General features: G+C 40.4%; 3 protein-coding genes across 5 annotated transcripts; all 3 read right to left on the bottom strand.

Annotated features, from left to right (window-relative positions):
- Window positions 1–10,446: 10,446 nt before the first annotated feature.
- On the bottom strand, window positions 10,447–51,098 carry MAPK1 (mitogen-activated protein kinase 1). Its single transcript, XM_068412214.1, has 9 exons — window positions 50,754–51,098; window positions 33,467–33,649; window positions 32,337–32,526; window positions 26,783–26,899; window positions 24,867–24,981; window positions 24,148–24,279; window positions 21,874–21,983; window positions 21,041–21,168; window positions 10,447–18,757 (listed from the first exon to the last, which is right to left on the bottom strand). Exons 1-8 carry the CDS (start codon window positions 50,894–50,896, stop codon window positions 21,052–21,054), a joined length of 1,107 nt encoding a protein of 368 aa, XP_068268315.1. The 5' UTR covers window positions 50,897–51,098; the 3' UTR covers window positions 10,447–18,757; window positions 21,041–21,051.
- A 20,024-nt stretch (window positions 51,099–71,122) lies between these two features.
- Window positions 71,123–99,261, bottom strand: PPM1F (protein phosphatase, Mg2+/Mn2+ dependent 1F). 2 transcript variants are annotated; one of them, XM_068412569.1, is made up of 7 exons: window positions 99,057–99,261; window positions 88,241–88,371; window positions 84,087–84,286; window positions 83,284–83,472; window positions 81,969–82,112; window positions 80,887–80,980; window positions 71,123–79,740 (listed from the first exon to the last, which is right to left on the bottom strand). In XM_068412569.1, the coding sequence occupies exons 1-7, from the start codon at window positions 99,230–99,232 to the stop codon at window positions 79,367–79,369; spliced, it is 1,308 nt and encodes a 435-aa protein (XP_068268670.1). In that variant the 5' UTR covers window positions 99,233–99,261; the 3' UTR covers window positions 71,123–79,366. The 2 variants fall into 2 exon arrangements, with proteins under 2 accessions (XP_068268670.1, XP_068268671.1); XM_068412570.1 differs by lacking the exon at window positions 88,241–88,371 and having other exon boundaries at window positions 99,057–99,110.
- A 3,186-nt stretch (window positions 99,262–102,447) lies between these two features.
- Window positions 102,448–117,234, bottom strand: TOP3B (DNA topoisomerase III beta). 2 transcript variants are annotated; one of them, XM_068412595.1, is made up of 18 exons: window positions 117,183–117,234; window positions 116,642–116,812; window positions 115,755–115,886; window positions 114,609–114,715; window positions 113,118–113,192; window positions 112,001–112,197; window positions 111,401–111,557; window positions 110,207–110,320; window positions 109,218–109,308; window positions 108,746–108,900; window positions 108,402–108,507; window positions 107,030–107,176; window positions 106,136–106,309; window positions 105,187–105,315; window positions 104,790–104,939; window positions 104,262–104,362; window positions 103,819–104,020; window positions 102,448–102,934 (listed from the first exon to the last, which is right to left on the bottom strand). In XM_068412595.1, exons 2-18 carry the CDS (start codon window positions 116,709–116,711, stop codon window positions 102,453–102,455), a joined length of 2,589 nt encoding a protein of 862 aa, XP_068268696.1. In that variant the 5' UTR covers window positions 116,712–116,812; window positions 117,183–117,234; the 3' UTR covers window positions 102,448–102,452. The 2 variants fall into 2 exon arrangements, with proteins under 2 accessions (XP_068268696.1, XP_068268699.1); XM_068412598.1 differs by lacking the exons at window positions 116,642–116,812; window positions 117,183–117,234 and adding an exon at window positions 116,491–116,571.
- Between the last annotated feature and the right edge of the window lie 4,662 nt (window positions 117,235–121,896).

The following is a 121,896-nucleotide window of genomic DNA, read 5'->3' as shown; positions in this document are numbered from 1 at the left end:
TCCTTGTTCCAGGCATTAATTACTCTCATTGACAAATATATACATCTTATTTCTCCCTTGAATGTATTTAGTTTTATCTTTCAGCTGTTTTTTCCTTCATCTGTAAGACTGAGGAGACAACAGGACTCACCATAGATATAAGAGCAAGTCATCCTTTTGAGTAATAGCATTTATAAAGCACATTTTTCAATCTCTATGTTGTTTCCATATCACTTCTCAGAGCCTTCTCCAAGTTATCAAATGATTTCCTGAACTGTGGATTCCAGCAGCGACTTTTGTCCTTGTCAAGCACAGGACTGTTCTTTTCCTATTTACACAGTGTGATGATCCTACCTATCTGTTTTGTTAATTGCCAGGTGTTCAACTGAGTCTTCATTAGGATCCTCAAAGGCATTTCAGAATTGCTGTTCCCACTTCAAGAACATGAATACCTGCCTATTCCTACCTTTCTTTCTAAGCAAGGAGATTTGCAAAGTTTAAAGCCCAGAGAAGCCTTATAGAGAGGGAAGCAAAATCTTGATGAGTCTATTACCTTCCCTGAATTACAAATAGCATTTCTGATACATCAGAGACACTTGAGTTCAATTTTTTTTTTTTAAGTTGTAATACCACTTTCAGTAACTTACTAGGAACATATAGTAAAGTTTCTCTAACAGCTTAAATGCAAATTAGATTTGAAAATCACTGACGTTTAAGAGAATATAAGTAAAATGGACTTCCGGGAAGAGATAACATGGTAATTAGTCTAATAAAAATGTTAGGCCACCCCACAGACCCCATCTTATAGATGTTTTTAGACAACAATAGCTTATACAGTGCTAAGAAAATACATTTCTGTTACTATTAATCCATTATTAATCTGTCAGCTTCACAGCATCTGTTTTAATATAGTTAGCTGTTTGAATAAACAGTATATGAAAGATGAAATGAGTGCTACAGGTGTTGAGCTTCTGTCTTTTCTACAAGCAGTACCGTTGTGCAGATCATATGTTATACAAACATATCCATTCTTAAGTTGAACACAGGCTTGTACGCTATAACTTGACACTGCAGGCAGGCCTGATTAGTTCCTTGTTAATAAATTATGTAAAAAGTGTGTAAAAAGATTGCTGGAAGGAGAACGTACAGAGCAACCCTTGTCTTCCTGTCCTGCTCACTGGGATTTTTAATTCACTGGGATTATTAAATTCACTGTGGTAGCTGCTAGAGCTGCCTCTGCTGTTTTATAACTTATATTGATACACCTGATTCTGTAAGATTAACCCAAGGGCCTTATTTGCCACCCTTTAATTTTTCCCTCCTCTTAATCTTTCCTGCTTTCTTTCCCTCAAGTCACTTAATTCCATAAACCCCCGGAGAGTGCAACTGAGTCTAAAGACTAGTTTTATTTAGAGTCAAGAAAGAAGCATCACTGATTTTTATTTTTCTTGATCAGATCAGCTGTAAGAGTTTAATTTGTGGGTTGGAATGATTTATGTATGAATTCTGTACCCTAACTACTAGATATTTCTGGGTTTTGTTTTCTCCAATGCTATCTCAGTAAGTAAGTGAGAAGCAATCAATCCTCTTAAAGCTGCTGAAGGATTTAGAGGCAAACCAGCATATAACATTTTCTTCAACTGGGAAGATGTGCCTGGTACTCTACTGGCTCCATCTTGTGGCTGCAACTGTACTGATATTTTTATAACAGGTTGAATCTTACTATCGTCCTTATATAAATATTGATAAATAAATGTGTGAACTTCCTTTATAACTTTTAGAACAAAGGGGTCGAATGTTTCTGGTAACAGAGAAATAGGGAGACTGGTTAAAGATAAGATTAGCTCAAGCCAGCATTGCCTGTTTCCCTGTGTAACACTGTCAGCCATAGTATTTGATTACATCCTCCTCGTTGCTGCTAGAGAAGCCTCAGCCAGGCATAGTGAGAACAAGCATCTGTCAGCACTTTTTAACTCCAACCTGCAGTAATGTTGCTGTTCGCTATTACCTTGGTGTGGCCACTGAAGTAACTTGCCTCTTACCTTCAAGAATTGCCTAGAGTTTCTACCAAAATATAAGCATAGATCATGTTGTTTATTTTGGCAGCTTTTTTTTTCTTCTCTAAAACAAATATTTCTCAGGCGGTTGTCATTAAATAAAATGCTAGCATTTAAATGGGAGGGAAAAGCAGATACCTTTCAATTAACCTCTTCCTGCCATCCCTGAACTAGAAGAAGTGTATTCAGTAACAACTGCCCCGGTTTGACTTCTTGACCACCCAGACCATGAACTCAGCATAGGAAAGGACAAAACACACAGCAGAAATTACAGAAGGCCACCAACACCTGGACTCACTGGCCACATAGCTCAGCAAGTCCATATCCCAGTTATGTAAGTTCATATTTTGGTGTATAGCACAACTATATATTTTCATCAGACTGCAAAAAAAGTAAGTAGTTCACTCTTAGCACCTTCAGTGTTGGCAGCAGGAAGGCAGTGAGCTGACAGGGTGTGCTGGATTTTCTGTTCTGTTGTGTATCAGCTTGTATATTACTGGATAGAGCTTCTAACACATTAGAAAGTGCCTTCATCTCTCTAAAAATAGTCAGAGATGCGAGATTGCAGAGATCAAGAGAATACAAATTATGTTTCCAGAAACTGGTACAGAGTTGGTTACTGGGTACGTGGCAGGATGAGGCTAGCTGCATACCTATTTTGGCAGTCTTACTATGAAAGACATATCCCCTGATCCATATGATGTGGAAACAAAGAAGGTGCCTCTTTCCAAGGCCCCAGCAAAATATGCCTGGCAAGAACAGTCTCTCTTGCTATGTCGTATAGAGCATCCATGATATCCAAAGGCGAGTGACAACGCAGCCTTCCCTTGTAATGTAAGTGCCAAGCTGGAGCACGTTCTATATCTAGAATTCCATTTTATAGTCCTTGCAGACGTGCTCAGAAATCTGAAAATTAGTGCAGCTTTGCAAGACTGACACATAGTGAGTTGATGTATCAAAGTCTCGTTCTTTCTGCTGTACATCATATGCATTTCATAAATCAAATTTGCTCCACAGTTTTGTATGAAGAATTCCTTGCTACATTTTGTACGAAGAAAAAATATTTGCATTAAATAAGTGTGTTGCTTAGTCACAGTACTTGCACACTGTGCTATGTACTGTGCCGTGCAGCTACTGAATATTTACTCTGTTCTGCTCTGGTACTTAAATGTTTGTCAACACTGTTTCTGAGCCTGGCATAGTCACCAGTGTAGCTTGTAGCCCAGTGAGGCAGCACAGGGAAGAGGACAGGAGAGGAAAGGGGTGGCCGGGCTGTTGCAAAGGGGACTTGGACCTTCTTTTCAATCACAGCATTGATAACCAAGGTTATCATTTTAAATGACTGGAACAAGGCAGGGAAGAAGCTATAAAAGGCTATCTTACATATGCTCAAGACAGCAGCATCCAGCACTACGCATAAAAGTTACCATGCGCATGCCTCAGTGTGCAATAACAATTACTTAAAATAAAGACAGAGGTAATGCTGCTGCTTCACATTCTGCAGTGCGCCAGGATAGAAGGTTGACTGGTAATACAGGGATGAAATGCAAATATTGCAATGCCATCTCAATCGGTATCTAAGTTTCGGAGAAGTTGTCACTCAGGTGTATCTTACCCACACTGCCCACGGGTCACAGTCTTCCTCATCTTTTTCTGCAACGGTGTATTCAAAAAAAGTTGCATCAATGCTGGCATATCATGCCAAACAACTGTCAAAGGTGCACTTGCCCTTTGCTTTTCTGAAACCCATTTTGCATCCTGGGTTTTGCTTTTGTACTCCCTGGCATCCTTGTCAGGACCCTGTTCAGCCATCCTTTTTTGCAAGAGCTTCAAAAATATCCACATTCCACCACCTCATTTCTGGGGTCTCTCAAACCTTTTGGCTCTAAAAAAAAGTCACCCAAGACATCTGCATGGCTCAGTGAGGCACAGGACAGGACCAAACCAGCTGCTCTGGCTGGAGCACGCAAGCACAAGTCAATGTAACTCACATTTAATCAGAAAAGTGATACCTGCTCTTTTGTCAGCTCAAAGAATTACAGACCTGTCTGAGGAGGGTGCAAAGCAGTGCATGGAAACCATTGCAAAGCCTTCAGCATAACTATTGGAACTAGCAAGATCCCCTGAGCATTAGTATCCAGAAACTTCCTGCAAGACACTGTGCTGCTGCTACAAACAAGATTTTTCAATCCCTACAAGGGAGAAATCGAGTCACGTATAAGCAGGGGTTTTAAAACACAGCAATAGTTTAGTAAAGTTATTTTTTTGTGTTACCAAGCTACAATACTGTTTTCTCTCAGTCCTTTATCTTGAATTGCTCTTTTGATACTTACGTCAGTATGCCTGAAGAGGGGTGGACGGGTACGGAGACGTGAAGAACAGATTGTACAAAGCTTGACAATCATAACTAGCGTAATAATCATCATTAATATTTATATTAAGAAAGTACCCGATGCTTCACCTTGCTTCTGTGCTTCATTCCCTAACACAGTGGTGTGCTTTATTCGTAGGTGGTTGGAATTGCTTGGACCCACACCAGAAACTGGGGAAAAAAGGGAAGAATGATCAAATCAGTCCCCACGCAACAAAATTTTCTTTAATCCTCATTTCTACTGCCTTGACCAGTCACACTGCACACCCACTGTGAGACTTAGCCTGCTTTAAAAATAAAAACAAACCACACAAACCCAAAAAAAACCCCAAACCCAAACCAAAAGTACCCCAAAACCTACCATGTAAAACCAGAAATCATTCACTAAGGGTTTCAGAGGTATGTTTCTGCTCTAAACTGTTGCTAGGTTAGGCTTTGATAAATATTGGAGCTATAATTCTAGAGGATTTATACGGTATTTTTCAGAACACTCTGGGTATTATTATTATTATAAATTTTGCTCGTTAATGATCATGATTAACTGTCATTCAGCAAGGTTTTTATTTATATAAACGATACTCATGGCAACTTCCCCCCAGCAGATGGCACGACTACAGACCATCATCCCAACAGTTCTGCAGTTACTGGAATGGGCAGGGTTTGCAGCACATAGATCTAAGCTACAGGTATGCTTTTAATTTCACAGCTTTTATTTGGATTTTCATGGAGGCGAGGTTTCTAGTGGGAGGCTGAATAAAAAGTATTATTACATCTTTTCTCAGGCCAATTTTATCTCTGTTCTTTTTCCTCTCTGGAGACTATATAGCCCTGCTGCTGAAAAATTTGGCCTGTGGACAAAATAGCGAATGTTACATAAAATGGCTTTTGATTTCTAAAATAGTCTGTACGTGTAAAATCCAGTGCTTGAAACATGCAAATGGGTAGCACAAGAAGAACGAACGCTTAGCTGGAGAGCAGGAACAGCACAAACTGCGGTGGTGGCAGGAAGGGCAGCCTGAAGAGCGAGGAGGGGTTCATTGTTTGCATCTCTGTGGTAGCTAAAGGCTCTGTACAAACGTGAACTACATTCGTTGCTTCCAATATCCTCCAGTCAAAACAGACAAAAAGGACGTTGTGAGGGGTAGCACCCTGTATCTCCTACAGGCAACGTGACTGAAGTACGGGTGAAAACGAAAGTGAAAGCATGTATTCCGTGTCTAAATCTCTGTATTTCTTAAGACCTGAAAAAATTAGCAGTGTAAGATATAAGCAAGTAAGAACTAAAGATCTCCATTCTCCTCCTTTTCCTTGAGTAGATCATCTTCAGTCCTGTGGAGTCCAGAAGTAGTGCAGGTCACCTTCGCTGCTGTCAGCAGGGGTTGGACCAGGTGCCCTTCAGAGGTTCCTTCCAACCTGGATTTTTCTGTGGTTACCTTCATTAGCTGGGTGTATGTTTGACAAAAGCAAGCATAGAATTGCAAACAATTACAGAAAGTTCTCATGATGGACTGCCTGTTCTCCAGCTAAGGCCGGGCATTAATCTGACCCTAGGACAAACTTTAAGTCTGAAAGGACTAAAAAAAAATAAAACAACAAGAAAATAACTGATTACAGGAGACAACAAATAGAAAAAGGGAAAATCACTGCCAGTACTTACCAGGTAGAGCATCTGACTGCGCCCATTACTTTCTGAAGGAGACAGGCCACTGGGTTAATCCAGCTTTTGGGCTGGTGTAATAAAACCAGCATGGCATTCGAAAAAACACCCAGTAGCATTGCAACTTCTGCTAACTACCAAGCCTGGGAAGGTGACAGCCCATGGTTTGGTCACCAGCAGGATATAGGAAGTGCGTTTATAGGCACGTGAGCTACGTTTACATTACCTATTTTCCTCAAGCTTTTTAGATATTAGCTAGCTCTTCACTGCCTGAGTAGGTGCAAAGGGCATACAGATGTAGTTATTATCCCTGAACAGGCCATACAGAGAGTTTGTAATTTTTACTAGTTTACCTGAAGATTATTTTATTCTAAAGACGTTCCAGGCATGGAAGGGTGCACTCCAAAAGGAAAGCAAATGTTTCCCCCTCCTCCAAATTCAAGTACAGTTAGCAGGCAATAGCAAGGCAGGATCCCTGAAATGCAGTCACACTTCTTTTCACAGGGAAAATTACTAGGTGCTCAAGTGATTCATACATTCAAGTAAAACCAAAATACACACATGCCAAATTTCAATAATTCAACACAAAAATGTCATCACGAATCCATTCTCAGTGCAAGTGAATGCCAAGGCAATACTTGAATATCCTGAATAAGCACGTTAAGAGCTGAAATGGACTCTCCTGGTTAATTAATTGCTATCTTTGTTTGAGGAGGTGTGTGGCAATTTGTGGATAGAGATGTTTATACAAGAAATGCCACAGGCTTCATTGTTGCTGCCCACCTCTCTACCCACAAAAAACGCCTGGGTTATAATCACCACCTTCAGACAATCTCTGTTGCACACACGAATTTCATTCATTCAAGAGCATTGCTTCTGAGACAGTTTTGTTTTCTAGTACCTGTTTGTTTGGGGGTTTTTTGTCAGTAGCTATCATGGACATGACACTTTATTCTGAAAAGGGTTGTATTTGTTTTGAGTATGTTTATTCTTCAAACTGTTTAGTTTAATATGCTTGCTGTAAATAAACTCAATTACCTCTTACGGTAAAAGGCCACAAGCTGCTGTGTCACAGCTCCTGCTTTGAGAAACAGCTTGATCCGTGTTCAGTGGAACTGTTTCCAGATAAATGTTTCCATGTGGTATTTGCCTCTTAATTCACTTCAATACCTTGAAAAGAATCAGGCTCCCAAAGACTGTATGTAACAGTTGCAGGGAAGGGGATTTAAAGGGAAGAATAAGGTGAAGAATTACAGGAGCAATTGAAAGCTGAGAAGCAGAAATATTATCATATTCAGTCGTTGAAAGTCATGGGCAACACTGAAAGGTCATTTCTTTCTCCCCCGACTTTAAAGGATTGATTTGAATGGAAAGTAATTTTCTTAATTACTTAACAAGAGTACGAAGGGAAGTTGTAGTCAAAAATACATGTGTTAATACTTTCCACAGACTGACTATGACTGGCAGTATCTGAAGTGGAGTGATGAAGGAGTCTGGCCCAACTGTTGGTTGTCCGCATCTTGAAAGCAGAGGGCAAATTATTTGTTCTTTGCTCATTTATGTGGCACTGTTTACACTCTGAACATAGCTAACATTATTAGACAGCACACGTAGCATTTTTTGGCTCACCAGTTGCTTTCGAGAGAACTACGACTCTTCTTATTTGCTTTTCCCCTCCTGGGCAGTTTCAGGAGAACTCCAAATGAGATGTTGTGCAAGTGCTGCATGCCTGTCACTGAACCTCTGTAGCCCATCCCTTCAAATAACTGTACTTGCGCTGCAGATCATTAGGATAATTATTTTTAAAAATGAATGCACAACATGTTTGCTAAACCTGAGCAGTTTTCTAAAAAGTTTCTTCCAAATTAGTGTGCTCTTGATGACTGTCACCACAATACACAAGGAAAGCAAAAAATCTGTTCTGATTTATCTGTCAACTCCATTGTACAAAACAAAGCTAGCATAGGCAAAGGTGCTTGCCAAGGTTTTTACTACTGTCTCACAAGGAAGTGTCATTTGCCTAGCAAAACACCCAACTCTGTAATAACTAGCAACAGTTCTCACAAGAAAAAACAAGGAAAATAACCAATCTCAGAATTAAAGTTGGAGTGCGCTCTTCTTCCAGATGAACTTAAAGAGTGGAAAAGGGAGAAAAATCTAATCAGTCACAAGCAACATCATTTAGTCTGCACTGACAGGAAAAACCATGGGATGAAGCCAGAGGGACAGAGAAGAGAGAACCGCAGAGGATGATTCCACAGAGGTACCCAACAGGAGGAGCAACAGCCTATCCTGCTGCTTCCCCATCCCACCCGCCCTGGTTCAGACATGCTTTCCAAAAAGAGCCCGTTGCCATGGTATGGAGTAGAAGGTGGTTTTCACTTGCATACACAAAAGACAGCTGACTGGAGCCTCAGGTAGTTGGGAATGACAAGTTGCTGATCTCTCCAGCACTGCAGAAAATTCACCCATTTAACATTTTCTTAAATTATTCCATAGGACTGACTAAAACATTCATCCCCCAAAGGAAAGGCATGAAAACCCTTAAACATTAAATTTTATCTACTGCTACACTGACCAATGACAGGCCCTCCACAACACATGCATACACAAAGGCAAATTGTTCTGAAGAGCTTAACATCTGACTGCTAATTAGATCTCCTCAGGAGTGTTTTCTAGAAGAGAAAGGGAGGATTGTTCACAAGCACATCCCCAGCAGCTCCTGGCAGTGCCTGCCATACCTTTTCTCCTGCCTGCACACCCCTGGAGCCAGCCACACAGTGTTTGTTGCTCCCTTTCTGACAGCATGCCAACCATGAAGGGAACGCAGCAGAGCAGCGTCTCTGTTTTTTTAACTAAAACATAGCACTTTGTGTTCTATACACAGGTCAGACCTCTCCACTTTTTTCCACCACCCTCTCAATTGGATAGGAAACAGACAGTCCTTTGCTAGAGCTGATAGGCTCCAAGGACAAAATGCTACCACAGCAACAGTTTCCTAATCAGCTTCCAACCATAAATAATCTTGCATTCTCTACTTGCCATACCAATTGTGAGAGATATTTACATTAAAAAGTATTATTGCTCCACTGACAATCAGTTTGATGTAAGTATTGATTTGCTGTCATCTAGCAAATCATGTTGCCTAGAAATAATTGCTGTCAATGCTATAGTTGCCTGGAACTTGTTACTAGGACCAGATTGCTGTGGAGGCCAGTCACCGAAAGGCTGCTTGTAAAAGGCACAGACACTAGCTCTATAATCACTCAGTGTGAAGTACAGGTCCTTCAGGAAAGCGCCGTTAAGATTTACAGCTAAAGTAATATCACACATTTACAGAGCAGCACCACAAATAACTTGACCATGTGTTTACAGTAATTTTATTTACAAGTTACCGCATGACACCTGTAGTACTACAGTTTTTATAACACCATTAGCAGTAAAATAAGTCACAGCTAAGAAGAGTAGGAGGCAGCAGAGAAAAGTGTGCACAGAAAATGCAGAAAAGCTATTCAGTTATAACTGAGAGCAGGTATTTTTCTACAGACTTGGAAAGCAAGGAGGATTATACACGTTGAGAACAGCAAGTTCTTCAGCCCTGTTATTTCTACAGCATTAAAACTTTTGTACAGTGACACTTCAGTATGCCGAATACTACATGCTAGCAGTCAAATGCAAGTGGTGGGGAGATAACTGTCATGGTATCTTGCCCTTTTGAGCACCCAGAAAGGAAAAACAAAGCTTCCCTCTTTTAAGGGAGTTATCCAAGGCTGGTTTACTTGCAGAGCCAGTAGCGCAGAATTGCTACTGGGGGGCAGGAGGGACAGAACTCAAGACTAGAGAGTTCCCATGCATTGCATATTGCCTGTGCGGCCTTATCTGGTCTCGAGTTAAGCAGTTGGTGAGCAAAACCAGTTGCAGCATTCCACAAGTCTTTTTACAGTGCCGTGATCTAATAAGGCTGAGCATAGCTTAGCAGAATCCCAAAATCAAGCAGAGTAAAAACGCCCTTCCGCTCTCTTATAATCCTTGGCTCTAACGTTGCTGGTGTTGAGCCTGGGCCTTTCTCAAGAGGAAAAATGTGGAGGAGCAATTCCGGAGAAACACTCTAGATCTAGATGTGTTCTGGTGATAAGACTCAGAAGAAAATAAGCTTAATGCAGTATCAGATGCAACCCTTTTCTGCTTCAAAGCACAGCAGCAGCTTCCAGAAAGCACACAAGCATTATTCAGGACCTTCCTACCCCCTCAAGACGTCTTTAATAAGCCTGGAGCAACTGTCAATGCACACGATACATGCTAGTGGCAAGCCCTGGAAAGACAATGAAAATAAAAGCTGCACAGTAATAATTATTTCCACTACTAACTACACACAGGATATATTGCTTTTGGTACAACGCCATTTATTGTCACAAGCAGAAAACCAGTGATTAAGTTGAGCACACATGAATTATGCAGGTTTTTGCCATGCTGGAACAACAGCATATTATACTTAGAGAAATGTCACCAAGTCAGCTGTAAAAACAGCTTAATACAGTTCTCCCAAAAAACCAAACATACCCTCAAAAACAAGTTTACATATTAAGTTTAGCTACAAAAGAATGCTTAAGAAATGACCAGAGTTTTTTTTTCCCTTAATCCCCACACTTTTGTCTGGAGTGCTGGGCTCATGCTGCATGTGAGAGCAAACACAGAATTAGAACAGCAGCTCTAGAGACAACAAATTCATGTAAATATTTTTGAGTGTGTAAGCTGGCCTGCAAAAGTTTGTGTTCCCTCCACACCTGTGGCATACCTATTCAAAAAGCCTGCAAAAGTATATACATGTACAAAAACTAACAAAAAGCTTTTTAAAAACACAGAATGCATTAAAAAGTCTAAAGTTTGTACTCTTGAGTCTATGATGTCTCACCTACAGGTTGGAATATTTGTGAGTTTTAACACTTCCAGGAATATAGAAAGTTTTTTTAGTCAAAATTCCCTCTTAAGTATTAGCTATTGAAATCAAAGGCAGACTAGGAGAAAGGCTTGACTAAAAAACCTTCCCCTGAATTGTTCAGCTCACTTATGATATAATCAGTTCAGTGAGTCTCAAGCCAAAATTCTGAATATTCTACATTTTTGCATTTGCAGTTTTAAGGCAGAAAAACATCTTCAGAACAAGCCATTTAGTCTTGGATCAAAGAACAACAACAACAAATCAGAAGTTGCATCTCAAGTCTTCTAATAATAGCAAATTTAAACAATTTCTATGGCATGCCCTTACAGCTTTGGGTTTTATTATTTTTTTTGCTAGAAAAGCCTGAATTTTGAAATAGTTTTCAGACCTGCTGAAGTGTGCTTCATGGCTAGTGAGACTGAAATTTTCCATTGTTATTTCTGGGATGTGTATTCAAGGTCAGCAGTAAAATCGTTACATGGAATGACCAGATCTTACACCTTAGTCGGTGCCACCCTGGGCACTGCAAGGGCTGACTGCAGGAGAGGAGCTGCTCTGCGCTATCCAAGGTTTCTCCCCAAAGGCAGTGGCTGCAACCAGCTGCCCAGGAATCAGCTGCCTGTAACCAGGGCCCAGCTCTGTGAAGCACAGCTGCGTCCTTGGCTGAAGGACAGAAGGAAAAAATAAAAAAGCAAACAAAAGCGGAGCTCTGAGACTGTAGGTAATCTACATCCACGCAAGATAAAGAAAAGCAATGAAGAAGTGATCGAGTCAGTCATAGTAGACAAAGGACTTCGGAGAAAAATATCAACGTGGAAAGTGTAAAACCCTGAGGAAGAGAAGCATCACTGGAAGACAGTAACTCAGCAAGATCAAAGGTCAGCCCAGTTCAAGCAGAAATGGAAGGAGACATGGAGAAGCAGTATTTCAGTTGACAGCTAATACAGTTGAGTGTTGCACAAACTCACGGAAAGACTCATAAGATAAAGGAAAGTATTAACTTTCTATTTTTAGATGAGAAAATGCTGCAAACTCAACATGCTGTCAAGGTATTTCTTGCTCTTTTCTAGGAAATCAGAAATAGAATACTTGAAGACTCCTTTTTCTAGCCTCCATGTACAACCATAAGCTACCTCTGCACCAAGTAAAATGAAAAGCTAGAAGGATCACACATTCCTCTGCCACAATAATTAATTAGATGGAAAGGGAAGGAACTTAAAAGAAAATGGGCTCTGTGTGTGTTGAGAGGAAGATGAGAGGCAATTTCAGGGAAGTAGCAGGAAGCTTTCACTATTCACAAGATATTTAGAGTCAAAAAGAGAAAAGTTTGAACCAGGGATTGTTGGACTTCAGGCAGAAGTTCCCAACAGCAACAAACAAACCCAGTGGAGCAGGATTTCAGGCCACATCTTAGGCAAATGCATTGTTCCTTTCCGTTCCTTACATCTATTTTTATATTGCCTTCCCAGAAACCCCAGACAGTTACCAGATCACATGCTGTGCTTCCAACAGGAAGAGTCTCAGGAGACCTTCCAGCTTTCGTGCTTACCTCTTCACTGGATTTACATCAGTTTAACTAATGGAATCAATAATCTGTTGTTTATCATCAGAAAGCTCACAAATCCTGTAGAAGAAAGGTTTTTGGAACAACTGGGACTTGTTTAGACTCAGTTTGAATAGGAAGACAAAGAGGAAACTATATTGTCAATAGCAAGATATACTGAAAAAACAGGCAGAGTTCTGGAAAACATCCCAAGGAAAGTCATCAGTGTGAGTAATTTATAAAGGGGAAAGACAGAGGGGTTAGAGAACAATTCTCATATCTGACTTCCAAGATTAGCCTCATGTGAACACCGCATGAGTGTTCACCACAGTTCTGATGGGGGATGTGAACGCTGGCCCTCTCTAGCACCTGGCAGAGCACCAGGACGTTGTTTTGCAGACTCACTAAAGCCGCCTTCAGAACCGGAGTTCAAGCTCTAGAACGCCTCTGAAGTTAGCTGCAGAGTTTCATGTGTGGTGAAGAGATACCCATCAAGAGACGTGGCATGTATTGATGGGATGAAGCTTCTAAGTCTTCTCCATGCCTCAAATATTTCTCTTATTTTTTTTTTAAGCTTGTCAATGTTACGTATATGCAATTTAGTAGAAAGAATAACTGAAAATGAAATGTGCGCAACACAGGAACTGGCACCTTTAGTCTGCGGAGCAAGTCCTGGGGCCAGAGCTCTACAAAGCTTAATGCCATCAAACCTACACTAGTATCTCTTCCAACAAACAAGGCTTGTACTCAAAAGTAGCTCCTCACAAGCCTTCGCTAGTATTTGAGTGCACCAGTTCCCCCAGCGCAGGCAGCTCAGCTTCCCAGGCACCCAGGGGGCTCTCACTGGAACAGGCCAGCCCACACAAACCACAAGCCCACAGCCAGACCCAAGCGCCCATCTCTAGTGTCTTTGACTCCAACAGTTTAAGATTGCCCATTATACCTGAAGCTTACAGATAGAGAGGATCAGTGTCCAGTTCTGGTGAAATACAGGAAATAATGCAGACAGTTCAAACTAAGCCTACTTAAACAAGGATTACAAGAGTGTTAAATCAATCAGTAGCTTGTCAAAACCTCTACTGAGACAAGCTGCAGTATAGTCATACCTTGAAGTAATGCACTGAAGTACACGCTACTGTGAATACGGTGTTCTGCTAGAGGGAACAACGACAACGAGAGGCACTCAACGAAAAAGTAAGAACATGCATAAACCTACCTATGGCAAACATGAAATTCCGTAATATTCTGGGGGAAAAATTACACACTCTGCTGTGAAAGCCAAAGAGGGGACAGAGAGATGAGTTTTGACAAGCCAGTTCTCAGAGCTGTTACAGACCTGTCAGTTACAGCTAAGCTCCCTTTGATTTCAGGTCACATTTTCTGTGTTTTCCTATTAATTAGAGAAGTTTCTAGCAACCATTATCCAACTACACCTTTTAAGAGTTCAGTTCTTTGGCACTGTCTGATTTCAGGCAAAAAAACAACCCAAAACATTCAAAGCCCATTACAGCAATGTAAGCTTACTTGCATTGCTCCCAGAAATCACACATTTCAAACCCTTGGCCTGAGAAGAACCTTTTTGTAGTAAAATGAAAACATTTGGTCTCTAAGGATTGCTCAAGTAATTATTTTCAAGATTTCATGGGAACAGGGCAATAGCTATACGAATATCAATATAAAGAGTGTCAAAAAAGCCTGTGAATCATCAGATACACTGGAACCTATTTGCATTACTCAGTATTTTGAAGTGTTGAGCACAGATGATTTCATAACTTTCTTGCACCAAATAGAAAACATTTCTGCCAGTCTCTAAAGAAACGTCACCTGTGGTTTTGGATGGCTTCCCTAATTTAATTTCAAGCTGGTACAGTCATACAGTGGAACAAGCACGCTTGAGTATTTACAAATATTAAATGCAGGCTACTCACTACTGCAGTGTTCAAGTGACAGTCACTGGTAGATAAGCTCCTGTAACACAGAGCCGTGTATTAATGGTTTATAAAACAGCAGTTCATTTTAAAGCAAAATTCCAGTCATTCTATATATGCACAGTACTATGCTGTTTTGGTAATACAGGGACACAATTTAATGATTTTCTTTGCATTTGTTTTTACAAGATTCAGATGCCAAAAACAAAACAGAACATTAAGTTACCTGATTTAAAAAAGAAAATCACATACGTTTACAACATCAAAAGAATAAGACGAAATATAAACCTTTGCTACTTACAATTGATCTATACAGATTAACCAAATCACAAATCTGTCACAATATAAACGTTTAATTGTTACAATGAATAAGAACATACAGAAAATGATTTTTTTTTTTTTTATAAAATCTTCCTTTGCTTTTTTATTTTAAACTTATCATTAACTAAATTAGCTATGCAGGACTTGTGGGGTACATGACTAAGAAGGCACCAACAGTACAAAGCAAAGACAAAGCAGTTTGAGTATTTTAAGAGTGCTCTACACTGATACAACACAAGAAAAGGCAACAATAGTAAGTAAACCAGCTGCAACCTTTAGAATTTGTTCTAGATTTACAACTTAGTCCAACTGTTACATTTCCTCCAATGTTTCACTTAGTTTGATCACAGCACATGCTACAAAAACCATTGTAAGCTTCACTTTACTAATGTGCACTTTTCACTAATTTAGTGTCTTGATTTCAATTAACTAAACCATTTTGAACCACAAATGTATTTAAAACTTAGTAAAAGGATTGTTTGGACTTTTTTGTTTAAACCACTGCATTTACAAAAATATTTCCCCTAAAATCTGGGATTGCTTGAAGACATTGCTGTACAAATATAAAAGTACTATGCAAGGGACCAAATGCATGAGTATATGGTGTGTATGTATAGACCTATATTTATACCATATCACTGTGCTGTAACAACACAATAAATTTCTCAATAACCAAGGACTATATAAACTACACTAACATAAGCAAATATATATTAATAAAGTTTAAATCTATAGTACAGTTGCTCAGCAAACAACTTCGACATGGTATAAATATATCGTAGCATATTACAGTGGGCAGCAACAACAGGTTTTTCTTTTTCTTGTTCTGTGAGGAAAACCATGCTCAACTCCTCGGGCTTCCTTTGGCCACTGCCGAGTTACGTCACCACTGCTACTCCCGAGCGCTCCTCGTGCACCACACCGCTCAGCCCGTGTAGTGTGTTGTACACTTCAGATTTGATATAACGTGTGGTGTTGATGAGGAAGAGTCTGGCGACAGTCAGGACAGCAGAGTAAGATGCTTGTTTGCCAAAGCATCCATGAGAATTTTATGTTTGCATATTTTTCTTCAGCTGTAAGGTTGGAATGTTTTTGACAGTGAACTGTTTACATTCCTTATTCCCAAAAGGTCTTTACCATTAAATCTGCATGTTACTTTGATTAAGAGTTGCTGTTCTCTGCTCTAAAATATAAGAACTACATTAAGAAAAAAAAAAAAATCAATGCAAAGTGATGAAATAACCGACCTACCACAGTGTTGTTATAGGCACCTTCTTTTAAACTGTTTTCAAAACCTGACACAAAAAAAATCATGCCTCTGCATTTGACGCATCAACAAACTCAACCCAATGATATTCGCTGAATCCACTAAAAGACTGATGAATGTGGTTACTGATACTGAGGGATGCCAGCTGCATTCAGCAAGAATAGCTAAGGAAGAAAGCCCGACAGCACCAGATGTTAGGTAAAGCAAACCCTTGGCTTCTCACCCGGAGAGACAGAACGCAAGGGTGAGCCTACACCTCCCCAAAAATCCAAAATTAAAGAAAGTATTAAAAAAAAGAATTGGGAAAGAGAATGATGAAGCAAGCCGCCAAAGTTCTTCCTTAATAAACTAAAACTGAGGTGTTACAAACTAATTTCAGTAACAGTCATCTTTCCAACCACACCAAAAGTGATTCCTGTAGTGATGTTGATCATACAAGTAGCAGAGATTCTAGAAATATTTCAACTTTTCAAAACTGAGTGAGAAAAGCATTTTGGTAAAGATGTGTAGAAATGTCAAGAGAAATTTCTACACTAGTATCAACAGTCAAGTGCATATTTCTATAGAAATGTTGTTAGCATAGGTTCCATACCACAACTCACTGATCACTGGTGCAGTGTCCTGACAATGCTCCTAATATGTTCCCCGCAACAGAGATTTACGTACCACAGGAACTTCCTAACAGAAAATGCCCTTTAATGATGAACCCTTGCTTATTAAAAATTAGTTTTGGCGGACTAACACTTAAACTATAGGACAAAGGAATTTTGAAATGGAATCTTGTAAGCACCCTTTATCTATTGAAGTCTAAGTTAATGGCTTTCTAGATTTCTTTGAAGAGCAGACTAAATGGTATGAGGAAGCCTGGAGTTATTAACCAGCAAGCATCCTTATGTACTACAGTAGCAATTGAACCTGATTTCCATTCAGACACATTACCCAAGAGGAAACCAAAAACTAATTCTTAATGTTAATGTGAAGATATAAGATTTAAATTTATTTCCAGGAATTACAAGTGCATTTTGTTCATATTAGCAAGCAGTCTTTATACAATCCATTCTTCACTGCTGCCAAAATAAAACGAGAAAAAGACAGCAGAGATATGAAAAGCTAAAAATAGAACTATTTTTCCTAAGTTATTTGTTGAATAGCATTTCAGTTGAACACAACTCAGAGGTAACAATAGATTATTTTTTTTTCTCAATCATAGGCATGTGGCACTTAGACAATCATCTTTGCACAGAAAGCTTTAACAGTCATGCGAGGGCACAGTAATTATTTTAAACAAGGCAAATTTCTCACCACAGAGAGCAGTGGGGAAAGAAAAGGAGGCACTGCACTGGAACATAACACCTAGTAAACTCCACGTTATACAATTTCAGTAACAAATACTTGAAAAGATCATTAAAAGGTATACAATTTTAAACATTATTTAGTGCTAGCTTTGTTTGGTTGTCCTAACTCAGCATTATCAGAAAAGTTTGATAGTACTTGACAACAGAACAGTACTTCATGTCACGAGCTCATGGAGGCTTGATTACAAATCACCATAGTGTAGGTTGCAAGAAATGAACTTGAGATGCTGACATGCTGTAGGAGCAAAAGTAAAATCAAACTTTCTCATTTAAAGATGCAGTGTTCCTCTCTGCAAGAATTCTGAATGTCAGTGATTGGATTCAAATGTAAAAACTATCAATCCTCATTTGAAGCGTTTCATTGGTATGCAGTATGTAGACTGTTTGTTAACATCATATTTTGGTTTCTCGCTTGCCACCACATATGGATGCCTTCCACAGAGAAAAGCATTCACCATTAGGTCATCATGCCATTATGTTCTTTGTTAATCTTCCACCACACGGTCAGTAAATAGAAGCTGGCGAGCTGCCACTCATTCTCTTTGCACAAGTCTCATAAACACTACTACATGGTATGAACTTTGGAAGTACTACACCTCCAATATGGTTAAACTTTACATGATCTCTTTTAGAAAAGGCAGGGAGAAAAAGGTACAAATTTTGTCAATACATGGAAAAAATGTTTCTTAGATTAATTCAATTAAGTTGGGTTCCTATGTGGCTCTTACGCTGTATAGAATACCTGTATGTACAGCACAGGACACCCAAACAAGTGCATAAGCAAGATTAACATGAACGCGACTTATGCTGCAATCCATAGCATAATGGTGTGAACTCTGTTGGATGCTAACCATTTCTATTTAAAAAGGAAGTGCAAAACAAATCTGGGATGTCACTGACTTAAAGTGCCCTGAATAGTAGCTTTTCTAAAAAAAATGCCAGCGACTTCAGTAAAGTCAGAAAAACATAGTTCATGGCGTAAACGTCTTACAGGTTAATGAAATATCTTCTTGGATATTGATCCAGGAGTGAAAGGAACCACTGCATCTTTCAAACCAGAAAGCAAGCAGTTAAAATACGGCCAGCAGTAGGTGCACTTACAGTACAGTACTGCGACAGGTCAACAATGGGCATTACGCATAGGAGTGTCAATTACAATTCTTCAGGCTTAAAAGATTCATTGAAAGCATGAAAAGCCAAAACTACCAGGAACTGCCCTCCTGAATGGCTCAAAGGAGTTAGTGGATAAGCTGAGAGAGGCCACAAGACATGACCAACAATAAAGAACTGGGAAGAGGAACAGCAACGTTTGAGCATGCCCAGTCCTTTAAGTCCTTGTCCTACAAAAAAGAGCAGAGACATATTTCAGTGAAGAAAGTTTTAACATCGCCTTTTAAAACAAGCATACTTTCCTATTTCTGTGCTTTATGTACACTATGTCTACCATGAGTCAGAGACACCAGTACCAATCTATGTTAAAAAAAAGAGTCAGAGACAGTGAATATCAGTACATTTTAAATTCAAATTTTAAATCTTCAGAATATTAGGAAGATTAATCATAACTAATGAATGAAGTACATTATTTGGTTATCTGAAGAATCTGTTATTTTCACATTGCTTCTCAATTCCAAAAACTACAGTCAAGGGGGAAATTTTTAATCTCAAGAAATAAACACACTGAGAAGATAAAGTACAGGGGGGGTAGAAATGCACAGGAAGAGACCGTTACTGTCCATTTTAAGCCAACTCCTGGGGACTGGCCTTCACTAGGATGCTGACTGCTTATGTTTCAGCTGTTGTGATGTGGAATAGCTAACAGTTCTAACCACAAATGACTAGGACAAATTACCAGCATATCATTGTCAAACTGAGTATAATATTTACATTTCAGTATCACGTTAGCCAAATCAACTCTTCATAGTAGCATTTAAAGGTAACATTTTTAGCAAACCAGAAATTTCCGTTAGCACCGGATCACTGATATCTTTATCCCCAATCCCTTTATCCTTAATACAACCTAGGTAAGTATGGTCTGGGCAAAGAGGCAAGCAGGAGAGATCATAAACTACGATTTACCACAGTGTTAGCTATTTGCTCTCCCCTCCTTCATACCACAGCCTATCAGTAACAGGTTTCATCTTACTCCTAAAAATTTAGGTCATTTTCTTCCAGAACGTGTATGTGTACTGCTAGTGCCTCTTGTACAGAATTAGCTTTAGAAAACACAGGCAGGAAATAAGCACCAGGCACATTACTCCGTCCCAGGTCTAATTCTATTGGCAATGCCCAGCTAGTAAGAGCCATATGTGTGAACCTCAGATTTACCTAACTTTTAATTAGGCTAGTAAGCCTAAATAAACAAAATACAGTATTTCTAAAGATCGAAATTACTTCGTTTGTGAGCATCTATACTTTTGAATATTCAAGACAGTGGCAACAGAAGTTACCCTATTTAAGTAAAACTCTATTTTCAAAAGTTTCCTCCACTTTTTTTTTTTTCTTTCTTTCCTATGAATTCATCGTTAAATAAAAAACTGGGGGTATATGCAATGCAGAAATTGAAATTCTATTTATAGTGCAGAAGAATTAATGCTTATAGCAAAGCAACAAAGCTTCTACACACTGCTATCGAGCCAAGGATTTCTTGCAGTGAGGAAGTTCCCTGGCTCAAAACTTAACCTTTCTGCTGGGACTGCCAACAAAAACCAGTGATTGCAGAATGCTGCTGTGATGGAGAATAGCACAGAAATTACTTTTAAGACCATAAACCAGGCAATCTAGATTAGGCTGCCTTCTTTGGTTTGTTATGCTTCAACAGTCACAAATCTTTGACACTTTAAAAACTATTAGTATCACAGAAGTTTCACAAGCATTACAAAAAGTATTCAAGTCAATATTTGACCAATTTTGTATAAAACTAGAGATGTGCAAGCCTCATGGTATATGTAAACCAGTTAAGTTAATTGATTTTAAAAAAAAAAGTCAGAGACAGCAAATATCAGTACATTATATTTTACATTAAAATTTTAAATCTTCAAAAGATTAGGAAGATTAATCGTAACTAATTTATTAATATTTAGATACCTATTCTTATTTACACACACTATTTCAGAGGTACTTAAAACTGAAGTTAAATCGTACTAAAGCTTCAGGTTTTTTTTCCCTTTAAAATAATGTAAGAGATTTCTCCTCTGTACATTACATTTAAGGAAGAATTTTTTTAAAAAGCATTTGAAGCCATACAACAAAATAGTCTGTAATATATGAAGAACATTGCCCCCTTAATATGTTTTTTGAATGAAATTTTCATTTCAGAGTGTTACCTTAGCTTTTATTCTGAGAAGCGCTATTTAAATGTAATTCTTATTCCTTAAGAGTAACCTAAAAACTAGGTAAGCAGCTCAGACAATTCCCTGGATTCCCTGTAGACACTTCAGCATTGTAGGCAAAACTAAAGTTTCTTCAAGAGAACAGGACCGAGGTCAAATGAATAAGCATAGAGCTATCCTTTAACAGCTAGTTATCGCATCAATAGGAAAGGTAAGTTCTACATTTCACTAGTGGTAACAAAGTTCCAAAATTCTTCCCCCGGCCCAAGTGGTTTCGTACTGCTGTGACTTTACCTATGCACAATTTAAGATCGATATCCTGGCTGGAATCTAGCAGTTTCCTCAAAAATCAGTTCTTTCAGCTTTTCCTTCGGCAAGTCATCCAGCTCCATGTCAAACTTGAAGGGTGCTTCAGCTACAGGCTTAATAATATAAAGAAACATTATTACTTTTTTAAAATATTACTGTTCTGTTGAAGTTCATGTAGTCCTTGTATGGGAAAACAGAACTATCTAATACTGTGCAGTCTCCAAGGAAGAACTCATTCTGTAAGTCCTTCGTGTGTTTTGTATTTTAGTTTACCAAATTTTAAATCAAACCATAGTAAGTAGCTACTCAAATCTAAAGCACGAGTTAAAATATTTGTTAAAGGCTCATAATTTTTCTTCAGGTAGATACTAAGTTATCTGAAACATCTGTATTTCTCTGAATAAACATATCTGTCCCTTAAGGAAAACTAGCTTATTTCCTCCTCCCCTACTTCACCAAAAGTAACCTGAAATCTCATCAGAACTGTATACTACACTACCACGAGTTCAGGTTCGGTGGGTTTTAAATGCGTAACCTGATGGCAAACTCAGTTAATTCTCCTCCTTTATCTCAGACATTATGAAAGAAAACCATAGCAAGCTGGGAAGTTCCATTTTCAGGAGAGTGCACCTTAGCATCTATTTATTGTGTTGTGCCTCCAAAATGTGGTACTAGAACAAGAAATACAAAATTTTGGTAAATTGATACAATTCATTCTTCAACTCCATTAGAGCAGTAGAAATACCGTCCTTAAACTAATAAAGAAAATAACCTGTTGCATCATTTAATCAACATTTACATTTTAACAATGTCTTTACCTCATCACTTGGATCATAATACTGCTCCAGATACGGATGGGCTAAAGCTTGTTCCACTTCAATCCGCTTATGAGGATTAAAGGTCAACATTTTATCCAACAAATCAAGTGCTAAGAGGGAAAAAAAGTGAGCAAGAGTTTAATACACACTCCAAAATACAGAAGTGTTATAAACACAGATATTGCACAGACAGTGCATGCTACCCTAAATTTTGCGCTAATTTCAATCTAATCTACAGCTGGAACTCCCCAGCTGCAGCAGCAGTAACAGCAGCAGCAGATTGCTTCCTGTGGCTCGGGCAGAGCATCTCTGCCTGCCCATCCTATCAGCATTCCCTTGTTTCGCTTGCCTTTGGCACGATCTGCTCTAATACCCTTCCAAAGGCTCCTCAGCGTCAGAATGAATGTTGAGGGAAGAAATGTGTAGAAGCTGGTGGTACAATCTGTTTCTAACTACAGCAGAAATTGAATAGATCAGGCTTTTTCTTCACTGAAATAGATGCTTCGGATTTTTGTGCCAAAAATCCAAACCAAGAGAGCGCTTTTCTAAAACGAATAAATAATCAAGAATATGTTCTTATTATGAACAGGAAACTTGGCTGTTTACTGACGAAAATGTCATCCAGAAGTCATTAGGAGTTCTAGATCATCACAGTGACCTATTCTAGCATAACTAGCAGCCCAAAAGATACTCTCCAGCTAAGATGCAAGTACATTCATATTCATGAGATTCAGGCAAAATCTGTTGAAGACAACTCATAAAGAATCCATAGGGAACTTGAAGATCCAGTAAGACAAAGTGAGGTCTGAGGAAATTCTGGACAAATGTTACAAGTCAGAGTTACTGCGATTGATCAGCTACTTTGGTTGTAACACATTTTCCTTTTCCAAAAAAAGAAAATAGAATGATTAGAGTAGCAAGAAGCCCAAAGGTATCTGCAGTATCCTAAATTCCACTCCATTTCTTCTCCTCACCACATCATTTCTGACACAGAACTTAATAGAGGCTTCTTATTGCAGCGAAGTAGGTGCAGCTTTGCATCAGGACGAGATGCGTACCAAGCACTGCAGAAGACACAGAACTTTACCACTGCATCCAACGGCAGCTTGAAAAAGCTGCAAACTTGCACAGCAATTAACATGAAATATTTTGATGCGGTTTTCTCAACACTGGAAACTCCCATGCTCACTCCACGCTAAAACATCTTGTGCGCAATGCTTTCGACTGAAATGACTGACAAACAGCTTTCTGAAATACTGCCCTGTCAAAGCTGCTCTGAAGATGCAGATGAAAAGGTGTTGCCGAAGTCACGCAACCGGCACGTTCCCCTAGCAGCTGAGCTTATCAGCATTGCTACAATTGGAGCTGTCAGAAGCCCATGTTAAAAATTCTCACGTTGATGAGCACTGTTATAAAAGCAGAATAAATCACTGCTGTTCCTCTCAATGATGAGGCTAATCAGCTCTACACAGTTCCATCTGCAGAAATCTGCTTTTACATGGTAGTTCAGTACCTGATCATATTTGCTAAGAGTAAATTATCACATCAGTTTAAAAAAAAAGTGACTTATGAATTGTGTCAGAGCAGGTAAGAGCACTGCACTGTGAATACAACCACCCTTAAACTGTATGAAGTAGAATTTAAATGGCAAGTTAATAGCTATCTAGCAAAACAAAATCATATTTACCCTTTACTAAAGCCTTGCTAAGAAAGGCAACAATTACATTCCTTGCTCTACTTATAACTGAATTTTTTATCCCATTAAATTTTAACCTTTCACACTGCGGAAGGACCCATACTTTGACTGACGTTATCCTGTTTGAAACTGACGTGCCATCTGCACAAACTATACCGAGTTCAGCAATAAGCAGCTATCTCATATCTTCTTTTTAGAAACAAAGTTCAAGATTTGTTTGATGCCTATGTCAAAATCCAGCGCCTATGTTCCCTACTGGAGTCATGCATCACGCTTTCAAAGACAGTAACAAGACAGGATTTATGTTTTACATGTACGTTAAAGATCAAACGCTACAACATGTAATCTTAAGAGTTACTAAAAATTGCTTTAAAAAGATAAGCTACTATGAGGGTTTCATTCTGGTTTGTGATTTTATATTAGATTTATACTGCCATTTTAAGGGACCTGCATGTTCTATTTCCGATATAGATAAAGATAAATTCTTAGGGTGGTTTTAACAATCCCATCCTGCCATTACTTTTGGTGCTTATTTCTATTTCTGAAGATCTGATACAATGTAATAGAGCATAAAATACCTTTGGGGTCAGCATTTGGAAACAGCCTGTTCCATGGTACCTTATTTTTGTGTGGTAGGGAAAGCAAGTAGTTTCTGGCCTTTAAATTTATTATACAATTCAAATCTTCTTGGGAAGGGGATCCAAGTATACCTGAAAAAAAAAAATACACACAATACTGCATTCTGTGAAAAGCACATTAAAACAGTTATATCACATTTGCTGAAACTCAATATTAAAACTGCTGGGAAGAAGATTTCAGACTAAATGTTTTAAGAGTACAGAATACATTAGAATTTTTTTAAAAACCTTTACTAAAAAGGTTTAAGTTATTTTTTCTTGTAAATAAACAAATGCATTTGAGTTTTGTAATGATCGGTAATCTGTTTAAAAGATCCAAGTAACTGGCATATCTATAGAAATAAAAAAAAAATTACCTGGACTTAATAGCATATTTGAGCTTTTTACTTTTTTTTTTTTTTTTTTTTTTAAAAGAAACACCTCTGATGATGTAGTAAATAAATTGGTAAGTATCCTCTAGTTGCCCCCCAAATCACTGATTTGTTGTAGAAATCACTGCAGAAGTAACTACAGGGAACAGATGATACACCTACAGATCCATATGTTATTATACACTGACCAACAAGAGAAAGAAATGAGTGACCAAGACCAGTTTAGTTGGCCGATAAGATGGAGAGAGACAGACGGATATGGAAATGCTACTTTTGTATAAAGCTTACCAAGGATATGGTTAAGTTGGTCAAGGTAGTGTTTTCCTGGAAAGATAGGTCTGTTGGAGAGCATCTCTGCCAGAATGCAGCCTACTGACCAGATGTCAATAGACTTGGTGTAACCCTGCAAGTAAAGGGAAAACACATTTTTGTCAAGGAAATGTTTGCATAATCGCAGCAACATGTTACTTCAGTAAATTGTGAAAGCGCACGCAAAGAAATCTTTTTCTTTTAGATGAGTCATGCTTGTTCATGCTGTTTGATTTTTCTGTACAGAATGAAATAATTAAGAATTGTGTATCAAAACACTACTTCGAAGGGGCAGCAAGAACTGAAGTATGCAAGATATGCTTTACCCAAAGGATTCTCTAAGTTTAGCTAAACATATTACCAACTGCATGTTTTTGAGACTCCCTAATTTTGTAGGAAATTAAACTAACAAATTTTAGAAACAAGCTATTCTTAGATATTCTCCTAACAGTATGCTAAACCCATGTGAAAAAAAAGCCATCCTTCTTCCTAATAGGATCTAAATACCACACAAGTAAGAAGCCTTCAGCATCGAAGGGGTGAAAGGGCAAAACAGATTGTTGGTTAGCTGATTTGTAAAACACAACAGGTAAGTAAGTAGTAAATATGATGTGAGAAGGCCAACGACAGTAAATGGGACATAAGCAGAATGGAAGAAATGCCCACATTTCACGTGTACGGATAACCTGTGTTATCCGTAAGAGAAGGCTTTTATTCCAAAGCACACTAGTTACTCTAGTGCCTGGGTAACACAAGGGCAAGTTCACCTCCAGAACCCCTGGCCCCATAAGCTCCCTTGCCTTATCCTCCCACAGCCTGCTGCCCACCACTCCCCCTTCATCAGCTGGGAGCTTCCAACAGAAGCGAATAACTGCTGAATCCACAGCCATCCCTGCACCCACTTCTCAGGACGTGATCACTTGAGCATTTGTTTTCAAGGCTCTGTAGTTCTAAAAGGAATCAGGGTATAGGCCAGGAAAACTGTAAGTTGACCACCTCTTAAGAAACACACAAAATATTTTCTTGTAAAAGCTGCTAATAGATGTGTGTGGATATCCAGAAATAAGGTAAAGCTGCCCTAGGTTTATGGCCTCAGCGTGAGTTTAAAACACGAGAAGCCGGAAAAAAACCTCGATTGGTCAGATGACTATTTTGTAGAAGCACATTAGACACACTATTGCCACAACAAATCAAACCCAACAACCAATGAAGCAATAATCCTACAGAAACAACAAAGTCTTTGAGGAATATAAAATACAGACACAGATGTCACGTAGGTATTTTGCTAACAAGCATACGGCTGTAGAAACTAATGCAAAGGTTATGATGGATACCCATTACTCACACCATACAGGGACTGGATACACCTTAAAACAGCCACAGAAGAACATAAGAATAATTCCAAGTATAAAAAAAACAAAGGGATGATTTAATTAAGACTATGGGAATGCAATTAAGATTGACACAAAACAAAGATCACATGCCTTCAGAATCAGATTCACCCTCATTATAGATTCTAAACCTAAATCAAGATGACAAGATAATATTAAGGCAACATTTGCAAGCCTTGATGAAGACAGTATGCTCTCATTGCTAGTACTTCTGTCCTGCTCTGTGGAAGAGCATTTGATGGAAAGAAGTCTCATGATTGGCAAGGACCTGGACACATCGGAGCTCATGCACATGCTTACTCAGTTGTAGTATCCAGTAATTGTATCTGGAATCAGAAATTTATTGCAAGCTAGTAGCTATACTGCAAATCTAGTACCACATTTCCTCAAGATTATGCATGCGTTCTGATCCTAAAAACACAGAAGGGGAGGGAAAGCAACCCTGGTACTCACAAGAGAATAACCAGCAACAGAAGCACCACAGCAGCGAACTGTGGTTCTTACCTTAGAATTCAGCATGATTTCAGGAGCCCTGTACCAACGTGTGGCCACGTATTCTGTCAAGAATCCTGTGTGATCATGATCTGGATCTGCAACACGAGCCAGTCCAAAGTCACAAATCTGGTTTTAAAGAAAATAGGAAAAAAAAAAAGCAGCACATTAGACATATAGCTTCCAATACTACAACATTACTAATTCACCGTTCCCCAACCCATGATGTAACACTACAAATACCAGGATGCTAACCTGTATTTTTAGAAACAAACTATTGCATAAAGGTTAAGAAAAATGTTTTGGATGTAAGTACAAAGAGTATCCGATCAGGCCACGCAGGGGCCAGGAAGAATAAAGAGTTTGGGGAAAAAAAGATCTTCCCAGTGCACGATTTTTGTTCCACTTATTTAACACCTTCTCTGCCAGAGAGGTGACAAGATATACTGCTCCAACCTGTTATCAGAAATTTACCAGAAAATGAAAAGATAAAATATTAAGATTTCCAGAAAATGAAACGACCGACCAACACATTCGTAGCAAAGTTCAGTACTCCTTTTTACAAAAGCTACCATCGTAACTGTATCTTTGCATGAGAAACACCCTATCCAATCATGCGATAATGGTAGGCTGAAGAGATTATAGGTTGCTGAAGGAAGTATGAGCTTAAAAAAAAACACACAAGAAAATATTTCTCAACCCTGTATCAGAAAAATAGTTTTATTTAACCATGAAAAGAAAAATAAACTCTGATCTAGACTAATGAGTTCAGCAAAAAGGAAAAAGTGGTTTTACCTATACTCTGGTGAGGAGGCTCCACAGCTTTCAGAGCTATTTAGTGTCCTCTCTCCAGAGAGGAATTAAGAAAACTGAAAACATGAAGAAAGCCAGTGTCCTAGAGTACAGCAGCTGTTCCTTTCCTACCTTCCAAAAGGTAAATGGCAAAGCTGTTGAGTGGCACATTAGACACATTCATATGCTTTTTCTGCCACCAAACAAATACCAGTTTATGATAATGATCAATTTCCACAGAAAATGTATTTGCATGAAAGAACATGTACTCTCAGAAAAACAAGGCATTGAATGTAGGAGTAGCAAACAGGAGGTTCCTCTGATGAATATGTTTTATAATAGTCTACTCTTTGATAGTTAATTGTGTACACTGACTGTATTAAAAACGTGAAGTAATAATATGTTGTAGTCAATAAGACTAATTGATAATCCTACCAAAACCACAGAAAGCTCATTGTACCCTGGCAACCTACTCCTTTATTTTCCTGGAGGGACAGCCTGTGAAACAATTGATAGATCAGTTAAGGAAGAAGTGATTCAGCCGACTAAAAGCTACATCTGAAAGACAAGATTCAGCAGCTGACTGTTAAACAGAGGGACTGATGAAAAGGGCAATGATGAAATTCATAAGCCAGGCTTCATGGGATGACTCCTCTGTCTTTAGCTACATATTAAAAAAAACAAACAAACAAACAAACCCAAAACTCTGAATCCTTAGAAAACAAAACCAAAAAGAACCCTTTTAAGCATGTCAAGGTTTTCCCAGGCTACGGAAACAGAGCAGCTGCCTTGTGTGCAATTAGCAGCTTCCACAAAGAGAATAGGTACAAATAATCAGAAGAGTCTCCTGTAAAGACAGAGGCAAAGAAACTGTAGAGGACAGCTTTATGGACTTCAGAAAATAATTAAGCAGGCAGACAAAACTGCTGCAACCTCTTCCTCCTAACCTCAGAAAAAAGCTAGATAAGCCTATAGGCAAGGAGACCTGTACAGTATTACACATAAGCAAAGTGCTACGATTTGTTACTATTAAGACAAAAGAAGAAAGACTCTCTCCGGTCCACAGTGAGGGGAAAGAACTGAATTAAAAGGAGGTGTCTGTGAATCTCTCAACTCAAGTCGAAAAACGCACATGGGATGGAAAGGAAGACTGATGACAAAGAGAGCTCATTAAAATGACAAAAAGCCCCTGCTGACTAGAGCAGAAACAGGTTAAGCAGAAAAGAAGGAACACCATTAGTGAGAAAGGCATCAAGGTTGAAGCTGCAAAGAAAGAGGCTTTTGGCTGTTAGCAGCGTTTTCACCAGCTGCAGAGCTGACCAGGAGCATTCGCAGGGCAGAATAAAAGAGAGGCTGGAGAGGCCAGCACTCTGCCTGGAGTCCCGGGTGCAAGGGACGAAGCACAGAGACTGACTGTACCCTGGCCGAGGGCAGACAGTTCTTGCCCTGTGACAACAGAACACATTTAACAAAACAGCTACCCTATTTAGGGAGGAAAAAAGAAATTCCGAGTCCACTACGCCTGTTCAAAAAATAATTGGTAACAGTCAAAGCCCCAGAAGAAGGTTGGCTTCTCAATCAGAACTAAAACAAAAGAAGAAAGAATCTGAGAGAGCAACATAAATACAGGCAAAATTTTCTTGGCATTTTGACTAAATCATAGCAGAGAATAAAAAACTGTATAATGAAAGAGCTCAAAAAAACCCTCTCTCATCACCTTCCTTTCAAGCCTATCCAAGTATCTAACAATTTTTGGTTGTTTAATACTTGGGAGCTTTCACTACCTAGATAGAAAAGTACAGCTTATAAATAATATTGATATAGTGTGTTAATGTTTTAACCAATACAAAGAAGTAGATTCTCAGCTAGACTAAACTGGTACACTGAAGACACTGCAGCATACTAGTTGAGAATCTGTTTAAAATAACTTTGACCTGATTTTATGAAATATTAATGCCACTGGCCTAGGAAAATTATATGGCCATGATAGTTTTTATGCAACTTATTTAATTTACAAAACTGCAAAATGGGTCAAACTGTTGGATGCAACCATAAAAGCATGTGAAAATATTTCTAAAAATGTTAGATGCTATTTCAGAGTATATTCCAGCCTGTAGCATGTCAGTATACATTAATCTCATTCATGTGAAAGATACCAGGCTGCAGATGAGCAGAGCAGTATCTTTAGTACCCAGGACTCTCACTGGAGAGAGATTCCAAGGTAGTAGTTTTCATGGACTCTCAAATCTAATCTTTCACTGAAAACACGTGACGAGAGACAGTAGTAAGTCAAATGATGTACTTTCACAAACTTTCATTCACTACGTGGTAAGTCATATTTACGGTCTCATTTAAGTCTTTAGCATAGCCTAGTAAACAAACAGCTTTAGGTTCTGCACTCCTGCGCTGAGCCTTTCAGCTGCTTAGGACAAGCTATAGGTTTCACAGACAAATTCTGTCAATAGAGACTCATATATTTCTTTCCTGGAAATGGAATCTATGACCCAGAAGTCAAGGTCGTGTTTAAGGAAGAAGAAAGAAGGAGCTCTTGCTACAACCTGTAGGACTCTGAGCTCCAGAAGAGATCAACAGCTCACTCTTATGACGTTAAAGAAAGAAGCTAACAGCATTACCACTGAAGATGAACAAACTTTCTTCCCAAAGTGTGATTTTAAATTGTTAATTTTCACAGTGTGCTGTGTTTTGAGTTTATGTACAATAATCAGCTTTGTAAGCATGCACATGTACATAGCTAACACACAGACCTGCAGAACGGCCCTAAAAGAAACAAGCTAGTACAAGTTCAGCATTCATCAGGCAAGGCCTAACATGTACTAGTTTTCCCTCCAACTCTGTTGTTTAAACTTTAGATGCAGTTTTAATACAACACCAGAGTTCCCTTTAGGTTATGAAAAAGCATATGCTCCGTCATACAGACTACCATATCCCGCACTAGGAAGCACACATTGCAGTGGCATGCTGTTTTTAAAATCTTATAAAGAAATAGGAACAGTACTCACTAAGGTCATATTGTATTATTTTGCCATACAGTAAGCGTACCTTCTTTTTCATGACCAGCTTACTACTGTTAAAACATTGCCTTTTATTATTTTATTGCCTCTAAGTGCACATAACAGAGCTACACTCAAACTGCTCTTTCCTGCTTCTTTTGCAGTCATCGTAGATTTTACTCGGTTTCTTTCATGAAGGAGTTAATTCCTTGAAGGGATCTGATGTAACAACAGCTGCCGAAATCCCATAGCAAGAGTCAGAGGTGACCAGTCCAGCAGTACCGTGCAGTAGGAAAAGCTGACAAGTAGCAGTGGGAATATAAAGCAAACTGATCGTGTAACCAGTATTTGGAATGGACCAGCATCTGAACAGCAAGGACTTTTCTTGGAGTTGTGACAAACTTGTACGGCCAGCAACTGGCTTACATTTTGAAGAGGGTATTTTTGTTTGTTTTTTTTTTAAAAACGAGAAATCTAGAGCTACTATAAAAACAAAGTGTAATTACATGCAACACAGTATGCAAACACAGTTGTACCACATCAGATCAAAGTAATGTAAGCTCCATAATCTCACTCCATCAGAGGCCAACAGCAAATACACAATGTAAAGAATAAAAGGGAACATACTCCAATGCTTTTCTACTAGTCCCTCTCGTCTTCCACGGATTTGCCACCATGGGACTCTAAACCAGAGGCAGCATTCAATAGCTTTTGCTTTTACTAACTTGCTTGGTGTTTTTTTAAGCCACATTACCTTTAATATCTATAGTGCTCTGTGGTACCATATTCCACAGCTTAACAATGCTGCAAGTTAACTGGTATGTCCTTTCACTCTGAGCATGCCACCTGCTCCTTTCATTTCCCCGCCCCACCGCCTTTTTAATAGGTAAAGTCAGTGAACAACTGTTCTCTATTCACCCTCCCAATGCCACTAACAATTCTATCAAATTCTATTGTATTCTTTCTTTTCCTCAAGCAGTACCTTCCAGCAGAGAAGACCCAAGCTAAATAGTTCTTCCCGATATGGAGAGAAGTACTTTGAAGTCCCGGTCTCCTCATTTTAAAAGGATATCATAGGGAGAAGTGTGATAACTATGATCACACAGAACTGCAGACTCAAAAACAACAGAAAGTTATAGAATGGCATGTTTTCTCTTTTATTCTCTATTTCTGTTCTAGTTCTTCACACTTGGTTTGCTTTACTGAATGCCTCTAAGCATTGAGCCGACATTTTCCAAGAATCATAACAGCTCTAAGATCATCCTTCTGTAGTATTAACTAGCACAGAGCCCATCACTGGAAATGTAAATTAGGAATGTTCTCCCTCCAAGTAATTGCTGTGCATTCAATCAGCACTGAATTTCACAGGCCATTTTAGTTGCCCACTAATATGAAGTCCTTTTCCAACAACGAACAATTAACAGTTTAAACAGAGAAACCAAGACTTGAAATATACACAGTTTTGAGTTTACTTTCTAAGTAAAACAATTTTGCTTCAGATAAGTACTTTCACCTGGCTTTCAAACAGGCTGTTTCAAAGCCAGCCTCCAGATGGAAACAGTGATGCACTCATTAAAATAGCATTAACAGGGAGTTCTTAGTCACTCAAATCTTAATAATTATTTTATCAAAACCAATAATGTTTTGGCAATCTTTCCAGGATATAAATCACATTAATCCCCAGTAACAAAACCACATTCATGGTTATAGCAGGCAGTTTATGAAGACCGTGGAAGCAAAATTTGTAAGAAATTTCAACCAACCTTGAGATCACAAGTGGTGTTCAGCAGCAAATTCGAAGGTTTGAGGTCACGATGAAGCACATTGGCTGAATGGATATATTTTAACCCTCTCAGAATCTGGTAAAGGAAATAACAAATGTGGTCGTTGCTGAGGTGTTGAGTCTTTAAGAGCTTGTAAAGGTCTGTCTCCATAAGATCTTGCACAATGTATCTGTAAGGCATCAGATGTAAGGCAGCAAACCAAACATGGTGTCATGTTAGATATCAACATACAGTGCCAGATGAAACTTCTGTAACAATTTTTCTTGTCTGTTTCACGACAATTATGAAACTATGTAGTTGCTTCTTGCTTTACAAGTTTTGAATGAAATCAATCCTGTCATATGATGCAGCCCTTTACAGGATTAAAAGGCAGCAGCATGTGGTCCTCAAATTAATCATCATAAATTAAGCTGGCTGACTCTAAACTAGGCCTTGTACCTCAGGCAGAGTCTTCCAGCTAAGGCTACTTCATACGTTAGATATCCACATGAAGTCATATCTACACAAAGCCAAGTTTCCCATGAAAGAACAAACAGTATAACAAAAAGACCAGATTTGCATATATTAACCAAGCATGTTTACCTGCCCATGTGCAGTTTGAGACTTTTACATATACAAGGAGCACTGCAAAACTGGGGGTTGTGTTTTGCTTTATTTTTACACCCACCCCCCCCCCCCAGATGTATCCATTCTATTCTTTAAGAAAATTTTAGACAATTATAGCAGAGTCTGGCCATTTTATTTTCTCCTCAAAGCAATCAGATAGTTCTAAAGACAGCTCTACTGAGAGCAAATATAGTTTTAGGATTAAGTGACTAAATTAAATAATCTCTGCAAAGTTGAGTTCTTTGCCTTGGAAGACAGAACTTAACATTTTTTTCTTTTCCTGAAAAAGAACAAATAAAACCAGTGTTCACCTACATATCTAATCTATCTACAGATCTATAAACCTATCAAACGCTATGAAATTTCCTTTCAATTTACATTAATAGAAGCCAACTTTTACTACATTTAGTAAGGAAGAGGATGAAAAGAGAGAAATAATCAAAACATAGAAGGCGGCAACCATCACTAGCTACGCAGAGGAACTTAAAACTTTGAAAGGATACACATCTTTCATTTGTTCAATAGTCGGAGCTCTGATAATGTCATTTATTCCAATAATATTCTCATGCCTGAAGCGCAGTAGGATCTTAATCTCTCTCAGAGTTCTCTGGCAGTACGTCTGATGCTCAAAAGGACTGATTTTCTTTATAGCAACTCGAACTTTGTTGACGTTATCATAGGCAGAACTAGAAGAGAATCAATAACATTAATTATAAGGACTATTAAATTCATTCAATTCAGAAAGCAAGAATGTGAATTCAATCGAATATAGGGGCGGTGCATTTGTTTTACATTTATTTTTGTCAAATGAATAGAGGTGACAGCAGCATGTATTTTTAGTTTGATGAACAGACAAAATACTGTTGTACTATCACCAGCCTATTTGGGTATCTGCAAGTCATTAGCTTTCCCAGCTGACAGAGAGTCTGCTGAATCTCAGGTACCTGAACAAAGAAAGAAGTATTGATCTCCTTTATCAGCCTGTGGAACAAGCAAGGTTGAGACTTTTTCTATATGCTGTAATCAAGAAGTTGTTTGAGAGAAAAAGTTCATCTTGAGTTAACCCATTCACTTTGGGGCACAGAAAAGCCTTCAGAAATCATCTGTCAAGCAGGAGAATTCCACATCCTATGTCTAACTCCTGCAAGGAATTCCAATTGCCACAACCTTTTATTCCTCCATGGAGTTACGCTGTGGGCACCTCCATGAAGAACAGACATAGAAGAACAAAAGGGATGGAGAATTTGTGAAAACAACCTTCCAAGTACAATTCCAACAATAACAGAGATTGAGAAGAGAAAGAATATATCAGACTACACCATGAAGCAAAAGCAAGCAGCAGTACAATGAGGTAACACAGTGTTTGTGACCCATCTTAATGAACAGACTGGTGGCTGCATCTACAGCACTATGATTTCAGCAGCTCAGAACAGCACTCCTAGCTATACCAATAAAGCAGTATTTCTGTTCAAAATGCCTACGCGTTTATGAAGAATATCACAGCCTGAGCCTAGTAAAAAGGCTTACTAAAACATACCTTTTTCTAAAATTTGGACTCAGGTTATTATTTAGTAAAAACATTACGAATCCTTACAAATTTTAGGTTGTTTTCTATGGTCTTGCTTATACGAATGACAAAGCACCTCATTCTAATAACTTCTCTTTGTATTAAAAGTATATGGTAATTGAATAAATTAGAATTTAAATGTGTGTATATGATTTTTGTTCCTTTCAAATTTCTTTTTGCTCACTACTGCATTGTTTGGAAATTAAAAAATAATCAAGCCTACATTTAAACATTTCTGTTGGTCTCAACTATTTCATATAAAAATATAAACATACTAGCCAAACAGGCTTTACATTCCACCAATTCTCTATAATCAAGTCCCAAAACATTCTTTGAAACCCTCTTAATTGGCCTTATTCTGCTGAGGTATCCAGGTAGTTGGTGATCAGGTAAAGCAGAATGAAATACAAAAATCCAATTAGAAAAGGAGACCTAAAAGGAATCCAAATGCCTGGCCACGTCAAGGTTCTTCTACCACTAAGCAGATTTACAGTGCAACAAGGTGTTTTTGAGACAGTACTGTTACCACTGTATGCAAAAAGTGTTTAACATTTCTCACTTTCATTATTAAAAATTACATAGAATTTGTGCCACCAGTAAGATCTTCATACAGCTCATGCATATGTAGTGACATCCTTTTTGCATGACTTTTCTGCAGAATCACTTTGACCTGTCTGCATGCGTAACTCCGGTCTATAACCACAGACAGACTGCACAATTTATTTGCCTCTAGAAACACTGAACTCAAACACTCCACAGGGTGCTTTGAAATTCCACATGCTAAGCAAGTATTCATTACAACTGTTGCTATTACATATGTATAGATAACATATTAACAGTTCATAAGTCCCAAAATAGATAATAACAAAGTGCCATAAGTGGAACTTGGCATAGACTTCAAGAGCACTTCATCTTCAGCAATTTTCTTAGTTAATCACCTGCAGTGTTTACAATATACCGGTAAGGTAAGTCACATGCAGAAAACAAAACTAGAAATAATTCTGAAGCACGAACAACCTGTATTTGGGAAAGAAATGAAATAATCCAATGGACCATTTTATAGTTATAAACGAACCTCTTACCTCCTTCTTTGTATTGACTTAAGCATATTTTTTTCTCCCACAAAGCAGAATCTTACTTCCTTTCAAAGTACTGGGCAGCAGCAGCTATGCAGAGCCGAAAAAGGCAAAATGCCAATATTTACCAATTGATGCTGCTTAAATAAAAGCTCCTTATCTCTTACAATATTTGATAAATCTCTAAGTTATTGCTTCTCAAGCAAAGGTTGGTTATTGATGAAAAATATGCATCTTTCCTTGTACAGATTCAATGAACTTCAAACCATCAATACAAACATACCAAGATTTCCTCTCTTGTAGCAGTTTCACTTATAGTTCTTGAAGCATTTTCTTAGCAAAAGGTTTATGCTGTTCTTTAAAGAAGGGTGGGCAATTTTTCTTTCAGATGGTTCAACTATAAAACACATGATTCAGTGTGGAAAAACAGCTATTTGCAGCAAAGATGCAATCAATTTCCTCTGCAGTGTACATTCTGCATACAGTCATTTTTCTGTTCATATCAGAAGATCTCACCACACTAATGTAGCTAAGCATGCATTGCTGTTACCACTGCAAAGCCTCAGCTAAGGAGAGCAAAACTGAAACACTACTTCGTTTAAACATTAAAAGGGACACTGGATTTATTTCTGTTGTCACACTTTCTGAAATATGAGCTTTTCTGTAACTTGATTAAACGTATGAAAGATTATCTCAATCCCTATGAGCAAGAAGCTAATCATACAAGTAGTTAGGTACACTTATGCTTATGCATAATATTTTAAATATCATGCATAACACAGGTACACAGAGAATCTGTATTATAAAGTTAACATCACGTCACATTCTCAGAGTCACAGCCCTCGAAGCAAATACAGCTTTGAGTAAACTCTGTGACCCTTTAAAAAAAAAAACCAGCACTTTTCCAATTCGACAGGTGCAACAGAAAACTGTAAAAGCTTCATATTAGACTGAACTTCAGCAGAACTGAAGAGTCACATTCACGCACATATGCTACAATCAGACACCTATCTGGCCTATGAAACCACACACCAATGTCTATTTACTACTTAGGAAACATAAACTAACAAAATTGGGTCCTTTATAGGTCAGACTGAACCATTTCCCAAAGCTTTCCCTGTTCCTCACAATCTCCATCCAACCGCCATCCACCATCAAAACCAGATTTACCCACTACTCTCCAGAACTCTCCTGAAGGAATATGCTGCTCACACACAGTGTCCATTTGTAGTGTTCGCAAATGAAACAACTATAAGAAGTGCAAATCCAAACCCTCGATGCATTAACTCACTGCAGTTAATGTAACAGCTTACTTACCACTTAATGCAGGATTCATCTTGCTTATTAGCCTTAGCCAGAATTAGAGATCTAATTTTACAACTAATAATCGCCTGTGCTCCCCCTACAGCCCAAAAAGGAACAGCTCCACATATACATCCCATCCACCACCCAGCACCTCCCAAATTCAGATTATTTGCATTCTGCAAGTGCAGTCCCAGTGTGCACAGTCTAACCTAGTTGTCCAGACTTTCAGCTTCTACTAAACCTCACAACTGTTTACATTTTCACTGAAGCAGTTAACTGGGGCTCCTTCTAAAGGCAAGGACCTTCCATTATCTAGACTTTTTTCCATAGAAGAAAAAAAACTGTAAAGGGGGAATAACAGTTCATGTCCTAAACAACTTTAGGAGTGCTAATTTATAGCTTTTAGTTTCCAGTCATTAACCACATGTACCAATCACTGCACATAGAACTTTCCCTTTAACAGCCTGTGTGTTATTCACATTATGATGAATCTAGTTACTGACACTAAATATTCAGAAAGAAGGATTTATTTCCACCCCAGTGATGTGCAGCTTCACATGCTGATGCAACCATTCAGCTGTGAGTGCTATTTATCTGTAATGTGATAAATTTAAGTCTAGATTTTGCAACTGCCCAACTCTAGGATACACAACGTTATTCCTATTTCAAGCTGTGGTTACTCTCCTGTGACAACCTGCAATAGCACCACTACTTAGATACTTCTAAGATGCCACATGAAAATCAATACAAGCCCTAGCAGTACAGTTTATCATTCCTAATATTAAGTATCTTGTAAATATAAAACGAAGTTTTGACTAAGTAAAACATCTTGCACAGCAGTACAAAATAAACAAATGAGCATTCATAACCCAAAAGTTGTGCCACACAACTTTTAAAGCCAGCGTTTATCCTTCTGCTGCTCCGGTACCAACTTCCTTTTTCAAAAGAAGTCCAGGGTGGGGCTGCTTCCAAACGCACTGACCAGAAAGTGCCCCGCAGTATCTGAGCAGCCTACAGAAACCAGCATACTAACTGCTAAGGTGAACCTCTGACATGGAGCCCCTCTCCCATTAAATCCTTCTCAAGGAAGGAAAGCTTTTCACCAGACAGATCAGGACAAGTGCCAAAGCTTAGCTCCTTCTACCCGCAATGGCTGCTGCACGTTCTTCCATCCATTTCTGTTCTTCACATGTTTCATTTCGGAGCAGAACTGGAACAAGTGAGAGCATGCTGCAGCTGCCGGGAGGAAAGGAGCCAGCTCCTGGCAATAGTCACATCCCACAGAGGGCTGTGCCTTCATATAACCACTGAAAAACAACTGCCTACTCTGTCGGCACCCCCAGCCTCAGTACGCTCCTCTGCCACGCTGCCTGAAGGCTTACCCCAGCACGGGATATTCTTCCAGCACTTCTAGGATTATTCACCTTATGGCTGTTTTACAGGCTGCTCTCAGCATATGCATATATACACATGAAAATACACAATGCTACCGGCAAACACCCTAATTACAGCTCTAAATAAAAGACTGATTTGAAGTTTAAAAGGGATGTTTTATCAGTAGCTTTGTGTTGCTGTGGAAACAAGATTCCAAGGGCATATCAAGGGATAAGAATCTTTCCAAAATATTGAATAATTCTGCTTGCAACCAGGAGAGGAAAGGCAAAAATAATTCCCAGCAAACAAGCTGATCTGTGAAGATCTTTAATCTTTTCCTTCAGTCTACATTTAGCTCAATCACAGACATTTCTACAACATGCTGACATTTATCAAGTTACAATGCAAATAGCTTAAACTTATTTTTAAGACTGCTGTAAGAAAAATAACGCAGTATTATGATATAGTAACAACCAGCAGTACCATAACAGACTGCTACAATTTTTGGGGGTGGGGGAAGGTGGTGTTATCCGTGCAGATTTGTGGAGGGGACTGTTTGGGCTTTTTGGGTTTGTTTTTGTTTGTTTGTTTGTTTTTTCATAATCAGATATTAACCCTTTCAGATTCTTCAGAATAATTAGTTTCTGATTCTAGATGATTAAAATGCCGAAGAGACTGGAAAAAGGATAAAAGTAGTCAGACAGTTTCAGATTTGAGGACATTCAGTAATGTGTCATTGTTATACCACTGAATATACTTTTTGTCCCCAACTGTAAACACCTACAATTACTATAAATATTTGTTACTTTGTTCCATTTATTCATTATATTTTTGAAGACAAGTGTTTTATTCATAAGACCTTTTTTATTAGCACTGACAGAATCAGCACCTGCTTTTAAAAGGAATATGTGCCTATTCATATTAAGATAATTTGCCTTGTTTTAACAGACCTCCGTTTATGAAAAAGACAACCCATGTCTCCCTCAGTTTTTGTTTTGATTTACTAGCTTTCTCTAGAAGAGGTTCTCAGTAACAGAACATCTCCCAGGCTTCTCAGCTGTGAATTCAGGAAATGAACTACAAAAACAAGGGCATCTTCATACGCTTCTACTTTTCTCCATTAAAGATTTAGTTTTACAGACTAATTCCTACCATGGAGCAAAGTCAGTAGGTCCATGAAAACGGAGGGCTACTTAAATATTAGGTTCTTAAAAAAAAAAACAAAAACAAAACAAAAAACTACTCAGCCTTGAGGCTCTAGTTGTTTTCCAAGCTATGAAAAGATTGTAATAACTTTAAGAACACAACCACCACGTACTTTTTCATCCTACTCTGAGTGACAAAAGTCAAGTCAGTTGTAATTCAGCACTCTTAATTATCTATCAGTATGCTACAGACACTCCCCACTGATTATTAAAAGACAGCTGTACATATTATCTTCTCAGTCTTTGGGAAACATGCATAAGCACTAATAGCTTGTAATTAAAGAAGAGACCAAAAAACTTGAATTCAAAATTGAGGTATTTCAGAGTAAGCTTAGATGCAAGAATTACATACTGAATCGCCAAAAGTTTGAGTGTTTAGAAACAGCCCTCTTCTCATCATGATCTGATTGCTGAATTCCCCACCATTTGTTGAGTGTGTCGGAAAACTACCTCAAGTTATAAACTACAGGATGACCTCAGATTTATCTTAAGTCTTGTTTTTGTCAAGGAAAAAGAATATGCACTGCTGTGACATACAGGAAAAAGAATATGCACTGCTGTGACATACGGCTGCCCGCAGACACTGACACTCACTGAGAATTCCTCCCCATTTTCTTGCATCTCATGCTACAAAAACAGCAGCAGACGAAGACTGAGCAACAAGAGAACATTAAAATAACTACACAGTAGATGTGATCCAATTTGCAGTAGTATTAATCTGGCCCTACCTGAAAATTCCTAATTACATGCTATTTGAAAAATCTTGGTGGTGTTTTTGCATTTTTATAGGTAGTTCTTCATTTGTCAAGATTCTAGTATCAGTGGGTAGACTATTGTTTTGGGGCTAAGAAAATATGAATTCCTGTTTCTAAACCTCTTATCATGACCGCTCTGCAAAGCAACTGGCATACTTTACAAACTCCTTATGAGTTTATCCATATTCCTAATCCCTTTTTGTCTGTTGCTCATCACCAAATGATCACTGCTATGGTTTTGTTTTGGTTTTGTTATAGAAGATACCTAAACAAACTATTTTTGTTTGTATTTCTTATAAAGTTGATTTTTTTTTCTTTTCCAACAAGGGGGAAAATAAATATAATTTCTAAGCCAGTGTCCTTTATTTTGTCACGAGTCCATAGCAAGATGCCCAAGTAATCACTGCAGAATATCATGCTTTGAGTTAACCTCTGAAGGTTACTGGGTCAAAACGTAACTGCATTACCTTCACCTTTACCACCTACTTTTTCAGTCATCTTTCTCATAACAGTCAAAATCAATCCTAATATTAAAGGTTTCTGGCACAATTATGCCAACTCTTTCCTCCCCTGTCAAGAACGAATAATTAATCATAAGTTCTTTTACTCTTTGGCAGTTTCTGATCTACTCCAGGTTACTGCCCTTCACGCCATAAATTCTTAAGGCACTTTTGTAACCTCCTATAGCAGATTTGTTTTCATCTATCTACTCAAATAATTCTGACAGGTTACAAAGGCACAATTTTATTTTTCAGAATTTGAAAAGTAAAATCTGATGGAACCTTCCAAAGCATTATAATTTTAAACTATTTACTATGCACATAATAATAATGATTTAATAGTTTAATTCCGTAGATCACTCCTAGTATTTTGAAAACAAATAGCTAGTCATGCAAAATGGAGCCTGTTAAATAAATTACTTTCGCCAGCTCAGTCAATTCATAATCCCGGGTGTGGCAGACCAGATGATTTGTGTTTTGTTAGCACCTACTAAGCAGAACTATGAAGAGCAGCAATTCTAGAACTACACCTTAACATTAGTATTAGAAAAATATTAGCTATTTCACCCCAGGTTCTGTATTGTTTGGCTAAAGATGTCATTTAACTTCATGGTGTTTTGATCAATCTTAGTTGTTCGAAAAAACTGATCACTTTCTCAATCTCTTATAATATGACTTTTTCTTTCTATACCTTTAGCTGTGAAGCACTGTGACTTCATCATATATGCCTATTCTACATTACGCCACTTCAGTTCAAGTTGGTCTTCAGAAAACAGACAACTCTACATCTTATTGTTTTGTCTGCTTCTTGCCTTTCCACTTATCCTCCCCATTTTAGAGGTTTACAGGTTCTCCACTGCCAATATTTCCCTTGATAGCATCTATGCCAAATTTAACATTTAAGCAAACTTCACTGTTACGTTTGAAGGCCCTTTGGCTATCTGCGAAACAAACCCCTCATTCCAAAAGCAACCATTGCTTTTGCTAAGATATTATATTGAATATCACTATCTTTCTTCTCTCTATATAAACTTAAAGACAATACCTGTGGGAATCAATTTCAGGGTAAAATTAAGAGCTTGACATCTGAGACAACCTAAGGACTCAGTGAATTAAAACGAGTGGTTGTGGTTCACTCTCCTTTTTGTGCCTGACAACCCTGCCCCTTTCTCACTTTTTTGGTTGGAGCAGTAGCTTTCTTTGTGACCGTGCAGAGAACTGAAGTAGCTCCAAGTCAAAGCAGCTTATGAACAGCAACAGTACAGAAGTCTTTACCTGTGTATTCCTATTCCCTTCCCATGTCAGCTCTGGCACTCACAGGGTTTTGCACTAGTCACATCAACTTACCACCTTTAAATTTTATTTTACTTTTTACGAAGTAACTTTTCAGCTAAATCAGTTTTCCAACACAGCTAACTCTACAGCTGTGTAAGCACCAGCACAAGAGCGGAGGCAGGAATGACATGACCCGAGGCACGGGAGGAAAGGCTGCCCCTTTAGAAGCAGCACAGCCCAGTATCAGCACAAGTCAGTCATGGAAACCACAGCTTAAGTGCCTAGGCCCGACTGTCATGAAAGCTAAACCTCCACACGTGAGCTGATGAAGCGCTGACTTCCTCCTCCCAGGCTTATGGCTTCCCAAGAGGCAACAAAAAGCCACCAAGACAGCGACAGCAGGTCAGTCACATAACCAGTGCTCCTCCAGAGCCTGGGAAACAACCACTGCCACCACCCTGACAGCAGAGCAGGCACCGTAACTGTGTGCAGGAGATATTTCCCCTTTCCTAGAGAGAAGGGAGAGCACTACCCGAGCGCTGAGAGTGGTAACGGCATTAACAAATCCCCCAATGTGGTTTACTCTTTTGTCTAATAAGGTTCTACTTTGACTTATATCCCAAATACTCCTCCTAAAATCAGCTTCAGAAAAAGGAAAAAACACAAGATCCAGACAATTACTATATTTTTCAGGAATTAGTTTATTTAATTGATTCTACACGACATAAATCTTCAGAAGAGATCGCTCACGGTATTTCACTCCAACAGAAAACAAAGAAAGAAATAAATCACTGAACAAAATCATTCAAGCATATTTAGAAGCAGAGGTTTTCCTAAACCTGTAGAAACATCAGTGCAAAGTGAAAACCATCACCAAACACTAGAGAATGCAAGCTCGTTGCTACTGTCCACTCTGCCATGGTTAGTTCAGTATTCTACTTGAAAAACAAAACAAAAAAAACAAACCACTAGCACCGAGTGTGCATCTCACCGCTATCAGAAGTTACTTCCCTTCAGGATCAGCTTACAAGGCATTTTTTGCATGTTTTTTTCCATCTCTTTAAAAAGACATGCCAACAGTAAACCCTAGCCCCTCAATATATTAACAGTTTTGTGTTTTCTTCAGACAGAGTATCAGCATTAAGACATGGTGGCTACTGTAACTAAAAGATATTTCACAATTATGAAACACTCAGAAAAAATCCAATATAAAAGTCAGCCTGAATGTCATTTGGGGTTCTCTGCACCATCCAAATCCCAATAAAACTGGGCAAATTCCAGACTGAAGCAGTTTGAGGAGTATTGATTTGCGGTGCTCAAATGACTTCAAGTTTTACTCAGGACACATCAGCAGTATTTCGTGGAGCAAACTGCCTTCCCTCCAAACAAGCGAGAAGGTACTGCAGTGACAGCTGCTAATTTTAAGGAAAACTGCAAAATGAAGTAATTGCATATTATAAACCGTAAGCCTAGTTGCAAGTTGCTGGTACTTAAAACATACCCACAACCCAGGCGAATTACTTTCTACGATGTAACAAAAACTCTCATTTGCATTCTAATCACCACAGAGTATTTCAGTATTTTATGAAAATTTTCTTAAAATACAAAAGAACTTCCAAGAGAAGAGATTTTCCCTCAGCTTCGGTTGTTGTGATTTTAGGTACTGCTAAACAAAACAGACAGTAAAAACACATGCACAGCTCCACTACAAACTGGACCATCATGGAAGACTCTGCCCAAATCCAATAGAAAAATATTTCTAGTCACCAGGAGGCTCCTGGGTGGAAGCCGGGGTGCAGTCCCTTCTGCAGGGGACACGAGGCTGCCCTGCGCCAGCTCTCGCCCAGCGGAAAGGGGTGGGGACAGGAATGCTCTCTGAAACAGAAACCAACCTACGGCACGCCGACAGAGTATGAGAAACCTCGTCTTGCCAAAGTATCTACCAAGATCTCATCAAATAACCCCATCTGAATTAATGACATTTATCACTACTTGGAACTTACTAATCGGCCTGGTCAAAGCTGATAATGAAGTAATGCATATCTGGCTTTTAACACACCTTGCAAAAAGATGAGTTTGAGAATAGCTTCTTTATATGCCCAAAAGTTGTAATAAAGCAAAGGAAAATAAGCTCCCTTCTGCTTGTGAATGACTCATTTTCAAACAACTCTCTTTAATAACTGACCTAACAATTAATACACAGATAAATCACCTGAAACAAACTACACATCGCTGCATTTCACATATACTATTAATTTAATCTACCTTACAACACAGTAAAAGAAAAGTTACACTCTAAAGTATGTTTATGGCTCCATATACTTCATTTGAGTGATTTGGAAATCAAAATCAAATACAATTGAAATCACTTAATAAAATGTTGTGGGGTTGGGGATTTTTTCCAGGCATTACTTGCCTCACTTTAAGTGCAAGTAAAAGTATTTTCTAGATTACCAGAACAACATCCAACTTCATCCTTCAGCAGCGCCTGCTCACAGAGATGAAGGCTAACCATGGACTGGGCTGCGTGATTAAGTGCGTAGCCAGCAGGTCAAGGAAAGGGATTACTGTTGCGAGGCCACATCTGGAATACTGCGTCCAGCTTTCCTCTCTCCCAGTACTGGAGCAAGTCCAGCAGAAAACCATTAGGGTGCACAGGGGGATGAAGGACATGACATACAAGAAAAAAATTGAGGGAACTGGGTTTGTATAGACTAGGAGTGGGGAAAAAAAGAGGGGGGGTGTGGAAAGCATCTAATTGCTGTTTTAAGTTACGTAAAGGGGGATTACAGATAAAACTGATCCAGACTGTTCTCAGAGGTAAGAGGTACAAAGGACAAGAGGCAGCGGTCGCAAATTGTGGCAAGGGAAACTCTCATGTTTTTAAAGGCAAAAGTTTCCCTAGGCAGTTGGTTAAACATTAGACCCAGAAGCTGCCCAGAGATGTTGTAGAATCTCCATCCCTGGAGATTTTGGAAATATTGAGTGGACAAGTTGAGCAACTTGATCTAATTTTGACATCAGCCCTGCTTTGAGTAGGAGGTTGGACTACATGACCTCAGGAAGTCTCTGTCAACCTACATGATTCTGTGAAACATTCCACAGCAAGACGTCATAAAATACTTTTATTAAATATCAAATTGATCAGTTAATTTCATTTCTAGATGACAGCTGAAAGCTATGACAAAGCATCAGCATAAAAAGCATTAAAAAAATTACTATGTTGGCGCAGTATTAGTTTTCAACTCAAGTTGAACCGTACACCTACTCAGTTGGTAAGTATTAACTCTTCTGGGGGCTGTAGATCCCCACTCCTAAACAAGGAGCTCACTGAACTAACAGAGCCTCGTGCCCTAGAAATACACATTTCTGGTCTCAAGGTACCGATAAATCCACCTGTGAAACTGGGGCATCTCTCATGTCTCTCTGGGGGAGTCTGACTTCTCGTATGTGACCTCCTGATAAAGTCTCCTCCTCAGTGGAGCAGCACATAGGATCTCTTCCCTCTAGCAAAATACCTATTTTTAAGAAACTTGCAGAAACTTTCCATCTTTAAGACTTCTACCATCCATCAGATGTGATGGAAGGCAGGCAACAGGTTCAAGAGCTGTATGTAAGGGTACAGGAGACAGACTGATGCAATGACACACAGGTACTGTGAACACAAAAGCCTTAATAAAGGATGCTTAATAAAAACCCCACAGGTTATCTCTATCTGTTTCTGTGGGCTGGACCACGCTATATTAAGAAAATGTGTATTTATTTACAAAATGCAAGTGTCCCTGAGGCACACTCGTAAGCTAGTATCCCATTACTTTGGGCAGACAGGAAAAGTTGCTACCTCTCATCTTCCACAAATCTTAAAGACAGCTCTGATGGGAACAGAGAGAGCGAGGAGCTGCTGTCCCATCCCCGATGCCTGCTGCACAGCTTGCCGACAACCTGTCGCATCACAGAGGAGAGCAGGAAAAGCAGCTCTAATTGCTCCTTGTGTTTCCACGTCAGGTTAAGCAAGTGCTAGTCAGGTTAAGCAAGTGCCAGAAGTCTGAGTGACTGAAGGGAAATGCTTACCTTGGCCTTCTCCCCAGAGGGAAGAAGCTGATAACTAGCCACCAATTACATTCCCTAATTCTCTACCCTGATCCTTGCACCAAGGAGGACCTATTAGGGTTGGCTAACTTGTATTAGCTCCCTGTTTTCCTTATTACACAGACCCCAACATGTCAATTACAAGGCACTGACACCCATACCCAGCCTGTGCTCCCTAAAAGCACATACAAGCAGAGCCATGAATCTCTATACTTGCCCTGTCATTACAGGGTACTTTCTCCAGGTCAATGCAATACTTAACAGAAAAAAAATTACAGGCTGTTTCTGATCTTTGCCACTAAGCAGTCCACCCCAGATCACCAATGTGACCCTCAGAGAGGGATGCAAACGCTACCTTTCCGTGTAATGTTGGACTGTCTCGAGAGAAAATGTTACACAACCATCAATCCCATCAAGTATTCTATTTTCATCTTTTAATATAAATACCTAAGCCTTGTAAATCATTCTATTCGTTATGTTTTTTTTCTGTTTCAATCCTCTTCATGCACATACTTCTCAGATTTCATTTTAAATGATCCATCTGCCAAAAGTAGGGGTCTTCCTTGAGACAGTGAAAAGCAGGAGAACTTTGAAAAAACTACTGCCAAATGTTTTAAATACTCTACTCAGTAGTACTTTAACGTTTATCTATTGACTACCTTAACTTCTAATATGACTCTTCTACAGCACATCAGTAACACAAAGACGTCTTTGTAACAACCCAGTCAAATTCAGGCCAAGAAATGCAAGATTTGAGCTTCAAGATTGTTTTCTTCTGACTGCATTCATGTTTATTATTTCTATGCAATTATTTGCAGCAGTGATAATACTTCACATTCACATAAGCCTGATGACAAAAAGGACTTCCAAAAAACAGAATATCCCTATCACATTCACGTTCACCATTTCTTTCCCGAAAGATGACTTGTTTTAAACTGTCAAGTGATCGTCCTTGCCAAATTACCACTGACATCTGGCTGAAGAACAATTCACACTGGAAATTTAAAGCTCAACACAATCACATTTTTATCGCTGTTTCAGTGTGTTTAAAGTATGGCCTGTTAACAGGTTGATTTTGGGTTTTTTGCAAAAAGAATAAAAAAAAAAAAACCCCACACACATTTGGGAAGGAGGAGACAATCTCAAAAACCTTTCACACTTCACTGTGTCTGAAAGGTAGTTCTGAAACTTCAGACTTGGTGTGAAAGTCAGTCCCAGCTGACTCTGAGGTTGATAATCCCCTGCACTGAAAGAAAGGGAAATCCACAAAAAGAATTTCCCACCAAAACCCCTCAAAAACTCTTCAGCAAAAGAGAAGTGGAAGAAAAAAAAATAAACACAACATTTCCATATATTTGGATAAATTAATTCAGAGTAACAAACATGACTGTATGACTAAATTGCTCAAAGAATGTCCTGCAGTCCTAGAAAGTGCTGAGGATTTTGGCTGAAACTTTGTTTGCACTGTGGTCATCCCTAGTTTCACATGCAGAAATACTGAAAACAAAAAAAAAAGGTTAGAAAGGGACACTGACATGGATATTCACTTATTAACCACTTCACCCCCAGCAACAAAATTTCTAAGATGGAAGCCTGTATCGAAGTATGACCGTTTTTGGTGGAGTTTAACTGGAGGACATTAAGATGGGGGTTTGCCTGGTAACATGCCTTTTCTGCTCACGAAGCTGAGAAAGTGCAACCACAACACAGCAGTAAATACACTGCTCTGATAAGTTCGTTTTTACTCAAAACCTGAATATGTTAAAAATGACTGCACTAGGGAAAAGAGTTAAATGCCTTTAAGGGTGCTCAAATCCAGATGAGAGAACATTCGCGTACAATCTATTCAGTCAACATCTTCCTCTGTTTCCTGTGCTGTTATTTTATGTTGTGATCAATATTTCTCAAACATTATTCTCTCTGCTGCAAAATCAAAATGGAAGACTGACGGTAACAGCACTATCCTGAGCATACTTCATTTGCCCTTTTATTCAGTAACATAATTAAAAGAATTTTATTGTTTTCAACTCCCTGATCCAGAAATATAAGAACTAGGAAAAACAAGGAAAAGAGTAAAGGATTTTAACAATTAAATCACTTGTTTTCCTTATAACAAGCCTTATGGCACAGTGCACTTGTAAATAACTAGCATCTCCCAGGTCGGACACGTTAGCTGTGAGTCTAAAACAAAACCATCAGCGGCTGCTCTGCTTTCCTTCATTAAAGTGTACAAATTTAAATGGATTTTGCAGTTGCGGGAAACATCTCCATCTGCACACTCATAGCTTGCCCTCTACCCCGCCCCCCAAGGGAGAAGCTTCTGCAGATCCTCGCCGCATTAGTAATCAAAGCAAGATAAGAAACACGTAGTATTAAACTGCATAACCTATACCTCCCTTGAGTGATAAGTAATCTTATTTAATCATAGTAGCTTGTATGTTAGGCACTACAATACGTTACAGTTGCTATGGCATTTAACAAGTGCATCCAACACTTTCCTTATCAAGTATACAATACAAACTGAGACTTTGCCCCCTGTCATTTCACACCCAAGGCAGAAGAGCAATAATTAAGAGCACAACATACCAAATTTAGTATCTCACATTAATAATTTCAGAGTAGAAAACACAGAAGCCAAGTGCATATTTCAACTGAACCAGAGATTTGGATTTTTTTGTTAGTAATTTTGTATAGCATTCATAGCAGACACAATGTATTAGAGTAAGTTTTAAAATAAAAGCTAACCTAAACAGTTTTGGAGAGGAAACAGTTTCAGTACAGAACTTAGTAACATACCATTTGGAGGGGCAGAAAGTGTCCCCGTTTCCCCTGTATCTGTTCACTAGCATAGCGATGCCAAAAAAGGGCATCAACTGCCATCGTACTGCTTCTTGTAATCTCTGATCTGTGGTGAAATATTTTAGCTTTAACACGTTCTCTGTTAAAACACACTTAACAGCCCATTGGCATGAACCGGACTACACACAGCATACATTTTGGAAGTACTATTCCCAACCACCTTCCTACATCAGACTGCAAATGTAAACCAGTGCAGTTAGTACCGAGATTATCTGCTCTGGTTTACTTGCCCTAGCTCAGATGATAAAGTACAGCATAATAAAATACAGCGTGTACCATAAGCTACATCAACAAGTTTTGGACTGGATATGTTGCTGTGATTTCTAACACTAAAACAATAACAAGGATATTTTTACACAGTAAACATGGTTTCTGATTAACATTTTGAAGGTTCTTCCCAACAGCAAAAACGTGAAGGCCACAACTCAAAACTTTGTAAGAGAGGCTCATCTCCCAGCTAAGTTCAGGCCTAGATGAAAGCTTTCACCCTGAAATACAGGATGACTTCATCTTAACAGGCCAGCAAAATTCAATGACTATATGCAAAACCCCATAGCTGTAAAAATCTGTAACATACAGCTGAAGGCTGTTAGGAGCCTTCACTGAGAAACGCACTAGTTTACAAAAGATTAAGCATCAGAGAGAGAAATTAATGCTGATAAAGCTTTCATGAAGTCAAAGCCTGTAAATCTCATTTAGTACCTCTGGTGAAAAAAAGATGCTGAAGAAACAGCAGCAGTGTTGGAAGAAAGTTGACAAAACGATAACAAAAAAAGTTTTTCATCTGTATCCCTTAAATTATTTCAGAAGGTTTTTTTTTTTTAACCTGTTTTACGAGTAGAAGATAGAATAAGAAATCCTAAGTAAGGTCACTGAGCATGTCAGATTTATAACCCAGTCACTAGATATACCATCACAGAGCATCATCCCAACTCATTTAAGATTGCTAAAAAAAACATCTCACACTCTCAGTCTGGTTAGCTTATATTTTCAGTATTTCATAGTATTTCATAGTTCACCTCGCTCTTTAAAACTGATATTAACCAAAGCAAATACACACGATCGCTTTTTAGTGAGACTTAGTATACATCTTCATTATACAAAATAACCAAGAGCTAGAAGGGCTGAGGAGAACTTTCGCCTGTATACATGTTAATTTAGGCACTAATCTGGCAGGCTACGCAGCACAGACAGCACGTCCTAAGAAGAGCCAGGTAGGGGCAGCAATTCGTACGCACAGATTCACTTTTTTTATCAACTGTGACCGCGGGGACACGCAACCAGGGGAGCGTTCGCAGGGGCACAAAGGGAATCCTGCCAGCAGGATTTTAGGACCTTTTCCCCTTTTTGAACGTCTGCAATCGCGCTACAGAGACGGAGAAATAAAGAGAGCAACTAACTCGAGAGGCAGGGACAAAAAATACTCAAGAAAATAAACGCACGACTGAAAGGAAACGAGACGTTCAGCTGCACCCATCGATGGAGGAATTTTGGGGCGGGGGGGGGGGGGGGAGCGGCAACAAGGGAGGGGAAGGGTGATGCCGGAGGGACAACCTCGGGAACACGAAGGGAAAAGCAGAGCTGAGGAGAGCGAGGCAGAGATGCTTGAGCCCCGGCTTCCCCTCCCCCGAGGGCAAGGCACGGGCCTCCCCCCCTGCAAGGGCGGGCCGGAGCCCGGGGCCGGGCCCCGGGGAGGCTGCGGCCGGGCAGGGCGGCGGGGAGGAAAGGAGGGAGTTGTTCAGGGCAAGGGCGCTGCCCCAGCCGGGCTCGGCAGCCGGCACTCACCACACCATGCCGTAGGCCCCCTCGCCGATGTAGGAGAGGTTGGTGTAGCGGGGCCCCACGTCGAACACTTGGCCCCGCACCATCTCCGGGCCCCCGGCGCTGGCAGAGCCGCCCGCAGCCCCGGCCCCCGACACCGCCGCCATGTTGTCCGTGCCGGGAACCGCGGTGACTGCGTGCGGGGGGGTGGAGGCGGGGGGAGGAGGAAGGAGGGGGGACGAGGAGAAGGATGCGGGAGGGAGGAAAAGAGGCGTCGCCCGCTCCGCCGCGCTCCGGAGCACCGGCCGCTGCCGCCGGCTCCCAGGCCCCGTCAGCGCCGACACCGCCGCGGCCGCTGTGAGGAGACGCCGCCGGCCGCGCGCGCGCGCATCGACCCGCGCCGGGGGGAGGGGAGGAGGGGTGGGGGCTCGCGCGGAGGGAGCGGCGGCGGCGAGGGGGCGGGGCCGGGCGGGGCGAGGGGGCGGGGTCGGGGGGGCGGGGCCGGGGACTGCGGTAACCGCAACCGCTGGGGAGGGGGCGCGCGGCGGGCGGGTCACGTGGTGGGCGCGCCGGCTCTGCGGGCGCGCGGCCGCCCGGCGCCATTAGAGGCGTCAGGTGACGGCGGGGCCCGGGCGGGAAATGGAGCCGGGCAGGGCCCGGGGTCGCGCCGCAGGACGGGCCCTGCCGGCAGCGGGCGGAGCGGGGCTGCCTGCGCGGCGCTGGGCCGGGCCCGAGGTTCTGGGGGAGCCCCGAGAGCAGGGCTGGCAGGCCCGGTGGCCTGCTGCAGGCCGCGCGTTGTGAGGGGCCGCGCTGGGCGCAGGGCGGGCGGCAGCGGGGCCGCTGCAGGCAGGGAAAGGGCTCTGCTTGTGTTTGAGGTGCTGGGCCGGGACCCGGGGGGGCTGTGCGCCGCCCTTGGCCGCGCTGCAGCCTTGTGCTGGCACAAAGCTGAATTACTGTGACAAGGGCGAGTTTATCTCTGACATTTCCTAACTTCGGGGCGTAGTTTTGCAACCTCTAGTTAGCATATTGTTTTTATATAGAATTACCTTTTCCTGTTAGTTGTTTCCCATATAAATGTCAATAAACTCAAGGCTTTGAACGGGAGGTGAAGATGTAGTTGATGGCTTGTTGATGGCTTGTATCACGCCACAGTCGCTCATTGCAACAGTGTCTGTTGTTTCTGTTTTCCTGCAAGGCTGAGTTTTCCTAAAACAGCTTTTGCTTGATCTGGAAGTTTGCAAAAGTTACGCGCAAGGATCTTAACATGGCTTCTGGCTTTTTTTTCCTGCAATTCTCTAATGATCTTCACCAAAAAGTATTTAACCCCTCATCTGAAATCCTATGGCTACTTGCTTTAACTACTTGTTGCCACAGCTGCTTGAGATGTGCTGTACCTTCTGTTCCTTTGAAGTGTTCAAATACACATCTTTCTACATCTTAGCCTGCCTGTGTCTCCACCTTTATACCCATCTCAGTCTGTCAGAAGAGCCTGGTGTGGCCCAATTACCCCTTGACTATCAAGCGTTTTTCTTACAAGCAGTTATTAATTTTGCATTCCTGTCTAACAGTGCTCAGCCAGAAGCTGTTACATGACAATTCAGTTGCTCTCAGGTTCTCACCAGTTGTACTTTGCCCTCTGCTTTCTTCCAACATTTCTCTCCCAGCTCTGCTCTCTCTTTCTGTTGACATCTCTGCTGACAATCCTGCTGCTTCATGTCTATCTTTGCCTTGAAGGCGTCCCTGCTGATGTACTCTGTCTTCCTTCTCGCACCTGCCAGAGGGTCATTTCTAGCATCCCACCTTCTGTCACTACTTGCTGCAAACCAGCTTCCTTTGCCATCGACTGAACAATTGCAGTTTTCTGTAGCTGCTTCCAAATGCTGTACAACCTCCTGATCACAACTTACTAACATCCCCCAAAGCATCGGGCTTGCTGTTTGACCAGAAGTCAAGAGGAAAGAGTTTCTGGTTTCATCTGCGCAGCCGGTTAGCCAAACTGCAGCCCAAGGACTCCCCTTTGACGCAGACCTACCCAGCAGAGCCTGGGCTTCAGATGCAGCCCCAGCCTAGTTTGATGGAGTGAAAGCTGTCGTGGATGACCGCCATAATCTAGTAAACTCCTCTCTGTGTTTAACAGACATTCAACTATACAGCTTGGTTTTCTATGTATTTGAGTGGGATAATGCTTCTGATGTATTTATTTTAACTTGTATATAATGTTTTCCTTTCCATGATGTGTTCTTCTGTGCTTTAGAAACACAGCATTATTTTTCTCAGAAATTTTAGACAGCAGTAAATGTGAATAAATGTTTAGATTTTCTGAAACCAAGTAAAATATTATTTAAAAGGTTCTCTTAACTCTAAAAATAAAATTATGCTTACAGTTCTGATTACATACATAAATAAATCTGTCATCAGCAAATGCAAAACAAATGATTATAGAGAATCTAGCTTAAACACAACCTGTCATAGCAAATTTAATTAAAAACTGGCGTGTATCTAGATTATTTTCTACCTTCACCAGGATGTGTCTGATCAAAAAGGAAACCAAGCAGGCAGACCAGGAAATTGTGAAAAGACTGTCACCTCCTTGGAGTGCTGTGTTCAAATATATGTCTAATCCAATTAAGCCCAAATCAGCGGTCAAAAGGCTATGGCATACTTTCCCAACAGTATCTCCCGTGACAGAACTTAGTGCATATATTTCAGTGAAGCGCTACAGTCACTGTGATAGGCAGACCAGACAGAAGCGTTGTCAATTGCTTTTCAGCCTATTTAAATACACTGCCATTACCTGCACTTAATGTTGGGTCTTTTACCTTAACAAGGTGACATTAAAGCCTCAATTCTGGAAAGAACATAAATGTGTTTTAAGAAAATTGTTAGTTCCTTGATCAAAATAAAGGGCTATGTTGTGGAGAATAGGTAATACTAGAAAATGATAGCAGATAATGAAAAGCAGGAGGTAAAAAAACCCTTTTATTTCAAAAAGAAATAAAATTGCTAAGAAGAGTTTGTCCAAACACAGATGCAGTAACTTCAGTTTGAAAGCTATGTTAGGAAACAGCTAAGCCATACAATCGGTCAGTTTAAATATGCCATGGTTTGGACTATCTCCATCTTCATATCAAGTTCGGGAGTCACATGGATGAGTTCATCCTACAATCAGGGTCTAGAAGTTCTCTGTACTGTTACACATATCTACTTGAACTGTTAACTTCGTGTTCTGTAAATAGGTCTCTTGAAAAGTAAATGTCATACTATGAAAGGCCCTACGAGTCCTGGAAACAGCATTATCAGGTTCAGGGAAAGGACAAACACTATGTTTTAGGGAAAGGACAAACACTATGTTGCTGCCCTACAGTGCCACTCTTTATTGGGGGTGGGAGGGGGTTCCATTTTTGTGCTAGTTTAAAACTGAAGCTACATCTCCCCAAATCATTATGTATTATTTGCGTGGGGACATTGGAGACATAGGTTTCTTGGTGGCTGCTGTAGGAGTATGGCATTTGCTTTCAGAGTACCGCAGCATGACCCTGAATCTCCCCGTTATCCCAACAAAATGCAGGCATTAAGTATATAAAACAATTTTCCAGCATTATTTAAAAAGACCTCAAGCCTCTGCGCGGGGGCAACGAGAGAGTGAAATAAGACATGTAAGATGTTTTATACAGATATATTTTAACTTCTAAGGCACTGGGGAACCATGGTGATGAATGTGACACAAACTTAAATTGCTTAGATATGAGCTCTGATCCACAGGGAACTATCCTAAGATTCATAAAGAGCATCGGATGCTGATAACTTCTAGTCAGTACCTACCTGGGCTTGATTTAACTGGTGACATACAGCTGAATCCCTTGAGACTGATTTTCATTTAAATGTCGGCCACTGCTTTGACAGCGTAAAGTGACCTCAATGAAAATGAAGATCTCCGTGTAATCTTATGCTGTTGGGAAGTAAAACCAGTCTCTTATCCAAATTGCCGGGCAACTGATGCCAAAACAAATTTAGTTTTCCCCCCCGCTATTTCCTTTTTTCCCCATTCAGCATTCTGACTGACTTTGCAGGAAGCTTATGGTGGCTTATCCACCATGGAGTTAAAGCTAGTAAACAGCTTGCCAAAGGCAGCACAAAAGATTATTTTTTAATTGCAGAACTATACTGTCAGAGACAACCTTGATCTTGCACTGGGAATCACTCTGTCACTGTCAGAATCTGTCACTGTTGTAGGAGATGTCTTGTGTTATCTGTCAGGCTCTTGTTAGATTTGCTGTTCACAAATACAATTTGAAAACACAGTTGCAATTTCAAGTCATTTTTATGCCCCTTAGTTTTGTACAACTAGTTTACAATTATACTCTAAATATTTTAAAAGGGATCCATTTCACAGCAACCTTAAAAGCTTGTTATATAATTCTAGCAATTTTAGTTAATATACTGACATTTTTGTTGCTGTCTATATAAAATTAAGTTGCTTTTATTTTTCAGCTGCAGGAGCAGCAGTATCCAGGCACTGTCCTGCACTTCAGTAATGGAAATTTCCCAGCCTCAAAGCACACTCTGTCTCAGTCAGCTACAATAAACCTCTGAGTGATTTCAATATTGTTGCATGCTTTACTTGTCCTCAGTTATCTGGAACTTGTATCTTTTGAAAACCAGCTTGCTTCATCTTGCCCAAGACTTAAAATTCAGTAAACAAGCTGTGGATGGTAAGGGAACGGAACCACCAGATAAAAAGTTATTTTACAGGACTGACAAAAAAACCCCATATGTGTAGTCAATATTTATACAGAATGTTACAGTGACTTGTGAGGATGCCACTGAAGTCCCAGTATATGACCATTGTTTTCTTGTCCCAAAGCTTTATGCACTGGAAGGCTATTAAGTTTTTACAAAAAGATTTAACTAGTGTATCATATCAGTCTCTTGATCACTGTATTTCTGATACCATTGATTGCTAGGAAAATACAAGAAAATACAAAAAAGGAGATAAGATTATTGCAAAACCTCACAAGTCTAATGATTACAAATACTAAGATATGCAGTCTGTTTCCCACACTTGTTCTCAGTTCAGCTGTAGACAGGACAAGTGATGCCTCCAACAGAGGCAGAAGTCAAAGAATGTAGAAACAGGATTATTAGGGGTTTGTGTTGTCCAGATATTGCAGTAACTCCATTTTTTAATACTTCTCATAGCTAAAAATACATAGAATCATAGAATTGTTTAGGTTGAAAAAGACCTTTAAGATCATCGAGTCCAACCGTTAACCTAACACTGCCAAGCCCACCAATAAACCATGTCCCTCAGCACCACATCTACTCGTCTTTTAAATCCCTCCAGGGATGGTGGCTCCACCACTTCCCTGGGCAGCCTGTTCCACTGCTTGATAACCCTTTCAGGGAAGAAATTTTTCCTGCTATCCAATCTAAACCTGCCCTGGCACAACTTGAGGCTGTTTCCTCTTGTCCTATCGCTTGTTATCTGGGAGAAGAGACCGATACCTCGCTACAGCCTCCTTTCAGGTAGTTGTAGACAGCGATAAGGTCTCCCCTGAGCCTCCTTTTCTCCAGACTAAACAACCTCAGTTCCCTCAGCCGCTCCCCACAAGACACACAAGTCCCTTCATGGGGAACCAGTTTGGGGAATGGTGCCAGACCTTATAAAAAGGGCTTACCAGGACTTGCTTTCACATGACATTGTTGTCAGCTGGGGTGATGTTCATCACAAATAAACACGTAGCTAATGATTTTGTGATGGCACAGGTATACTTCTTAGTTGTCTCCTGTTGTTATATTTAATCTAAATGATGGGCAGTGGCTGAACAGAAACAAATGATAGGGAACAGTAAACTAATGGAATTCTGAGATTTTCACGTAAAAGTCACCAGGGCTCAAAATTCAGCCAACATTGATACACCATCACAAGACAAGTGTGTGGAAGCCTTTATGAGCAAGTTGGAGGAAACAGCACAACTATTCTGGATATAAGGTTCCACATATGAACTGTCATACTTAGCTTTCCTGTTGCTAGTCTTGGCAGATAGCAAGACTTGACTGGAGGCAGGACTGCCTTTCTCCTTTGCTGCCCACATCCTGGCCTTGCTGACACTGAGCGACAGAACAAGCACCACCAGGTTCATGGCTGAGACACTTTAAGCACCTGCAGGGAAATGTGCATCTTTCCTCTCTAAGCTGCACCTGTGCTGTGGGAGGGAAGGAAGGTCATCAGTCTCTTTGCACATTGCTCAATCCACTGACCTGAAAGCCCAAGGAGTCTGTACTGCATTTTTTAATAGGTATTATATAAATTACATACATCTATTTCTACAGTCCAAAACTGATGAATCATCATTCATTTTTAAAACAACCATTTCTTTTGCAATTTTGCATATCTATAGTAGATAAGAGCTGTGCAGACGAGAGAGATTTCCTGAAGGAAGTGGTGTCACAGTATTTTGAAAAAAAGAGCTAAGCTGTTGGAATCTGTGTTGCATTACAGGGGTAATGCAATACCTCTGAGCGCTTCCTGTTTATCATGAGATACAGTTTTCACAACATCATAAAACTTTCAAGCATTTGTTAATAAACACTCCTAGAGAAAAAATAATATCCAAATATACAACCCCCTGTGGCATCTGTCATTATAAACAAAAGAAGGTTTTTATTATAGATATCAGGGGACTATTTGTGTGAGAGCAGCAGATTTTGGGGGCCTCATCCACCTCCTGCTGAAGTACATGTTGCATCTCTCATTAGGTCATTGGACCCCTGGCATATGATTTTTCTTATATGTAAATATCAAGATGTTTGAATGAGCAAATGTAATTTTTACTATCAGCATTTGTCATTTTTGTAAACAATGTGGGTATACAGAGAACAAACATCTGCAGAATTACAGCATGGAGCCTCATATGAAAATGGCAAAAGTAAGATTTGCTTCTAACAACAATAATCTGCAAGTGCTGAGGTACCTAATCAAATATACAAATTGTGCAGATGTTCAGAGCAGCGCTGTCTCACTGTGTGGCCTTTCTCACTTGACAGCTTTGTTGTCTCGATTAATGCTTCTGGATAAATTAACTTAGCCTGAAAACACAGGGCTGGGGAGCAGAAGGGTGCAGATTTTTCAACACCAGCAACCTTGATGGTGCAATTTGCACCCCAGCAGATAAGATCTTTGGCAAGGAAATGCAAATTATTGAGACTGATTCAGGATGTTCTTGTGATCATGGCTAGGACTTGGTCTGCAGCTGACAGGCACACAGAGGGGGGGTCGGGGAGGAAATTCAAGGTTTCTGTCAGTTTTATAGGGAATAACCCTGCTGCACGGAAATTCAAGATGGGTAGCGACTGCATACAATTCTTACTTCTTTAAATGGCTACATTTTAAACCCTGCCACACAGACTGTTATCAGTTAGACCAGGGGAAAGACTGAACTTCAGAAAGATGTTCCCTCTGCCGCCAGCACTAGATCTAGCTAAATTGAATTAATTATTAAGACATTTGTAGCTTTTTGGGTTTTGAAAGTTTTAACAAAGGGAAAATTACCTGGCTCACTTGTCTTTGTCTTACCTGACATATGGTGGTTATTAGTCCAGATATGCAGAGCCTAATGATAAGAGATGCCTTTTATAACTGCAATACATCCATTGTAATCAAGCACTACATTTATCTTACAGCATTACTGAGTCTCTGGGTTTTGTACAAGTGACACAAAATTGTTGTGAGGATCTGTCAGCGTCCTGCTTCTCAACTAACTGTTCAATATGATGTCTCATTTCCCACCAATATTAACAGAGCCAAACCGAATCTCTGGCCTGGAAATCCTGAGAGAAACACCAACGAAAAGTATTTTTGACTATCACAATAAAGGTTGCCTAAAAATAAAAAAAACAAGAGAGAGAACACCGCTATTTTTGAAGGATATGGCAAAATATCTGGATGATGATGCTCTGCATCCAGTTTTACAGGTGCCATTAATGGCAGTAGGGTGAGATTAAATGATTATGCTCTGCCAAACAGCAAGCGTGGGAGAGCAGACAGCAGATGCCCAGCCACTTAGGCCTATGCCTTGTGTACCAGACCATGGCATGGAAATGTGTGTGGATATTTAATTGTTATTCAACTACAAGCTGCCTGGATTTATGAGTCTGGGAAGTGCATATGCTGCAGTGAGAAATGAGTGTTTATTAGCACAGTAGCTGTGCTGGCCTTTCCCGCAGAGAGGCAAAGTACTCCCGTCTATAGAAAATGGATTAAAAGGGGACAGCGTACCACTCTCACGTCCCATTTACCTTTGTGAAGTGCAGCTGGATAAATGCCAATGTACGGATACATTTTCATCATGAACTCTGAACAGCTTTTACTGCTGCTTGTCACTGATAATAAAAATGCAGCAGCTGTCCTCTTATCAAATCCCAGTTTGGAGAAATGTGTACCTATATAAGGGACATAAACACGACTCCTCCTTCAGGGATAGCAACATGGATACACGAGAATAAACCCTTTAAGAGCTAGATTAGGAAGATGCGACCATTGCCCTGCATTCAAGCATTTTCCAGTGCTTGTTGCAGCAACCTTCTGTGGTCGCTCTGAACATGTCCTGTTTCCTCCTTGGTTCCTCTTCCACTACTCTTACTCATGACAACATCTTCCTGGGCTCCTGCAGTCCCGTTCATTCCCTTCTCTGCTGCGTGGATCGCCTCCCTTCACCCATCCAGTCAGCCTCCCTGATCAGGCTGTGTTCACCTCGTGTGCTTTTGAGGGAAGCATCACCTAGGAGGTGAAGTGGGAGGTCAGGCGTAGGATAGCAGCTAGGCATCCCCCAGCACACCCCAAATCTGCAGCAAAAGTCTGATGTCTGTACTTCTCCCACTCATTGCTGTTCCAGTCTTCATCCTCACACTGTCCAACTCTCCTCTTTCATGGGCTGGTATATTTTTTGCTGAATTCATTTTCTTACAGTTTATTGAGCTGCAGGAGCTTATCAAAGGGCCTGACAAGCACTGACCTGTACAAAGAAAGCAGCAGGGCTGGGAGCAGAAGTGTCCTTTTTGATACCAGCCATCCATTAGATTTGGCTCAGCTGCCATGTGATATCACTCCCTAAGTCTAGTTTCATCTGTGAAACAGGGAGATTTGACTACACAAGTGAGAAGCCTTCAGACACTTCTTTTGCCTTTGCCAACCTTTGCTGCACTTTTCTCTCTTCTGGAAAAATGCAGGAAAAAATAATCATGAGGGCAGTTTTATAGTGACTTCCTTACCACCTCCTTTCTGCTCATCCTCTTCCTCTCCTGTTTCTGCCATTTACCCCTCCCAAAATCTTTCTGCTGTAGTTCTCCATGCTCCTGGTGACCTTGTCCTACCATCTCACAAGCAGCTGTTGACCTCTAGCAACGCACTCCTGGTCCAGGATCTTTTTCCTTGCAAACACCCTGCCCAAGCAAGACAGACAAACACAGGCCTCCTTTCTCAGGACAAGCATTAAAAAAAAAAAAAGTATTACACAATCCACAAGACATGCGCATTACTCACCAAAACAACCATGGGTATCCTATTTCTGCAGCCCTGCCTCTCAGTCCTTGTTTCTTTCCAGTACCGTACCAACCTACTGAAGCCAGGACCCAATAACAACTGTGTACCTATAAATCTAAAGCCTTCAATGGAGGGGAATTTTTTGTGCAGCTGTAGTAATGCTCAGAGGCAGTCCTACTGTGAAGGACAGGAGTATCTTGCTGTGTTTGCTTTGTGCTGTGGTCTGATCATTTATACTGTTGAATTAATACAAATAACAAGATAGAAGCTTTCCAAATGGAATCCATTGCTGTCATTCATTGCTCTGTTCTTATTCCACATACATTAGGAAATGCGCATTATCTGATAAATCAAGATATCAGAAACAAATAAATGCTTTTATATTGTAAGGAAAAAAAAAAACCTTTCTAGAAATACTGTAGAAACATTCACATCCTCTATTTCTGCCTTTTATAAAAGGCAGGCTGTGTCTTATTATCATCAAGGAAAAAAGTAAACAAACGTAATTTAATCAGTTCTGTCTTTCGTTGATTTGCATCAGCAAGAATAAAAGACAAAGGCAGAACAGAAAACAGCAGCTTTGTGCTAAAAGTTTGAATGCACAAAATACTTCTTTCTCCAGCTGTCTAACATTAAAAAACGCTATGTATACCAGTAATAATAAAAGTGTCAAATGATTGACCACAATGGGCATCACAATGCTTCAGTAAAAGCTCTAAAGCAGAGCAGGAAAGCTTCCAGCCATTTGTTAAACAGAACTAAAAGCTCAAAAAGTGTCAGAAGATGCTTTCATCTAGTCTGGTCAGTCAGATAAATATCTCCTTGCTTATTTCAGCCCAGTCCTGGAGCGCCCACCAATTCAGCAGCAACAGCTGTATGTGCCATTTGCTTTCCTAAGATTGGGGCATCTCTCAGAGGAACAGAAAAGGTTCATGTCCTTTCCAGTGATCAGGCCTTCATTCCATGTGGTGCAGGGATATAATCAGTGATTTTGTATTTACATACGTAATTATGTATTATTTGGAGAACCTAACCTATTTGTTCAGCTGACAGGCAATGTTGTGATAAGGAATTTCAGCAGACAGGATATTTATAGACCCTTTATCTCTACGTACAATCAGAAATAAAATGTCAAACAATACCCCAAATGAAGCGTTGTTTCAGTTCAACTTTTCTCCATTGTTGCTTTTCCCTTTTTTCCTCCCGCTGTCTGGTTACTGCCTAAAACTTGGCAGTGAGGAAAAAAAAGGGAATGTGACTCACACTGACAGCTTCATTTGCTGTAAGAGACCTCAGTAATTGCTCTAACCCACTTACAGGAAAGCTCCCCCTCCTCTTTCTCTCTTCCTCCACCCTCAGATAGACAGAGGCCATATTTGTAACAGGAGCAGCCCGGCTGATCTCAGAGGTCATGCTATCACTTCTGAAGTAAGGAGGCCTCTTTCTTTTCACTTTTCTTCTTCTGGATTCAAGTTAACCCCTCACAAGAACTTAAAAGCAGCTTCAGTTTAAGGGGCAGCTTCCTGCCACGGATTTCTCATGAACCTAATAACCAGGGTTTCCAGAGGACTCACGGCTCAAGTGCGGCAGGGTTGAAGTGGCTGCTCCCACGACACCCACCAGCTTGGCAGCCAGCGCCGCAGCTCCAGGATAAAGCGACTGAGCAAACAATTGTCGCCTTTTCCTCTTCTTATGGGATGGGGGGCAGGGGACGGTAAATAGGAACAGGAGAAGAATCAGCACAGACGCCTATGCAGCGCTCTACCGAAATATATTTTCATTTTTAATTACATAATCAACATAATGAGAGTGGCATTCATAGTGAGGGGGTGGAACAGATGGCAAAGACTTAGTTTTCAGCAAGACAATTAATTAACAACAACTCTAGTCTCTGGTAGAAAAGGGGGTTTGTTCTGCCCTAGCAAGGTTAAGGTGGGTGCTTACTACACAGGAGAAAACTCAGTTTCCAAACATAGAATTGTGATCTTTATATTTTTTTTTCCCCTACATCCGTGTTGAAATTTCCAGGATACTCTCTAAACCACAGCAACATCCTACATGCAAAGCCCTATTAAAAACCTACACAAGTTTGAGTCCTAGCAGTAGCTTGGTATTCTCCTTGCAAACACTTTCGAATGCTCGGTGGGAATATAAATACAAAGAGAAAAGGGAAGAAGAGTTAATATGATTAAGTGAGAGAGCTTTATGCAACTTAAACTGGAGGTGAGGCTTGTGTAATATACAGCAGCTTCACAGAGATATGGTTAAAGTTAAAGCTTTCTTAGATGCTCTACATGAAATTCTCTCTCTCCTCTGTTCCACGCACTCGGACTTAACATCTTCAGCACACTGATGCAGCTGGGTTGGAAAGAGCTATCCCAATGGGGACTGAAGCAGAAAGGAGCTATGAAAGATATTTATTAAAACCACAGGCAGAGAATACATCACCCAGACACAATGAATAGGGAAACAGCACATGCAGCCGAAAAGTCTAGCCTGTATTTTTCGTCTGATAAGCTGGCTGGACAGCCAGGCACACTGAACAGCCCACAACCCCCCAGCTCTTCCCCCCTGTGCTGCCAGGTGACGTGAGATTGCTTTTTCCTGCTTTGCATTCACCATCCTCTGCATTCACCCAAGTCCTGCAGAGGCCTGTGGGCCACATTCCTCTGGGGATTACATCCATCCCCAGCTGGAGAGAGGGAAGAGATGCAGGCCAAAAGGGATGGGCAAGCAGTGGGGAGGGAGAGGAAGGAGCCACGCTGTAGAGAACATCGAGATGAACATAAGCAGGAGTTGAGGACAGTACTGCATGAAAAGGAGAGGGGAAGCAGTCATATGCTGTAACAATATTATATAACATTGGGCAACAGGGCATCTAGATTCATCCGCTGTGGAGCTTGGAAATGAACCCATTATTCCCACGTCTCAACACTCATCCCTGTACTGCCAGCAAATATCTACCAGCTGACAAGAAACGTCTCTGCCCATTCTAGCAACATGCACAACTAGAAAGGATGCTTTTCCATTACTCCCACTTACTCCGTGCAGGCAGTAGATGGTTGTGGGTCTGTGCTGTAAGCTGAAAATCATGCCCCTACCCATTACCCAGGGGGACTGAATGATATGATAGCAGATGATTTTTTATTTTCCTTAGATGTGTATGTTAAAATCATAGTTGGGATGAGTTAAAAATTACATTACAAGAATATTGCAGTTATGAAGTCCAAGACTAAAAAATTAGTATGTGCTTGAACTAAGAATGTCTGTTCCACCTTTCAGCAGCTACTTGAATTCAAAATATCAGGTCAGGCTCCCATGCCATATTGCTCTCAGCCATAAGAAAGTACATCCTGACATCATTGTACTGAGCATAACTAACCTGCAGAATTGCACACAACTTGGGCCTCCATCAGTTCATCCAGAAATGGGCCACGGAGAGGAACTCAGTAACTTGCATACATCAGATGGCAGAGATTCTTTGCAGGATGATTTTTAGGAGAAGTGCCAGATACCAGCAAAGCTGTGCTTAGGAGGTGCAAAGTAGAGGAAAGAAAAGAACGCAAAAAAAATTATATTCTGCTTAGCCTGTCCTCCTTTTGCAGGGGTTAAGAGGGAGATGTGAGAATCAACAGAACTGCATTTGTACTTAAAGCTACTTTATTGGGAGGAGAGAATGGCAACTAAAAACCCTTTGCAGATACTACCTTTAAAAAAATAAAATCAACACAAGAAGTTAACTCTTCAAGCAAAAACAAAACGAAAAACAACCAACAGATGCGCAGACAAGCACTGACTTCAGTGGAGCTGCAAGGACGAATTTGGCTTGAATTCTGTGAAGTACTTTCAAAGCAGGAGCACACTGCATACAAATGAGTGTTAAATAATTCGCATCATTAAGTAGAGCTCTGAACAGCTCATCTGGACTTTGAAAAAGCTAAAGCAAATGTACATTGTTTGAATACCGTTAGGGACAGTCATTAACTAGCATTAAGACATCTACAGTATGGACACTTAGTGCTGTAGCAAGAGACCCATCCTCCTTTCCAGGTTATTTTCCTTATTGATTTGTGGAATTTCTTATACACAAGCTTTAGAGTACCACAGAGCTCAGCAATTCATGTAGGAATACCCGTTAAAGAACTATACAATTACTTCTTTTTTATATCACATCTTTTAATTTTGGTTTTTAGAAACGTAGTCTTTGTTTGAGGTAGATACCGTAGACAATTTAAATACCAATGGATATCAAGGAAACAAAGACACAAATAGGTAAATGGATTTATCCAGGATGACCCAGAAGGACGCAGTGTAACAGAAATAGACTAACAGGTCTGGATGCCCAGTTTCCTGGTTTAACCCTTTCACTCAGCTCTAAGCACAGCTGCTGTAGGCCTAGGATAAACTATGGCCTCATACTGTATCTCAAATGCTTGAAAACATGTTTCAGAAGTAGCAAGAACAGTACAGAACAGGTCGGGAGAAGAAAGCAAGTTGTGCAAAGAACCAAAGGTACAATATAGATTAATATGGTTGAAGGTATTCAACTGCCAGAGCTGCAGGAGTTGAGGAGTGATGGAATACTGCGAGCTAAATATGTGCAGCAAAGTGCATAGCGGGAGGCAGGGGCAGGCAACAGCCTACAGGCAGTTGAAGGGGAGCTGGAAGGAATCTCTAATGAAGGCAGAAATCGTTCTGGGTGACTCAGAATATTGCTATTCACAAAGAGAATTGAGAACAGGCAAAAATAAATAAAGCTGAAAGCAAAACCCAAAGGCCAAATCCCTCTCAATAGCCAGAACACTGATATCATCTGAGCAACCAAACAACAGGTCCTTGTGAAAACCTCTCTCTGGCTACTTCCTGCACACCAGCCGCTCTCCACGCCGCGATGGCTGCAGGCAGCTCCCACTGCCCAAGCCAGAGAGCTTTGCAGGCTGCTGTTGTACTGACACCGTTTTTCTTGCAAAACACAGCCCTGGTGGTCTCCCCTCCACACCCCCAACTCTTGGCTTCCCCGTGACATCTCAACTAGCGCATTGTGTAACTTCACAAACTTCCCTTGAGCCCTGAGCAGCTCGGCTCAGCTTTCATTAGCTGCCAGCTTTTGTACATGTCACAGGCACACACGTCGGTCACTGACAGATTCAGAGTTGCAGTAGTTTTATTTATGAGTGGATTTATGCTAGCCAACTTCCAGATCCTGCTGCCATCAGCCCAAAATGTATGCAGGCAGCATTTACCTAAAAACCCAAGTTCTACAAGTTTTACAGTAAAGACTGAAAACCAGATTAGTTTCAATTTTTATGCAAGTGTGATGGCCTTTTGCCTTTCTCTTTTGATTTTTCATTGAAGAGTAGTCAAGGAAGTTACAGTTATATATATTGGAACTGAGATCAGTAAGACTGAAGAACAGGAAAGACTTCCTGACAGTGAGATCTATTAGTCAATGGAGTAGTCTCCCAAAGGAGGCAATGGGAGCACAAGAAGTGCTTTAGCAGAGCCAGTATTAAGTGCTCCAAGGGATGCAGCCAACTCCTAAAGGACTGCCATGAGACACAGCGCCTTCAGCAACGCAGGAGCCTGCCATTAGCCTGCTAATGCACATCCTGGCTTGGCCGACTGCTATTTGGGAATAGCTCATTGACTTAAAATTTCATTAACAAGAAAATATTAGAAGACAATTTTCTAATGGTAGGGGAAGGCTTTTGCAACATATCTTCCCATTACAAAAGGTGATTATTAGTAAGTGGAAGAAACGAACAGTTTTCATTAGTATTTGTATTAGGATTTATTCATTAACCTTTCTTTAAACTACTTCAAAGTAAAAAATACTAAATTGCTTGGATCCCCTCTCTGTCTCTTTTACCCTGCAGAAAACAGCCACTTTCCAATCTCTTGCTAGCATTGCCAAGTAAATAAAAAAGTAAAAGCCACGAGTTACAAAGGGGCTTGAGACTGAGAATACAGATCCATAATTTCTTTACCTTAGAAAGCAGACAAAACCAAGACACAAATTGAGATGCTAAAATTAAGGCAAAAGCAGCCTTATAAACATTTCCAGGAGGAAGAACATAATGGGGGGGGGGGGGGGGGGGGGAGGGGGGGGAATAAACTTTTTTCAAAGGTTTTAAAGTCAGTCCAAAACCAAGCACTTGAAATGCTTTCCTTCTGGTTGGTATACACTGCACTGTGTAGCAGGAACATTGTTTCAATGGTTCAGCTGGTAACTTCCAAACACACTGTGTTTAGACTTTAATTGTAACCTTGGTACCGAATGTCTAGGGTTTGATGTTTACTTTAGTGTCCTCATCAATCACCAGCACAGGCAATCAGCTTTAGATCTGTAGTAAGAGGAAAGTCTGCCCATGTATGATTTGATATTTCTAACGTTTTGAAGAGATGAAAATCCATTGAAGGGTGGGACAGAGAGAGGGAGAGAATTACTTTCTGTTTTTGAAAGCAGACTCACCGATACAACAACAAAGCCTGCCTACACTGTTGAATTTGACCTTTGTCTCACCTGCAACGTTCTGTTTCTTCAGAAAGATATGAGACTTCAGGTGACTGATTTGATAGAAAGGGGGAATTGGCAGAGCCATTTCAGCATCTAATTCATTCTCCCTTCTCGAGTCCCTCAATAGAGGGGTTCAACAGGAGCAGTGATAAAGCAGCTGTGCTCCGGGGACCCGTCTTCTGAGAGCCAACACTAAGGACACGGTACCTTTAAAGATCAATGACATTTGGCCAGTTAAGTCTGTCAGGGAAAGCTCTTGACACGCATCCACGCTTCACCCCATGCCGGTCATTCCAGCTGCTGGAACAGTTGTGTGGAATTAGCTGCATCAACACAAAGCAATTGGGTGAAATATCTGATGTCAGTGGCCCAACTCGCGTTACCTGCGCCTGTCTGTAAACCAACAATTAGATCCATCGTTAGCAGCTTGACTTAATTATAGCTTAGAACTTCTTCAAGCATAGACTTTGCAAAAGATTTTAAATTACTGTAATTAATTATACAGAAAGCCTGAAGTGTCTTCCATTGTTAAAAAATTTTTTCCTTTCCCAACACTGACACCAGAACTTGGGTTTCATAAAGGAACTGGGCTGTAGAATAAAAGAGAGGTATCTCTTATAGCCTGATAAACATACAAAGAAATATCTTTTATATCTTATATAAAGAGAAACAAGGCTTCAGATTTTTTTAATCTTGACTAAGAGATGCAAAAAGGAATATTATTCTAACCTATACTTGTTTAGTCCCACTCTTTACATGAACGACTTCTTTCCTGCCTCCCATTTAAAAGGCTTTTTGCACTCTCCCCACATTACTGCTGTTGGCCATTATCAGAGATCTGGTATTGGACAGCTGTACCCCAGCCTGAACCAGCTACGTGAATTTTAATCAGTAAAAAGCAAAACACAGAATTAGTGCCAGAAATGCTGCAGCTTCTTAAAAGGTACAGGGAAGGAAGGAAGGTAGTATGATGCAAAAAAACTTTTCCCACTCAGCTTTCCAGTGCCTACCTGCAAGATGAAAACATTATGGGAATGACACAGCACGCAGAGGGCTCTTTGAACCATCTGAACATCACGCATCTTTTCTTCTTGCTTTTTGCTTTGCTTTGGCCGAAGGCAGGAGGGGGCCCTCTAGGGGCACAAACGCAGGGCCCTGAAGGAGCATCCAGACACCTGCAGAACAATTTCCCCTTTATATACCGACACCCTCCTGCCCTACCTGGAGATAGGAGCACTTTCCTGTCCTGGGCAAGGGCTCAAAAGCCAAAGGTCTACGCAGAAAAATCAGGCTGGGTAGAAGGAGGTCACAGGCTCTTCCCCTGGAAGCGCTTACTCTACAGCCTAGAATATGATGTGGGAAGTAAGTCTCTCATCTGTCATTTGTGCAATCTTTTTCAGGGAAAACAGAACATCACCAAACTGCAGACTGAGGTACTGTAGACAGTCTGGCCCACCACAACATAGATAGAATTTTTTCTTTTACGCTATGCAAAAGACTTGGTTTTGCCTTACTATATGCCTCAAGCATGCAATGAACTCTTGTATAAAATGAGCAGGTTTATGTTTGTCAAGGCATGTTCAAAATATTTCTTTCCAAGAGCTACTTCTATTTGAAAGGTAGATAACAGCTGCACATTTAAACATTTAAATATTTTCTCATTCTAATGAGAAAGATTCTTTCCAAACAGTTCAACAGGAGAATGTGGCAAACCCAAACTTCAAACATTTTAACTCCAGTAAAAAAAACAAAAAACAACAACAAAAAAAAAACCATAAAACCAAAATGCAAGTATTAAAAAGCATCTAACAAGATATGAAGAATTAGTTGTAGTGCAACAGGTAACAGATTGTGTTAGATATCCAAAATGGAAGTGTTCAAGAACAGCTTAACGCTTTGAAGAAACAAGGTTTTTTTTATACAAGGGATGTTGACTGTAAGACAGCTGCGCAGTTACATCTGCAATACTGCACGTCAGTTTGGTGAAACAGGTAAATACCCATTACAGTCTCTACACATAATTTACAAGCAACTTTATGCATGACATATTCAAGGTTATGCTTGATTTCTTTAACAAAAAAAAAAAATTAGTGAGAGTAACATGAAAGCCTGTAATCTACAGTAGTGCTACTTGAATAGCAAACTTGATCTACATGCAGAAAATGTTTTGTCTGGCCCTCACCAAAGAGCAGAGACTTGTGAAGTCTGCATTACTAGAGGACAGCCCATATATCTTGAAGTTCTCCTAGTCTCCGAAGAAGCACTTCTGCTCACTTCATTACCCCTGTGTAGAGGACAGGCATTTCCAGACTGATCTGGTAGTTCTTAAGAATTAATTTCTGCACAGCAACCCCCAGTAAAGTTTCCTAGAGAACCTGGATGAAACCAGCAAATACTAGTCAAGGTAAACTGAGCACCTCTACAAGAACTAAACAGCCCTCATTTGCGTTGTAAAGTCACTAATTCAGGCTGAAACAGAAACATCTGCCTCATCACCACTGTTATTTCATTACTTTCTATAGTCTAGGAAATGAGTAGCTACAGATTTTACAGCACATTGTCCGCAAAGAAACGTACATCATATGGGGGTGGTTAAACAGGACATGAAGATTTGTTATTCCTTGCTCAAACAACTGAGGTGGATAATGCTTGTGTCATGAACCCCATCAATGGCATCTAAGTTTAGCTTCATGTAGCTTTAAATCAAAGTTTTACATTCATTTCCATGGGCTTATTGATTGCTTCTTGCTCAAACCCACCAGCAACAGAGACTGCAGATGACTGATATCACAGAGCAGAAGGTTTGCTATGAGCCCCATGTTGAACACATGGTCTATTGGAGATCTGCTAGATGAAAAGGAAAACATTCATGAGTAAGACAGCACAGCCAACAAGAATCAGCAACATCTGGATTTCACCTCCTACTAATCAAAAGGAGACAGTAAAGCCAATGTTGGGCACCAGCAAGGAGAAACAATAGTGATGTCCAGTCCTGTTCTTAACTGCAGCTGGAATGGGCTCAGATCTATAGGAAGACGGCACCCTTTGTTAGGAAGTACCAAAGATGCCTACAAGACAGTGGAGTGATTTTGTTCAGCTCTGTGTTGTTATGAGCAAAGAGTAGCTGTAGTTGCCCTTGGATTGTGGAGTTACCTGGATGATGGATTCCCATAGTTGCTTTACACAATCATGAAAGAACAGCAGCAGTTAGCTGTTGCTTATGCTCCCTGGTGAGCTAAGTGAATCACAGGCTAGGAAACTGCTGCTAAACTTAGTCAAGCAAATCCCCAACCTACACTTTTCTGAGAATTTGCTACTTTTCTAGAGATTATTACAAGTGACTTTTCACCCCTGGAATTCTTACTGATAAAAGAAAAAAAAATCCAAACAAATGAAACATTCAGAACCATGAAATGGAAGATATTTTCAAGAGATTTGAGGTTTGATCTGAAGTAGGTTCAAGTACGCCCACAGCATCTTGAGCAGAATCTACCTGGTGATTGATTGTGGTTATCCTTATTTTTGTATTCCAAGAAATACCTTATCTACTTCTCTCTGATGCAGCATCCTAGGCTCTTACTAGATTTTTTTTTCTTCACTAGGATAAATAAAATAGCGTTTAGACAAACTGCCTAAAAGACTGCATCTCTCAGATCCCCAAAACTGTTAAAGCTTGCTTTTTGTTGAGTCTCTTATCTCTGTCCAGCTCTCCTTACGTCTTCCTTTCTTGAGGGTATGAACAGCAGCACTTCAGGAACAATGACACAGATTAGCTTAGCTTCCAAGCCATACTTATATTTTGAAAGTTACCATCCTTCTCAAAACTTCCTCTATGTTCCGTAGTAATTAAACCTAACGTACTCCAAGAATTCACTGTCCATCCTTCCATTTCAGCGGTTAAAGACCACTTCTTTAACAAGTATGCAAGCAAACAACAAATTGTCATGACCTCTGCTGCAATAGGGTCTTTCAGATCATTATCCCATTACTGTAAGACATTAGGTAGTACGCCAAACTTAACCTGCATTATTACTGTTGTTAGCTGGTAAAAAGAATGGAAGAAAACTTCGATCAAATCTATGAATTAAGAGGTACACAGTCCGTTTCTAAGATGGTTTTAGTGACATCATCTTTTCAAGTAAGCATGCTCTGTGATCCCAAGGATTGTTTCCTTCTAGTGCTTCCACTGGTCTCTTTTCCCAGAAAAGCCCTATGGAAGAAGGTAAGATTTGGTAACAGGGTAACCACTCAAAGATATGCAATATGACCACTGTGGATCCAGCTACTTGAAGTATTAGAATGAAAAATACATTTAAGAAAAGAAACAAACAATGCTTCGAATCACTATAGTTTATTAATACTTCAGAAACATCAGATCCTACAGTGGAGAGTTCTTACCCCCACCTGTTTCCAATCACTGCTTCGAAACAACTTCTTGCAATATGCAAATAGATACATGAGGCACTGTGTGAATACAAAAGTGACAATACAAAAAAACTCCAACAATTAAACCTCATGCAATACATACATACATATATATATATAAAAAAATATGGTAATGTAGCATAATACACACAAGCACTATTAGAACAATCCATGTAAATGAATGTACAATATGCATAGCATTTAATGATCAATGACAACAGGTTTCTGACCTGTGCACAAAACCAGCCAGCTTAAATAAGAGTTTTAAGATACTAGATAACTGGTTAAGCCACAGCTCATAAAACCTGCTGTACTGCAGCTTTTCTGCTCAGGGTCACAAGTGCAGATTAGCATACAAAATAAATAAGGACTACGATTCTACAACACTCGGCTAACAGCTCTTATTTCAAAGTCACTGGCCCTCTTACTTTCATTCAAGGTTCATTAGCCAACACAGTGGCAAGAAATGTGCCTAAAGCAACAGTTCTGTTCTTGTACTATTTTAATACTGATAAGAACACATATTTTTAAGTCAGCAGGAGTAGTTACAGAGGTCTAACTTACCACTAAATAAGGACAGGACTGAAGTTATCATACAGAGCAGACACTGAAGAATTACACTGACTGAGAGGTTGATGAGCCACGCGGCATGCTGCGTTACCAACCTGTCTGTTGGGTCAACTAGGGCAAGAAAGAGAGAGAACTGAAGAGGTAAAGAACATTAGAAAGCTTTCCCCTCCCCTCAAAACAGTGCAAATGTTTGAAAACACAAACAATCTGCAAGAACAAGGAAATAGAGACAATATTTCTGAAGTCCTGTATTCAGGATAAGAGTTACTGTTACCTGACATAAGCTTAAGTATTCCTGTGGAATTACATGCAAATAATAGGATTTTCTTCTTACACATCCAATACTGGTCAATGCCAAAGACACAACACTTGTTGTAGTCTCTTATCTTCCTAGCTGACATGGTACTTCCTACACTCTTGGTGTTGCAGGCCTCCCAAAGATCGGAACACATTTACTATGAACACAGATGAAATTAAAATTATAAAGTGGCAACTAAACTAACAGTCAATGGAGTTTACAGTCTAAGAAGCAACATTTTGGGGAGGGGGGCTGACAATGTAAAAGGGCATAAAAGAAAAAGAAAATTGGGAAGAGAATAAGGAGGAGACAGAGCAGGACTGCCTTTCAGAAGAGGAAGTTAAAAGTAGTTAAAGTAGTTAAGCAAGTTAAAAGTACTTGAAGTTAAAACTTCATACTGGCCCTTTTTTTGCCAGTATAAAGTTTTAATCCCCAACAAAATAAACATCTTGCAATTATTAACACACTGAAAGAAAAAAAAAAAAAGAAAAAAGAAAGCAGCATTAATCATCCAGTATTAAGCAAAATGCCTTTTCACAAAGTTAGAAAGGGTAACAAGAAAAAAAGGAAGTCATAGTATTTAACTGCCCTGAGAAGGTCCCCATAGGATCTCTCTAGTTTCCCAGCTATTACCTCTTTATCCTCAGACATCCAAAAGGAACCATCATTCCTTAGATAAAAAGATAAATACTTCCTGCAGGGAGTGATGGTCACACCTTCCAGCTCCATCTGCCAAAGCTACAAACCTTCCACATGCCTAATGTATTGCCACACAAACGATAATAAACTTCAAGAAGTTATCTGCTAGATGAGGAAAGACTGATGAAGTTCTTGTGCATGGAAATCCAGAACCATTTAATCATTAGCAAATTCAGCACTTGCTATATTAATATCCCCAGAAATTAGTAATCAGGCTTAATAGTTGAGAGAAAATTCAATAATCATAATCTAACTAGTCACAAAGCCCAGCTACATTCAGCTCCTTAGAAAGTTAAATATATCTTCTCTCTTCAGACTAAATAGCACATATCAACAAGACATGAAACCCTGACTGAGAGGAGTTTGTTAACAAAATAAAGCAGACATCACAAAGCAGCCAAATTAATTTGCTTGAAACAGCGGTTTTAAGCTGACAGTGCACTGCCAGCTCTTGTAGGTTGTTTTTTTTTATTCCATTGTTTGCATTCCAAGAAGCTTGAAAACATTTCTTTTCCTATTGATTTTGTCCTCTTCTGTTTGACAGAAGCTGCATCTTGCTAAATTTTCTATGCTGCCAACCCAGCTGTCTTTTGTTTATTTTTGTGTGTACCAGCAGCAGCATGCACAGCTTTGAAACCACATTACACTGGCAACGTTGAACACCTTGTGAATGTTCAGGCTCTGATGGGTCACACCAAAATAAAGGTTGAAGTGATCCTCTGTAAGATTTTGGTTTCCTGTTCTATTCAGAGAGAAGATTACCGCAAGAGCCTACCAGTTCAATTTAAGGTAGTATTAACTTTATCTAAAGTAAAATCCAAGAAATATATATTAAAAACCCAAAACATATGCAGAAAGTGGCTGGCTTAGGTCTTAGAGCTGTCAGTGCTGCAAAACAAATACTCAACAGGGCTGGCTGTTTCAGTGGCTTGATTTAGGAAAGCAGGGAAGACTAGCCTCTTGGTTTTGGTGCTCTCAGTTTTAAAGGTTATAACTAGCTTGGCAGAAAACCCATTGCTTTCCAGCACGACTATTCAAATGCAATCAGACCTGCTATAAACATGTGTTTAGAGAGAACACATAACTTAGCGTAGATTGGGAAGTTTTGCACTCATTTGAAAGCTCATTTTTCCCCCTCTCCAACCCTTCCTGAATGACATTTTGTCCATCAGGAGTTGTTTGCTCCTCAAAAAGGGGGAACGGACCATTACTTCCTAGTAGGACTTTGTCTGACAGCACAGGCCCAATTGTAAAAGGGACAGTAATAGAACTAAGCAGGGAAATTTAATTCAGGCTTAACTAGAGCTAAATTATATATGAATCATCTGCAATCTGCTCTGTTGTGGCTAACATCCCCCCACCTTCTCCCTAAAGCATTTGCTTGATACTTCAGTACTATAAGAATAGAAACAGACCATGTCTGGTGCTGCGCATTAAGTACCCGCATCCACAAGAATACGAGTAATTTAACCAACAGAGTCTCACTTACACAGAGTAGAGCTGCAATCTTAATTTAGGCTTTAAAACAGCTCAACTCTCTATGCCCTTTACAGACTGAAGGTATTTGCTGGTTACCTTTTGTGCAACGCCATTTAGAAATACCCACATTCCTCAGCCACTTGTTTTGGAACCACGTTTTTGTTAGTTTTTAAAGGATTGCCTGGGAGGGAAGTTTCAACCTCAAACAGCTGCTTTAGGCTATCAACTGAAAATGGGTTTTCCAGTGCAGACAGCCAACTTATCTCCAGAATTCAGAAAGCAAGAGAAGCACTTTTCCCAACATCCAACAAAAAAAATGGAAATTTTAGTGGCTTTTCATGACTGAAAGCTAATAGCACTGGAAATGCTTTTAAAAAGAGCAGTATCTCATCTGACTTTGAATTCAGATAAGTGTCTATTAAATGCTATTAAAGTCATCACTGTGATTAACGCTATTCAACTGCCAAATCTGCTGTAACCACTCCGTGCCCAATTACTCATCTTATGAGAGCTCACCAGCCGTATCGATTCATTAACACGCTTCATGGCATTTACTCGTGGCAGCGGCTGCACAGTGACCAGTAACTCCATATACTGAATGCGCCCTCTTAGCACTACCTTACACATAAGGATGTTTAGAAAAATCCATTTACTAGCATTAGCTTCCAAAACCGCGTTGAGGGGTCACAGTAAGTCACCTCAGATGCTTTTACTGTGATTCCTTCCTTGGCTGTTTGAAGACAGTTACCACATCTGAGTTTTGCCTTTTTAATGGGTGTGTTTCTAATTCTTTCAAGCACTGGTATTTCACTCTAAAGAACTGACATTTGTAGCTCTATTTTCCAGCCCACTTCCTTTTTAAAATAGGCATTAATAATACTTAAATGCGTTCCTGTCTCTCTCTTTCACTCCTCCATCACTCAGAGGGTGGATTTTACTTAACCTCCCTCTGTTCTAAAAATTTTCCTGCATTTCTATCCTCTGTATTCTCAAAAAAACCCGTAAAACCAACCCCCCAACAAATGTAATTTGTAAAATTGTAATCTTGTCTATGTCAGACCAAGAAGACTTCACTGTCTTAGGTATGTTTCTTTGTAGAAGAGGGCAGGGTAGGGAAGGGAAAGAAAGGTAGAAGTATGAATTACCCACAAGCAAAAGAGATGTTGGATACCCACTAAGCAGAATGACTAAGGCTAGTTTTCAATCAAGCACACAATACAAGAATTTAAGTGTGCTCTGTTGTAAATATGCAGGCTCCTTTAAGCAGCAATTTTTCTGATGCTGGGTGCTAAAATGCAGCAGCAGACATTCCTTTGGAGTCTAGTAAATTACGAACATACTTTCCTTTTTCATTGAACATTTGTCTTGAATCCTTCAGATAACTTCTACAGCTTCAAAGATTTTGGCTAGACTCATGTATCATTTTTGTTGCAGGCCCATCAGAAAGACAAGAAGGGAACAGGGAAATTAGTCAATTTGTCATTAGTCGACGTGACACTGGTGGACAAGTGTCAGTATATTGTAATGACACTGGGAAGGCCCAGAGAGGCGAGAGCATTCTCTCACCAAAATTACATACTATTTTTAACCAAAGGAGAGAAGGAAAACAGAACACCAGAAATCCAAGAAGTTTTAAGAGGAAAGACAAGAAAAGCTAATGTAGCAGATTAGTACTGTAAATTCAAAACATAGCACCTTTCCATATTTTGGACTATTTAGTTCAACTTCATACCTTCTGCTACAGCTCCTTCCCCTCTTCTCACCACCCATAGTAGTGGCACTTCTTGTAACAGTATTATGCATTCTAGGTGGTGGCTTCTAAAAGTGATATCAAAGTCACAAGTGAAACAAAAATTTGAGGTTGCCTTGCCATCCCAAGGATAAGACCATCCTGATGACCATTTTCAATAGAATTTTAAAAGTACACTTCCAAAATCCATACTTGCATCCTGTGTCATACTTTCATTACTGATTTACTATCAAATTGAAATGTTGGGTTTCCAGTTTAAAAAAAAAAAAAGTCTCTGTAGGTTTTGATCAGGCTGTCAAGAATACATAAGACATCTCCAAAACCAATTTTCCCCCCAAACAGTATTTGTAATTTTACTGTAGATGGCACACTGAGACTTAATTTATTCCACTAATAGGATACAAACTGCCATTTTTGACCCAGTTACAACTCCTATAGACCTGACCAGACTTTTTAAAGCTAGTAAGAAGACTCTGAAAATTACAGAAATATTTTTTTTCCTGCTGAAATCTGTATGAGTTCCCAAACACTATTCCTATCCACTCACATCTCAAAGAAATGAGGCACTAGGTCATTCAGAATGAAAACATCTATATAAGGGAACAGCTTCTCAGAATCCAGAATTTCTTCCCTAGAGCATAGCTTGAGAATTAAATTTTTTTATTACCACAGACAGCTTTCTAAAGGCCCATTTCACTTAGCTCCCAGCAAAAAAAAAGAAATCTATCAAATTTGAAACAAAAAAGGATATTCTCACATAGCTGTAAGTATCCATTGAAAGAATTCAGACTTTGTTTCCTCTGTAATGCACATCTGCCCCAAAAAGGTTGAAATAAAAGGATCATCACAAAGAACTTGGCTTGTTCAGCTCCCTCTATGTTTCAGGAAATTTGGCAAATTTTAGAAACTAAACCATACTATGAACTTTACCAACATTTCACACCTCCCTTCATGAACACAATAGCTTCCCTGTCTCCTGATAAACCTCAGATAGCAGTGAAATAAAATTCTGTATGATTCTTACTATATTAATAATGAGAACTATTTCCAAGACACCAAGAGGCACTAGTGGTCATCAGGATTTAGCATGACACTGAGTATCTTCGTTAGAAATCAAAGAGACAGGAGATGGTAAATCCAAAGGGATTACTATGCAAGTCTAAAGGCTTCCTTAACTGAAGTAGGTGCACTACAAAAATTAACACCTCCCCTACCAGGATGCCATCACAGAAAGCCTTCCCCACATATTTTAGGACAGCAAAATGTAGGATGGAAAAGTGCTTGCAACCTTCTCAGAGGAAAAGCTCCTGTTGTTGCATAGCAAAACAAGGAAGCCACTGTCTGAGTTGCCATGTAATGAAACGGCAGCTCACTGAGGAGTTTCTATGTTAAACCACGCGATCATCCATAGTAACCCAGCCAAAAACTCAAGTCACTCAGGTAACTGCATTGCCCCACACTAGCTAACGATTCGGAGACACTATGGACATAAACAGTGCTGCTCTGTGCTTCCTTTTAGCCATCTCAACTCTTCTACCTAAATTTCTTCTCTAAGCAACATTAATGTTCAACACATTTTAATCAACAGGACTGACATATTGCAATGCCATGTGCTTCTAAATTAGGCATACAATCTTGCTGCCAGATGTAAAGCACTTCTTGTTTAGATACAGAAATCACTAACACATTTACCATTGAGCCTTCAGATCTTGTTGAGTCCTGCTAGCCAGGCAAGACAAAACACAACCAGAGGCTCGAGCACGTAATGGATATAACAGTCGCACAACAACATACACATTTAACTAAGAGTCTTTCAGCCTTCACTGTAGCTTCACATCTCCTTAGAAAGTTACTTAGACCCCAAAAATTCATGACGCATGGCCAAATTAACCATCTATTAATCAAAACCTGTTACTGAACTGTTTCTGGTTTGTGTTATGAAATTTTCTTGTGAAGGTCAGAAGTGTATTTGTTTCTAAATGAAAGTCATTATGACTCAGATTGTTACTTTATAATTAACTAACTAGAGCTTTTTGCATGGGGCAGGGGGTAAGCCACAGTAAGTATTGTGAAGCTTTTACTTCAAGCCACAAGATTTGGCAACAGTGAAAGAGATGTTTTCTTGAAACCTAGTTCCCACTAAAATCATTCACAAAAATGAAACATTTAAGTGCATTAAACATTAGTATTAATGAAATAAAAAAGTCACATTTTAAAAACACTATAAACTGGCTCACCAGACTATGACAGGAAGCCAGTAATCCTTGGGTGAAATATTTAAGGCACTTGAGGGTAGTCAGTTTTTAAAACCAGATAATAAAGACAGAACCACTTTAAAATTCTAATTTAAATAAAAACCACAACAAAATAAAGTAACACTGCAAAAAATTCCTCCAACTGTAAAGTTCAGTAAATAAACAAATAAACACTTAGAATAAAAACAAAATTATCATTTGTTACAGTACACTAAAAAGTGGCAGAAACAGAGCATATTTAACTGCTAGAGCATATATACTGTAACGATCTCTCTCAAATACAATAACATGGGTCCTTTCTTTTCAGGTTGCCAAATTGCCAATAAAGCATGTTTGTTAGGGAGAAATAATCCAGTGCAGTTAAATATTGGATTCCAGTTTATAAACCAGAGCATCCCAGAAAGCAGCTGATTTTGTATCATTCTGCCTGGGATATTTCTAGCTAGCTTTCTTGCTCTTTTTCTGGAGCATTCAGCTTGATTTTCTCCTCTCCATATGCACAGAATTAAATGTCTCTGAATAAAGAGGCCGCATCATTCTTGTAATATCATCTTTGGTACAAAACAAAAGCAACTTACACAGCATAATGGTGTCACCCAGTGTCTCACACACCAAGCCTGTTCCTACATACCACACACAGTAACAAGCTTTTCTGGGATGGTGACAGCTTCTCTCCTCCCAATCTCCAAAGTAACATCACAATTAAATACAACATACAGCATTCTTTTTAAGCACTAATTTAAATTTTCACTCAGAATTCACAAACAGGTATTCTCACCCATTAGCTTATATATATTATAGTTTCTTACCACTTCCAGGGCAGAGGGATATGACCAGCAGCCCTGGGACACACTTTAGAAGTCTGCTCCCAGAGACAAAATAGCTGTACAAATCTCTACGTTTGCTCAGTGTTTTTTGAAGGGAGGGGGAAGAAAGGCAAAGACAAGCGGGAACTCAGTAAAAGGAGTCTTGCCTTTCTGTTAAATGTTTGTCCTTTTGTCATTTTTTTCCGACATGTTTTGCCTATTCTGTTAGAGGCTTCTTCAGTGGAAAGCAGTTCCTTACGTGAACTTACTTGAACGTTCTGGATTAAGCAGATTTTGTCACTGTGTGGCTGCTGCCTCGCAGCTGAGGAAGTTAAAGGGTGAGCTCCGAGCATCACCACCAGCCCCAAGGCTCTTAGGGTCTCTGAGACAGTCTGCCAAGATGTCCTGAGGATCCCTCAAGAACACCACTAGAACAGTGATGTTATCACTGGATCCATTTTCCTTCGCAGCAGCCACCAGTCTTTCTGCTGCTTTGAGACCCACTCCTTTGGTTTGCATTAGATGATCTAGGACCAAATCTACAACCTCGTATGGCTTGATAGCATCAAAGAATCCATCGCAGGCTAGGAGCAAGTAATCTTCAGAACCAGTCAGCTCAAATGAACCTCCATCTGCATCACCAGAGATGTAGGGTTTCTGACATATGTCTCCTAAGACAAACAATCAAAACAAAGGCTTTACTACTTCAAATGTAAAGATTTACTTCTTCACACACCAATTGCTTTTACCATCCTCAATGACAGCCAAATCGTATGTGAGAGGTACCTGATGCAGAACAAGAGCAGGCCAAAGCTATGCAATAAGCATGGAAGGCCTTTGTTTCTTCAAGAACGCTTGGAACCTACCTAAATCCAGTGGGTTTCTAAGGAGTTACTCTAATTCATGCTTTGCTAATTTTCCAGGGAAACTAAGGAAATTATTTCAAAGTTTTTATATCTCTGAAATATATTTGTGCAAAGAGGTAGTCAGGCCTTCATTTTGCAGGTGTGCCTCTAGTACAGGCTTCAGAATGCTGTGAAAGTAAGATTTTTCTTAGCTATCCAGATATACAGCACAATGCCATAAGAATCTGCTCATTGTCTTTAGTTCATCAGTTTCATATGGACATACTTATTAAACATGGGTTGCTATTGATACAAATAGTATTATACAACTTAATACTAATTTGCTTCCACTCATCCATTACAGTTATCTACTGTACTTGCCCAGGGTCTTTTCTCTTTTTGCCCTAATTGGCGAGTAGCAAAGTAAGCTTGTTTAATAGGATTCTGGAATGCTACAATTAAAATGCCCTACATTGCTGGATATGTGCGATTTGAAGGAGGATGCAGCAATCTGACTTAAGAACTGCAGTCAGGAGAAAGATATATTAACAATAAAGCGGACAAAAAAACCCCACAAAGCAGACATTCAGGCACATAAAAAAGGCCAGATGAACATTTATTACTTCCTCTACTTTTACAAATTACATACGTTTGTTAAGCTACTGTAGAACACAGTATCAAAGACGTTTACAAGAAGCAAAAGACTTAGAAGTATAAAAGATTTAGGACTGTCATGGTTAGTATGTAAAATAAAACAGTATTCTATGCTTATGGTAAAACCAATAAGATTATATAGCTGCAAGCGATGTAAGGTATATAGCTGTAAGCTACCTTTATGGCAAAGACAGTGAGGGTGGTTTACTATTTGGTCAATGCTGAGCAAAACATCATTTACAGTAAAAATACAGTCTCAGGTGGTGTATTTTAATCGAATTTAACCTGAACTATGCTAATTCTGATGGTTTATCTTACCAATTGCTCTGGAAACAGCCAAGGTACCATTAACCCGCCAGCAGTCCATATAGGTTACACAACCACCCAGAGTCTCAATACGTGCTCTCTCATCCTGAAAAACAGTAGAATACAATTTTTATACTGAAAGCCTACCCATGGCTTACTGACCTTTTTGTTATCCAATCAAAGAGGAAAAAAAAGATAAAACACAAAACCAAGAGCTGCTTCAGCTTCTGTATTTATACTATGAATATAGCAAACACGTATATCAGAATCTAGCTCAGAAACGTGCACTTTACATTAGTGGAAACAACTCACCTACTTCCCAATCACACCATGGCTTGTCCATAAAAAAACAGAATTCTTAAGTTTTTGTATCGTCATGTTCTTTCCCACATAGATGAGTACCCTTTCCTGCCACTTCTTCCCATCCCACACAGCAATTGGGTAAATATATACATATTTGGAATAAGATATAAGATAACTAGACCATGTGACAATAGCATTTGCATTGATACACCTTTAACTACTCACTTAGTACAAATATTCGTGCTATGAAGGCAAAGGGTCATGCAATTCTATCTAAACACACAAGATCCCCATCAAGTTTCATATAATAAGATATCTGCCTATTTAAAATCTATAGAAAATGCATATACTAAGCCAGTTAGGCTAGTAGATTATCATTAGCTTTTGAATGACAGTCTAGCATATTATGAAAGACTTGCATTATGCTAACATTTTAAATAGCTGTTAATCTCAAATTAAGAAGTTAATTTATAACAAGCAGTTTTAAATTCACACACCAAAAAAAATCCTGTGAAAGTCTTTAATTACTACAAATTTTGAAAAGATAGTCTGAGCAGGAACTGAAGTCAGGACTACCAGTACCATCAGCACTTTCAAGGGGGCATAGTTGTAGGATCACCTTTTCAAGACACAGGAGTGGATGGAAAAAAAGAAATCGTCAATTCTCTGAACCCTACCATGCAATATATGTAATTATGTAAAGCACCAAACACTTAAGAAGGCTTGATCCCAAAAGGTTTCAAGAGAGATTCTGACAACACACACGAGAGGAAAAAACAAGTCACACTTACTTCTCTTTCTGGTTTGTGAGGTTCCATCAACGTCACAGCTTTTCCTCGCTGCACAAGCATTACCTGCGAGTCCCCTAGCCATGCTATGTGTAGCTTGTTCCCCACAATCAATGCAGATACACCTGTTGTACCACTCCGCAGCTTCTACAGAAGAAAGCGGGTATGTTAGGTGAATATTCAACAAGCCCTGCTAAGTTACATGGCAATATTGTAAACCTAGGTTTAATCACACTTAAATGCAGCAGAGCAGACCTGCCAATCACAATTCAGGTACCTGAAAAAAGGTACAAGATATTATGCAGACTTGAAATAAACTATTTACACATTCTAACGTGCAGACGACTAATACTGCCTCTGTTATGTTCTTCCTTCTCTCCTATTAATTCCAAAACTGATCTAGGAGACTAAGACCTCTATCATTCAAAACACAGAGACACACAGAAAAGAAAGAGGATCTGAATTTCAGTAGTAGGAACATTTCACAAACAAGCACAGGTCTCCCCAGTACCTTTCACATTCTCCACTCTACCACTAGCAACTACAGACACCTTGCTCTGCATACATCTCCTTATCCTTAGGTGTTTAGGCGAGGATGTCAACAAAGGAAGGAACCTAACTGTCCTAGATGCCCTGTAAAGATTAGTGAGAGTCAGACCTCATGAAGATGCTGGTCCCTCTTTTGTACCTCATTGACAGAAATTAATATATTAACAATGAATACTTCCATATTCAGTAACTGCTATAATAAAAGAGTTCTCATTAAACTGAGTAATAAACCATCCTCCCATTATGTAGTTTTGAAGAAAAAATGTTCATCATACCAACTTGATTCAAAGCTGATCAGTAAGCTTAATGAACTGAAGAGTCTGATTTAAATCATAAAATACATTTTTCATCTTACAACCACCTGTGACATCAATGGTGGGACAAGAAAGAGGAAGATAGTACCATATTATCAGGAAGAGAGAAACCTCTTTTCCAGGTAAAAGGTAGGACAACAGAACATCTAGAGGCTGCCTAATTCAGGCAAAGAGGCAGCAGAGTGTTCCTCTCAAATAATTGGTATGTCAGGATGATTTAAACCACTTAACACTTCTTTTCAATCACTCATCTTGAACTTGCAAGCACTGTCATTTTGTTTTTCCTCAAAAAAAGAAATAATTTGGTCAAAGTAAACCTTTACATGTAGCATAATTTCATAAAGAAGTCAGTGATTCAAAGAAACTGTACTGCCAGAATTTTCTGGATAATACCATGTTGTCCAACAGTTCTCAGTGTCATTTAAATACAATGGAATTAATCTCTACCCACTCACTTCTCTTTTGGCTTTGAAAAGAAACATTTCATCTGTCTTCTGGAAAGAGCATTTTAAGGCCTCAGCTGGATTCTTAACAATCTCTTCGTGTAGTCCAACATTTACATGTAAATGGGTTGCTGAATAATTGGCAGCATCCACTCCACCATGGCCATCAAATACCGCAAAGTAAGCGCGATCGATGTCATCCTTTTGCGGGGAGGGAGAGAGAGGAAGACACATTCATGTTCAAAACAAAAATAGCTCATAGACTGGTACCAGCAAGCAAAGAGTCTTTATTCTGGGCTTTCCTCCATACAACATTGCACAGGTAAGGGCAATTTAAGTCAGTTTACCATACGCAAAATGGATAAAATGGGTACTTTGCAGGGGAATTACTTTTCTTTGTTTGCCATTAGTCATTTAATATCCTTGAAAATAATCTGGAATTGAAACAGCAGAGAGCTGGTTATGTAGACCCACTGCAGCTTCATTAATTGGCACCTGTACAACTGCTGTCTCCCCCCTTTTTTTCTTAATATATCAGTTACCTCTGTCACAAGAACATTGTAATTCCAGCAACATAACACTAGGTGAACTTCCCATCTCCCTATATCACTTATGACATGAAACCCAAGGTCAGAAGATCCTTCTTTATCAGGGCAGTAGTTAGCCCCTAGCAATCTGAGTCAGTAAGTCCTTGCTCCACCACACACATGATCAATAACTTGTGGCAACAAATTCTTACCATTTCACAGATCATCATGTTTACAGGAATGCTGAAAAGCTAACAAACTGGCCTCCCCAATTTTGTCCAGACTTACTGATAAACCAAACAGCTGATTGAACTCTGGGAGCAGAACGTGGCGGTCCTCCATTTTCCGTCGAGTGTTACGTATGGCGTGGATGGAAACAAGCAGGAACCGCTTCAGTGGTCTCAGTGGTGGCAACTGCTTCTGCCACTCAAAGCAAACATCCCGAAGCTTGTTAAAGAAGCAGCGCTGCAACGACTCTCCATCCAGCACTGACAGCACAAAGACAAAACAATTAAGTTGTGTGTCCCATTTTCCTACATTACCCCATCTTTCGTCCTGCCTTTCCTTCAAGTTTCTTTCCTTAGAGCTACATACACACATTCAGCACTCTGCCTTTACAGGCTCTGCAAGAATTAAAATAGGCTCCTGAGAATAATGTGAAGAGAAAGTTGCAATGGAAACAGTATAACATTAAGGAGAAGAGCAGCTTCTTTACTTACTAGCTCTCTTTCAAAACAGAGGCTTATCAAGTGGGTGATTACATCACAAAAATCATAACAAAGACCCAAAAATCAGCCATATTAGACATAAATGTTATTATTATGTAAGTAAAATGCACAAGATATAATGGTAGGAGTGCACCCTACCAAAAAAAAAAAAAATAAAAAAAGGAAATAAGCAGGCAGAAAAGCCTTCAAGATAAGAGACTGCTGTTGTCTTGGACACAAGGGTTGAAAAAGCATTAGCCTGGCTTTGCATCAGGTTATGTCCTACTGAACCACTTCCACTGAAACAACAAGGAAGTCTGAGAATGTTTTGCTGAGGTCAATAGCTCAACTCATAGCTGAGCTGAACAGATTAGAATTTTAAGCTGTTGTCTTTATCTGTTTAAATACACATGGTTGTAGGAGCTAGAGGGACAGAAGAACACTTCCGCCACTTTCCTGCTTTGTCATTACAGAGCAGAACTGTAAACACCCATTGAGCATAGTGTGAAAAGCTCTGGCCAGACACTCAAATCCTTTACTGGATATGTCCCAAAGATCAATTAATCCAAACTTATTGTTCATCAGACTGAATGGTTTGGTGCTTGGCATTGTGTCTAGTTTGCAATGCAGTCTCTCTCAGAATAGGTAATAATTTAAAGTTTTGTTATTTGAGCAAGAACCCTGCCTCAATGCTAAATCAACTAACTTCAAAAAGCATTGAAAAGATCATCTATAGAGCAAAAATAATTTGCTGGTCACTAATGTGTTTCCTAAAGAACTGCAGTGTATGAACTATCATCTTCCCTATTTCTATTTTATCCTGATTCCTGCTAACACTGCTAGTATTAAAGCTTCCTCAGAATTCCTTTTTATAAGTCCTGGTTCTCAAGCATTTCTTTTTCTCAGCAGCACTGGATGGCCAGCTTCAGATGCATCTCTGGGCCTGGAGAATTGAAAGCTTAAATTTAAACACAGATCTTTGATTAGCAGTCACTACATATTAACCAAAACTACTTTTGGTTTGCTTAATATGCAGGTGTGAATGGGCAAGATATTAAAACCTTTAAATATTAAGTCATCCCATATACAAATGTAATTAAATAGGACAGCATCTTAGCCTTGTCTACAGCTATTAGTTTACATATTTGTAAATGTCTTGACTAATACTGACCAGAAGACTTGGACACACATTGCTGTTTAAATATTAAGCTTGTGAAATCTGACATAGAATTTAGTACCTCAACACCAGAAATTTTTCTGCAGGATACCACATCAAACAGTGGTATTCATATAGGCACACATACATACCTTGCTTTTAAATAATCACTTCCCTTGCATTCCAAGAATGCTTTTTTGCCAGAGAGTTATTATTGCAATGCAGGAAGAGGGAGTCCATACTGTGCTGTAGCACAAGGAACACCCTTCTTTCTAGTTGTACAGTTAAAGTGATGTAATAGTCGTTACAAGACAGGGAAAACAAGTACAGTCCAAACGTGCAGAGAAATTAATGCCTTTAAAGTAGATACTCCTTGCTGAGATTAGGCGATGCAAGTACCTCAAAGTAAGTAGATTTCCATAATGTTCAATAGGGGAATAGTGAATAGCAATTTGATCTAAATGACAATGGTGACACAAGAATGAAAGAAACATAAAATAGAGAGGAATATACAAGATGGAAATTAAAGAAGGTTTCAACCATGAGAAAAGGGAAATGCCACTACTCCTTGGCATTTGTCAACAAGGAGTAGTGAGAGAGAACCTGAACTAGTTCAAGATGGAACTCGTCCCAGGATTTTCTGACTTTGCCTGTGCTATCTTAAAAGTAGACTCCAATCCTGTATCTTTATGGACTTTAGAGTAAAACAGCAGCATGAATTATTGTACAAGTGTCACCAGTATAATGTAACCATAAAGGATTCCAGAGACATTAGATGCTTGTGACCAAGAAAATATCCATGTCCTATCAAGTTCTTCATTACTTACTGTTTCTAAACATTATAATTTCTTAGCTGTTCAGACGAGGTTCACTAACTGAAGGTCCACAGGCCCAAGATTTTCATAAGACCCAGAACTAGAAATTATAATCCTAGGCTCACAAATATGCAGCAGTTCACATCTTATCTTACTGCTACAGTTCACCTCAAAGATAATTACATGGGAGTCAATGAAAAGTCCCCAGCAGAGTGACTGCAAGATGCTCTGATGACCAGTTTCCAGCTGCTTTGTGAAATATTTGTGCTGAAAACCTATGTAATTATCATATGTGGGTTACAATATGCTGTTTCTTACTTTCCTATAAAGGTTGAGCGATAGCAAATAAAGATACACTACTGGAGCACAGTCACAATGCAGTAAGATACAATTCTCTCTGATGTAAGGGAGATAATAAGCAAGATGCTTTTATATCACTTTTGACAGTGGTATATCTTACCACATGCTTTACAGTCATTGCTGCAAAGATAATATAGAGCTTCTTTACGAAACAACTCTTCCCATGCAAAGTGCTGGAAACTTGCTACATCTCTCCATACATATGAAGGCTACAAACGTCAAGGCAAGGGATGAAATATCCAGGGTGCAGCAAGACTGGAGGACCCCATTAAATGTGTTCCCCCTCCTGCCGTTTCAGACTTGTAGGTGAATACTGAAATGGGCTTCAGGAAAGCGTCCTATCCTGGCCATTACCAGAGCTCTGCTTGGAGACACATCCTCTGGGGTGTGCTGAACCACCCCTCAAGTCACCCTAGGGAAATGGAAGGGTGAGTATTCCCCCTCAGAGGATAGCCTAGCTTGCCTAAGACATCTCTCCTCCATTTTTATCTTTAACTCTGCCTGCATTCTGCTCCATTTAAATTCTTGGCACTGGGACTGAAGGTTTGGTGAAGTCTAACGTTAAACACTTCAGCATGTAAATGCAATAGGACCATCTGTTACACAGGGCACAAACCCAGTAGTACTCAGTCACCAAGGTCTGTTCTCTCTCCAATTCACTCAGACAGGACAAAATGCAGGCATTGGGCAGAAGACATATGCATCAGGTTCTTCATCCCTCAGCATCCCATCTTTATAGGGGAGGGTGGAAAGAGAAGAAATAATCGATAAAGACAGAGACTATTGAGAAACTTGCCAAGAGAAAGATCCAGACTTTCAAGAGGTTCAGGTTGTGGAAAGGGCACAGGTCCCAAAATCTGGTTCCCAAGAACAGACAAAAGCAAGATAGATTATATGGATAAATTTAAGGCGTCAGCATGGCTGCACAATAGCAACTGTGATGATGTCAATGTCTAAACATAGGAGTAATTAGCTAAGGTCAATCTACCAAAGAGAAAAGGGCACTTCAAAAATATAAGAGGTTATTAACTTAAGATAGGAACTGAACCAGTTCAATTTAAGTGAAATTATACAATGAGGAAAAGAAAAGTTCTTAACTGGTTCAGTTCAGGAAGTATGTGGGGACAGTCATTAATTCTTTTTGGGAAAAGAAACTCTCTTCCTATTCCAGAAAGCCGACCCACACAGTCAGTATGGGGCTCCAGACATCACGTTTGCATCTTGCCCACAAAACTAGCATAGCTACCTTTCATCCCACAGATACCCAGCAGGAGCAAATAAAAGTTCTGTTCTCTGCTGCTTGCCAGACAGCCTAACCAAATATTCTGGGAAACATTTCAAAACACTGAAGTCTTCCAACAGACAGCCTCTGGGAAAACCACAGAAGGAAAAATGTCTACTTACAGGTGAACCTTTCCTCATCTCCTTCTCCCTCTGTTTCCACACCTTGCTGCTTAAATTCAGTCAAGTCTGTTTGGAGGACTTCATCAACTGCAGCGTGGATCAATGATGCTGCAAGAAGTGGTGAAACACCTCTGCTGGTAAGAAAAGGAAGGGAAAGCAAAACAGACTGCATCAGTTGAAACTGAGCTACAACCTCACTGTTTATGGCTGGTGACCTCAGAATCAGAAAGCATTACACACAATCAGTAATTTCAACTTCATTAGTAAACTAGTAGAGGAAACCATATGTTCAATATTTATTCATACAAATCTTTAGTAAGATCTTCAGTTAGACAACTGCTTTCTCAAGAACACAAAGAGGAAGAAGCATATGAATCATGTTTTCAAACTGTTGCCTCACACTCCAGTCGCAGATGGTACCTCCTTCTTTGAGCTCTCGGATGGGAATTGCTACCTTCAATTCTAGTGTCTGAACGCAAACATTTTGTTTCTACTCACTACAGAACGTTCCTTGCTTGCAGTCAACTGTCTCCCCACAGACAGTATCAGGATCTCTGCATTGTGGTACACGCAAATCTCCAAAAAGGTTACTTAAGACTCCAGTTCCCTTCCCTCCACAAGAAAAGTCATGGTCAGTACTAACCAACAGCCCTCTAACACCCAGTTTCTCCTGACTGGAAGTTCCCCAAAGAAATCACCCAGGAAGAAGGTGCAAAGAGTTGGCACTGGAGACTAGGCTAAGAAAAGGCTCCAAGACTTGCGATTCAGCTGAAGCTTTTAGGTAAGCATCTAGAAGACAATAATGCTACATGACCTACACACCCGCTCCTTTTTACTCAAGGCTTTATGCAAGCTCTGTGCTTTCTAGGAAGCACATACTTGCTATAGTGCTTTTGAATCTGTAAACAAATAAGCCCCATCCAACTTTAAAATAGGGCTACTAGAAAATAACTCTTTTATACTCACTATATTCCCATGGCAGGCACTAACAATTACAACACATAACACACATTCCAGACATTTTCTAGGAGCACAATGAAGAATAAGCGTGGATGTCCATAAAAAGCATTTTATCCATTGTTCACGGGAGTGCTTGATACCCACAAAGTATCAAATCATACAACCAAAGCAAATAACACATTAAGGCACCTGCAGCAAGTCAAGGACAAGAGACTTTTGTCAGGAAACATTTAGGCAGTCCTGCATAAAACTGGTTGGCTACAGAACAATAAATGGTGGAACAACTGGTCTCTGCAGAGGTTCAACAGAGATGACTGGTTTTGTGCATACAGAAGGGCGCGGAAGGGAAGGCCGTGAGGTTTTAGATGCCAGTGACAACACGCTGAAATGCATTTGCCATTGTGTTTCTCAAAGAGCGGCCTTGTCACATCCTCACAGCCATGTACTAGTACCTCCTGTGGCAGCAAACAGAAAGCATTGTGTTAGTCAGCAGGCTGCCAACAGAAGCGTGTTTTATGCTGCGCATTCTGTAGCGGTGATGGCCTACTTTAATGAGTCATTTCGGTACTTCAAATAGACGGCAACGTGTTTGCAGTCCTTTCAGTGCTAGCTGCAGTCATATCACATCAAGGAAAGGCAGAAATTGGCTTTTTTTCGTTTTGTTTTTCAGGCTAATGCATTGAGGGCAGTCAGTTCCTTTCCTACTCAAAAGGAACTTTTGTTACTTAAAAGTAACAATGCCTGCTTATAATCACTGACACTAACAGACAACCTTTTAAAAGGTCAGGCAAGAAACACATTTGAAACAGATATGGCAAACCCCCCCCCCAAAAAATCCTGCTTCCCGTTTTTGTTTGTATAGGTGAAAAAGAAAGGAATATGAAAATACAAGCCACACTACGTCAGATGTGTAACTGATGCTGCTGAAAGTCAGAAGCTTTAGTTAAAGTAGGTTTCAGCTCCAAGAACAGAGACAAAAAATATGAAGTGAAACAGCTATGCATTTCAATGCACAGTGAGAGCCACAGCTTCAGTCACCTTCAGCATTTCTCTGCTATGCTGGAGCAAAAATTCAAATCTAGCTTGGGTTTCCAGCTCGGCATCGGAAGAGGGCTTAATGCTTTGATTTTAAACTTCACAGACTTCTGCTTTCCAGAGCCCTGACTTGCTGAACTGGGCCCATAAAAAGAAGTTTAAACAAAAGGCAACATACTAAGTGCTATAATGCACAAGTCCTGTATAAACCTCTGCTTACAGGATGCCTGTAACAAAGAAAAGGTTTACAAGTTATTATGTCACATCCTTCAACTTTTTACAGTTGCCACCCAGTTCCTAAAAAGGAAATTCAGAGATTCCTCAGTACTGATATGCTTCATTGAGCTTTGCTTCCTATGCATTTCCTCCCTCTCCACAGTTTTACAAATCTATACAAAGAAAATGCTTGCTTATTGGGATTTTGTTTGTTATGCAGCCAGCAACAACAACATTTGAGCAGTTGATTCTGACACATTGACAAAAGATAAAATAAAAGCCTAAAAGATGACCCTACCTATGTAGTTCAACCTCAGTTCCAAACAGAACATATTTGTTGATTACTTTATGAACTCTTAATATTGGTCCTACCATATTGGTAAGCCTGTTTTTTTATTCAAGCTCAGGTAAATGGAGCTCCAAGGCAATGGCATCTTCCATTCCATTTAGATGTTTACTGGTTCTAATTTAATCCTCTACATCAGAGACGTCAAGAGTTAACAAAATATATAATTAAAGAAGACTAAGAACTGCTTGTTTAGTTGAGAGCTACAAGGTCTCACTTGGCTAGAGAGCATCTGGAAACAGGCACAGTACCTATGGTAACCAGTGTAAAAGTAGAAGCCCACTGCAGTTACCATAACAGACTTCAAACCTTTTCTGTAAGCAAGGAAGGATGTCACTTACTGTTAAAATCTTCCTTTCAAAGAAGCCCAAGACACCCTGCTGACAGGCTGAACCAAGCATAATTTAGTCTTCATGAATCAGAAGAAATACTGTCGCTGTTTCCTAAGTGGGAAAACAACTGTGTTGGCAAGAAGAGGGAAGCTGGTGGGGTGTGTTACGTGGAAAGGATGTTACCTTCTCTTAAGAGAGTCTTAGAAGAAACGTGTCAGCCCCATTTCTACGACACATGCAACACTAATTACCCAGCCTCAGCCTACACAGGCTAGTAGTAAACAGACTTAGAATTAATTTGCTACAGGCTATTTCTTTGCTAACAAAAAGGGGTGTGTTTTGACCACAATAAAAAAAATATTTTAAAAGAATTAATGCATGTTGTAACAGTGCAGATGAGGCATTATAGCTTCACCACCAGCTGAAGTCAGATCGCCAGTGGCTGGAGCACGGAGTTCATATCCTCCAGTCACTTCATGGTAAAATATAAGCCTCATTTTAAAAACTTGAGTATAGACAAAAGTGGTAAGTCAAAGAGTAAAGCAATACTTATGCTAATGAAGAACACACTTAAATTTATATGCCATCCTCCTCCTTGAAAGATTCTGGACTACCGGACACATACAGTATTGTTAAAAGGAGCTACGCAAAGCTTCTGCTGATATACATACCTGTGGGCCAAACTAAAGTTACACGCCGAAGTAGAAAGCAATTACGACATTTTGCATAGTTTAGATTTGGCACAAGTTACAGAACAGTAGTTACTTCTTGTTCACCTTGTTTCTCCTCTGCAATACAATTTACTTCTCTATTTTCTTCCACTTCAAAAGACCACCTGTCATGCCATCACAGCCACAGTGTATTCATATATGTCAGATCAAGCATAAGACTGTTACTGACCCCTTACATATCAGCCTTCAGAAAGTAAAGACAGAATATACACAAATCTCCTTAGTAAGCAGAAACCCTAGTAAGATCACTTATTTGGTTTTATTTGGGTCATTAAACCCCCAGTACACTCGCAGTAAATGTAGCAGAGAAGTCACCAGTTCAAAGATGCCCCCCACTCTTCTTCCCCTCAAATTTCAGATGGTATATTCGGAAGTCTCTAGTAAACAGCTTTGTGGGCAAGGGGGAAGCATCCAGAGCATCAAACGTCAGGCCACCACATTTCATGCAGAGCCTCCACTTTGACTACATTCTTTTCCAAAGGCTTGAAAACAGATGACAGCCTTTCTGTTGTGCTCTATGCCCACAGCTTACAGCAGCTTTGAGAAAGCAGAGTAACGCAGCAGACCCCGAACAGCTGCTCTTCAGCGCTGCGAGCAGAGAGAAGCATGCTCTGTGTAACCTGGTAGAGAGTGGTACAAAGCCTCACTACGACATACCAAACACCCAGTGTTTACGCAGAGCCTTCTGAGTTTTTATTTACTTTTTTTTTTTTGAAGGAAAATAATTCACATCCCTCCGCTTCAAACACACACATTCTCCCAAAGTACTGTCAGCAAATCTCTGTTTGTATCAGAGAAACACAAGAGATTACTAACTGTATTGGCGAAATTGTTGATCACTTGTCACCTTTCAAATTAAAAAAAAAAAAAAAAAAAAAAGGTTACATGATGTTCTTTCTAAATATTATTACCAAAGTCATGGCAACAAGGCAGCAGTGGTATTGCAGACCAGAGCACCACCATATGATCCTCTCTTCCTTTCAGAGTGCACGTGTGTGTATATATATATGCATATGTTGAGGAACAAAGAGGTGCTGTATCTACTAGCAAAAGCTTCTAGCATAAGTCAGCTGCAGCTGACTTATATCGGAGGGAAGATATATTTGTGCACTTATTTGCTACCCAGGCTCTGTAACACCAGAACATCGCATACAGTACAGCTTTGCCAGTAAAGCAAAGTTTGTCACTCTGGACTCAGTGTGTGTTTCTAGCACGTTACAGCTATATCAGCAAAGTGGTTTTAGTGCAGATCTGCAAATGCTAGCAGTTCCCTAGTAAGTGAAAGATCCTCTTATACTGCCAAAATGATAGCAGGTCACAAGTTTCCTCATAAACAAAAACTGCTTGTATTCAGTATTTTCTCCCCAATCTGCTACTTTTATTTCCTTCCCCCCTTTTTATTCTTACAATCAACTACAGAATGTTTCCACTCATGTTGCTCTAAGCATTAGTATTTACTACAGCAGCACCCAGAGTTCCCATGGTGATGGGGACCAGAAAAGTACAAATATATATCTGTCGGGGAGAGAACATCTGACATCCTACAATGCATAGGAAGATGTTTCTTGTGTTAATGACATCAGGTCTTTACAAGTAGATGAACAAGATGGAACCAAAACAAATATATAAACAGTGCCACACAGAGAATTTCTATCTTTTATGTTTCCATCTTTACATGAAGCATTTTTTTCCAGATTTTCTTCTGAAACTATCAGAAACAGCAACTTTAGAATCCAGAATCCATCTGTTGAGGCCCTTCAGTCATCATCAAACTGTTCTTACAGAAAATGTGCAATGGAGGGTCACCTGCTATTTCCATTTCATTCTCAGCAGGAAGAAAAGCCACACAGCAGAACAAGAGAAGCTTAATTCCACACAAGCCACTTTTCAATTGAGCCCTAAACTTGTTGTTTCAAAATTGAGCATTTCTTATCTTGATGCTCAATTCAAACAGCAACAGAAAGGGTGTTTCACACAGACTATGAGAGCATAATATGCAAAGTTCTAGGGAAAGACAATTTCAGTTTTCCAAGCAGAATTAAAGAAACTGATTTAAACACCAGAAAGCCAGCCCTAAAAGTTTCTTCATCATTATAGATTTGCTCTTTTTTCAGCATTTCATCAAGTTTTTTGTCTCTTGTATTGCAAGCATCCCCATAAATACACTTTCTTTTTAAAGGCAAAGTGATTCTTTCCCAAAATTACTATTGAGAGTATCCAGTAACAGGGAAGGCTCCCTGGAAGTTTTAAATTAAGAAATGTATTCTAAAAAGCAATTTATTGATCACAAAATTAACAGTTTGTCCAGCCTCCATATACTGTTGGAGGCAGGTCAGAACTGCCAAAAACTTTATTATCCAGACACAGGTACAGTGTGAGCTGCATATCATTTCTCTCAAGCTGTGTATCGTCCTGCCATCAGCTTCAGAAGCAGCAGTGGACAGGCCAGACGCAACAGAAAACCAGCTAGTTTTGACCACCACCCAAAATTACCAGAGCCGGTTTGTTAACCATTTGCTAAATTAACGAGTAAACAGCAGAAATACCACATTCCTCTTGTCCATTAACTTCATCAAGGCTTCCAATTCTAACATTATTAATCATAAACCAGAGGGAACACTGGTGTTCCTGAAAGAGCAGGCTATTTCTGCTAATCCCATGCTTGCTTTTGCTACCAAGCACAACTGGTCCCATGAAAACTAGAACGTTTGTTTGCAGGCAATCACACATGAAATTCACTTTCTTGTCTGAAGTGAATGGATCACTGATACTGTAAACATGTTCCTAACAATGAGAAGCATTAGTGCATTACAATAACATACACTAAATGGTACAAATTAGGGATAAGGAAGTAAGTTTGGGGGGATTTATTAAAAGCAGAGGTCATGGTAGACAGGGTATTTAGTAGTTTTCACAGACAAGGGACTAAAGGGAGTTTTAAGAAGAGATCGGGTAAACCAGAGGCAGAATAAGATTTCTACCCCCCCACCCCCCCCTTCTTCATGCTTACATCACATAAAAAACCATCAAAATACCAGAATGGCTGAATTAACTACTCTAAAAGCAGGGAAATGCTGAAAATAAAGACACCAGGGCCACACCTTGAGCGTAAGCACTACAGTGTAAAACCCAAAGACACAAAACAGGATGCTGAGGCAAGCGAGAGATGAAACACAGCGAACGGTTTGGGAGGGGGAGAACAGGAAGCCGAGGTCTCACAACTGTTATTGTAGTAAAGTCTCCTCAAACAGGAAGGCTGCTGGAATTTCACATTGTTCTTTGGCTATGTCACAGGATGGTCATACAAGTTTCAGCTCCTACCAAGGGAAAGGAGAAATTTCCGTATTTGGGGGTCTGATTTCATTTCATGTTCTGTTTCTGTACAAGCTAGTAAAATTAGTTAATTTCTAAAGCTTTGGAAGTAACTAATGGACTCTTCATTTACATTGACCTATTTCCACAGATCGTCAGAACACATAGCTCTTACCCAAAAGTGTACGTTAATTAAAATTCTGCAAAAGAAGATTACTTAAGCCTGCCCTTATTCTTCAGAATTTTATGTCTAAATTTAGCTCCATGCAAGGCAGGCAGTTCCATTGATTTAAATGAATTATTCAAAGTAGAAACATCTGCAAAGCTTCACCAGATTAGCGACTTAAGTCCTGCCAGGAAGCAAAAGTGGTTGGCTGTCTTAGCTAGTGCTTGGCTATGCTGGCTGCATTTGCAGAAGACTGTTAAAATAATTCATCTTAGATTAGTAGAGACATTCAAAGGGGTTAGCCTGAGATATCCAGCTGCTTCCATGTAAGAGATGTGTGCAGCCTTAGAGAAGCAACAGCATTCAGAAACCCTTCCTTGGACCTAACAAATGTTATTCCTTACCCCATTCTCTTCACAACAGCAATCCTGATTGGTGGTGTAGGAAGAATGTTTCTACTTGCAAAAACACAAAGGTTTATGCCTCCAAGCAACTGGAAAGACAAGCTAAACATCACCATATGTTGTCTCATGAGCCAAGGATATTGCTGGACTTTTAGTGGCTTGGGCCTCTCAAGACATGACCCACACATCTGTGTGGGTGTGAATGAAGTATCTGACAACACAAATAAGAAGCAGAACTAGAGAACTGTGTGCCAAACTCGAACCCCAATAACACTTTGATCTACAGAGAAATCCTTCCTCATTACTAATCATCACGTAAAATACATTCTGTGATGCTGGAGTGTTAAAGAAGCCTCAAACTGAGGAAACAGAACAAGCATCAATGCCAGAAGTCAGCAAGGTACAGCCAATAACATCTTCATAGCATTACACCTGGTTATATTGACAGTGTAATATTTGAATGTGCGTATTTTCCACTGAGCTGCCATCTGTGTGTTAGGTTGCTACTATGATAGCCTGCCACGGCACTTCACTGGATCTAAGCTACAGTGACCTCTCGCGAACTGACTTCCTAGTCTGGCATCATTTCTACATCTTCAACAACTTTTACACAAACATTTAAATGTCTTGTAAGTGTCATCCCTCCCCTTACTGTACCTCTTCTTAAAACCTTTAGCATCCTCCTTTCTTCTATTTCCTTATATTCCCTGGGGGGATTCAGATCAATTGAAAAGTTTATTTAACCTTCAAAACTGCATTTTGAGTTGATCTGCAGTAGCGAACATGGGAACGTGGGAAAGCAAGCATAATGTTTGGCAATTTCTCATACAGAGACTTCAGTTTTGGTCCTTAATTACATGGGTTACAAGAAGAGGGCCTGCACTTTCAAAATACCACATTTCTGTCTTGGCCTTGGGCTCTACTAGTCTTCTTGCCTGTGGAGGAAAACTCAGCCTACCCAATAGGAAACTGCAGCCTTTTTGCTATTGCAAAATGAGGTTTCTCTTCATAACAGGAGTCTAAAACTGAGCTGTAAGTCTGCTGGGATCCCTACATTTGACACTTCAGGTATGCTGCACTATGCCCAAGCACATAGCTTCACACAGGGTTGCTTCACTGCCTGCAGGCAGCCACGAGAATTTGTAAAAACATTTTCCTTATGTATTTCTGTTTTCCAAGTACATTTTGTGAAAAGAAGCATAAAAAAATAGATTGCTGCACTTTTATTCTGCCTTGCTTTCTTTAACTATCTTTCCCTTCCTTTACTTTTTTTTTTTTTTTTTTGCCAGCTCAGGGCTGAAGAAGGCAGATGTCTGATCAACTGGCTGCAGGGCAGGTATGTGAAAAATGCAGCTTCTGACAGGGCAGGCTCCTTTCTGTGTAAACACCAGAAGTGACAGGTGAGATGAAAGCACTGCAAAGGCAGCGCCCTTTTTCTGCTTCCACTTGTTAATATGCCCGAGAACAACAGAATGTTAGCAGATGTGTAACTCAGAAATGCTGGTTTAAATATCACTACAGTTTGAAGAACCTATCCCGTATCTCTACAGCTTCATGCCTTCCTCTCTAAAACAGTTTTAGAAAACATTAGGCTGGCCCACGTGGCAGATGGGTTGCCATATGATAAGTATTTGTTCAAGACTGGCATTACTCTGTTCTCTAAAGTGCTCATCCAGAACCACGCTCTTGCTCCATAGAGTTCACAGATTCAGTGCACATGACGAATTTGCAATCTCTTTTAGGAATGCAACAGCTGTGTTTTGTTCAAGAGCAATTTAGTCAAAGCACAACTAAGTAATGCAATGATCATCTGGGCCTTTTTCAGCTACAGCCCAAAAAACTGGGTTTTTTTTAATGCATTTCTCATCTTTAGGTTTAGTCACACCATTTAACTGAATCTTGTTATGTCCAGGATCATCTACGTAATATAAAGCCAGAAGTAACTTGATTTTTTTAAAGCAATTTAAGTACATAAAAATCACCTATACACTTTTGATGACAACAACAAAAACAAAAATCTATTCAGTGTTCATAAACTCACCAGATGGTAGCTAGAGAGACAAGTAATTCAAATTCTGTTTTCTATCTCTTTATCAAATTCCTCTAGTAACCAGGTAACATCCAGCATACACCTAAACAGAACCATTCTCCCTTAACTCCCCGTCTTCACCAGTTATCCTCAGTACCACAGCACAAAGTCAGCTCTCCACTTAGATTTTTTTTTCTTTTAAAGACCATCCACAATCCCTTTCTTGACTCTTACAATAACAAACACTTCAATGAAGCAGACTGTGGTAGGAACTTCGCAGAACCCAGAACACGCAGGCCCTAATGCTGAAGTGCTTCAGGAAGGAGATATGAAGAGAGGAGAGTATCAGGAGACGAGAGGTTAGAGCAAGACAGCTTGTTCTTGGTGAAGCGCTAACTTGCCAAAACAAGTCGCATCCAAATTCTCAGCAGTGTTAACGAGGAAGTCTAGACTGATAAGGATGAAGGCTGTGAGATGCCTCTCCTGAAATCAGGCGATGACGGCAACATCACTGAGAGAAGAGCTGTGTTTTCCAGTGGTGTTGTGACTGCGCTCTTGAAGTTTTGAGAAAACATCAACTTCAGAAACCCACACAAGCACATCCCACTCACCAAGACAACTCAAGAGTGCCAGAAAGCTGAATACTTTTCTACCTGGCTTTCTTCTTACACCTGACAGCCCTGCAAGGCAGGTTGCAGCTCACTGACTCCCTCCCTCCCCAGACATTCAAGTAGATCCACACAGGTGCCCTTAGGGACTTGAATTCAAACTATTGGCACTTCACCACAAGAATCGCCCTATCAGGCTAATTGCAGGATTGTAATTTAATCTCTCATGCACCAAGAGTGGGAGAGAAATATTTTTGAGAGCACACAAACATTACTATAGAGGCACAGATCTCGGCAGGAGGCCTGTGACAGAAGCGCTCTACTAAAAGCCCTACTTTCAGGAGAACGTTCACAAAATCAATTATGAAAGGGGAAATAATGAGCTAACATTCCCCAGGAGACGCTGAGCGGGTCTCCCAGCAGCCGGCACCGCAAGGCCCGGCGGGCCCTGCCGAGGGCACCCGCCTCAGGGGGCAGCGCCTCCCGCCGCCGGCACCTGCTCCGGCCCGGCCCGGCGCTGCCGGCCCGCCCGCGGGAAGCGGCGGCAGAGGGGCCGCAGCCCCGCTCCCCTCAGCGGCCCCGCGCCGCCCCTCCCCGCGCGCCAGCTGTCAGCGCGGCGCCGCCCCTGAGGGGAGGCCGGCCAGAGCCCCCCGCCCGCCCGCCCGCCCGGCCCTCACCTGCCGCCCAGGAGGCTCCTCGCCCGCTCGGCCAGCGCGCCCGGCACCTCGGCCTTGCTCAGGGCGCCGCTCCCCGCCGAGCTCCACGGCAGCGGCTCCCCCGGGCCCAGCGGAGAGGGGAAGTCTCTCAGGAAGGAGCTCAGGGGAGCGCCGGCCGCCTCCACTTCCAGCGCCATGGCGGCGCCGCGCTGAGGCGCGCTGCCCGGCCGCCGCCTCGCCGGGAGCGGGCCGGGCGGCGAGCGGACAGGCCGGGGAGGGGAACGCGAGGGGAAGAGGGCGCCGTGACGGCTCCTTTAAGCGGAGCGCAGGGGCGGGGCCAGGCGGGGGCGGGGCCAGAAACAATGTCTGGAATGCGGGGGCGGGGCGGGCACGTGCCGGCGGGGCGGGGCCGGGGCCGGGGGGGATTTATAAGCGTTAAAGTTGAGAAGATTCATATCCCACCGCTTTCCTTCACGTTCCCGTGCTAAACTATATCAGCCCCTATCCTGCAACGTCCCTGCTATGATCACTCCCTACTGACAGTTCAAAAAAAAAAACCAAAAAAAACCCCAAAAAAAACCCAAAAGTTGTTTTTAAATAGTGGAATGATTTAGGACAGCAACCCTCCCTACGGAACGAGATCATCCCTTCAGTATTACTGGCCCAAAAGTGGCCAGGTGCTTTTTGTCTGTACTATATTCTTTCTCTGCTCCTATCAGAGATACCATCCCCTTTTTCTTTCCATACAAAAATAATTATCAGATTAAAAAAAAAAAAAAAAAAATCTGTATTTTGATCGTCCTCTTGATGCTGAGCACTGCATTGTCTTTTGGCACCAACTTTCTAGGAAGACCAGCTGCTACTTCCCTCTCCCCAGGCTGACAAAGCAAGCGTCCCAGGGCACACTAGTGCCATCTCAGCAGGGACAAGTGTGCAGCCCTATCATACAGATCAATTCATTTTTATTCTTTCATTAGCTATGGGAGCCAAATCAATCTCCTCTCCTGAGTGAATGATGCTATTTCAAGGGTAACTTCCTAAATAATAAAAGCTTTCCCCTGAGCTTTTCCTATAGAATATAAACTGAAAGCATAAGAGAGTCATAATTCCTTTCCTTTTTTCCAGTAAGAACCGTACACAAGAGACATGCAGTGCTCACCTTAGAGACCCGTCTCCAGGGACTTCATAATTTTAAGAAGTTTCTTGCTCTCTTGTACCTTTTAAAGCAATCCCAGGAATATGCCTCTAAGTTTTAAGTAGAAACAAAGCCCTCATCACCTCCGCATTCTTTCCACTCCCCTCTGGAGCCCACCACCAGCCTGTGTGCCAGGCCACACCACCGACAGCTCACTGTGGGCACCTTGCAGCCTTCTCCCAGGCCGTGGCCACCCTGCGCTGCCCAGCTGCAGAGGGAGAACAAGCTTCTGTGGCCGTTGGTGCAGCACAAAAACAACGTCTTCATTCCTCAGGCACAGGCACCGACGGTTCTGAATGATTCTTCGCTGTTACTAATATGTCAGAAAGAACTTTGCCATTTGTGATAGTTACACAAGGGAGCCACTGAAATCTGCCAGAACATGGAATGGCTCGTTCTAAGCACTTGAGAGCAAGTTCCCAGCACTTTATTTCCACTGGGGCTAATACAGCAAACAGATTTTACAAGCAGAAGTTTGTCTGCAAATGGCCAAAATAAAAGGCACGCTCGGAGAAAGAAGGAAGTGTTCTCACACAGCTCAAAAGCCATGAAGAATAACTAATGACAGGTTTCCCACACTTCCAGGGCCACCGTCTCCAAGCATCACAGAAATCCCAGCCACCAGCCAGTGTCATACACAGCAGCAGAAGCTAGCTGAGCACACAGGTATTTTCAGAGCAGTACCCTAGTGCACCAAAGCAGGCTACAGAGGTGAGAGGACTTGAACAACCGAATCAATACAAGCACCCTGAAAGCTATTATAGTTTATGCTAAGATCTATGGCTCTGAGACACTACAGCAAGATGGTCTTTAAAACATGAAAAGAAGCTACTCACTCCACGCTAAGGGAGATGCAAAGATAGTTTGTTTTTACCAGAAAGAACAGTTAATATCTAGGAAAAAAACAACGAAACAAGAATTACAGAAAAAAACTTCTACCTATGGCTGGGTCTTTTAACCAATACCATTAAAACATAGTTCATGTTTGAGCTGTAACTGTATAAACATTTCATCAGAGGAACAGGCTTGGGGCTGTGGTGTTTTGTCTGTGTTCTCTTGTTCAGTAAATGCACACACTGTGCCAATTAAAACAGCAGAGTTGTACATTACCTTTTGTAGGGACTTGTCTTTCCTCTCTGTTGCCAGTGAATCATGTGTCAAGTTGCTCTCAGCATATTCTGCGTTCAAATGCAGTAGCCTTTGCACCATGTAAAACTGCGATGGCATTCTCCCATCCAACCACAACTAGCGCTGAAACTTTTTGGGGGGTATAGATGATATAAACTGTACTTGACCAGATGACCAGACATGATCAGCTATGCGCACATGGAAGGAAAGGACAGAGTATTATATATTTGTACAATTAGATTTTGCAATGAGGCACCCAGTGCTACAGTGGTTAGACAAAACATGAGGACACCCTCCTTTTGACAACAAAACTAACCAACACTGAAATGACAATCTGGGGTACAGACAGTGCAAACTGTGTTTGATCAGGTATGATCACCTGTGTGAACACAGAGGAAAAGAGCATGAGTACTCTATCTGTCCTCCAGCAGCAGAAGGAGGCCTCATTTAACTGGGACCCATTGACCAAAAGATACTAACTCGACTGCACAGACCATAATTTGGGAATCACTGCTCAAGGCAGATATTCCCCTTCATATTTATAGTTTCCATTTTGTGTGTCTCTTGGCATTATTCTCTTATGCAGCAGAGTGACAGATTTGAAGTACTGCTCTTGCTATTGCAGATGTAAAAAATCTGACAGCTACTAATCATTTATTACTTTTGAAGATTCAAAGTCAGATGAAACAAGTCTCATTCCACACCTAAAGACTACAGCAGCCTAACACTGATCTTAATCAGCTCGTGTATTCCTGGCACCTGTATTGCTGACAAAGGCTCCAAAAATGACAGAAGAGGGAAATTTCATTTCCTTTCGATCAGCTACAGGTAACAGTCTAGGCAGACTTCTTGAGTCTTCCTATTGTTTGTGAGGTCTACTTGTACCAATGAATTCCAATCAAAAGCTTAAAGGCTTAATCAGTTACTAACGATCATCCAGAAGAATTTGTTTTGTGATTAAATAAAGGCGTACAACAATCTAAGGTGTTTAACTTTTCTATGAACAGGAAAGCAGTGAAGATCAAAAATACTTAAAAATTAATTTAAAGGGAAACAAATTTTTATAAGAAGTTTATTTTTCTGTTGTGTGGCCATTATACAAAGTAAGCAGCCAGAGCTGCCATTTTGTCCTTGGGTTTCTTTGGATTGAGTCTTCCTCCAGGCCGCCGGCCTTTACCTCTTCCTCGACCTTGCCTTTTTCCTTGTCCCCCACGGTGCATGGGGTGCCTCATGGCTGCATGTTTCAGCTCCACCAGATCTTGAAACACAGGATCACAGAACACGCAGCCTGAATGCTGGGTCTCATCACCAGGTAGAGGAGATTTGGCTTTGTTAAAATCTACGTCCACAAGGGCTGCATCACACAAGTCGCAGGTCTCCGGCGACACTCGGACTTTGTGGGCATTCTCAAAGAAGTGCACGATCACATTGCACTTGTTGCATGCCATCTTCCACTTGGGACCTGACGTCGAGTCTAGCACCAGAACCCCATTCTCACATTCAACACACTGCCCAATTCCAAGCATGCTAAGAGAATGCTGGCACGTGGGGTGAGTGCATTCATTACAGCCCATTCCTGGTGGAAGAAGAGTAAAACCATACCACGAGGAACCCTTTATATCACCACCCACACTACCCAGCGTGGAGGAAGTGAGACACAGAAGTCAAAGACACCTTAGTATATTATAGGTTTTCTAAATCACTGAAGAATGGAACCACTCCCCAAATGGCAACTTGCCTTTTCACAGGTTCAGAATAATTCCCTTGCTCAAAAATTTTTCTATAATGGCTTTCAGAATTGCCAGATACTGCAGCTGTACAAGCAGTTTGGACACATTAATTGAAAACATAATTACTTTTAATCACTAAATGTATGGCTCCTAACGAACTGCGATTTTATACTTGCACTATACACTGTTAGTACAAGACATTTTTAATTAAAAGATGGTAATAAAAAGATGCCAAAAAGCTCCTGATACTCAGAGCTTCAAAACACTACTTTATGTAAGTTTTGGTCTCACAGTTACCAAACTAACTGCAACTTTTATCCCTTCTTATATCCTTCAACAGCTTTTGCCACACCATCTGTCTCAGTATCAAAACACTCTCAAGACGTGGTCTTAATCTATAGTCCTACCTACATCAAGCATACTCCAATTTGCAATGTGTCAGAATCTCAGCGTCTTTCACTGCATAGTGAGTGTTAGCAAGGTCACCTACTGTGCATGCATGTAACTTTAATTTCTTACTTCTTTTATGAAGAAAAAAGTATTCAGAAATGAGTTACCTAAAATTCACATCAAACTTGCTGACCAAAATTTATTAGTTATCTGTAATCTAATTTGAACAGCACTTTATACTAAGCAATATTGATTAAAAGCTACTAAAAAACACGCTGTACAGACTGCACCTAATTTATTTCAAGTGAGGCTGATCCCTGCATGTTTAAAGAATTCCTACCTTTTTTCATGTCTCTGAAGGGAGGATGGTTGTAACAGTATGGACAGAGTGGGTAGCTCTTTCCTCTGGATCCAGATGACCACAGCACCAGCTCAAAGTCATCTAGGGGGCAACGCAACTCTTTGTAGAGTTTAATGGTACCATTCTGTGGGAGACTGTAGGTGTCATCACAGTGAGAGCAGTGCAGACGACTTGGTTTGGCCTGGAAATAGAATACAAATCTCCTCAACAACTGTAGTGGCAATAGAGTTCAAAACTTGCAGGAAATCCACCTGTGACTGCTCTCTTGTTCATTCCCCACGGAAAAACTTCATCAGGCTTTTTGTTTTAGAAATGCAGTCTTGACAACCACATTTGAATCCAAATTCAATACTGGAAAGGGGGTTTCTACTCAATATCCCTTAGCGAGTGAAATTTCAATTTCAAGCATGAGGTGAACTTACCTGAATATACTTCATGAAACGATGGCATTTGCCACAGCGGGAAAGAGGTTTACCGGTGGCAGCTAAGGGTGAAAAAGACACTTCCATCAGCTCATCCATACCTGCGAAAGAGATAATCACATTTATGTTAGAATTCTAGTTCTTAAGAGGAAATCTTGCACAAAATCATCTACCAGACCTTTGAAGAAGTGTCGGGAATGAAAATATTTTATTCACAATGCTCTTCCTTGTTTAGGAAGATTTTTTAAATACACAGCGTTTTGCAGTGAGCATGCACAAATACACAAGAGTAAGTACTTCAGCTAGTCTTAAGTTTTTGAAAACTCCCCCCTACAGAGTCACAAAATACATCTGAAGTAGAGTTTTGGAGCCATGATTCAGTCCATTTGACCAGAAACTTCCAGTCCTGGAACACAACTTTTCAGTAAGCCTAAACCTTTGAAAGGAACCTAATACATAAGTATTTTCTACTAGCATCTTTGCAACAATTAAGTAATTGTAGGGAACTCCACATGTAAAAATTTTTACCTGCAATAGAATCCACAAAGTAGTGAAATTTCCTTTTGAAAATGTCAAGGGTGTGCTCCAGGACCTGATGATAATTCGCTTTACCCAGAGCTATTAAGTTGAGTTGCTTCTCCACAGCACTGCGGATCGTAGGAAGAACCAGTTCTGCATCTAACAGAAAACCAGAGACAGCAGTAACAGAGCAGAAGCAATGAAAGATCAAAAAATGGGGGCAGGAAACTGTCCATACATAAACTGACATTAAAATAAACAAGTTTTTATAGTCTTTGGAATTAGTAATACTTTCCTAGATGCAACATTTCAGACAGAAATGCTACTTATACATTGACAACAGCCCTTGACATATTGAAGGGAAAAGAAGGTTAAGAGGCTGCAAAAGAAAGTGCATTTAACTGACCTATTTTGTAATAGCCATGAACCAGAACAATGCCGAGGTTTGTAGGCTTTAGTCTCCGACCACTCTCCACTGTGACATAGTTTCGCTGGCAAATGTTGTTAATGTGAACTGGAATACTTGCATCCGTTCCTGCCACACAAAGGAAAACAATATATCCAATCCTGAACAAAACAAAGTTTTCATCAAATTGCTCATTTCTGACCTCTCTGGTTTTATGTCAAATTATAGTGCTCCTGAGACAGCTTACAATTCAGATATCTTTTCACCGTTACTCAACTTTCAGTGGATAATTTCTCTCTCTAGTAACTCTCATGTTCCTTTGCAGTTCTGAGAAGTCTGAAACACATGTTTTAACCTTAATCTCTTCCTCTCTTCCAAGGAATTACTATTGGGAAGACACCTATTCTCAAAATCATTTATTCTGGAAAAATACAGTGCAGTAAGATACTATGTTTTGACTGGACCTATTTATGAAAATGCATTGAAGGAACCAAGTCAGATTAAAAGAGAACAGTAGTATTGTGGTAAATTGTATAGTAAGACACATAAGGACTATTGGAACCAGCAAAGCTGAAGCAAGCTGTAAAGGAAATCATTCCTAAGAACGGGGAGGTGCATTCTTCCACACATCAGCTCTGACAGAGAAGTGACAAGGATGCGTTATGAAAGGATACTGCTTTGGCCAGAAACTAGGCATAAGGATCAGAAAGGGAAAGGAATGTAAGGGAAGAGACAATCTACCATCTGCTAAGAGGGGCTACAGGCATTATGGTTTGCGGGGGGGGGGGGAGGGGGCGGAAAAAAAAGAAAAAAAAAAGAGATCATTACTGAACCTATTCAAATGAATACTGAAAGGTCATTACCAACAGAGATAGCTCAGAGGAGTGATTCAGACTCTGCACTCTTGGTGGACGTATTACAGGATAATGTAAGTTAAGCAAGTTCCTACCAATGCCATGCTTTTCCATCAGAGTGATAAGTTCCGCTTCTGTCAGGTAATCAGGAGGACTGGTTTGCTTTTCCAGCAATTTTATTTCACCAATTGGAAAAATATCTCCTTTCTCACAGTGGGGAAGGCTCTCTTCTAATGGGATGCTGTGCCACGGCATAATTTCTGTGAACCCTGGAGGTAAAGAAACAAACAAACAAAAATAATGAGAGTTTATCTGCACAGCCTTCAAAAGGTCAAGGTATACGTTTCTAATTTTAACATGGGCTGCATTATACAGATCAAAGTTAAGAGGCTGTCTGCCACACCATGCAGAAAATATCTGACACTAGGAATGCTGAGGAAATACAGTATCACAAGACAGTATCCCTCACTACACTGCATCAGATCTATTTTGTGCGTTGAGTCAGGTTGATATGAAAAAAAGTAAATGCTTTCCTTGAATGAAAGCACAGTGCCAGAATGGATGGGAAGAGTTTCTTAAAAAGGAAATGCAAATAGTAAGTCATATTAATGTAATAACGACTACTGGCACAGCTTACCATAAAAATCTCAGTGGTGGTGCTACATTCTTTTTACAGAGGCCCGAGGAAAAAATTTGCTTTTGTGTAATTTATCCCTCAAAAGGCATTTGCTGTCTGTAAAAAGACTGGTCTTCACACTAGCAAATGTGCCATTAAATCTTTAAGACTACTACATGAAAAACAGGTCTTTTTCTATTGTAATTGAAGTATGGAAAGGAAGACAAAGATTTGGTCTTTGGTCTTGATAGCTCAAAAAATGTCTTCAAAATTGTACTTGTCCCCAAAACTTCACTTTTATATCCATTCAATGCATTAATGGGGGGAAAAAAAATAATCTGTAGCTAAATAGTTACTCCCTGGTCAGTCTTACCTGGTGAAGTTACCACTTTTCCGATACAGGTAAAACGTTCAGGGCCAATACTGAAAGAAATGGTGGTTTGTAGGTACTTGCAATCAGCGCTGACAGTGGCAATGAAATGCCTAGTTATATACTCATAGAGCCGCCATCCATCTCCACCTGAGGATAAACAACATCTTACCCACAAAACTCAAGTCCTGCAGTTCTACAAAAGATGTGCACTAAAAAGGTACCAGATTTCCACAGGTATCACCGGAAAAACTGGTACCTAAAAGAAAATAGCATTCAAAGGTCCGTCCAGTTTCACCTTTAGAATTTCCTGCCTATAGAATCATCATGACATACAGACATGAGCTGCATGCAGATGCTCTTGGAGAAACTGCCGATTTAGCCAGCTCATCTCCCAATTTTGCAATGCATTTGAATGAGAGGATGAAGTAGAAAAGACTTTTCTTTTTTTAAGACATTATGAACAAAAATAAAATGCTCTACTGCTTAGTGCCACTGGAGACTACACCCTAAGCTAAATCCTAAAATGGGATTCTAGTGGCAACTGTTACACTGGGCAGCTTGAAGTCCTGCAAGAGATCATTCCAAAATACTACTTATTAACACTAATACAGGTTAAATTTCAAAGCAAAGTTTCCTTATTCACAATCTACAGATAGGAAATGGAATAGTCGAAAGGTTACACTGCTATGAACAGCTTCTAATTCTTAGTCCCGTGCTTCGTGTATTTCATCTTGCTGTGTATATAAAGAAAAAAAATCTTACATGGCCTTTCACTATCCTAAACAATTACTCAAAATTTTAAAGCATTTGTTTTTCTATTGGAGATTATTTCACCAGTTCATGAAAATCAGAAGTTATCAGTTTCCTACAACAATCTCAGCTATTCCTAATAAACAATATACTACAATCACTGCACTTGCTTATAAACTGAAAATCATTTTTTGAGGGATCACAGTGTACAGGAAGTCAAATGTTACATTTCAATACAAAACCCACAAACCATAGAGACTAAATTAAAATGTAGCTGAAGTTTGACTTTCAAGCACAAAAATACAGTAAAATTTCAATACTTGGAAGCTACTATTCTGGTGCAAATTCCTTCTAGAGAATGTAGGTATTAAGTTGTTAAGTTGGCTATTCCTTTTTCTTAGCAGTACTATGGTCCCTAGGATCCATTACTGAATAGCAGACCAGCTCTGAACTTCACTGTCACCAGAAGTTTAAGTTAGGATAAAGTCTGCTTTCTCTTCACTTCCTGCCATTCAAATAATTATATTTTCTGTTGAAACTCAGGGATTTTCAAACTGGCTCCTATACCTCAAGGAACTCATTTCCTCACATAGCGTTCCAACGCGACTGAATTCGCCTATACCTAATTCTGCTTCTGTTGCAGCTCTCATTGGAGTGATGGGAGGATGGTCTCCTGCATCGTGGCCTTTCCTTGGACGATTAATGCCTTCTGATAACAATGTTTTTACCTGGGTGAAGGAAGAAAGAGAAAACAGGCTGGCTGAAGTGGATAACAGGTCTCTCTTAGCAGGTTAAGAAACTTTTCAGATCAAATCCATAACAATACATCATCTATAAATAAAAGCAATTACAGATATTTTTTTTTCTTAAGACCTATACATCGTAATATACCAAGTAAGATACGTTCTAAAACACAGACTAGAGAATGATCTGTCAAACAGTACAGGTATTACTTCATGTACTCACAGTTTCTGCCCAGTAAGGATTATTGGCTTGTTGTCTCAAACATCCTTTCAAGTCAAAATTTTCTGGATAATGGGTAGTTTCTGTTCGAGGGTAGCTAATATAACCCTGAGTATAAAGACGCTCTGCTATTTGCATGGCATGTTGTGGACCCATTCCTAAGATGGGATAGGAGAAAACAAAAAAATCATCTACACATCACTGAGATAATGATTTGCTTGCTGCATCTGAAAGTATATCTTATCAAAGTGTTTGAATAAATCATAGTTTGTCCTTTCCATAAGACTTTTGTCACCTCGATCTTACCCAACATTTCACTTTTGACAAGCTTTCTAAACTCGATCCTTCCCCAAAACGATGTATTATAGGGAGAGGAGAGTATCAACCTATATTTGGTATGTCCTTGATTATTTAATCTGAGAAGCCAAAATATTTTGCTTTAAAACAGTGTGAAAATCTGAACTTTTACACATACCTAAAGCAGCACTGGCCACTCGTAGCATTTCTACCGTGTTCAGAGCCAGTGGTCTCTGCTTCACCTTCTCTTTTTTACTCACAGATTCTACCTAGAAAATAGCATTTTCCCAGTAAAAGTTTTGAAGTTTGGTAACTGATAAATGTATCATTTCCATCATGCCTATAAACACGTGGCATACCTAACATTACCTACTCTTGTCATACCTGTTTTGTTTTCTTAAAACAGTGACCACCGATATATTTCTACTGTAGGAAATCTGACTGGAGATAATTTCACCAAATTCTAAAGCTATAGTCCTAAGGTCCCTTTGTGCTGCAGACTAGATCAGGCCTATAACTGGGAGTGCAGCAAGGTAGCGCATTGATATCTTTACTTCCCATTTGCCTCAGCAGCATGTAGTTTCGGTGCTACAAGGATTTGGTGCTTATTCCAAGTAATGGTCCTAACTATAAGGATCCAGATTTTTAAAAGCTTCATGCAGTGTTTGAACCTTGATGGCTATAAGCACTTAAATCCAAACATACTGTCAAACAAGTATTGAACAGAGTAGAATTAGAAGTTAATTGGCTATAAAGACTGCACCATACACAATTAAAAATTTAACTGCAGGAATATTGCCATATAAGTAATTAAATTCTGATTTATACAACGTCTCATGGGAAGTAAGAGGTCTGCTTGGAGAGATCTGAACAGTATTTCTTAGCAGGTTTAGTAATGAAGACTTCCTGTCCTGAGTGATGATCATTTGCAAAGTCAATATTAAGATGCAGATTCTGCTGACATGACCACACTAGCATAATATGAACCACAATTAAAAAAATCTCGTCTTTTATTCTCATTTACACCAAGTTGAAAGGAGTAAAAAACAAGATACAGATATTCTACATCCTTCTTTAATGAAAGACAATATGCAGCAAATGAAATATTAAATGGTATTTCCTTTATATGAAACATTGCTCTACTGACACTTGGTACAGTATTCCTACCTTTGCTTCTTTTGCCATCTTTGTTATATTCAGGAACATTTGAGCAATCTCACGATCAAACACCCTCACTCTATCCCAATCCAAAGTGAGAGAACTTTCTTTTTCAGGGTTCACCTAATGGACAAAAAAAAATTCCCACCAACTCTGTTACTAGAAGTGTGAGAATGCACATTCTCAACAATAATCCAGCAAGCAAATCCTAATAATACCTGTATTAGGATACAAGCACTTCAAACATGCAGCTGTACTCTCTTTCACTGGGGCTTTGGAGAAAGATGAAGTATTTTTGAGTTCTGGGGTCAGGGGAATGACTGGAATTGTTAACTGCAGTTAACTGAAATACTATTCTTATTTTTAGCGCTGGGAACAATAAAGGCTGAAATGGGCAAAAACTCAAAGTTTACCATTTTGATTTAGCAAAATTAATCATTTGTATTAAACTGTAACTAGGTCATGATTTAAGTCTCATGTACAAAAATAAATATGAAGCAACCAATATGAGAGCACAAAACTCTCTGAAACTAGGCACCAAATATGTCTAGCATGACACACGAGATGCATCAGAAAACAGATGACAATAGACACCAGATTTCTTCTTTTTTTTTTAAGTCTAAAAATGGCAACTTTTTACCATCTACCCCTTATTTGTTTAAAAAATCCTTGTGATCATAAGCAGTAAAACCATGTTGGTTTGCTCTCAGAGCTTGGACAGCAGCAAGGCTATAAAACTGCCATAAGCTGCCAAAGTATTCAGAGGACTCAACTGCCAATTAACACAATGAGCATTTTATTTGCTTTAAAATTCCAATACTCAGCAATGCCAATGTTTGTTGGCAGCCTAATTAATTCCTGGGTTCAAATTAACAACACAGCCAGTCCAAGGACCCCAGGGAACAAAAGCAAACCATTTTAAGTAGTCTTTTTGGCTGAGTCTAAGCTTAGATGGTTACCACTGAAGAATTCTTATAAGCAGCAGACAATAACCACTTTAATACAAAACTGACATCCTGGAATCTGTTCTAGAGAGTGTGGTGACACACATGTGAACTGAATGAGAACACATGAGTAAACTGTAGGCATTGTGAATTCTTGTCAGCAGCTACAAATTCATGAATGAACAAAATGAAAATGTATTTTTACCAATGAAATGCACTTATATGTTCCTCATATACAAACAAGTATTGTAAAACTTACTTTAGCCTGCAGCACCCAGTAAGTCTCAGGCTTAAATGACTGGATTTTGTCATGCCTTTCAACACAGAATCCAAGTGTTGGGGTCTGACACGGCCCAAAGGAGATGAGGGAGCTGTCTAAATTCCCATATTTCCCCTGAAAATATTTAGTCTGAAACCTAAGAGAGGAAAAAAAAAGAAAAGCCAGGAACAAGTACATTAATATCCTCATTCCCACGAAAAGCAAAAATTTTCATTAACTTACACACACAAATATGAGTAATCTATTAAATCATTTAGGCATTAGGAAAAAAGCACTCCGAGAAATATTGTCTCTTAAAGCGAATTAAGTCGTAATTACTTTGCCTCACAGAATCCTGTTTATTCCCAAAGAAATGTGTGAGAACATAATAAAATAAGAACATGCCATAGCTGCTGACAGTACTTTACCTAGGTCAGTTAAAGCCATAACATAATTTTTTATGTCTTTTTATTTGTCTGTGCATAAAATTGTTCAATTTGGTGCTGAGCAGAATTAGCCACTAGAGTTCTGAGGCGTACTTGGTGGACAGAGCAGTATACCTGAACCTTTCATAAAACTGTCTGTAATCTATGCTGTCACCTTGTAAACGCACAGCCAATTCTAAGATCCAGCTCCTGGCGGGCATCCACTGAAAGAGCTTCATTGCGATTCGGTTCTCCCAAGTGATTCATGGCATTGCAGATGTCTGTGTCAGTAATAGAACTGAATTTAGCTCTATAGATCGTCCTTTCTGTGCCACGAGGTTTGTTCATAACAGGAAGAACAGCATCAAGAACCTAGTGAAGATCAGAAGCATATTTTAAGAGTAATTGAAAGGTAACAGCTTAAGTTGTTTTTTCTCTCTAAAGAAAAAAACAAACCACTCTCCACAAGATATTTGTTGATATGTAACTACTTTCTTAATTCACTAAGATGTCATGCCAATACACTAACTGATGAGCAAGAGCAGTATTTGTCTATCCACTCAGAAGTGTATTAAGAATTAGCAAAAGGGAAGGATTTATTCATTAAACAGCAACTACTGGAAGTGAAGCACTATTCTTAGCTAAGTGGAAAGAAATTCACCAGTGCAGCTGCAGCATCTTTTGGTGAATACGCATTAGTTTCTATCTAAGTTCATTCTACGCATTGCCAGGGCCCAGTTATGACTCAGTGGTATTTAAAGCGCTTAAAACAATTACTTGTTAAAACGTAAATACTCTTCATGTAGACTTCTGGGAAAAGGATGTTAAAAAAAAAAATCTTTGCACACCAAAGTTTTAGTTCTGTACCTTTTAAGTGCAGAGCCCACACTCCTGAGGTAAGCCTACACTTAAAAGCGTCCTCTATGCTCAAGAGTCTAATTGCTTAATGAACACAAGGTAATAGAGATCAAGTTTTACAAGGACAGCAAAATAACAACTCCAGCTGTGAAATACAGACCAATTCTCAAAGCACTGTAATGTTGAAACATTTAAGAGACCTTATTGGTTATCTCAGATGAGCAACAGCTATGAAATTGATTTATACTTAGTTAATAACTGACATGTTAAGAGTTCAAAAGCACATGAGTTTTTCCACCAAGGCCCTCCATGCCTTTGAAACTTCCTTCAACTTAGCCTGAATTTTACTGTATATCCATAAAACATACGTTGATAGTATTGTATGTCACAGACAACTATTATGGTATTACACGTCTTAAAAATGGAAATCTTACTTCAAAACAGATGTTTTCTCCTTCCTTATCACAATCCAACCACAAGACAATACAATCACAGCCTCTTCCCTCCACCTGTGAGGAAAAAATAGCACAGTTCTTCAGCAACTCAAAAAAAGACGTACCTCCTCACTAACCGTATACTTTTTGATTCTATTTTAAAGTACTAGAGATAATTTATTTGGTGCAAAAACGATTGGAAGAATATAGCAGAAGTGACAGAAAGTCTGCAGGAACTTAAACAGCGATTGAAGAGAGGAGCAAGTTCTGCTTCCCGGGACCAGAAGTCTGCCTACAAGATGCTTTTCTGCATCTGAAAAAAATTGGCAAAGCTCTACAGCAGTGAAAGTCTCCTGAAACTGCCACAGTCTGTGTCTGCAGCCTTGGGCACAGTCCCTTCCCCTTTCTATGCCTTAATTTCCACATCATTTAAAAAAAAAAAACGAAACAAGAAATACTTTCCTAGCTCATAAAGATAGGACAAAGTCTAAATTTATCTGACAGAAATCAGTTTTACACCACATATACTTGCCTTTCAGAATATTATTTTGTAAAAGCAACCAAACTACCGCTTTCCTCTCAGAGGGGCGCATGTGGGGAGTGATCAATAACCACCACAGATTTATTTTAAAGGAGGCACTTACAAGCTACGCCTTGTACTTGCTGTTAGAAGCAAAACATGCATCCAAATGCTCCAATCTTGAGAAGCAAGATATGGACAGTCAAAAAATTCACAAGGCAACGGCAAAAGTAAATTCATCAAGGCAAGGATTTCAGACAGTGTAAGAACCAGTAAAATTAATAAAATAGATCTAACCTTGACAAAAAGCTGCTTCCCGCAGGGAAGGAAATCCTTATTTAGGAACGTACTCATTTCTCTTCGACCCCAGAACTCTAGTACTTTGTACAGTGTATTGCCAAACACTGCCTACTTTTGGGAAGCAGGTGAATAGACCTACTAAATCAAACATGCAACAACCTGCAGCATGAGAAACAGTGCGTTCAGATGACCTGTCTGCCTTAGTAGAGGAACATACGTTAGAAACGTTTTGAAGGACATGGAATGCTCTGGCATTACCCTCCAACAGCAAACTGTCTATAGTGAAGACAGACTCAATTTCTTATACTAGAGTGAAGACAACTGACCCACTCTTAAGAGCTGAGAGAGGATTGTACTTCTGGTTCTTAAATAAAGCTAGCTAACCTGTAATATTTTTTTTTAAAGCAAGGCTAAGCCATATCAAAATGGCTTACTACCCATACACTACCGTTTCAAATCTATTAATAATTTTTATTGCTTTCTAGAACCACAGAATAATTTCACTTATTTTTCTTGACAGGATAAATATAGGTCTCATTGCTTCCTCCAACAGAGGAAGAATAGGAACAATGAATCTTTGAGATGGAGTATGCTCCAGATGAAACAAAGAAAAAGAACACCAAGGGGAAAAAAAGAGTTATATCTCAAATAAATCTTGTAAGAAAGAATACCTGTAAAAACTTCACCATGGTCAGTTTGGGGTTAGCTTCTTTCTTTTCTGTGGGAGCTTTGCTAAAAAGTTCTGCTGGATCCACTTTGTCCCAGCTGTTATATTTTCCTGAAAAGCAGAAGTATATTAAGTAGAGCTCTAAATATACATTAAAAAAAAACAACCAACAGCAAACAACATTACTTTGGAAAACATTTGGCTTTCAAGATTTGTCTCGGAAACCTTTCTACTCTAACACATCTTTCTTTAGTGCATATCAAGGAACCCTTTAGCATTATGTAAATTGCAGCTATCATTTTGAAACATACGAAGGAAAAAATACCACACACCTTTCAGAAATCTTAACATGAGCTGTTAAAACACCTTCTGTTTGCAAAATTAATTCATCAGGTGACGGGGAGGAGCTATTTTTCCTTGTTTTCACAGTGCACGCATAATGTGCACATTGCACTCTGTTCTACTGTTCATTATTCATGGCCAGTTATGTCTCAGTCCTATTATACCACAGAGCATCCTGTGTCACCTTCTCATATATCAACACATTTGTTCATTTCCATTGTTCTGAAGTAACCATTAGTAATATTGCTTGGCAATTAAACTCTACATTACATTAAACAATTACCTTAAAGTTCAAGGCACTGTGTAAATAACTCAAAATTTAGTCCTCATAAAACTTGTGAAGTCATTATCATTAGACGAAATAAAGTAGTCACGTGACTAGTCCCACACTTCAAAGCAAGTTAGTGACAGGATTCCTTCCACGTTATCCTTATTTTGCTCTATTTTTCCGTAATACGCTACGATGCTTTAGAGAATATCCCTTTGGACACTGCATTCCTTAATCACCTTTCATCCAAAGCACCGAAACACTTTTACAGGCTAGCAAGTTGAGCCTCATCTCCCCTCATTTTCCAGGGACATAATTAAGGCACAGAAAACATAAGTGGCATATGCCCAAGGTCGTGCAAGAAGTCAGCCAGAGAACTAGAAAGAGAAATCAAAAACTGCTGACCACAAGCGATCTTTTCATCCTCCTCCCTAGTTCTAACATTCTTCCTGAATTATTTCCACAATGAGTATTTTCCTATTAGAAGTCCTTCATGGTTTTTACAACCCATATCAGTTAAAACACTTTATGAATAAATACCTATGAAATCCAAAGTCATGACATGACCACACACAGATGTCATCTTGAAATGGGCACTCTGTCCTACGAACGATCCAGTGTACTCATGCACAGAGCATGCACCATTCAGTCCCTTGCGAGAGGACATGTTTCCTGTGAAAATAAGATGATAAATGTCAACAGGATAAAAAAAAAACAAAACTATTGAAATAAGCTATTTGGTGTGAAATGACATCCCTCTTTTCTTAGATCTTAGAGCTAGGGTCTTCCTGATCACAAAATTCTATTAATTGAACAAGTTTTTATCTCAGTTAACTACCACTTTAGACCTTTTTTAAAAGCATATTTCATTTTCAATTGAAACTATTCATTACCTTCCCCATCCTTTCCCTCCCACCAAGAAATCCTTATGAAAACACAGCTAGTTTTCTAGACTACTACAGTTATAATCAACTCATTCTGTTTTCCACGAGTTATAAAATATTTACTATAGCTTCAAAAATCTCAAAACTGCAACTTGCTATCTGATCAGCACTGCCTAGAAACCATTTGCACTTACACACGCTCCAGCTACATGAAACATCAAAACCAGATTCCTTTATTCTTGCACTGAAGAGGCATCAGCACATAAAAATAAACAGCATGTGAAGTACCACCCAGTTATCTTATGAACTGCAACCTGTCCTAAGCCACCATTCCCGGGTGGCAGCTGCCCCAAGACAACCAAGTAACTGACCAGGGTGTTTCTCAACCTTACTTCATCTACAGCAAAATCTGGTAACCTTGGCCTCAGGCAGTTTGCCTCTGTGCAACTAAGACGTCTCCCCTCGGTTGGGCTGTGCACTGCTGAGCACTTTGAGTCTGCCACCAGAAGTGGAAGGACGGAACGGACATGCTTTCTTTCCTACCCCTAGAGAGGATCTTGGCGATGGACTGAGCCAGAGAAGGCTTCTCCGCGACCATTAAAACAGTCCTCATCTTCAGCTGACGAGACACGAGGTGCCACAGGGCTTAACGACACGGTTTGGGTTTACTGGAGACCACGGCACGCAGCTCACGAGCGAAAGGCAGTCCTCAGCCTGCAGAGAGCGTAAAACAACAGGTTTACTACAAAACCGCTTCCAGAAAAAAAAACAACTACGAAACCCCGAGAGACAGTGACAGCTTTCGCAGCTCCTCGCGGCAGGGGAGGAGCGCGCTCCCCTCGGGGCTTCGCGGCTCCCGGTGCCCGGGCCCGCCCCTCCGCGCCAGACCTCCGCCTGCGGCCCGGGAAGCGCTTCGCTCTGAGGTTTAAATACCAGCCGGGGCCTGCCGGCGGAGAGGGGCCGAGAGGAGCCGCGCCGCCGCCCGCCCGTCCCGCCGCTCCCTGAGGGGCGAGGGAGCTGCCCGCCGCGCTGAGGGAAGAGAGGAGCGCACCGCACCCCGCCCGGCCCCGGCCCCGCTCCGCACCTCAGCAGGCAGCCATGGCCTCCGCTTGCGCTGCCGGGTCACGGCGCCACCCCCGCCCCCCGCGGGGAAAGCACGGCCCCTCCCGCCCCGCGCCGGCGGCCGCCCGCGCCAGCGCCCCCTGGCGGCGCGGGGGAGCGGCGGGGGCGGGGTGCGCGTCTCTCCTACGCGTCATTTTTGTCCCAAGGGCTTTAACGAAGCCGGAGCTCACGGCAGGGATTGATATTAGACACGGAACCGGACACAACAGCATCAGAAAAACGTACCGCCACCCTTCCCGGGCACAAAGTCCTGCCGCTGGAACCACGCGGCCCGGTTTGTGCTCACTGCACGGACAGCGCACCCCACTTAATGACTGATTATTATCAAAGTTGCACACAAAACACATATAATCAAACTTCTCTAAGAAAATCCGTGCACGCAAATTGTATCTTTTATTCAAGCAACTTAAGTTAAGCAGTGCACCTCTGCAGTCTGTAATTCCGTTCTGGTTTCCATAGACTTAAAACACTATAAATAGTCTCTGCTACTAACAGCATCTCCTTCAAAGCAAAGAAATTTGTCCAGGAGTGTTAGAAGCAGCTGATTCCCTTGCACCCAGAGAAGGTAATGGAAATGATATTAATGTTTTGAATGATCTTGAACTTGTATCATAAATTCTTGAAAAATGCACTTTTTGCACATTAAATTTTAGTTGAGTGTTGATTTCCCACTTGGAAAGAAAAATAAGGGAATGGAGAGCAGGAAGGGAAGGCCCATGCTGAAGCACACCCTTCTCTCACCCCACATTTCCCCTGGGAGCAGTCGAGGGCTGCCCCAGCCAGGTGCTGCCCCCCGGGACCACAGCTCCTGTCCCCAGGCTGTGGAGGGGCAGCAGAAGCCCCGTGCCCTGGGTGATGCTCCCTGGGGATGCTGGGCCCTGCTAAGAAAGTTTTGTGAGCACATTGGGGCAGTTTCCAACCTCTCCTGCAGCCTTCAACTCTTCCACATGCCCTGAAAAGTTTCTGTCAAGGGAAGCCCTGAAGAGGGAAGCCCCAAGATGATGAGTTTTATAAGCCCTTTGTGGAGGAGCTCAGCTCTCTGTTTTCACCCGTGGTGTGCATCAATCATTGACAATGTTTATAGCACTTCTTTTCCAAGAGCTGCTCAGTACCATGCAAACCCAAAGAGAAGAGATTGGGAAGCAGCCAGGATCAGGATGTATGTCAGCCTCATGCTGTCAGGAATAAAAAGGAACTAATTTACCTTCAATTAGATTAGTAGACAATTAATAGATTTTAGAGTTACCAGTGAAAGAAAAATCAAAACAAACCCAGGGCTTTCACTTCTTTGGCAATACTGAAGTTAGAACTTGTTAAAACAAATATGTTCTGCTGTTTCAATGCCTGGTTCCCTTTGACATCTGGGGAACATCTGGAACAATCAGGATGCAAGTTAAAACCAAGCCTTCAGATATGTCAGATACATATTTTTCAATTTCCTCTAGTAAAAGCCCTCTACAAAAACCAACGTTTCATTTCTTTTTGAATGTGCAACGTAACATGCAAATTCAGACCAGTACTTACCTGTGAAAGCGCAGTCAGGTCCCTCCAACATGTAGCTGAGGGACTCTGGGCACGTCGAGTGCCCCTGTACCACTGGGCTGGTACAGATGCGTGAGCGGCTGGTTCATTTGGCCACACGAAGATTTTCCCAGCCTGAAGAAACCCCTGCTTACAGGCCAGTCCACGTACGCCAGCCCTCCTTGGCCTAATCCACGGAGCGTGTTGGGACATCAGGTCACGACAGTTGCTTTGAAGCGCTCACAACCAGGAGAGGGCAGTTTTGGAAAGCCCTTTGCAGTCTGGAAAGCCTCACCCGGTTTCTAATCCTCTGCCGCGGAGCTGCATCACCCCCACGGCTGCCGGAGGGCCCAGCTCACCCAGCCAGGCTGGGGACAGGGCTCCACAGCCCTACCACGCAGGCTTGGCACAGCTCCGGGGGTCTCCGGGGCAGGAGCTCACAATAGCACCTCGCAGGAACACAGGTTTTACCCTATTTCTATCACTTTCTCTAGCACAGCAGTGAGCTGTGGCTCAGGAGGTTGCAAATTTACTTTGCTCCAAGTTGCATCATATTTTCCCAAGCAATCAGCTTCTGCCTGGTGCAACAGCCCAGGAGAGCCCCAGAGAGCCAGGCTCTTCTCCTCTGTGTGTTACTGCTATTTCAGGTTTGGTCACCCTTTCTTTGGAAGCACTTCTCACCATACTGAGGAGGCTCCAAAAATCACGTTGCCTGACTCAACTGCCCCTGCGGCGAGTGGCCAGGTCTGGGAGGCTCTTCATTCCCACCAGGAAAAACTCCAGGGAAAAGAGGCCGTGTTTGCCAAGATACCAGTTACCCACAGCACTGGGGCAGGCTTCATCCAGGACTGCTGACACCCCTGTCCTTTTTTTTCAGCTCTGGCTGGTGTTTCTTCACTTTTCTTCTGAGGAGCTGAAGGCCATAAACACAGCTCTCTAGCTGTATGAATGGGGCAGAATAATAAAGAAAAAAAAAGCAAGCAGCTTCTTCTATGGTTTTCTCAGAGAAAAACAAGTTTTGTTTCTAGGTTTAAATCATTAGCTAGATTTTGTTTTACACTGACTTGGTAAGCCTGTCAAATCAAGAGAGCTACAGCTCTGGGTAGGCACTTTGAACACTGAGGACACTTTGACCTCACTGGTCTTCCTGCCTGTAGAGTCCCAAGTTTTTCAACACCATTTATCCCCCAGGTTATTCCAGTGGATGGTTATTTAAGTAGCCAAAGCTCTCATCCTGACTGAGATGTCCATGTCTCGCGTCTCCAGCAGAAGAGCTTGCACAGTGGTCAGAGCCTTGGACCTCCCGATTCTACCACTGACTCTCTGAATCACTTTGGTAACTAACACCTTGGTGCCTCCTCTCACCTCCAGGACTCAAGTAGCAACTTCCCTTTTCAGGGAGGTTTTACAGATCTGTGTGTGTAAAGCCCATTTTAAGAGCAAGATAGAAAGATCTACAGAAATATAGGCTATTGTAGGGAGCATGATCATTGCCCCTTCGTTTCCCTGGTCTTATTCTTGACCCTAGAGTAACTTTTTCCTGTTTGTTTCCAAACAATTTCCATGAAATTAATAAGTATTGACAGGAGGGTCAGGCAGGCAGAAACACATCTGGAAGGATGCCACAGACATTAGAAATGATGAAAATGCAGGTCAAATTATTAAAATAGTTTTTCTTTTTTTAAAAAAAAAAAAAAAGAACTATGAGGCCACAAAAATGTGCCTGAAATCTTGACTAGAAATCTGGGCTCCAGACACTTCAGTGCTGGGAAGGAGACAGACTCTACCACATACAGAGCAACAACAGCACTTGAAGTGTTTTGTGCTGGAGTGAAAGTTATGCTTGTGCCCCTTATAAGAAATTTTTAAAAATAATCTTTGAATAATAGAAGGGAGAGAAGAGGGTGAATGCTGATGAAGCAGGATATTATTAGTTGCTGGGACACACATGCACACAACACATGACATATCATTGGATCTTGACTCTGCTTTCCCCTTAAGTAGAAGCCTTTTGTTCAAAGGAAAATGCAAAAGTTCACAAATAACCAAAGCTCTGTGTTAGAAAACATCCAGCCTTCAGTCCCATGCGTATCCAATGTACACCTGCCAATTAGTACAGTATTACTTAGAAACAAAGTCTCACCTACTAAAATGAGGAGGGGATATATCAGAACAAAGACTGTGGAGTTAAAGCACACGTTTATCATACGCAGCATTTCTTCTCACTTTCATCCCACCATAAATTGAAAAAGAGATATGGAAGGGATTTGTGTGAATGGGAGTGGATCCACAGGGATGGAACGAGAGAAACCAAACACATGCATTTTGTTCAGGTTTGGTCTTGCACCAGCCACTGTATAATCCAGCCCAGTTTTGGCATTGACAATAATCCATAATTCAGGTAGGATAACACAGTCCCTCTCCAAATGCAGTCTGCAACAACAACAAAAAAAAAGGCAGAAAGAAACCCAAAGGCAACATGATAGTGACCATTTGAAACCCATGCCCCCGTGCGTATGTAATTGGACTGCAGACCTACAAGTATGGCTGGAGGAGGCACAGACCTCAGCTGCTTTCATGGGGTTACTTGCAAATTAACAGCAATTTAGCTGTGGCCACACAAGGTCCCAACCTCCAAGCAAGTAGCTGAGACCTGCGCAGTGCAGCCCACGTGGGAGCCTATCTGAGTAGAAAGATCTGCATGAGTTGCAATCTCACCACTTTGGTGTAGGCATGCCCTGAGATCATCTCCCATCAGCAGACTCAGCATGCTTCACTGTCTCTGGAGAGCTTATCCTCCCAGCGCTCCCAGGGGAGGTAACGCTGTCTTCATGTCACACATCAGGGAAGCCTCCAGCTCAGGGATGCTGATGTGCAGATTTCCCAAGAGCTGAGCTAGTTCCCCAACTCCTGCGCAGGGTTTCCCAGCTGCGGTTGAGCTTCAGCTGAGAAAATTGGCTTTGTTCCACCCTGCACTGTGTCCAGATTCTCATTTTCCACTCTGAGGACTGGCTACTGCTGCCCACCCTCCCTCACACTGGCTCAAGCAGGGCTGGCACTGAGACCAGGCTAATAACTGCCCAGCTGAACTACATCATGTGCAGAGTTGCTCATGTCTGCTCCACGTCCCCCCACCTATACATACACTATAACCC

Source organism: Nyctibius grandis, chromosome 14 (assembly GCF_013368605.1).
Source record: "Nyctibius grandis isolate bNycGra1 chromosome 14, bNycGra1.pri, whole genome shotgun sequence".
NCBI classification, from domain to species: Eukaryota; Metazoa; Chordata; class Aves; order Nyctibiiformes; family Nyctibiidae; genus Nyctibius; species Nyctibius grandis.
This window is presented reverse-complemented; position numbering and strand designations above follow the sequence as displayed.

Excerpts from the sequence above, each read along its gene's own strand:
- MAPK1 (XM_068412214.1), bottom strand. The coding sequence starts at position 50,896 with ATGGCGGCGGTGTCGGGGGCCGGGGCTGCGGGCGGCTCTGCCAGCGCC. Across the intron at positions 26,900-32,336 it reads ACACCACTTGTGATCTCAAG|ATTTGTGACTTTGGACTGGC; the intron begins GTTGGTTGAAAT and ends CTTTAAAACCAG. Across the intron at positions 21,169-21,873 it reads ATTATGATCCAAGTGATGAG|CCTGTAGCTGAAGCACCCTT; the intron begins GTAAAGACATTG and ends TATATTATTAAG.
- PPM1F (XM_068412569.1), bottom strand. The coding sequence starts at position 99,232 with ATGGCGCTGGAAGTGGAGGCGGCCGGCGCTCCCCTGAGCTCCTTCCTG. Across the intron at positions 88,372-99,056 it reads AGGAGCCTCCTGGGCGGCAG|AGGTGTTTCACCACTTCTTG; the intron begins GTGAGGGCCGGG and ends TCTTACCAGCAG. Across the intron at positions 83,473-84,086 it reads ATCAGCTGTTTGGTTTATCA|GATGACATCGATCGCGCTTA; the intron begins GTAAGTCTGGAC and ends TCCCCGCAAAAG.
- TOP3B (XM_068412595.1), bottom strand. The coding sequence starts at position 116,711 with ATGAGGACTGTTTTAATGGTCGCGGAGAAGCCTTCTCTGGCTCAGTCC. Across the intron at positions 113,193-114,608 it reads CCATGGTGAAGTTTTTACAG|GTGGAGGGAAGAGGCTGTGA; the intron begins GTATTCTTTCTT and ends TTTTCCTCACAG. Across the intron at positions 107,177-108,401 it reads TGCAACAGAAGCAGAATTAG|GTGGAGATGGATGGCGGCTC; the intron begins GTATAGGCGAAT and ends GTTTATCCTCAG.